Source organism: Struthio camelus, chromosome W (assembly GCF_040807025.1).
Source record: "Struthio camelus isolate bStrCam1 chromosome W, bStrCam1.hap1, whole genome shotgun sequence".
Classification (NCBI taxonomy): domain Eukaryota; kingdom Metazoa; phylum Chordata; class Aves; order Struthioniformes; family Struthionidae; genus Struthio; species Struthio camelus.
In genome coordinates this window covers 12,979,130-13,092,921 of record NC_090981.1, presented here as the reverse complement: position 1 = coordinate 13,092,921, position 113,792 = coordinate 12,979,130, and the positions used below count along the sequence as shown (strand labels likewise).

Here is a 113,792-nt window from a genome sequence, read left to right as displayed (position 1 = left end):
AATAAGTAGTTCATATTGCTTACATTAATAGCTAAATTCTGATTCTACTATCAAAGGCATAAGGAAGCCAAGAAGCAGTAAAACTAATTAAAGTTTCTTTCTCTTCTCAGATTTGTTCTCTGCAGTTTGTATGCTGTAAAATGCTGCCCTGTAAGAGTGTTAGCAACCACACTGTTGACAGGAACAGGAAAATGCAGGGGAAGCAAATTTACAGTGTGTGACTACTAACTAAACCTCCTCCAGATAAATAGGAAACTCCTATCAGATCTTCTTACAGTGTAGAGCCTAGTACTGGACTACAGTACTCAGTACCTATACAGAGATAGGTAGGCTTTCATTATTAATGGCAGTTCAGTTTGACACAACTACTCTTTTCTAAACTAACTTAAAAAACCCCCAACTAATTACTGCTTAGATAAATTCTTGTTCATAGCAATGGTACCCCAGCTTCTGAAACTCAGTATTGCTTGTCACAATCCTACCACTACTATGACAAGTACTTAACAGGTCAGAAAGAAAACATGACAGCCTGTAACTTTCATTACCAGAATGACTACAGAGGTCTCCATACGCTTGGCTCTGTCACACTTAAAGGCTGCTTCAGGCCTAAAAATAACCTGGGGAAGAAACTTCCTGAAAGAAAATAATGTTGCAGTGGAGTGGTAGTACAGAATGATATTTTAAAACACATTTGGGAAAAAATGGCTGATTTATTAAAATAATTGCACCCCAAAACAAAACTGTGAAAGCGCTTCATAATTTTCCAAAGCCATTGGTGCTTCAAGTAGCACATGTGGTTGCTTAGAAACTCCAGTTACTGATGGAATTAACATTAGAGTTCAGTACATAGAATAGTATACAGTGTCAATGGATATAAGGCAGTAAAGACGGTACTGAGTAACTAAATAGCTCCATAATTATTCTATGCCACCCTAATGTACATGTTAAATTTTGTAATGACATTCAAGGGCCAAGCTGTAGATTAACTTTTGTACATGGCTCTCCTTGTTTAATTATCTAATTAATGCTAAATAATGGATCTTTGTTATGTGAGTTAATAGAGACAGCAGAAGAGAAGGAAGAGGTGAGCTGATGCCACTTCTGATATTGTAACTACTCTGAGCAATAGTGTTTCATGGAATAGTAACAATTACCAATGTGAGAAAAGTGGCCTCTTTGTCCAAATCCTACTGCCAGTAATTGGAAGAGGAAAAAACAGAGAGAACGTGCATGGCATAAAGACCTTAAAATGCACTGCCCTTGAGTACATACAATCATATATATATATATATATATATATATATAAAGCTTTAATAGATCATTTAACTTTATGTAAAAACAGTTTTCAAATAATTATCTGAGCTGTAGTATTTAACATATTAAATATGTTTACTCTAGGTATTGTTTTAATGATATACTATTAGGTTAATGTATAAAAGCATTAATATTTTAGAATTAGTCTAGAAACAAGAAAGAGTTCTCTCAAAGAAATAGAGAAGCAAGGTGCAGTGAGGACACCTGCAGGAGACCTGGCGAGGAGTCAGTGACTGGCCGAGTACGCGGTAGCAGCCCCAGCGTGTGTGAAACTGCACACTGACCCAATTCCCGGCAGGACCAGGCATGCATATTCCGTTCTGTCAGCAGTGCCTAGCCACTTCCCAGCAGCAGCTACTCCAGGTTAGCACAGCCGAGGGAAGGAAATAGCTCTAGTAGATTTAGGGGGCCCTTCTTAGGATATGAGGAGTCGAGTCCCGCCTGGGCGCCCGACCCGTGCCTCCAGCAGCCTCCCATCCGTGGCCCCTCCGTGCGGTTCCCGGGGCTCCCCGTGCAGCCTGGTGTGCAAGCCCTTCATTAAATCTATCCTGTTTAACCCCTCATGAACCTTGAGGGCCTCTCTCCACCCAGATCTGACCCTCCCTTGCCCACCTTGCAGTCACACAAGGTAATGAAATATTATAGACTGCCATCAGATCAAATTCTATTTAATGTTTCAACAAAGTATACCTTTTATTACCCATGAGGTAGTAGTCAGGAAAATAGTGAAAGGATAGGGAGCAAGAAGTCAAAAGAAAGCAATGAAAAGTACCTGCATTCTATCAGGCTAGTTAGACTCAAAAAGAGTAGTATAATTCAGGACTTCAAGGACAATAAACTCTTTTAGAATAAAAACTAGGACAACAAGGTCTGTCCTAGGTCATTAAAAGCTGTATTTATCAATTGAAGTGAAATAGAACAGATATACATAATAAATGAAGAGAAAAAAAGGTACTTTGTCTCTCTTGGGCATGCTTCAAATATTTCTAGTGATGTTCCTAAGTTCTAACCAGAAAGCTTTGAGATGGTGATGGCCTTTAGGTAGATAAAAACAAATATTTAACCATACTGCAAGTAACTTTAATATATTTTGTAATATGAGTTTATGCAATAATTTAGTAATAGTCATAATGTATCTTATTTATGTGTTTATAATTACATTTTCCACATTCTGCTTTATATCAAATCAGCTGTGCTTTTAAGAGAATACAATTGATTATGTTATTAATTCACCTGAGGCCAGCTACTAAATGCTCCAGAGAGGAGGAAACAGAATGAGGTAAGCATGGCCATAATGAAGATGTATTGCTATCCCTTTTTGTGAAGATGGAATAGTAGTTACTATAAGTAGGTCCGTCTTTAGTGGCATCACTCTTTATTGCATGGCCTAAAACTTAATGCAGTTAATTGAGTTCAGTAGTAGTATATTGCTAGAAAAGTTATGAAATAGCTTGATGTCACTAAGTGACACAGTGTTATGCTCTCTACCTGTTTAGATGCGCAGCCCAGAGTGGGACCTTGAGCCCTGAGGTCTGTTTGGGAAGTTTCTATGCAGGGCAGGGGACAGATAGGCACTTGAGAATGAGATTCATGGGGTGGGGAGAAGAGTAGCCATAGGAAAGGTGAAGAACAGGATACTGCTTACTGGTGATTAAATGCCTCGCTGTAAAGGTCAGAGGAACATCAGCCTCCATTTGGGATTCACTGCCTCCTGTAATTAGGCACCTGTGAACTTTAAAAAAAAATGAAGCAAGGGGTCATTTGGTGAAAGCACCATATTCCAAATCTATACATGCTTAGGAAGCTGGGTCTCCTCTACTTGTGTGGGGCTGCTATTCTGTGCATGTGAAAAATCCACTTGCGGAAAGAACCTGAATGGAGGAGGAATTTTGGCAGGCAGCCATCATCATGACTGAAATAAGATGAGTGATCTGCCATCAGAGAGGTTAGGCACCAGTGCTGAGCACTGCAAATGTGTGATTCAGACTCCCAGTAATCCCAGTAAATTTGTAATCATACCAAACCTGTCACTGTTATTTATTTGAAGTACGAATTCAGGCAAAATGCTCTATTTCATGCCAAATGTTAAATTAAGGTATTCTTTGTCCATCTCTTCTTATTGTTTTGTGAGTTGTTTATGTAACTTAAGAAACACACAGTGATGTTAAATATAGTGAAAAGGTGCAAATGGAAAGATTACAAGTTCTCTTTAAAAATATCTGCCCATGCAAGACTTAATCAGTTTTGGGTTTGAAATCTATATTGAAGTAATCATTTTGATTCATTACTCAGAGATTCAGAAAACTATCTAAGAATTGTTTTTAAAGCTTAGCTTTCATTTTAGAAAAGACAAAAAATTTTACAGACAAAACCAGATCTGTTTATAACTAGTGTGATTTTTGGCTATCATTCTGGATTCTTTCTGCAAGAAGTTGTACCTTTTATTGTCCCTTTAGAAACTTTATGAAAAACAAAGCCAAATTTCACAAAACCCAGAGCATAACATCAAACTTCTAGCTTTCTGCTGAAATACTTCTGAATTCCTCATTCTTATCCCTCTCCAAAAATACTACAATCTTCAAAACAAAGCCTATGAAAGCTACAAACGTATTGTTTCTATAATTAATGAGACCCCTTTGTCTGCTATCTTTAATATACAATATGACTTCAGAAAGCCTTGATTCAAGTTTATAGAACATTTAAAATAAAAAAATGTTTTAAAGATTTCCAAATGGCTTTCTGCATACAGTGTTTGTTGAGGAAATCCAGTGTGGATGCTGTGATTGATACTAAGTGGTTCCACTAAGGCCTGGAAAAGACTTGGTTGTTTTTTGTTAATGTGTTATACTTTCTGCAGAATGGGACAGGACAAAGTAGGTTTCCAGTTCCTTCTTTTCATGGAAAACTTATCTTTTTACAAAATAAGGCAGCTATTCAGAGGCAAGAATAGTTTATCTAGATAAATGTTTCTTATACGGTATGTTATTAATGCATCATATTTGTGGAAATATCTTTAGAAACCTAAATTTTATTGCTAATTATGTTATAGCTAGCTATTTTTTACAATTTAAAAATTGTGCAGAAATAATGATAATATATTCTCTTTGCTGAGTTAGAACAACTTCCTGCTCCAATTTGAAGTGTCTCAGAGTCTAAGAGATCAGACTTGACTACCAGGATTTTATAAAGCTGTTTGTGAGCAGATAATAGCCCTTACTTAGCTGTTGTCACTATTTCCATTGATGCAAAACTACTTATGATGTCTTGAATGAGGAAGAAGCTATAAAGGGCACAAAGTATTTTAAATTACTTAATTTTATTCTATAGCAAACAGTACAGGTAAGATGACATGCCATGCCTAAGTAGACCTACATGAAAGCTAGGGGAGATGCAACAATTGTGTTGCAGGGCTTGGACTAATATATGAATGTGCCACAGACTATTAGACTTTGTTTTACTGTGGTGTGCCCAGACCTGTCTGTGCTCTGAAAGAGAGGGAGGAGACGGTCATTATGCTGCCTGCTCTGTTTCAGATCCCATGTGTTGAAGCACTGGAGGAAGTCTAATTTAGTTTCAAGGTCCTGTACCAAGGATAAGATTAATTTCAAATCAAGGTGGGGTTGTACAGTGAAGTTATCAACTAATGTGCTTTCTAGTAACAGAGGAAGTGTGCTTGCCACTAAGGATTAGAATAAAAACATAATTTCATCACAGAAATCACTACTCTAATTGGCACTTTTTTGGCAATTGAGTCTGAATGGCTGAGTTTTTATAGCATGTGTTTGAGTTATTACTGCTGATAAGGCTGGGCAGGGATGTTTTGTGTGTGCAGTCATCCATCCCCAGTGAATAAACAGTGTGGAGTCTCCAGGAATGTTTGCCTTGTTGACTGTATTTATAAAAGTCAGAGACAAGATTGCTTGCATACGTGCAGTTTTACATGACTGAATTTTAGTGACAATTGAGAAGTTCCATTCAGTATTTTTGCTGAACATAGCATCTCTTCAAATTATAAAACATACATGTCTCACTATAGTGCTGCATTTTTAAGCAGCTCAGCTGTTCAAAGTATTATTACACATGCTCTTTGAGATCCTGGAGTTTTATTAACATTACAGTTTTTGTAAGCAGAAAAGAGAAAACTCACAAAGTTTTTGGAAATGCCAGACTAGTCTGTGCAAGTGTACTAGCTACTTAAAGCTGAGCTGTTCTTAGAGTCCAAGTCCAATATACTCATTCTTTAATTAAAGCTACTCATTAACAAGTAGATTGTATCCAAAGACTGTTGGTTAAACAGTCATGTGATGATGACAAATTCTAAGCTCTCACTAAATAGCCTAGCCTGAAATGCATATATGAAAAGGAGTTATTTGTCCACCTGCTTATTATCAGAGAAAACCCAGTCCCCTTCAGCAATGCACCGATGCTCTCAAGTGTCTGCATTATGTCATGCATGCTGCAAACTGAAACAAAAGTCACTGGACTGCCCACGTTTGTGCCTCCATAGCTGCCTTTGTGGAAACTTGACCCCTGGGAGAAGGTAGAATCTGCCCCCTCTTGAACTCTCTTAGTTGCTGCATGCACAGTACCCCTGCCTACAAGAAGCCCTGCCTTTGCACGCTTCAGCTCAGTCCACTTGAAATGGGCTCTTCTTTCCTGCAACCTCCAGTTTCAGCACTGAACTTTCACTACTGAGTTAAGGCTTCCAGATTTCTTTTGATCAGATGCCTTTATTAAGGCTAAGGAGTTTGAAGCACTCTATTTTCCTCTGCTTCTTCCAAACATCCTTTAAACAAAAAATATTGGGTTTTTTTTTGAGTAATGATAGTGTGTTCTCATTCCCTGGCTCGGTACATTTGCCAGCTTCCTGGGATCGTTGTGTCAAGAAAAACTGATCAATTAATGCACTGTAGATGCCTGGGCTTTTACCCCACCACTGCATTTGCTGGCACCGTCACCTTTAGCGAGTGCAATAAGCTGAGGAGCCGTGGCAGACAGCGTTACAGAGCCAGGGGCAGCCCCAGGCTGAGGGGGGGAGGGAGGGTGAGGCGGGGAGCAGCTGGTGAATAATTCATAGTCTAATGAATAATTAATCAGCTTGCACTCAGGCGGCTCGAGCGGCAGCCTATGTTGGTCGGCGGGCTATTATTGAATATGAGGGGCACCGTGCGCTAATTGGCTACAGACCCACCTCAGGGGCGGGGCGGAGCGGAAACCAGCACTAGGATTGGTTGTTCGCGCTTGCCATTGTTTAGCATTGGTCATCGCGTGTTGGTGGTGGGTGGGACCGGCAGCGTTGATAGGTGGCGGCTTCAGGTGGCTGGGAGCTGCTGCGCGCCCATTGGTTGCTGGGGCTCGAAAGGGGGCGAGAGGAGCGGCAGCTACCGCCGGCGATGTTGAGTCGGGAGTGGTGCTGTGCCCCTTCCGTCTCGCGGGGTGGTTTAGCTTTGAGTAGTGGCAGCGCTGGGAGTCCGGGGGTGGCTGCAGCGATGATGAAGGGGGCGGTGGGCAGTCTTGTGGCTGCCGTCATGCAGGAGAGCTTTGGCTGTGCCGTCGACAACCGCTTCTACCAGCTGTTGGATGACGAATCCGACCCCTTCGACATCCTCCGTGAGGCCGAGCGCCGCCAGCAACAGCGCAAAAAGCGCGATGAGGTGGCGGCAGCCAGGAGAGCCGGCCCTAACGGCAGGGCTGACGCCGCCAAGAGGGAGTCCCAGAAGGAGCGCAAGCAGCCCGACAACCCCCCAGCGCCCGGAGTGCTGCCGCAGCCCGGTACGGTGGCCCCGCGCTGGGAGAGGGGAACGGGCGGCAGTGGCTGTTGGGGGACGCGGCCCGAGGGCGCTGCGAGACGGGGCTGGAGCCTGGGCAGTAGGCAGGTGCTGGCCCACGGTTTTCACTCCGCTGCGTTTTTTTTCCGGGGAGGACTTCTCTTTCGAGTGTGGGGGTTAGTATCTTGTTCAGGCATTGAGACAGCGGAACGAGACACTGGATCCCGCCGATGGTGGCCTCGGTAATACATTTAGTTTGTTGATTTCGAGAATCGGATCGACGTTCCTGTTATGGTGAAGGGGCTGAGAGCGAACCGGGGAAATGACCGAGTCCACTGAGCTGTAAGAATGTGCTAAGTTTGCTCCTTTCTGAAAAAGGTAGTGCACCTACCAATAATGCTTAGGAGTTACTCTTGTAATTTCATTTACTTAAGTAAAAGCTCTTGCTCTTCCAGCTACTTGGGAGTTGTGACTCCAGAGAGGTGTGTGGATGTGCTCTCGTTATTTTCAGGTGAGCGTCTCTCTCTCTCTGCCCCCCCCCCCCCCCCGTTTTGTTTTGTGATGGAGCTCACTATTCTAAGACTCTGATGTGATGAGGAACAAGCAGTGTTCTTAGTTTTCTGAAGATTGAAAGCCTTTATATTTGGACTTATACAGGACTGAAAAGCCCCAGGATTTTCTGTTGTAAATGTATACCTGAAAGTTCACTTGAGGAAGCAAGTGATAATCAAAGTGTTACTTTGAGTGACTGTACTTCAGTATGCACTTCAGACTCCATCTTACAGAGTTCTGGTGGACCCAGAAGGCTTTAAAGGGAAAACAGGCTTTTGGATGCTGAAATTAAAACTTCAGAAATAATTCTGAGAGAAATGGAAAAGCATCTTGTTGTGTTGGTATTAACTCTTCTACTATAGCATCTATTGTTTAACTACTATTTTAGCATCCCTCTTGGTACATTTCAACATTTGGCACTTTGGCCATCTCACTTCAGTGGTTTGAAGCTTCTAACGTTGCTTTCTTGGTATCTTTGTGACTTTTTTAGCACCTCAGGCTCTTTGAGATTATAGCATGGACTGTGGTCTCTGCTCAGTTTGTCTTAAGCTTGCATTGATGTCTGAATTTTTAAATAAAAGCTCTTTATTTCCTAGGTGAATTCTTTTTATCATGATGTTAAAGAGTGGTCTAATTTGCTTGTAAACTGCTAGGTTTTGATGCTAGCTTTGTTGTGGTAAGTCTGACCATTCTACTTTTATATCAAAATGTCTGGGAGACGTCCTTGCAGCTGAAGGTTCTGCTGGGCCCTATCTTGCATTTGTAGGGTGTGTTGTGTGCTTCCCCCTACCTTGGGCTATTTCATTTATTTTTTTTAAAAAAAAACAACTGATGTTGAGCTTCAGGTTGCTGGATTTGAGACAAAATCTAAAGAACTATTTAAAAGCTGGCTGATGACTGCCTAATGTTGAGAAACTTTGCACAGAAGACTGGTTTTCTCCCTCTTGAATTCATGTAAATTCCCAGTCTCTTGCTACATAGAATTGCAATGAAACTAACAGCATTAGTTTTCATTTTCTCCTGTAATATTAAGTATAGAATTGCTCAGTGCAGCAGCTTCTGTTAGGTTCACAGTAGCAACTTAACCACATGTTTTAATACCCTACACAAAGGAGGATGCTCCATAGACATGTGCCCCTTGCATCAGCATTATTGCTTCATTAAGGCATTGCCAGTGCTACCAACTCCATTGCATGGATTTAAACACTTGTACTACCCAAAAAGCAATTATTTATCTTCTGGATCAGAGACTCTTCAATGCCAAATGTGCACTAATTAATGACCATCTTTGTAGGAGAGTATCTTACAAGTAGTCATTTCCAAACAATTGTCTAAAACTATGGTCTCTTGAGATTCCTATGTGATTTTTGGATCTCTGTCTGGAAGACCATAATTCACATTAGTAACTGGCTTATTTCAAGGATGCTTTGCTTTCTTTATCAACATAAGACAAAGGACCCTGTTCAGTGAAAAGCAAAATTTAAGTTTTTGATTTGAAAGCTCTAGAGTGAGTAGTGGCTGTTACTAGTAGCCTGCTGGACCATGGAAGTAGAAAAGAACAACTTTTACTTCCTACTTGTCCATAGGCATCTTTAACGTGTAGATTCTGGGCATAATTCTGTAAAACAGTCCACAGGGTTACTGAAGACAGTATCTTTAATTATTTTCTATTACTTTGATGTCAAGAAACCCAGCTCCTCCATGTAGAGGCATTGGGTGTGTGCACCTTGTTCTCATTTCCTGCTAATTTAAAATGGGGAAAAAGAATGCTGGCTTATAGGAGGCTTTAGGGAAGTGAATGAACATCTAGTTTAAGAAGAGCTGACATTTGCTCTGAAAAATACTGCACTTATTTCTTCAAAGAGACTCTTCTGGATTTTGTGTGCTCCTGTGTTTGTATCTTGGGCTTGTTGTGAAGTAAGGATTATAACTGTACAGTGCTCAGGATGATAAACTAGGGCAGAGAGTTGAGACTTGGGCCTGCTTGTGCACTCTTGCTCTTGATGTGCTCTCTCTGCAGGCTCTTTTGGGATATGCTTACTGAGATAGCATCATCTGGTTTAGGGCACATTCAATGATAGCATAGCTGACAAACATAAAGCAAGTGATGGGTAGGGCGGAGGGGGGGGAATAGGTTTTTGGAAGGGGAAAACGGCATTTTACTTGGGTCATACAGTGTTGAGAGATTTGGTATACAGGATTCAACCTGAACTTCTGGATACAATAAAAGACTCAGGGGACTGTCAGGTTAATGGGTGAGAATGAGTAACCAATCAGTAAATTCCTCTCACCAGTTGAACTTGGCCATAAAGCTTCAAATGATGGCCATGTCACTGGAAGACTGGCCCTTTATTTGAGGGATAAATAATAGTCATTAAATTGACTAGACCTGTAAACTAAATGGACTGAAAGACTTTATTTCCTATTAAATTTTTTTAAAGCTGTCAGATTTAGGGTGCAACTCTCTCTAATTTCATTTTGCTAATTAGGAATTAAATACCATAAAGGAGCATCTAGACCCATCTGAACAGCTGAAGCAGAATCTGATTTTATGATTGAAATGATAAAATTCAGTCTGCATTGTACTACTCTTATCTGATTACTGGGATACATTGCTTATCTGGGCTGCAAAAATGTTGGTAAAAGTTGACTTTACTTTTTGATTATTGTATTATTTCTTGAACCTACTAAATGTGAACAAAATAGTCTTTATGTAAAGTCTTGAAGCAAGTCTAGACCTTCTGTATGATTTCAAACTTCTAATACATGTAAGGCTTTGAAGTACTCGGACCTTTTTTCTTTAGTGCTAAGTTTTGATGTTAAAATGGGAGATGTCCTTACAAAATATTGTAACTCAATGTCTTCATTTTTACTTGGTTCATGACTGCCATTTCCAGAAGTTTTTTACTCAATTTCTGGGAAATCATTCAAGTTCAAAACAAGTCTCTGAAGGTACCAGGTAATTAATAATAATCTCTGAAATAATAATCTCTCTAAATAATAATAATCTCTGAATTACCAGGTAATTCAGTACTTAATAGGTTAGATTCTAAAGGTTTATAAATTGATGCAATTTGTAACTTTTTTTGAATTTTTTTCTGGGGGGGGAGGGGGGAGGAATCTTGATTTCATAGTCTACCGAATATATTAAACCTACTTTTTAGTCATAATGATCTACATTCATTCTCTTGGTCGCCCCGCCCCCCCCCCCCCCCGCTGGCGCGTGCTCGTCGCCCGCCCCGCCCCGCCCCCCCCCCCCCGCTGGCGCGTGCTCGTCGCCCGCCCCGCCCCGCCCCCCCCCCCCCCGCTGGCGCGTGCTCGTCGCCCGCCCCGCCCCGCCCCCCCCCCCCCCCCCCCGCTGGCGCGTGCTCGTCGCCCGCCCCGCCCCGCCCCCCCCCCCCGCTGGCGCGTGCTCGTCGCCCGCCCCGCCCCGCCCCCCCCCCCGCTGGCGCGTGCTCGTCGCCCGCCCCGCCCCCCCCCCCCCCGCTGGCGCGTGCTCGTCGCCCGCCCCGCCCCCCCCCCCCCGCTGGCGCGTGCTCGTCGCCCGCCCCGCCCCCCCCCCCCCCGCTGGCGCGTGCTCGTCGCCCGCCCCGCCCCCCCCCCCCCCCCGCTGGCGCGTGCTCGTCGCCCGCCCCGCCCCCCCCCCCCCCCGCTGGCGCGTGCTCGTCGCCCGCCCCGCCCCCCCCCCCCCCCCGCTGGCGCGTGCTCGTCGCCCGCCCCGCCCCGCCCCCCCCCCCCCCGCTGGCGCGTGCTCGTCGCCCGCCCCGCCCCGCCCCCCCCCCCCCCCGCTGGCGCGTGCTCGTCGCCCGCCCCGCCCCGCCCCCCCCCCCCCCCGCTGGCGCGTGCTCGTCGCCCGCCCCGCCCCGCCCCCCCCCCCCCCGCTGGCGCGTGCTCGTCGCCCGCCCCGCCCCGCCCCCCCCCCCCCCGCTGGCGCGTGCTCGTCGCCCGCCCCGCCCCCCCCCCCCCCGCTGGCGCGTGCTCGTCGCCCGCCCCGCCCCCCCCCCCCCCCGCTGGCGCGTGCTCGTCGCCCGCCCCGCCCCGCCCCCCCCCCCGCTGGCGCGTGCTCGTCGCCCGCCCCGCCCCGCCCCCCCCCCCCCCGCTGGCGCGTGCTCGTCGCCCGCCCCGCCCCGCCCCCCCCCCCCCCGCTGGCGCGTGCTCGTCGCCCGCCCCGCCCCGCCCCCCCCCCCCCCGCTGGCGCGTGCTCGTCGCCCGCCCCGCCCCGCCCCCCCCGCTGGCGCGTGCTCGTCGCCCGCCCCGCCCCGCCCCCCCCCCCCCGCTGGCGCGTGCTCGTCGCCCGCCCCGCCCCGCCCCCCCCCCCCCCCCGCTGGCGCGTGCTCGTCGCCCGCCCCGCCCCGCCCCCCCCCCCCCCGCTGGCGCGTGCTCGTCGCCCGCCCCGCCCCGCCCCCCCCCCCCCGCTGGCGCGTGCTCGTCGCCCGCCCCGCCCCGCCCCCCCCCCCCCCGCTGGCGCGTGCTCGTCGCCCGCCCCGCCCCGCCCCGCCCCCCCCCCCGCTGGCGCGTGCTCGTCGCCCGCCCCGCCCCCCCCCCCCCCCGCTGGCGCGTGCTCGTCGCCCCCGCCCCCCCCCCCCGGCACGCTCTTCCCCCCCCCCCCCCCCCCCCCCCCCCCGTCTGTTTCTCTGTCTCTGTCGGTCGCGCTCTCTCTCTGGCTTGCTTGCTCTGTCTCTCCTCGTTTTGTCGTTCTTAAACTGCACGCTGAGGATGAGGATAAAGGCTGTTTGTAGGTATTACAGCTCTTGTAATTCCATCCCTTAACGTTAACTCAGTTCACTCTTAGCAAACTGCATTTGCCAGCCTTTTTATTCAAAGGGCCCAGTTGCAGAGCTTGCATTCTTTATCAGTCTAGGCAAATTATATTTGTTGAGTATGTAGTAATAAGCTCTGTTCAGTTGAAATCTTTAAGCCTTTTTCTGCTAATACCTCTAAAAGGTTTTCTTCTTTCATGTATGTTTCACAAATCATGTAACATTTGGATGTATTTCCTGAATCTTGTCCAACTACATTTTTAGCTACTGTTTTAGGTCAATATGGTACGGAATGCTTCTGTGGACTTTTAAGTTATACTGGCTGCAGTTCTCACCTTTTAAATAATTCAAGTATCGTTCTTTCAGAAACATAGTCATAAGGATTCTCCAGAAGAAAGCTGTGTAGGCAATTCTGTAATTGAGTACCGGCACACATGGAAACAAAATATCACAAAGTAGAGTCTAGCTCCATTTAGCTCTGTTTGTGCGGCATGAAATAGCTGAAGCCTGTTTTCTTGTATTTTGAGAGCTAGTAGTATTAATTTGCAATCGTTTAATTAGCCATGTCCATGTTTTAGTTCACAACATTAAATGTTTGAAGATTAGAATTAGAATCATGCATGTAGGCTTATGCATGTAGTCAGCATGGATTCACCAAAGGGAAATCATGCTTGACCAACCTGATAGCCTTCTATGATGGAATGACTGGCTGGGTAGAGGAGGGCAGAGCAGTGGATGTTGTCTCCCTGGACTTCAGCAAGGCTTTTGACACTGTCTCCCATCACATCCTCCTAGGTAAGCTCAGGAAGTGTGGGCTGGATGAGTGGACAGTGAGGTGGCTTGAGAACTGGCTGGATGGCAGACCTCAGAGGGTTGTGACCAGTGGTGGTGTCATGGGAGGCCCAGGAGGGGCAGCTGAGCCCACCACAGAGCATCCTCACGCTCTGGTCCCCGCATCACTCCACACTACAAGAAAGTTTTGGGGTGGTGGTATAGGTGTCCCTGTCACTTATGAATGCATTCACAGTTGATGGCCAGAAACAAATAACAGTTTAATGTGTACCACTGGTAGCAATAACTATTAAGATTATTTAGCTCAGTAAACTAAAATGCCTAAGAGCTGCTAAGTGATGTTGCAATATATGCTGTGAATGAGCTATAAAATGACAAATGAAATTCAGTATCAGTAAATATAAAGTAATATGTGTGGGTGAATGTGCATGGAGGTGGGAGAGCAACATTGCTAGCTATATGTACTATGGAAGATTTTTTTAAGCTCTCTTTCCTGAACTACAATAGCTTGAATTAGAGTGATTGGGACTGATAGTATTAGAAGAGCAGGTCTATTTCTGTTTACAGTCTAAAAACTAAACAACGTCAGGAATTACTGAAGCAGCAGTAGCAAGGAAAACAGAAAAAGAATTCTTATGCCTTTGAGTGAATCTGGTGTTTCTACATCTTGAAGAGTGTGTTCTTTTGGTTGCTTAAAGATCTTAAAACTAGAAAAGGTACACAAATGAGTGACAAGCATGATCAAAGCTATAGCATCACTTATGTATTAAGAGAAGTTAAGTTTAAGCTTTTTTGGAAAGAAGTATGTGAGGGTACAGTAGAAGCTTATGTAGAACTGCAGGTGGCACTTGGAGAAGACAGAATATTTATTTACTGTTTGTTATTATGCAGAAATAAAGGGATATCAGTTCAGACAGATTTTGTTAATTAAGGAGAAGGAATGCTTTTTCTACAGAGTGTAACGGACCTGTGTCAATTCTTGCTGTAGGACAATGTTGATGACGAAGGTATGTATCTGTTCAGAGAGAAATCCCAGTAAAGACGTCGGCCCTTCTGTGGGTCTGTCCCTCCATAAAGTAATGCTTACAGCCTTTGAATCAAAAAAAAAAAAAAAAGCAAGTGTAGACTGTCAGAAGTTGGGAAGTGTTTTGTCATTGTTTTGTTTTTTCCCTAATTTTATTTTGCTATAAAATATATAAACCTTTGATCTGGTCTGCTGTGGTTGCTCTAACATTCACCCTAAATGAGTCAAAACAATCAGTGTGCCTTTGTTCTGTTTCAGTATATGTTATGTAGATTTGGTACTTCCTCATTTCAAGCTGTGTCTGTGGAAGTGAAGTATTGATGCAATTGTCTAACTAGATTTGAGTATTAACTTTTTAGTGGGATGAGTTGGTTTCCAGCTTATGAAAATCCATAAAAACACTCTGGTACAGCATTGTCAGCTGGATTTTTGGGTCTGAATACAAGATTTTGGTGGTGTTCTCAGCAGTAATCTCCTTCAGCCCATGAGTTGCATGCAAACTGCCACCATCACCTGCCATGCTCCTTGGATAAGGGAATGGGGGAGTTGGAACAAAGTTTCAGCTATAGCTTTGTACTGACTGATAGCGGTTGCAAGTTGGGCTCTTTGATGTTTGGCTAATGGAAAACAGTGAGCCTGCTGCTAATTTATTCTTTTTTTGGAAAGTGAGAGCACTTTGTCTCAGCAGGGATCAGTGAGTAGTCCACAAAAACTAGAAAAATGTTTCTTCCCCAGTAAAAATTCTACTAATTCTACTTGTTTGAGGACAGGTAATATGCATAGAGAAACTCTGGGTGGAAGCTAGACAAAGACTCAAAAGGCAACTAGAATTTGAGTTATTTTAAATCCTTTTGCTAATACATAGATGTCCAGTGGCAGGGAACTAGACAGTGCAAGTTCTTAGAAATAGTGTTTCTGCTTTCCCAGTTAAGTTTGGTGAAACAAGCTTCCTAAAACACTTTCTAGAAAGTCTTCCTACCTAAGTGCTGCAGTAAAATCTAAAATAATACTGATAATGAAGTATTACTGTGACAAAGTGAAAACTATTTAAATACTTTAGCTCTGTAGGATGTAGAGTTTTAGAAATAGTTGATTAAAACTGGGCTTTTTGGTCACTAACTGACAATGTCTACTTCTAGTACCTGGTAATTTTACTGTTTACAGGTGTCATTCTGTCTATGGCTCAGCTGTCTCTGCTGGGGGGGGGGGGGGAAGCTGGATTTGTTGAAACTGTTCCAAGCATCAGAATTTTTCTGATTTATCAGTTCAGAAAGTGAAGTGATGGGCAACTCGGCTGATAGACTAGACTGGTGCAGTCTCCTCCCAGGAGAGTAGTGGTGAGGTGAAGAAGGGTGACCTCTTCAGCTTAATACTGATGCAACTGGAAGACATGTGAAAAACACCTTAAATAAAGGCAAAGCTTGGTAACTAGAGAAGAGCAATATTCAGTTTTCCAGCATGGTGTTTGTAAGACCTCAGGTAGGTGATCCACAAAACTCTTGAGCTGTTTCACAATTTTGAAGGAAGCCTGTCTACTATTCTATATATGTAAACAAATAGACAAAATTGGAGTACACTAGAAGTAATTAATGAAGGTTCAAGGCTTAGCCCCATTCTTTCATTGTAAATGAAAGCCATCATGGCAGCACTATGCAAGACTGCTCTTGTTTTTATCATCTTATCTCCTCCTTCCCCCCCCAAAAAAAAGGGGGGGGAGGGGTAGGTACTTCAGCTACTTAAATGGATCTACATTGTGACAGGCATATGGCAGAAGATTAAAAATGAATAGCTTAAGCTGTCACTGCTGCCAAACCCTAGTTTGCTTTGCCCTTATATACTGAGCTAAAAATTGTGTTGTATTTGTACTAATTCAGAAGCAGGTCACAAGTTTTTGCCCTGCTGTTTGTTAGAGAAGTGTGGTTGCTACAATTGTACAGTTTTAATCCACTGCTGCATGTCTGTCAAACCCCTTTAAAATTTTTTTCATATGGGTTATAAGTATCTCGATCTTTTTGGTATTTAAAATTAATCTGCAGCATCTGTGACAATTACAGCCATCTGTTAGAATCGAAGTGAAATAGCCTTACGTTGAAATCAATAGAGTTGACTGCTTTGTCTAGCATAGTCAGTGCTAGTGAAACGTGCTACACTGGCATGTATAGTAAGAAGTCTTTTTTTTTTTTGAGGTACTTCTAAGGGGTAGCGGCTAACAGAATCAATGATTGTCTCTCTAAAATTACTTTTGCATCCTTGTTATTTTGGCATTGCTTTCCTACTACTAAGGAGTTATCTGAATCTCGAGGTGAAATTGAGGTTAATGTTAAATATAGGGGAAGGTGATCTCAGGCTACTGTGTTCTTGTCAAGTTACTCTATTTGGAACAACTGATGTTTCTGATAAGCAGTGAGAGGCTCAAAAAATAAACAACTATGCACCCTCTCATTGCAATTCCCCATTCAGATCCATAAGGTATCAAAAATGAGATCAAAAGGAGTCTCTACTGGCTATGCATAGCAAGATTCCCAATTTGGAAGTAACACTTGTATAATAGGTGGTACAGTTGGAATGTGCATACAGTGAACACTTTTTCCAAACAACACTGCAGTAAGTTTACATACATTTGAATTGCTTTGTATTATTTATAATTTTGCTTTTTAGTAAAGCATTCTAACTTGAAAAGCTTAATCTGAGGCTAATTTCTAAGTTGTCCTTTATTTAGATTTTTACATCTTAATTTTTGGGAGGCAAATACAGTTGCTGTTGTAAGGAATGAGGAATTCTAAACCTTGAGAAAACATAATTGTTGGAATATACTATGTAAAGTGGTTTGCAATTTAAAAAACACCAAAACTAGAGTTGCTTGTGCAATACAAATTAAACCATCTTCTACATACAAACATGGCTGTTCTTACTGCATAACAAAAAGCTTTATTTACCACCATTGAGTGGATAGTTCTCCAAAGTTTTCTTTTTAAAAGTGAGGTCAGACCTTTTTGCTTGCCCCCTGTTTGAACAGAAGTTTGTGGGTTGTTTTTTTTTTTTTCTTTCTCCTTACAGAGCTATAAATTCATTTGCATCTTAATATTGTGACACAGAGTAGGGTTTTTCCTTTCTATATACTAGAAACCTGAGGCACAGTAGCCAGGACTGTCATGTATTCACTAACCTAAGTTCAGAAACTTTCTTAGCATTGCACAGGTACTCCTTGTGGAAGGAAGAGTTCAGTTTCATTGAGTTGAGATCAGAGTTTCTTTCTGCAGTTCCTTGCCTGATTCACTTAGACCTAAAACTTCTGCAAACAATAGTATAAGTATAGGGGTCTAATAGATGAAAGGCTTGCTTCCTTCCAGAGAAATTTGTCCTAAATAGAGCGGAGAATTTGGGGAAAGTGGAGAAGGAAGTGTATAATGAACTCTATTCTTATACTAGATATACATGGGTTGAATGGATAACATTAACTTATTCTGTTTTCTAAAATGCAATTCCCCTTCCCCCCCCCCACCACCTCTTCAACCACAGCAATAGCTGAACAAAAGAAAAAACAAAAAAACTTAAATTTCATCTTGGACTACATTGTTCTAGAATTAATTAGCAGTGTTGAAGCCTTTGTACTTACTGTATGGGTTTCTGCTATTTAAACCATGACTCAGTGTTAGTAAATGGTTCCCTTCTCCACAGAGCTGTAAGAGAAGGTGCTGACCCCCATTTTGTTGTTAATTTCATCAGCTGTGAGCTTAAAATAGAGAAGTGTAGGCTCAGCTTCTAAATTCAGTTCATCTAGCAGGAAGTGTTATCTGATCAAGAACTAATGCCTGTCTGTAACTACCCTAATCTTCCCCTCTTCTCTTCGTTGTTCCTTCAGCAGTCCTGCAATTCATGTCTTCCAGCCAAGTTTCTGTCTTGTTCTGTAGTATGTTAGCAAGCTCTTTGAGACAGCATAGGAGAAACAGTTTTTGTTCTTCCTTTCTATGTCTGTGAGCAAAATGCGATTTTCCTCTAGCCTGATTTATTTTTATTTTTGGAAATGACTGAACTGTATCTACACCAGCCAAACTTCTGTCTGAGGCAGACTCTTCAATGCAGAAGGGAGAGTAACTCTGCCACAAACGCTGTCTATTTTAATGTTAATTGTGTGCTTCTAATATTTTGACGGACTCAGGATTGGAGAGGGTAAAGGAGAAGACTGTAAGGTAGAGTCAACTCACTCTAGTCAGTAGTTTAACTGCAATTCAGTTGATTAATGTGGATTATTTTAAACTCTTAGTAATTTGTGTGTGTGCAGGCCAGAAGCGAGCTCCTAAACGAGGAGAACAGCAAGGATGGAATGACAACAGGGGAGCAGAAATAAAACAGGACAAATCTGAGTGGAGACCCTCTTTCAGGGAATACCGTTCCTATGAAACTGAAAGACAAGCGGAATTCACAGTAGAAAAGTATGTATCCTCTAAGGAGGTGTAAGGTGCCTCATAGAGGGTCTGCACAGAGGTGGGAAGGGGAAGACTGAACTTGAATAGATTTAGTAGCCAGAGGTGATTTGAAGGCATAGTTGTATTATTAGTGTGTAGATTTGGTGTGAGATTACTGAGGCAGTTCACATCTGTCAGAGCTGTAACTTCAGTTTCCCTGCAGATTGATTTGGAGTTGCTTTTAGTTGTGTTGTATTTCTAACACTTAACAAAAGTGTTAAGGTCTGGAAACTTAACCCTTAGTCTGCAGCACAAACATTATATTTTTGAATTCCCATAACTCCAAGTTCTATAGAACATGTGGTGCAGATTCAAATTAGAACAGACTTTACAGTTCAAACTCAAAATATACGTTTGTTATATGCCTACTACTTTAACAATGAATGCAGATCCGTTTTGCGTTCTCTGTAGGTAACAGAATAATTCCATCTGAACTCTTAAGTATTAAGAGCGTGGCTGTTCTTACTTTCCATCGCAATGGTTGGTATTTTAAAATTCCAGAGACCTTGTTAGCAGTTGCATATAAATATGGGTTTGAACAGTGGGCTTATTGCCTAATAGTCACCAAAATTATGACACTAAGTGTTTTTTTTGTTTTCACTTTTTTCAATAAACAGCTGAAGTTTCTATTCCTGTTATATGTAATCATTCCCTCTTTGTGTTCACTTTATACCTATTTCTAATGACAAAACTACAACAAAAATCTGACTATAAAACTTCTTTTTAGACCAATTGAAAGATTTGACCATGAAAGGCCAATAAGAGGACGCAGAGGAGGAAGAGGTGGAATGCGAGGTAGAGGAAGAGGTGGTGGAATAAATAGAAGTTTTGATGGCTTTGACCAAAGAGGAGAACGGGGATTTGAAAGAGAAAATGGGAATGATAAAACGTAAGTGTTCTCATATGTTTGTTACCTAGTGTACAAGTAAACAGTACACTCAGCACTTTAATAGTATGTCAAAGTGTTCTGGCTCTTTTATACTCAAGTGAGTTGTCAAAAAGTCAGTATTGGTTTTAGTTTGAGGCCCTGATGGAAGAAATAAACTCTTAAACTTAAACACTGTTCCTCTCCCTAGAGGAATGAGAACAGATAACAAAAAGGGTAGAAGTGGAGCTTGCAACTGGGGAACAGTTAAAGATGATGAGGCACAATATATACTTGTGCCCACCATAGATCACTTTCTGTGGAATGGATATGGTCGTGGTTTCAAAGTTTCATGGATATTCTGAGCTTTATTCCTCTTGCTCTTCATTAATTGTGATGAGTGTAGTTTTACAGTTTTCTGAACTCGTGTCTCCTTTGTGCTGGTGAGATGAAATGTAGCCAAAAGCATGGTGACATTCCTTAAATGAGGGTATGCCAAAATCTTCTTGATGGGGGCCAGGAAACCTTAACTGGAATAAATTATGACCCCTCCCCCAAATATTCATGTAAGTGGGACTCTGGTATTTATTGACATTGCTCCAGTGCCAATTAAGAACTGAAGCCTTGTCAGTGGGCATAAGATCCAGTCCTTTTTTCTCAAGTCTTATGTATCATGTCTAAATTGTAGATGGCAAAGCTGTGATGCAATTCAATGTAGTTTTGGAGATAATATTTAACTGACCATGCTACTGAAATACATTATAAAGCATGTAAGGATTAGTGACAGAATTTGGAAGTTTATTAATGATCAGCTAGGTTAAGAACCTCAATTCTGTATTTTTCTTGCTGGCTTCTATTTGGGTTTGCAAAAAAAAAACTCACTAGAAATCTTTTTTTTCCATTCTTTGCACCTCAAAAATACGCTTTCAAAAGTTACTTGAAAGTAACTTGTTCTAATATGTGGCTAGACGAACTTTTCACAAGCAGGTTTTGATGAAGCTTAACTTTCATTTAAAAAGTTCTCTGTCCACAGAGAAAAGACAGAGCTTTCAGTAGAGATCTTTGGCCACATACACATTCATGCCCAAAATCATAAACAAAATTATATTTTTAAGCATAACTTAGAAACATGACATCTGGCAGTCAAACATGGCAATATTAATCAATGTATGCTAGATTTCTTAAGGTTATTTGCCTAAAAGTGGTATGGGTTTTTTTTTTTGGGGGGGGGGGGGGGAGGGGGGACTTCATGGGTAATAGTTTTGGGTTTTGATGTTCCAAGTCCTGAAAGGTTGCACTGCCTTTCATCTCTTACTAAAAGTAAAAGATTTGTTAGGTAGTTGTGCTTTTCAAAATGGGAATCAGTTATGCAAATACAATAACACAAAGTAGCTGACCAACAGCACAAAGCTAGCTTGTGTAAATACACTTTTTAGGATGTCAAGGAAGATTGTGTAAACTTCATAAGGAATCTTAACTTTAAACTTTATTTTCTCTCCCTACCTGAAACTTTTAGTTCAGTAGCATCAGCTTCACAGCTTATGAGATAGCAATACCTTGTGTAATGTGATGAATCTGGTAGAAGTGACATTAATTGGGATCGTCTAAATAAGGCAAGAGATGTTTTTAAATTAATTGTGCTTAATGATGCATTGAGGCTAAAAGGTATTAACTTTACGAAGTGTATGCTTATCAGTGTAATGAAAGTAAGCATGCTATTGCTCTTATTTGACAGTGAACTACTGTCAGTGTTACAGAAAAGATAACTTCAACATCAAGTATGAATTTTTCTGTTTTAATAGTTGAAAATATACAAAACCAAAAGTCAGTGTACTGTAATCAAGCATTGCCATTAGTTTTCATCATTGGAATATACTGTCTTCATGTGTGCTTTTTCACTTCTTTTGGGGGGAATAAAAGTACATAGAAATAGTTTTCCTAATAGTTCTTATTCTTAGTCACTCATCTAGTCACTTAATATATCAAATTCCTCCTTATAACCCCAGAATTCTATTATTAATTAAAATGATTAATTTTATGCCTGGAAAAAATGATGGATTGATCTACAAGTTTTTTTCCCCAATGTGACCCATGAAGACTTCTTGTTTTTGTTTACTGTTTTAGTGAGATGGAACAGACTGCTCCAATGGAAGAGACTGCAGAAACAGCTGAGCAGCCAGGGGCACCTGAAAGAGAACCTCTGAACAAGTATAGTCTGACTGAAATATTTTCTTTCTAAATGCAAAGAAAAAAAAACCTGTTACTGGTATTCTTGACCTCTATTGGAAGGTATACTTGAAATCTGAACTGGGAAATTTTGCTAGTGCAAATATTTAAAAATAGAAAACTCCCTGTATTTCTGTGTTAATCAACAAAATGAGTCCCTAACTCTAAAGCATTTAAATGCTGCCGTAATAATAACAAAAACTTTCAAAGTGTTGGTAGTCTTTATGTACAGAAAGTCTAGCTTAATTTAAACATCTGCAAATTGCATTTGGTTGATCAGTGATGCTTATGTTCCTAAGGTTTGACTACCGGGGGGGCCTGCATATTGTCTGTTACCTGTTTAATTTGGATAATTTGTAAAAAGCTATCCTGCCTTTCTTAAGGTACCCTATAAGAAAAAGGTATTCAAGGTACCTGTGCAATCAAAAACATTTAGAATACACTAACAAATTCTCAAGGGAGTAATTGATGAATTACTAATACCATATAAATGCCTATCATTCATGAAGGGCCTCTGTAACTTAGCTAAATATTAACATAGCTATTCAGCTTTTTAAAAAACTTATGATGCCATTACTCATTTTAGAGGCTTGTATCGGGTTTCCCCTTCGTGGTAGCTGAAATCATACCCAGCAGTTCAAGCTCTCTGTAAATGTGTCCTGACATCAGTTCTGTGTGGAACATAGGACATGAAAAGTATACTTAGTACCAAAGGCATCTAACAGTATCTGCCAGTTGGCTTTAGTTCTTTTCACTTTTTCAAAGGTCACTAAGTGTTTAGTCAGACTGTGAGCCCTTCTGAATGACTTTATTCCTTTTCATGTTTTTAAAAAAGCTTAACATAGGAATATTCCACTGAAATCTATAGGATTCAAAAATGCAAGTAACTTACATGAAACAAACTTCTGCATAGTATTTCAGTGCTGTAAATATTCTGAAGAATCTCAAATCTGTATACAAAATAAGTGCAAGTGTTATATACCTCATTGCAGTTACTTCTGGGGCTAGTGTCAGCTTGGTGACTGTATTTTAAAAAGGGAATGTTGTGCTAAGTAGTGCCTGTATAATTAGGGATGGTTATATGGAGTACTCTTTAACAAGGTGGTGCTATATATTTTTTTATTATTAATATTTAAAGGCAGAAGCTGGTGGAATACAGTTTTCAGGTATGATATGCTTTAAAAAATGAATTTTATAGTCTTGCCTGCTTAGGTTGCCCTTGCTCTCCAGAGTTGCTGTCTTCTGGCAGGTAGCATTCACCACCAAAAGTTTCTAGCCAGGTTACTTTCCACTTTCTCCACAGCCTCAAGATTGTGTGGATGTGTTTTGTGGTTGGGGTGGGGGGGTGGTTCCTCCCCCCCTTCTACTGCCAGGATTGTTCTCATTTTGACTTCTTAAATGCAGCAGCTCTGGGGAATCTTTCTCTTCTACTGTTTAGTTGCAGTTGTGTGCTTGCATTGAGATAAGAGATGAAAACCTTGTGTGTTTTTTTTTTTTTTCATGTCTCCCTCCCCCATTATAACTGCTTCTAAAAAGAAAAGAAACACCTGGAAATTGGGAATAATCTATCTGACTGTGTAGAGCTACTGTATAGCTTTCTGGTGTTCTCCTGGCTAGCTTTAGTGCAACTCCACAAAAACATCTGCAAACTTCTATAAACTACTGGCTCTTGCCTTTAGGACTGTCTACATTGCTGTTCTTGAGCTTATGTTTGCAAAGTGTTGCTGGACAACAGTTTCTTTTATACTTGCATAATGTAAACAAAGTTATAATTTCAAAGATCTTCAAATTCTCTTGACTCTTCAACATCTCTGCTGTTTGTAGCATCCCAAACTGCATGCTTGTCTTTTTTTTCCCTGCAAGTAATAAGTATCAAATAATACTAGTTCAGCTGTCCTCACAGCTGCTTGAGTTTCTGTTGGACTTGTCTTTGCAGTGCAAACAACATAAATTTGTGTTGCCTGCTGCCTTCAAATGAATAGATTCCCCCCCCCCCCCAAGCATGACACAGTCTAAACAATTTCTTATCAAAGGTATTTGCTGAGTTAGTATTCTGTGAATTTTCTTTCAATCTCAGTGACACAGGAGCTATGTATTCTTCAGGTCATTTAATAGGAGGCTTTCAAAATCTGTCTCCAAGTGGTCTTTTTACCTGTCTGCCTTTTTAAAAGTGATATAAAGCTATCCTTAGAGTGGACCAAATCTTAAGTATTTGGCTCAATGTTTTTCTTCTGTAGTTAACTTGTACTGTTGTAGCTTGGTTTTATCTTACCTTGTGTAACTTTAGAGTTTCTTAAACTGGTGGTTGTAATGCTCTAAGAGCCATGGTTCCTGTAAATGATACTTAATGGGAAAGAGTCATGTCATAGGAAATTCTTATTCAGTTTTCATCAAGAAAGCATTGTGCAGCTAAGTGATGGAAAAAACTGATCAGAAAAAGCCCCAGTATCAGTATTTTTAATGTCATGAAAATAATTAGCTGAACAGCTGAACTGAATGCCATTCTTCCAGTCCTTGTTTCTGTGTATTACTGTGTTCATGTAGAGCAGTTCCTGGAAGAAAGATATGCATAGTAAACAATGCATAGTTTAAGGATTATAATCATCCATTAAAAACACTGAAGCAGTAGGAACCATTACTAAAAACTCCCAGTTTGGTATTTTGGTATATACTTGCATTGGGGAAATTGTATTCACATGTCCAGAGGCCATGCTTAGGTATTTGGCACTATTTTGTAAACATTGGTGTGCCAAGGAGCTTATCAACTTCATTAATGAAAATACCCAATGAGCAGTTACTAAAAATGAATAGGATTAGAAGATGGAAAGTAATGCACAGAGTGCACTTCTAGGTGGATTCTGTGCCTAAAATAACTTGCTACAATTGTGTCTCTATCCAAAACGTGATATGTAGGTTCTCATTGTTGTGTCTTGCTAATGGGAGATTTTCCCCTTGGGTTCTCAGTGTTCTAAAACATGTTTCTTCTGTTAATAACCTAGCAGTTCAAACAATCCTTTCAAGTAAAGATCAAATCATGCTCTCAAGTTGAGGAAACCAAAAAATTGCTATGTAGGCTCCAACATTTCCTTTGCAACAGGAATGGTTGTTTTTGATAGATATGCATACCTATTTAAATAACACCTGTGATTGCTATATAGCAGAACATCCTCTGTTGTACTACGATCATAGGAAATTAGTCTGAACGGAGTCTTACTGACCCAAGGCAGGACCAACTATACCTATATCACTCTTAATACCTGTCTAGTTGCTTATTAAAGTCCTCTGGTGATAGTTTTCAGTATCCCTGGATGCTCTTTCCAATGTTTCTCCATCCTTTAGTGTTAGAAGCTACTGTGGTGGTATTTCTTTCCCCCCTTCCAAATATCTTACCTTAATTGCTATAGGTATGCAAAGATGTTTTTTTTTTAGCATTAAGTATTTTTATTCCTCCTCAGCTCCTCTTCAAAGACTTTCCTTATAGGTCATGTATTTTAGACCTCATATCTATTTTGTTATTCTCTTTTGAACTCTAGCTGTTCCCACTTGGCACTGACTGGAATATATTACTCAGCTGAGACATGGTGTAATCCTTCCACTCTACTAGGCAATGATGTCTGTTCCAAACAAAACTCCTGTTGATGTATGTCCTTATAATGTTACACTGTTTAAAAAAAGGGCAAATGCTGTTGATCTTAAGGTTCAGTTTGACTAAGTTACCTGCAATAATGTTTTGGGGTGCATGGGGGGGTTCCTTCAGAGCTTCTACCTTGCTAACGGTTCTTCATTCTGTGTTTGGGCAGCTGATACTTTTGCCTGAGTATTTCTGTTCATCCTTGGGACTCACATTCTGTTTTTATTATTTTTAACCACTTATTTGGGCTCTTTAGGATTTCATAACACTCAGTCAGTGCTTCAGTGTTCTTAAACACATGCACTATTGTCCTTTTCTTCCCTGGACTTTGTGCCATAGAAAATGTAGTGAATGTATTGTTACACTGCAAATACTGAAGAAAGCTGGTCTTAAAGCTCCACTCAATTACACATTCTTCTTAAATTAAGAGATTAATAGCTACTTCCCAAATGTGTGTTGCAGCCAGTTTTCTATCTTCCTACAGGTCTCATCAAGGACTGAAACTGTCTCCCTAACATGATGAGACTTTTCATGGCCTTCCCTAAAGTTCAGATACTTGACTTACTGATTCTCTTGTCAGTGGCTGTTGCGTTGTGGGTTGTGTGGTGTTTTTTTTTTTTTTTTTTAAGGAAGAAGTTAGATTGATTTGATTAAAACCCCTTTTTTATTAGGGTGTTTTTTTCTGGATGCTTACAAATAATTGTTTTTTTCTAACAAATATTCCCAGAATTGAAGCTTCAGATAATTGGTCTGAAACTATCTGATTTCTTCCTCTTCAGGATGACAAATTGGAATGTTTGAGGTGCAAGCAGTTCTTAAATGCTCTTGCACATGGAACAAGATCTGTTGGTCTCTTTCTAGAAGTAACTGAGTCTTTTACCAGTATCCTTTTCATTTAACTCAGTAAATGAGTTAACCTTTTTCTTGACAGTCCTTTTAATAATATAGTCAGATCATCTTAGTATGGAATTACAAACTGTTTACCATTCATCTTTGTTTTCACTTTTTTACACCTGAAACTTCCTAAATAACAGGATATGAAGGCATGTCAGAGGGTAGGCATGTAGTACAGGACTTGCATATTTTTTTGACCTTTGTCTTTTTTATGAGGTTTATTTCTAAATCTATTTTGAATTAGACCAAACCTAAAGCTCTCTTACTATTCAGTTCAGTTTTGTGCTTCTACTTGTCATATACTAGGTGCTTTGGGAAAATGATATAATGTTGACCAGCAGGTATGTGCAAGATCAAGTAGAAAGAGGGAATAAGCCTATTCTTACATAGGCTAAATCTAAATGTACAGAACATTCCCAACAAATGAGTGTGTCTTGCTAGGGAACTTGTACAACTTCAAAGACAGAACACACAGTTCCCTAACTGTTACTTGTCTCTGCATCTTTCTGTGATTAAAAACTAATTTCCGACTTGCATCTAATCAGCTGTATATTTACACTGGAAAAATCTACTCTTAATTTTCAGGATTTAGTAGAGGAAAACTTGAACTGTGATCCTGCCAGGGAAATACATCGGGGTGGGGGGGGGGAATAGTGTTAGTGAAATACTTAGCCATCTTTAACTATTATTGCCATGCATGATAGTTTGGCGTGGGAGAAGAGTGAAGCAGTTTCTCAAGTATCTGGGACTAATCGCTGCAAGGCTTCCTGTAGTTCATTGTATCTGATTTTGTTCTGCAACAAACAAATGTGATGAAATGAGTTGTGCTCTCTGCATCTGGCCCTGTTTGCTAGGGAATAGCTTTCTGCAAGTATCCTTAAAAGGTACACCTGCAGCTGCTGGTCCTGGGCAAGATGATGGTCAGCATCAGAAAAATGGCAGGAAGAATAGTCAAGTAGTGATGGGTGATGGAGAGTGTGTGTCTTTTTTTTTTTGTCTCATTCCATGTATCTCTGAACAGACATACAGCCTTGGATTTTTTTGTTTTAGTTCAAAAATATGCAAGGCAGACTCTGACATGCTCCTTATGTTTTCCTAGAACATGTCAGCATTATTGCACTTTGTGTGACAAAGTTGAACTTGGACCAGGGTTAATCTGTGTGTTTTTTGGCAGGTGATAGATACTGTCTCCTTGCACTCTACTGCATCTGACAAAAGATGTGAAAGAATCTTGTGAAATTCACAAAGGACCTATTAATAATGATGTAGAAGTTTCCATATATGGTTGGCTCTTTTTAGAGGACTGAAAGCTGTACTGAAACATGACTCCATCTCATGTTATCCTGCAGTCAACAAAACCTTGCAATTGAGGTGTTTTAACCTGCTTGGTGGTGGGTGTGGGGGTGTGTGTGTGTATATATATGTATGTATGTGGGAGGGGTCTCTTTATTATGGCTATATTTGCTAGGAGTAGATCCACTGATGTGTTTGAACTTACAATACAACTGGAAAAATGCCAGAACTTATTACAGTAGGTTGCAGACAGCATTTGTTCATGAGACCAGCTTCAAGCAGGCCATAAGTATATTTCCAACTTTATATTAATATAAAACTCACCTAAAGTTAGTGTGGGGAATAAATAAAATTGGAGATAGGATAGCAGTTTAAGAAGCATTCCAAATGCTTCGTATCCTTTCTTTTAGAGACTAGTGTTCTTGTTCATCTGGGCATGTTGCAAACTAATGGTTTTTACTTTACAACTATAAACCTTTAGAGTTGCTGAAGGGGAGCCAACGAAAGAAGTAGTTCAAGAAATGACGTTAGATGAGTGGAAAAATCTTCAGCAACGGAATCGACCAAAGCCTGAATTCAACATCCGGAAGCCAGAATCCACTGTTCCTTCCAAAGCAGTAGTGATTCACAAGTCAAAATATAGCGATGTAAGCATTGCCTCAGGAATTCTGTAAGCTCTGCTTTATGCTCAGGGTTAGGAAACTGTCTCTATTCTTTTTCTGCTTGCTTTAGTATAATCTGAGCAGACTAGAAATCCATATTCAAGCATTGTTACTGTAATCATATATGTGCCCCCAAACTTGCCTTAAACTTATCACCTATTCATTTTTCTTTTCAAATCATTGCCCCTATTTTATATGCAAATATGTAATATATCAAATAATACTTATCTCAAATTGTTCTAACTTATAGTTCAGGCTTAGCAATATAAAATTTGTGTCCTTGCTGCTGTCACCTGCATAGATCTCTGGTAACATCACTGGAGAAACTTGGTTTACTAAATACTACTTTTATCCTAACTTTGAATCGTGTTTAGCATACTTGCCAGTATACGCTTGCATATATATATATATTAAACTTTGGTCTTGGCATCTGTTAGTCTTGATGCTAAGTGTCCTATCTATTTCTCATCTGTGTTGGATCCCAGCTTTCATTGTGCACTTGGAGCATATGACTTTTTTTTTTTTTCAGTTTTAGGGTCCTGCTTCTTAGAAGTAACTGTGGAGAGCTTGTTCTATAGTCATGTGCTTCTCTTCCCCCCCCCCCCCCCCCCCCCCCCCCCCCAAAAAAAAAAAAAACCCACACCCTCTTGTTCCACCATATTACTGGTACTGACATTTTGGGGAGGAATTGTAGCTTATTGATATGATTGGGAAGTGTTGGGGAGAGGGGGGAGGATTCACTCAGATTATTGCTTGCCTTGATTTTAAATTTTGGGGGTTTTTGGGGGTTGCGAAAGTATTTGCATATAGTCATAGCTTAGCATGGTGGAGTTCTGATCCTTGATTAAGGTATGTGTGCAATATACATTTTATTCTTTGTGTAGTTCTAATATTAACATCCACACTTGCAGCTTTTTTTTTATAAGTCTTAATCACTTTTGATCATCAAGCCCTTCTAGGGATCGATTCTAATACTGAGGTTGCCTGTGTCCTTTTTAGCACAGCTTTTGATGATCACAATTGCCATCATCCCCACCTCCCTCTTCCCCTGCCAAAAAAACAAAATAATGAATAGCTTTCACAGGCTCTGAAGAATATATGCAAGCTTATTCTTTTTGCTCCTAAACTTTCTTAGCTGGCAGTATCAAGGGACCTTATTGAAATGAACTTGGAACAGGAGGTACAAGAATTGCATAACATGGACAAGTCAGATCACTGTTTAAAACAGTGTATAAAATAACTGATTCATCAATGCATGGGGTGAGTTTACATATATATTGGCATATTACCTCAATGCAATGATGAGAAAGTGTTACATCCACTAGCTCCTGTGGACACAGATTTAAAACAGCAATAATTTCATGTCTACAGACAAATAGAGTAATAGATCAATGTAGTTACTGTGCTTTAGTATAGCTTTTTAACCATTTCAAGATAGTTGTAGGAATAAGAAGCTTAAGCCAGATTCTCTAGTTCCTTAGAAAACCTGTAGATTGTATTGCTGAAAACTTTGTTATTATGGAGCTGGTTTAGAAGACTTAGTACTCAGGACTGTATGAGTCAACAAAGAAGCAGCCCAGGCATCTGGGAAACTGATTGTCTTGCTTCTGTTCAAACCCTGTGTAAGTTAAGGTCTGTCTCCAATTCCAGATGTCATCTTGACTAATCTGCTGCTTAGTTTGCAACACAAGTGTGTGTGCATTGGGGAGGGAGGAAGGTTGTATGTAGAAGTTCTAGGCTTTAACCAGATGCTCTTTTTAGTTGCAAAAAGACGACTTTGAAGATGATTCTCACGTCTTCCGAAGAGCAGTAAATGACATAACATCTCAGCTGGATATTAATTTTGGGAGTCTCCCTCGCCCTGGCCGTGGATCAAGAGGAACACGAGGTGGTTGTGGTCGTGACAGACGAGTTGAGGAGGCAGGGCCTCAACCGGAAGTAGTGGTAATAGTGTTTTGGGGTTTTTTTTTTTTTGCTGCTTTTACTTTGTATGAGATGATAGATTTCATTAGTGACAGGAGAATTACTTCTAATTCCTACCTCAAAATATGTTAACCTGGTTATTTTGACTTCCTGACCCATATCGAGTCACTTAAAATTAAATTCTAGTTCACCTTAGATAACTAACACATAACTTTCAATGGTCAGATTACTATTTGCTCTAATGGTAACTAGAGGAAGGGATGTAATGAAGACTTGTTTCTGCAATGAGTTTTGGTATAAATGGGGAAGTAATTAAAATGACTAAAGACTTGTTTGTTGTACAAGAAATAGCAATGTTATGCCCCGATAGCACTTTGAGAGTGAAATCGGTAAATCTGGGACCCAATAGATGAAGACGCAGGAGGTTACAAGTGTTTACTAAGTAAGCTGAAGACTGTATTAAACTGATTCAATGAAAATGGTTTAAATTAAACAAACTTATGCTGACCTTTTCCCTTTTAAAAGGAACAAAATCTGAATGCATTTGACCATTTAAAAACATCTTTAGTCGTCAGTGACGCAAGGTCTCAGTTTACTTTTGTCTGGCATGAGTAAAATACTTGCTTTAATTAAAGTTTGAAACTTGAAGAATGATATGGAAATGATTTGATGCAGTTTGCCTCATCTGAATGAAAGGAAGAGGCTCTTCTAAGATATCAGACCACAGATTTTAAAACTGCAATCTAAATATGTGCAATAGCCTTAGAATGTAAAAAGCTAATAACCCTGTTTTTTAGTAGTGTGCATTATGGGTGATATTGAAAGGCTGACTTTATTTTTTTCCCATTTCAGTGTTGCAGATCTGGTCCTACCCAGGCAGTATACCAGTATCATAAACATGTTCACACCATAACAATAATGGTAGTCTTTTGAGATAAAACATTTATCCCTTCACTTTCACAGAAATACTATAAAGATTTAATTTGGATGACTAGAGGAATAGAGCTTTTTCAGGGTAAAAACAAAAAAGGCTGCCAGATGCTTTGGCAATGCATACAACTTTTATAAACCTTCCTTTCTCACTTTATAGGTGCAAATTGTTGCTCCAAATCCTGATGACCCTGAGGATTTTCCTGCTTTAGCCTGAAGGAACTATCATGAATGATGGTATCTCAAAGTAGCTGTGAAAAGACCAATTTTATATTGCTGTGGAAAAGAGTCTGAGTCTACAGGAAAAACTGATTTTGTGTTTTTCTTTTTGGTGTGAAATGATTGTACCCCTTTGCTATTGGAAGGGGGTTCTGGAGATACCAGTGGACTGGAATTCTGTCACAGGTTCCAGTGTCTCTCACTGTTTATGGAAACTATGTGAAGGCTTATGGTACTCTACTACAAGGATTCAAATGAAGTTCAAGAGTACAGTGTTTAAAATGTGTATATAGCAATTATCCCATCTGGATGTGATCCTGGGCAATATGCTCTAGAGGACCCTGCTTGAGCAGGGAGGTTGGACTAGATGATCTCCAGAGGTCCCTTCCAACCTAAACGATTCGGTAATTACATCCTGTTTTCTAGGACAGCATGGTGAAATGTAAGCTATACAACGTAGTCTGCAATTGGGACTCTAGCAAAACACCGTAGACATCTGAAAGCTGCTTTCCCTATTTCTTTGAGTGAAGTGTACCTTTGCATATCTTATGCAGTTACAAGTTGCAATTCTTTGGAGGTTGGCAAATAAAGGAAAGTGCTCATTGGTTTGGGTTTGAGGTGTTATTTTCACAAGTCAGAGTAGCAAATTGAAACTTTTGCTGTTTGGCTGTAGTCCAAAAAACCTAAACATCAATTTTTACTCACCCAAAACAGTGAACTCCTCTCTAGGTAGGAGTGATCTTAAAATTAAGACGGGGTGTGTTTGGGGGGTGGGGGGGATGTTTGCAGGATGTGTGTGTGTTTTTTGGGGGGGGGGGGGAGTGTTTTGTTTTTTCATTGCCTGTAGTGCTGAAATCTCTAATCAGAGTTTAACTGTGTTTTGCTCTAGATAAGATACCTGCACTGATGTTTTTTCCAGACTTAGTGACTATCATTCACTCTTTAGCAGGCAATTACTTTGTGAGGAAAAGGCAGTTCAAGCATTTGTGCAAGTCTGAAACAGACTACTTAACATGAGGTGAAAGCATAAAGTGATTCTTCAAGCATAAATTAACATATCTCTCTTCTTGGAGCAAGTGCAGAGAGTTTCCTTGTTTGTGAAACAGGCTCTGCTTGAGAGATGTGTATTCTGCTTTTTTAATGTGTGCAAGGTAAGGGTGAGAAAAATATATTGACCATTTATAGTCAAGTATTTAAAATAAATGAAATAGACCACCATTTCTTGTTATGCAAAAAGTGTTCCTTTTAGGGAAATTCTCACTTCTGAGAATTTTTCACTTTCATGGTAAGTATCAGGGTATGTACCATTTAATACAATACTACTTTCCAAAACTGAGTACTATGCAAGTGCAGAGGAAGAAGGCATACATAAGAACCCTGTTGTTCTAACTGGCCCTATGGTGTGTGGGTTTCTCTTGTTTGTGGTTTGGTTTTGTGTTTGTGTGTGGTGTTGTGTGTGTGTGTGTGGTTTTTTTTTTTTTTTTCTCTTACTGGTTACTAGTATCCCCACAATTCAAATACAATTATCCCTTTTCTGAAGGGAGTCCCCTGAAGTGTGGAGCCAACACTTTTACTTATTTTTGAAATCAGAAAAGGTGCATCTGGTAAGGATTTGTGCTTTAATTAAAGGTTCTCAGGCAGGTGAGATTTTTTAGGAGCACATATGTTATGAGTTAGTGTCATAGAAGACAACATTTGTGTAGATAACTTCTAAGTTTTTTAGAATGCTGGAAATAAAAATGAGAAAATAAGCTTCTGCTAATTATCTTTAATTTTATACAATTCATGTTTACAATTCTCACTATTCAATATCTTGTATAAAACCAGATACAATATGCAGTATTTCAAATGAGACATACATATTGAAATACTTAATATTACAAGATAAAAAGGAAGCTTTATCTTTAGAATACCTTCAGCAAAAAAATCCCATTCTGTCACTCAATCCAAGTTAAAAAATATATTAAAATATACAATTTAAAAATAAGCAGGATGAACAGTACTGATTAGTCAAAATCTCAAACTTGAGAGTTTGTACACAAGTTTACACAAGACAGTCTGCAAACAATTACTATAAAAACTGCAGTGCAACAAACAATATCACTCAATTTTTTTCCATTTAATGCATGAGTCAACTTTTTTTGTTTCTAAAACAGCAGCACTTCCTCTATCTAACTGGGGCAAAAGGACAAGGTCTGGGGTTAACTTCTGTGCAAGTTACTGATGCTGTGATGGAAGCCAGCAATTTGACCCAAGATACTACAGTATTTGAGTATGTCACCTACTTTTGAGTAGGAGATCAAGGGAGAATCTGTCTCTTATGAATTTGAATAGAGGAAGAGGAATTAACTTATTTTCTTCAGCCACTCCATGCTATACCTCTGAAGCAACTGGTGCACACACACATTCCCTTTGGCACACTATTTCACAACTCGAAGACCTAGAAGCCAAGGACTTCCTCACCAATGCCCACTCTTTATAATTGTACTTAAGACAGCTTTGTGCAAAGTACTAAAACTCAAAAGTGCACATTAAGCAATACAATGAGGTAATGGATTAGTTTTCCATATAAGGCTGCTTGGAGAATTCAAATGTGAAATGCTAGTTGACATTCATGTGTTTCTGGTAAGATAAACAGTGGTGGAAATAGTAGCCTAAAACACATTCATGCCAAACGTGGTTTTGGTTTAGCTAGAGTTGCTAGTGTAGTTAGTGTTTCTTGTGTTGTTTTTTTATATATATATATAAATCAAATTTGTGTGTTCTGATAAACCTGAAAGTGCTAATGGCTCTGGTTACTTAAAAGGTGTTGGGGTGTGTGTGTGGGGGGTTCCCCCTCTCCTCCTCCCAATGTTTATTTTTTTGGGATAGGTATTTGGAAGGGATGTAGAATAACTTTAGCCATGTTTTTACCTGAAAATAATAATCAGACCATTTCAGAACAAGAAAAGCATACTTATTAGAGATGCTATTTTTAAACTCATTGCAAATATCAAATGTCATATTTGGATCAAAATATTGGATACAGAAGTAACAGTATTATAAATACCTTGTTCTCAAGTAGCAGAAATTTTACATATCAAAGCAGCAGCAGAGGAAGGGCAAGCCAAAGACTATGAATCTTACCTACTCTTTCTTGTTTTGACTCTCATCCTCCTACCTTACTCGTTTCATCCTTTCCTTCTGCTTGTTGGAAGTTGTCAGTGAACTTACTTATTGCTAAGTCTTATCTTAACAAGTACACAGATTTACACATTATACCTATTATTGTGGTTACTGATAGATCAGCTTTTGGGGCAAGTGGCTTAATTTAAAAAAAAAAAATTTAAACCAATAGCAGAGTGAATTTTGTCCCTTTCTTTTAGGTGCCTCTTGTGAAGTCCCACTGGCTTTTTTTTTGCCTCATACAAGCCTCCCCTCCCCCCCCCGTATTCATATTTGCAAAGTTAGAGTATTCCATGTCCTATTCACCTTCCAACTCATGATGTTCTGCCTTACTAAAGAGGTGTATTCAAGCCAGTGTGTTTCTCCACTACCCTCCTACTTTTTTTTTTTTTTTTTTTTTAAAGGATGTATATTGGAACTAGTCACTGAAATTGCCCACTTACATTCATAGCAAGAGGTAAACTGTAGTTTTTTGAAGTGTTAATCAGCTGTTAAACACTTATTTTGAGATGCTAATGAGTGCAACACACAAAGGGGAAAATAAGATTGCAGAACCACTGAAATGGGCAGTAGAACTCAGGGGCAGGTATAGTCCATCATGTTAAAACAAACTATTTCAAAGAAAGCTAATGGTGACATCCAATGTTATCAAACATACCAATAAGCCTGGGAAGAATTCTTACCTTTTAGATAAGGTAAAGAGTTTCAGCTCAAACGCTTGTAAATAAGAAAGAGTAATGCCCTTTCAATATAATAGCACTGCTTTACATGGTAAACTGTTTTTTCCTCCTTACAATCATACCAGATTTAAAGCAATTACAACTAGTTAAGAGAGCCATTGGTGGTGAACAACTAAAGAATTATTATTATTAAAAAACAAGTTAATTGCTTTTAGTTAGGTTTAAAAAAGAAAACACATTCCTTGAAAATAAAGCACTCTTTGGTGGATGATAATTACTTTGTATATGCAACATGACTGTTTCATAAAAAAAAAAAATTCTTATAAAATAAGAAAGGACAGCCACCTAACAGAGTACCCACACTATAAGAATAAAGCCTTTGCAGTTGAGTTTGTACTGGAGACTTGAGCACAAGCCCAATCTGAATGGGCAACACATTAAAATATTTTAAAGTTCCCACCTTCTTTTTCACTTCTGGTGGTCAGCAACTAAGTGATTGCCATCACAATTTATACATGTGCATTATATGTACTAGCAAGTCCTCTTTATAATAGAGTGCTTAGGTATTTACACCTGAGTCTAAATTTACAGTTAGTTAGATTTTGTTGGTTTTTGTTTGATGAAATGTTTAGCACATTAGGACGCTTGTCTATTAAGCATGTTGACAGTTCATTTTATTCTACAAACACAGACAAGATTTTCTGTTTAATCTTTCTTTGCTGAAAAATGGAGCCAAAGCATCATCTCTTTTGAATTGCATTAAGTCCCTTCTAGTGAATTCCCTTTCATTCCTGAATATTCTCTTCAACAGTGGTTGCTTATTTGAAATTTAACACAATACTGTTCTAGTCCTTGGGATGGACTGGTTGCTGAAATGATAAAACATATATTTGAGGAAAAGAGTTAAATATATTCAGTATTTCAAGCAAACATTTCTGGCAATGCAAAATAAGCCAACAATACTTCAAAGAAAGAAACAGAAAACAAACTTCACTGCATTCAAGAACAAAGCAGTATCAGTTGTAAAGAAAGCACAGACTGGTCCAATTGTAGACAATATGAGAAAAGGTTCAGCTTCATACAGAAAAGCAACAGAGGATTCAAAGTACCATAATTTCATTAAGCGCATTTGCTGTAAAGCATTCCTTTTCCTTCTCTCCCTCTGAGGTATCAGACTGTAGGAAAAAGTAGAAAGAATAGTAAAGAAACATTATTTTTTAAAGCTAGATTTAGATTACACACAAAGTTCTGAAAATGCTGCAAGCAGTTTTCAGTTAAACAAGGGAGAATGCTTTACAATGCCCAGCAATGCAAAAGCATAGTAGGTTATCAAGGTGTATTCCTTGTTAGTTTTTGTGATATACCTCTCTGCTTAAAAGTAAACAAATCTACACAATACAGTTTTCATACATTTTTTTCCTCTTTCTCCCAGAGTAACAACCAATTTTTTTTTAACTAAACCTAATCTCCATTCCACTGAGTACTGCTACCTACCAAAATCTTGTCACCAAAGTCCCATTTCTAATCAATCAATTACTATAGACACAATCTTAATGCTGTAGTGTGCAATAACAAAGGAAAGACTGTTTCATTTGTGTTGTAGTGCGATTCACCTGGTTTGGAGATTTATTGGGTATCTATGGGAAAGGGAACACCCTGTTGTCCAGGACACACACACACACACACACACACACACACATGCACGCACGTACGTTTCCTGGCACAGATGTGGGTTTGTTCTATATCTATCTTTGTTCATCCAGCTGTAAAATGAGGATGCTATACCAATCTTCCAAGTGTTTTGGGCTCAAACAAGACAATGCTTGCTTATGCTAAGGGTTAAGATTTTGGGATTCTACTTCCATTCTATTCACTTTCCAGTTGAGATAGCACATTGGTCCATCTACTACAAGTGATTAAATAGCAAGAACGTGAAGAGGGAAAAATAATACATTTGTCCTTAGGGTGATTTCCTACATGTATATTTTTAAAATACAAACCAACTTCTCAGTAAGTAAGTAGCATATTTACAAGGCACACATCTTAACTAGAGAAACAAGACAGCTCAAGGGTATCTGCAGAAAAAAAAAATACAGAGAATGCTAATGTCACAAGACATTATGTATTATGTATGATGTCCACTGGTGCTATCTTTCTTAGATGGCAGCTGATATCTAGATATGTTCTGTAAAGGAAATGCAGTGAACATTATGAATGGGATTGAAACTCCCTAAGATCCCTTTGCAAAACCAGAAGAGAGTATTTTAGCTGTAAATGGCTATTTTGGCTAAAGATAAGAATCATTCTGGATACACTCTGGGGGATGAAATGGCAAATGAATCACTCAATTCTGGATTATATTGCACTAGGAAGGATCACAAATGTGATTCAGCTATGGTAAGAAATGACTAAAATGATCAACAAATGAGATTCATGTAAAAAAATACTGAAAAATGTTTCCACTGGAACACATTGGACAAAAAAAATAAAAGAATGAGGGTAGATGGTAGCATCAGAAGTTTGGAGAAGGCAATAGGGTCCTGAAGAGAGAGAGAGAGGTTGGGTTAGGGCAAGATCTCAAATTTCTAACAATAAATATAGGTATTCTCTTCTACCTTACACTACATTTGAATGGGAATAAATCAATTTGAGCACTATAAGGTTACAACAAACTGAATACACTTCAGGAAATTTGAATAAACTTCAGATAAAAAGAGATAGAAAAAGCTAAGCTTAAAACAAAATGGAGTGAGGTTTTTGTCAAATGCTATAGGGAAAATAAAAGCACACCAATAGGATAATAGGAAGGCACTGCATTATAAGTAAGTCCATGAAACTGTACAATCATACTCAAATACTCTTTAGAGGGACCTGCAACCAACTAGCCCTCTCAGATGAAAAGATACTAAGAGCTCCAGAACTGAGACATAAGTATTTAAGACAACCTTGATGACAGGATCCAAGCATAAACTGACTGAAATTGTTTTATCTCAAAAGTTGGAAAAAGAAACAGTTTATGGAATGAAATATTTGGGGTAGAGGTTTTAGAAAATACATTAAAATATCACATACTTAATGAAGTTTGAGATCATTTAAAACCCGGTCCCTGGTTCTTAGTCATAAATGTGGCAATACACCTGAAGGATTTATTTTAAAGAAGTATCTGAAATCTTCCATGAAATTAATTATAGGGGTGTTGTTTCCTCCTAAGAATAGGTATTCTCATCTCTCACAACACAAACACCTACTCCGAAGTGCATTTTCCAGGGACTGACCATGTCTGTTCAATTACACATATGCATTTTTACAGCTACCAAGAGTTGCAAGGAGCTTAAAACTGGGAGAGGCATGAGGAAAAAGAAGAGCGGCCAGAATCATAGCAGTCAGTCTGGACCAAAACTGACATGGTGAAAACAATGCAAAAAGGAGACAAATCAGGAAAACACTCATAAATAGTGAGTGCATTTTAATTGTCCATCTAATTCCTCTTGGTTTTTACTTGAGGTACTAATACTTTACTCAATGCTGTGAACCACTTTTCATCCTCTTATTCCAGGCAGGGGTTTGGTAAAGCATAGCTTTTCATTATCTGAATCCCTCACCTTTCAGTAATTCTTATTCACATTAGAACTCACAATATAAAATTCTGAAAGTTGAAAGACTCTGCAACATAAACAAATGACATGAGATTTAAAGCTCCAGATATTCTTAGCACATGACATAAAAGATGGGTTACTCGCTTCTCCTTGCTAGGAGGAGGAGTTGAACTGTGGCAAAAGCCCCTAGCAGCAGTGGATACACCCGCTCAAAGTACTTGTCTAGAGAATGGTGTCTGGATCTTTAAAGAGGGTAACTCTCACCTTTTTAAACTGTTTTTTCTTGCAGCAGACCTGGTAGTTCTTTTAGTAATGTCTGTACAGTCAGAAATGCTAGGTTCAGATGTTTTATTTTTCTGAACATCGGACTGTAGAATTACTCTGAAAAGAGTAGGAAAAAAGAAAGATGATATAACCTGAAATTTTCTAGAAAAACAGTGAAAAGAGGATATCACAGTTGCAGCAGAGCTAACAAATATCATATGGCTTTCCACGAATCATTCCGAAAAGCAAACTGTTCTGCCTGAAGCATGTAGCCTTCTCTTTATAATGCCCTCGTAAGAAATAAGTTAATGCAAGTTGTTTTATCAAGGGTTTTTTTCCCCCCCTTTCAAAGAATAGATTAAATAATAGTTTGAGATTTTCTTTTAGGTTTCTGGAAGACAAAAAAAAAATATAAAATGCATATTTTAAGTATACTGTAACAAAAGAAAAAAAAAAAGCAAATCTGAAGGATGCAACAAAACCAAACGTTATTTTCCAGACTGACATAAAAAGGAATTTAAAAAACAAAATACAACAAAAATGTTTCTCAGAAATTGAATTACTGAATCAAAATGTCCCACAATCAACCATGGAATATTCCCTTGAAATACAGTAAGCTGGGAAAAACATTGAATGTGCCAGCATTTTGCTCTAACAGAGAATGACCACACCACACTTAAAACCCAGCTTCATACCCTGGCTGTGCTCAACAGCTTCTCTAGAGCAATGTACTATTTCCTAAACAGGTAGACAAACCCATCCTAGTACTGCTTACACTGTCAGCATAAGGGGAGTGGTATAGTGGCAGGAGAGTCAGTAAAACACCGCTCAAGTCAGGATGTCTCCAGCAGGTGCATACAGCCAGGGGAGACAGCATGCAACATGGCTATGGAGGCTTCTCTTGCACCTCTCCTGGGAAGCTTGCATGCTTGACTGGCTCTCTGAAATGCCTGTATACCAATGCACGCAGCATGGGGAATAAACAGGAAGAGTTAGAGATCTGTGTGTGGTCGCAGGGCCATGATCTCATTGCAGTTACAGAGACATGGTGGGATAGTTCACATGACTGGAATGCTGTCATGGATGGCTATGTGCTTTTTAGGAAAGACAGGCCAGGAAGGTGAGGTGGTGGAGTTGCTCTTTATGTGAGGGAGCAACTAGAATGTATGGAGCTCTGCCTCGGGGTGGATGAAGAGCAAGTTGAGAGCCTATGGGTAAGGACTAAAGGGCAGGGTAACATGGGTGACACTGTTGTGGGGGTTTACTACAGGCCACCTGACCAGGAGGAAGTCACCGATGAGGCCTTCTACAGACAGCTGGAAGTAGCCTCACGATCACAGGCCCTGGTTCTCATGGGAGACTTCAACCACCCTGACATCTGTTGGGAAGACAGCACAGCTAGACACAAACAAACAGTCAAAGAGGTTCCTGCAAAGCATTGATGATAATTTCTTGACTCAGGTGGTGGAGACGCCAACAAGGAGAGGTGCATTGCTAGACCTTGTACTAACAAACAAAGAAGGTCTAGTTGGAGATGTGAAGGTTGGGGGCAGCCTTGGCTGCAGTGACCATGAGATGGTGGAGTTGAGGATCCTGCGAGGAGGGAGCAGGGCAATAAGAAGGATCGCAACACTGGACTTCAGGAGAGCTAACTTTGGCCTCTTCAGGGACCTACTTAGGGGAATCTCACGGGGTAGGGCCCTAGAAGGAAGAGGGGTCCAAGAAAGCTGGTTAATATTCAAGCATCACCTCCTCCAGGCTCAAGAGCAGTGCATCCCTCTGAGGAAGAAGTCGAGAAAAGGAGGCAGGAGACCTGCATGGATGAGCAAGGAGCTCCTGGCAAAACTCCAGCAGAAGAAGGAAGTCTACAGAACGTGGAAAAGGGGACAGGCCACTTGGGAGGAATATAGGGATGTTGCCAAAGTCTGCAGGGATGCGACAAGGAAGGCTAAGGCCCATTTGGAATTAAATCTGGCAAGGGATGTCAAGGACAACAAGAAGGGCTTCTTCAAATACATCAATAGCAAAAGGAAGACTAGGGAAAATGTGGGCCTGCTGCTGAATGGGGCAGGTGCCCTGGTGACAAAGGATACAGAGAAGGCAGAGTTATTGAATGCTGCCTTTGTTTCATTCTTCACTGCTAAGGCCAGTCCTGAGGAATTCCAGACCTTGGAGACAAGAGAGGAAGGCTGGAGAAAGGAAGATCCTCCCTTGGTGGAGGAGGATCAGGTTAGAGATCTTTTGTCCAAACTTGACATCCATAAATCCATGGGCCCCGATGGGATGCACCCACGAGTGCTGAGGGAGCTGGCGGATGTTATCGCTAGGCCACTCTCCATCATCTTTGAAAGGTCCTGGAGATCAGGAGAGGTGCCTGAGGACTGGAAGAAAGCCAATGTCACTCCAGTCTTCAAAAAGGGCAAGAAGGAGGACCCAGGAAACTACAGGCCTGTCAGCCTCACCTCCATCCCTGGAAAGGTGATGGAACAGCTCCTCCTGGAGGTCCTCACTAAGCATGTGGAGGACAAGAAGGTGATCAGGAGTAGTCAGCCTGGATTCACCAAAGGGAAATCATGCTTGACCAATCTGATAGCCTTCTATGATGGAATGACTGGCTGGGTAGAGGAGGGCAGAGCAGTGGATGTTGTCTCCCTGGACTTCAGCAAGGCTTTCGACGCTGTCTCCCATCACATCCTCCTAGGTAAGCTCAGGAAGTGTGGGCTAGATGAGTGGACAGTGAGGTGGATTGAGAACTGGCTGGATGGCCGAGCTCAGAGGGTTGTGGTGAATGGCGCAGAGTCAAGTTGGAGGCCTGTGGCTAGTGGTGTCCCCCAGGGGTCAGTCCTGGGTCCAGTCTTGTTCAATGTATTCATCGATGACCTGGATGAAGGGACAGAGTGCACCCTCAGCAAGTTTGCTGATGATACTAAACTGGTGGGAGAGGCTGACACACCAGAAGACTGTGTTGCCCTTCAGAGGGACCTGGACAGGCTGGAGAGCTGGGCGAAGAGGAACCTCATGAAGTTCAACAAAGGCAAGTGCAAGGTCCTGCACCTAGGCAGGAATAATCCCATGCACCAGTACAGGCTGGGGGCTGACCTGCTGGAAAGCAGCTCTGCAGAGAAGGACCTGGGAGTCCTGGTGGACAACAAGTTAAACATGAGCCAGCAATGTGCCCTTGTGGCCAAGAAGGCCAATGGTCTCCTGGGGCTGCATTAGGCAGAGTGTTGCCAGCAGGTCGAGGGAGGTGATCCTGCCCCTCTACTCAGCCCTGGTGAGGCCTCACCTGGAGTACTGTGTCCAGTTCTGGGCTCCCCAGTACAAGAGAGACATGGCACTCCTGGAGACAGTCCAGCGGAGGGCTACCAAGATGATTAGAGGGCTGGAGCACCTCTCCTATGAAGAAAGACTGCAAGAGCTGGGCCTGTTCAGCCTGGAGAAGAGAAGATTGAGAGGGGATCTCATAAATGTGTACAAGTATCTGAAGGGGGATTGTCAAGAGGATGAGGCCAGCCTCTTCTCCGTGGTGCCCAGCAACAGGACAAGAGGCAATGGGCAGAAACTGAACCACAGGAAGTTCCATCTGAACCTGAGAAAAAACTCCTTCACTGTGAGGGTGACAGAGCATTGGAACAGGTTGCCCAGAGAGGTAGTGGAGTCTCCTTCCCTGGAGATATTCAAAACCTGTCTGGATGCGATCCTGGGCAATATGCTCTAGAGGTCCCTGCTTGAGCAGAGAGGTTGGACTAGATGATCTCCAGAGGTCCCTTCCAACCTAAACGATTCTGTGATTCTGTGATAACTAATGAAAAAACTAGAGATTGTGAAATGCACATAAATCAATATTTTTAGCCACTAGCCAACTGATTTGTGGGGAGACCACATCTTTTGTATTCCTATATACTTGTTGTAAAATGATTATACTAAGGAGATAAAAGTGACAATGGGTCAATGGTGTCCACAGATATCTATTTACTGCCACATTTTATAAGTCTATTTTCTAGTCATTTCATCTGTGTAAATTTCCAACTATAAAAATATGCATCATTTTAGACATTCATGTAATTTAGAAATTCATTCTTTTTTTCTCTTGCCAGAGTTATTAGCACTCTAATAATTTTCAGTGGCTTCACTGAGTCTATCTGTGTCAGCAGATTGTATTAGATTGGAAATCAAAACCTTAAGTTATATAAACCATAGTTTGGTTACTTAATACTCTGAAAAAGACTATTTTCAAAGAATTCTAGATATGAACATAAAACATGGAATTTCATAGCAAGGAAGTGGACTGGCATACAAGGAGGAAAAAAAAAGTCAGTATTTTCAAAACAGATTCCCCTTTCAAAAGACAATTAATGAAAGCATAAATAAGTAAATAAATAAAACCCTAAGCTATCACTGTTTTATATGGGTCTGATGCAGATTCTTTCTGTCACTAGTTCTAGTAAATGTGCCTGATGTAACACAATTTCATTTAAAATTCATTCTGTAATGTATTTCTCCATTCTGCAGCAGTAAAATTGATCAGTAACCTTGCTTACCACCTACTTCTACATTGTTTAGGAAACAGGTGACTAAAGAACCACAAAGTTGAAATATTTTAAACTTCTATTTGAACAAATCTCTTTTAATATTTCAGACTTGTAAAATTTTGTAATTTAATCTGCAAGAAGTCCAAACCAATCTTCTCTTCCTCCAGATAAGACAAGAAAGACAAGACTGATACTGCAAGGACCACTGTAAGGCAAGGCGAGTGTTACTGTAAACACAACACAGACAAAATTGGAGGAATGTATATGTATTTAGCTTAATCAGCTATTTGTGAGGCTGAAAACCAAATAATAGATATCTTCAAAATTATAATGATTCAGTAGACAACATAGGTTCTTCTAACAAAAATATATTTTCCTTGTACTCCTAAAGTAAAACGGTTCAAAACCTTAAAGTTCACTTTATAACTCCTATTGCTGTTATGAAGCAATTCTAACAAGTTGTAATATTAACATTTACAATTCTCTTTTCACTGCCATGATTGTCATACAACATGAACAGATCTGGGCTCTTGCATTTTGAACTAAGCTTTGAAAATAATACCAACAGCAAAAGAGCCTGGTGTTGTATCTTTTATCTGTGCCACCAGCAACTTCCAGGACTGAATGGAAGGATACAAAGCCTGCTTAACCCGTTACATTTAGTCATTGAAATATGAGTATGAACAAATCATGTCACATGCTGGTTTATTAGTGCTTGTGCAAACAGAAACATGGAAGAAACATGTTTTCTCCTTAAATTTAACACTGAATATGCGCTAAGAGGCGTAAGCAATCTTTTTCCTTGTGACTCCCATTCCTCTAATACTGCTTCACTACAGAAAAACCTGTAGGATTTTTGCAATATCTGAGTCGACAAGGCAAGGTACAGGAAAATAATTTAATAATAATTAAATAATTTTATTAAAATTATTATTTTAATACAAATTTAATTTAATTTTTTTTACACTCACTACATGGGAGAAATATACAGAAATTCAGTTACATATTTAGCCTGGAAAGTAGCAGCATTTTCAAATGTAGCAAAAACAAGATCCAAATCAAAATAATTTTGTCTTCATAAAGTCTTGGTTCTTCTTGGCTTTTATACTTTTCAAGGTTACATGTTTTACAAATAACCCAAAAATTTAGTGAATATTTATATATAAATTTAAACATATACAATTTATATATAAAATAAATGTATATATAAAATTATATACTAAATTTTTTATATATAAAAATGTATGTAATGCATATATATAAAAGAAAGCAAATGTTATTGGAGCCTGATCTAATAGTTTCTCTTACAGGTGTGCATTCTTCCCAGACACTAGAAGTTCAGAAAGGATGTCGGTACACAGGGCTTAATCCCCCATAGCCATCTAATATGAACTAAAATACTACAAAGTGTTAAGATATCCTATTGGAAAAACACTTAAATATTCATCTTTTCAACATAACACAGAGATTCAAAGGTCCTTACTTCCCACAGTATTTTATTTTGTGTTCAGAGGAAATTAAGAAAAGTTCTAAACAGGAAGGTGACTAATAAAAATAGTCACCATATACAATTCCACTGTAAAACCAAACCAACCATGACATCTTCCTCTTAACACTGCTGTATTTACCAAAGGGCAGGGAGAGAAGGAGCTGGTTTACAGGGTCAGCTAAGAGCCAGCTTTGAGCATGGTAGAACCTTTAATGTCACTTGCTCTTTAGTTGTCATGGCATTTTTACTTGCAAGTGATATAAAACATCATACAGCTAGCCCAAGAGTAAAGACTAACTTAAATCCCTGTTAACAAAACATGACTGCTTTGCTGAATGATCAAATAGAGATATTTAAATTAGACTAAAATTCCAGGCTTGCAAGGCTTGTAGCACCTCAGGGAAGACAGACAAGTTCCCATTTACACCAGTGTTTGACACAGCATCACAACTCAACACCCAGAGCTGTCCTCTGGCCTAAGGACTGTTAGCTTAGGAGCAGTTACAGTGCCATCAGGGCCTTTATAGTATGTTATTCCACACATTTATAAGGTAAGGGAAGTGAAGAAACCAAGTTTAATATATGGAATTTTCATCTAACACACAATTAGACTAGTAGCCTCACTTTATAGCAGTGGCTAGGTTTTGTAATGAACATGAGATGAGGCCACAGTAGAGGAAATTCTCCTAAAATATTATCACCAAAAAAATCCCGAACTATATTAGAGAAGGATGAGATCCTTAGGACATCTACCTTACTGCTTTGTAATTGTGCATGTAAAATAACATGTCATGTTGTACAACTGAACAACTAGCTGTTCCAGAATTGCCAGTAGAAAGAAAACCTTTCTGTATATTGGATACCCTATCTTAATGAGATATGATTAAAAAAAACAAAAACAAACAAACAATCAAAAAACATGCAAAAAATCTCCTGAATGGAGCATGCTACAAGATACTATAATAAGTATACTACTAAAATAGGTAATCCATGTATCCCAAGAATTTTTCATTTCCAGTTAATCTGTAATGGAAGCATCACTTAGTTCTGAACCTAACAAATTCCCTGGACACCATACTGATTCATACACTGCTTTCTTATTGAATCTAATATATTGGTCTTCAAAGAAATCAAAACTTGTTTAACTGGAACGGTGTTCAGGTCAGAGGAACCATCTTTTGAATAGTTTCACAACTTTGTTTCATCAATTAACTTGGGGAGGGACATGACACAAAAATCCTATCCCCACAACCCAAGACAAAAACCCCGAAAACCTGGAATGCCAACAAGATAATATACTTTGGAGGGAAATAAATCCATATAAAAAGTTTTTTCAAAATTTAATTGATTACAGTATCATTGGGAGGGATGAGGGGAAGAGAGGTTACACAGGACCATATTTTCTCTCACCTCCTGATGGGAGTTTTATTCTTACCAAGGTTATCTGTTTTATGAGGGCAGATTGTTTCATTTTTTGAACAGTGTTTTAAATTTTGTTCTTTGGTCTGTGTTTAGAAATCTGACGTTTGAATTCTATAAAACATTGAGACAAAAGCTACTGCTAAATTCAGTGTGAAACTTAGGAAACAAGCCCCTTGTCTAGATATGTTCTTTGACAAAGTTAGGTACCTATGAGAAAAAGAACCCAACCAATCTTTAAGTTTTTTTTCCTCAAAAAAAAAAAAAAGATTATCTCAGCTGTTAACAGGATAACTAAATTGCCCACAAGTTCCCCAATTCTCATTTTTGGTTATTGCATCATTTACTTTAGAGGAATAGTTCTTTGCTATTTAGAGGTATGGATAATAAAAAGTTGCAAGGCCAAAGAGAAGGATAGGAATTCTTAACCTTAAAGTTCTAACAGGAGAGAAGGCCTTTTCTTACTTATCACTCTGATGTAAAACACTTTCTGACCAATTTCTTTTTCCCTCTGAAAGCACTGACATTTCAAGCATGCTCCCATAGTAACCATTTCGCTTGTTAGCGATCTAGAAGAAGGAAAAACAAAAACAAACAAACAAACAAACATACATCACAGAGGTAGGGGCAGCAAAGAGAAAGGAGAAAGGAGAGTTTGGCTTGCCAGGCAGTTTTGTGTACTGCTGAAGTTTTATTTGGCCAACAGATGAAAGCCGCCATTTGATGAAAACATAACACCTCTTAAGTGGAGGCTAGGCACAGCAATCTGTGCAGCCACTCACAAAAGCGAGGGGGAGGAAAAAGTGAAAATGGTACTCAAGGAACTAATACGTTTGTAATGTTTTAATCAGCTCCTGAATCTAAGTAACAGAAAGAAGGGATTAAACTAGTCTCATAAGGCCCTATGAAAAACGTTTAAGAACAAAAGAAGATGAAGCCAGATTGCCTAGGTGAAGAAGTGTTACGTGTGCCTTGACCGAGTACAGCAACCTGCATTGTCTTCCATTATGTTAGAGGAAAAAAAACCCCACAAAACACATCTGTCCTATTTTACTGCCTCTTATGGCATAGTAATATAATCTCTTAGCAAAAAACAAAGACCTACTGACATTTCTGACAAGTTCTAATTCCTGGTTTATCACATGGGTAAAACCATCCTTTGGGAAACTAAGCACCTTTGCAAGTTAATGAATTTTGAAGTAAGACTGGAGTTAACTTCTTCATTTGCAATATGTGAAGGACAAGATCAATTTTAAAACTATTCTTTCCTTTTTACAAGCATAACTTTGATTATTTGCAAGAGCATGCAGAAAAGAAAGGCTTCAAAATTATGAAGTATCCTAATTATAAATGCTCTGCATCTTTTGTATTGCAAGCCAGCCATAAAAAAAACAGTTATTCCAAATCATATATACAAAAAGACAAAAAAGCGAGAGCGTGAAATTTACTCTTGCAACAAAGCCAGTAAGAAACATGATATGAGAGCATGCATGTATGAGACATACTAGACAGAAAGCATGAGCTATTGTAGAGAAATGGATTGGGACACTTACACAGTGGCTCTCTCTCAGGGGGTCCTGATGGTTACTATGTTCTTAAACCATCTAGACAGAATAGCAGGCTGGGAAGAAGGGAGCCACATACAATCCACCAGATGACAATGCTACACAGTGTAGACACCAGCATAGCTAGGAGCCATCTAAAAAAGGGGTTGAAGGGGGAGGAAAAGATGAAAAACTCAAAAGCAAAAGATATTGGTGCATTTTATCTTGTTTTAAGTTCTTTAAAAGCATATTGCTCTATAATCTTAACTAAGCATGTCCACGCTTCCTGTGGCTGTAACAGGTCCATACAACCATATAACTTGCCAAATATTCTATCTGTGTTACTAGAATCAACATAAAGCAACTTCTCTGACATCCTCACTGAAGTCTTCTATTCCAAAGAAAGTCTATGCCACTCCTTTGAAAATAAATGCATTCTAGAGCAGTGTATCTCTGACCACTTGTTGCCATCTTTTATTTAAGAATGCAGTTTGATCAGCCTGCGTTCATAGATTCTACTTCATTATCTTGTGTTTTAATACTAAAACATTAAATCAGAGGCAGATCATTTTTCCTAGGAACAAACAATTTATGCAAAACATCCAAAACAATTTATGCAAAACATCCAGATGGCGAGTTTATATTACCTTCCTGTGTTCAAAATAGCAAAAACTAATTCAGTAATCCCTTTTGCCAAAGGTACAGCATATTGCTAATTAGAGCATATATATATATATATATATATATATATATATATATATATATATATATATATATATATATATATAAAAAGCATCCATTCATCAAGACATAGAGAATTTATACAGCCAGCTTCAGTAAACATTAACAAATCTTTAGCACAAATCCCTTGTGACTTAAATGGAGGTAATGCCTCTAGCTCTCACCAGCTTCTCGTGTTCTTATTTTGCTTGTTTTTTTTCTCTGAAATAAATCTACATAGAGGATTTAGAAATCTGTTTCTGTTTCCCTAGATAAAATTAATCATTTGCACAGCAACAGTAATTTTTTTTTTTTTTTTAAAAGAGTCTGAACTAAAAGGGAAAAAGACTGATAGCTATTCAGGTAGGGAAGACTCCTAACTCAAGTAAGGCAGCTAAATATATCTCTTGGTATTTTGTTTTAGGAATAATAACTCAGTGTAGAAAGTTATACATTTTTACCAAATTATTTCAGTACAAGCTGCAAACTATACAAATATTTTGGGAGAAGAGGAGAAGGGAAATTCAAGCTCCCTGTGAAAATGCACTTCAGAATTTTTCTTCTAGCCACAATGCACACTATGGAAAACTACTATAAGCTCTAGTTTATTTATTTTAATTCTACAGATATACAAACTAGTTACTTTAATTAAAGCAGTGACGCAGAATGTTTCATGAATTTTAATAGTTGATAGACTTTCTGCATATTAACACAATGGCTATGAATAGACTATCATATAGTCTATTTTTCTATGGAACATACAGTAAATGAGATCTTTCACAAACTGCATTACGTGACTTACTTAAAGTACCATTTATGAAAAAAATTATGAAGTAGAAACTAAGGCTATGTGCAAGTTGGTTGCTTTTCACTGTACTATTTGAAGAAACTGAAGTGGTATATTTTATTTCAGTTGAGTATGGGCTTTGGTCTGAATATGTTCTTTATTATACAACTGCCTGTGTAAATGATGAGCATGAACAAAAAAGACTTTTTAAAACAAACACAGAATTCATATGTCTTTAGAAACCCTCACACTGAAAGTGCAGGGATATGCAGCAATGTGTATATTTACTACATACCTCTTGCTTTTCTAAAAGTCAGGCAATGCCGTATGCCTACTGTAAAACCTGTCTTTTGTTGTTGTTGTTCTTGTTTTTTTTTTCTTTTGTAAGCATAGCTACTGCAATGTAATACTCAGTAAAAGAAAGGTTTGGTCTAAAAATAAAATAAAATAAAAAAGGCCAGCAGCTAGCTATGAGCTTTGGAGCATCATCCACTATAGAAAGACAGCTTAATAAACCCAAGTTGCCTTTGGTCTGCGACTCTGGAGTTGTGTTATTTCACAGAATCACAGAATGATTGAGGTTGGCAGGGACCTCTGGAGATCATCTAGTCCAACCTCCCTGCTCAAGCAGGGACCTCTAGAGCACATTGCACAGGATCGCATCCAGACAGGTTTTGAATATCTCCAGGGAAGGAGACTCCACTACCTCTCTGGGCAACCTGTCCCAGGGCTCTGTCACCCTCACAGGAAAGAAGTTTTCCCTCATGTTCAGACGGAACTTCCTGTGGTTCAGTTTGTGCCCGTTGCCTCTTGTCCTGTCACTGGGCACCACGGAGAAGAGCCTGGCCCCATCCTCTCGACACCCTCCCTTCAGATACTTGTACACATTGATGAGATCCCCTCTCAGTCTTCCCTTCTCCAGGCTGAACAGGCCCAGCTCCCTCAGCCTTTCTTCATAGGAGAGATGCTCCAGAAATTATTCTACCTGCAGTTGCCACAAGCTACAACAGATGTAAAGGCAACTATGAACTTTCTTTTACAGATGGTGTTGCATTACTTACCCAACAAATAAAGAGACCAGCATACCAGGCTCCCTGATAGAACTGCACTCCTTTTGAATTTATTTAGTGAAATACTGCTACTCCCTACCTTCCAGATTACTAGCCATTCTCCTAAAGCCCACAGGATTTAGGGAAGATTCTTCTCCAAGAAAATCAAAGCTAAAGAATTTTCTTTCAATTCTTCTTCTGAAGTAGCTGACCTTACTTCAAAAACAAGTACATACCTTATTCCAGACCATCAAACACTACCACATAGACTGATATTCTTCCATTTTTATACTACCATAGGAAGGACAAGGGAATGTTTGTAATTAAACTAAATCTACACCATTCAGAAATACTGTGGGAACTTGTACAGCACAGAACAGTGGAATCAAAAAACAAAACAGAAAACTAAAAGTTGAGTAATACAGTTCTTTAACCAAACTCTCCTACCCCCTAAACACTCATCAAGCCTTCAGAGAAGCAGCAAATCTTATGTTGATTTTAAAATGAGTGAAAAATGTCTCACCAACAAACTTTTAGGGGTTAAAAGAAGTCCACAAGAAAAGGGTAAATATATTTCTGTCATTTATACATGCAGAAACTGACTTACGTTAGAGGAGATGTGGTTGTAGCTTTCGCTTGCCTTCTACTTTTCAGAGCACGAAGTTTATCACCTTGTGTTACACAGTTTGTTTCGTCTTCATCACTGTACTGGATAAAGTTAAAAAACAAACACCCCCCCCACAAACCCAAGAATTAAAAAATATATTTAAACATTTAAGAGTTAACCTTATTTTAAATCTTAAAATTAGAATTATTTCAACAGGAAGAAAGTTTGCCAGCATAACATGAAAGCAAATTCACCTGCATAAATATAATTTTATTTCTTGTTACCTGCTGCTTTTAAAGCTGTAAACTATTAAGTGATGTCATGAATTATATGCATTGGAATGTTATCTACCTTTAAAATGGTGGAAACACATCCCAAACCTTTTCTTAGGTACAGCACAATCTTCACTCAACTACAGCATTTCTCTCCTCCTCCATTTGCCTTTTGAAAACAGCACTACCAGTGTTTTAAAAGCCAGCACAGAAAAAGTATTACAGAAGCCGTAATTACTTAGAAACTAAAAAGAGCAAGAAGCCCTTCATCCCTTCCCCAAAAGGGCACACGGTAACGTAATAAAGAGAATCCAAAATTCAATCAAAGCATTTCTGACTGCAGATCTTAAGTTCTTTCATGTTCTAATATTAACTGTATTACAAGACTAAAGCATGATACGGATACTCTTACTTTATGTGTGCACTACACTTCATCTTTCATATTTGCTGACCATACTTTTTTGCCCCCAAATCTCTTGGTACAAAATGGGAACATAAAAGAAGAATCCGATAACTTATTTTACCCATAAGTTTGTTCAGAACCTAAGAGAGCCTCAACAACAGTAACAACTCTTACAACAGCATTATATTCAGACAGTTACCAGTTCAATGTCCTTTCGGTTGGCTCTGCTGTTTTTCGCATCATTAATTGAAATATCATCTACTCCTGACAAGATTTTTGTTACAGCAATGTTATGGTTTTCCTTCAACTTTGCACGGAAAATATCTCCCTCTGTCCAAAGTTCTGCCTGTTTCCTATCATGATATGGGGGAAAAAAAAAAAAAGCAAACAAAGTAACAAATTAAAACCAAGGATGATAAAGAGTGCAAGAAAAGAAAAAAAACCATCTAGTTCTATTTTCAAAATTATTTATCCTAGCCAATCTACTTACTCCATCAGGAAGTGTTGTTGTGGTCCAATCACTGAACCAGGTCTATTTATTCTAATCCAGGCAATAGTTTCAGCAGCTGTCATCCGGTAATGCTTTATAATATAACAGGCTATAAGTGTGCCAGTTCGCCCAAGACCAGCTGTGTAAGGTAAAAGAATGACTTCTTTTATATACCCATTTTTATCTGGAACCTGCTGTAGCTACAGACATTGTTACTTGGACAAATAATTAACTACTTAGCTTATTGAATCTGTTACTAGTGAAACTGGGTAAGCGCAACTTACCTTTTGATTCCCCCCCCCCCCCCCCCCCCAATTTACAGGGTTACTAACACATTGCTCACTTTTTTTTTTTTTTTTTTTTTTGAGTGAAGTGACCTTCCAAAGCCAGCATATATAAATATATATACACGTACACACACACGTCTATTTTATGAGAATCTTTTTATGCATAGTATCAAACAGCTGCCTCTTCCCAATATTCTCAAAACACTTTAATTGTAAATTAATCATAAATTGTACTAAAAACAGTTGCTCTTCCAATCCCTCCTCTAACCAGTCTCTGTTTTCACTTCTCAAGGAAGAGCTGAATTTTGCAATAAGGAAGTCTGGGCACTAGCCAAGACAGGCAAAGAGTACTCCAAACTGAGAAACCTTCTTTGAAAGAGCCCTAGAAACAGTTCCATTTCAATTGGCAAACATGAAAAAGAAAGGAAGATAGCTCCAAGCTCAAGTGTTCCTCTCCTTGATCATTTGCTGTAAATGCCAAGCTACATGTCACCAGATCTCACTTAAGAATTGACTGATCAACACCAGTGTTGAATTTTCAGTATGGTCCAATAGCCAAGAAAAACCACACAGTACTTTCCATGCATTGCCCAACTTAAAGAATAGGTGGCAGCATTCTGTGCTTTCTCAAGAGGTAGGATCAGGTAGAGGATCATATTGTAGTCTAGACACCTTAATCATGCTAAAGATCAGAGAACATCTTAATCTGAATGAAAACAAAGAACTTGCACCACTGCTACCCAACATTCAAGAGCTATCAATTAACCAATATGCCCAAATTTCACACCTCAGTGGAAAGAAAAGAGTATTCACTTGCTTCCCAACAGTCAAGTAGCAATTTTAACCAATTCTTCCACTTCATGCAAGTGGAATCTTGTTAAACATGCAGCCGGTGAGTGGCAGATCCAGGAACAAAAATCCAGTCTTCGCATGTCCCAAGCAAATGCTTTAAGAAAAGGCTTTTCTCCTTCACCCACAGTGAAGGAAACTACTCTGCCCTACTGAGGCAGAGTTCATGGAGAACAAATGGAGTGTGACAGAGTTAAAGATGGTGTGGAAGGGGAGCTGTATTAGCATTTCACAGGCAACTATTTCTAGTATTTTGCATGTTGAATGCTTGACATTTTAATGTTGTGTTCTTTTAAAGATAGGTTTGTTTATATGGATTTACTTAAAAAAACAAAAAACAAAAAACAAACAAAAAACCCGTGAAACATTTAAAAAGCAATGGCAGAGCTATTTTGGTTCCTCTATAGGACATAAGGGCCTAAATGAAAGACATTTAAACATATAAGCTCCTCTGCCAGCTAAACTGAAAGGAGTAAAGAACACCTGTAGAAAGTTGTTCTAGAAGAGCAGATTACAAAGCTATTTGCAGAAGAGCGTTTAAAATTATGCTAGGCACACATCTAGCATATTAATTCTGAAATGCAATGAAGCCAAATGGAGGATACCTGAGTCTTGCAACAGCACAAACAATTCTATTGTAGACTCAACCAGAAATGATTTGGGGGCAAACTCTGAGATAAAATAGGCAGAAGTCATAAATTTCTGGCCTTGACTAGAAGTATAACTTTTAAAATGCTGCTCAGTAATGAGGGTTGTATAAAGTATACAGAACCAAAAATGGGAAGTTTTATCTTGGCTTCCAATCCCGCTCAAGGAACGAGAGGAGGGAAACACCATTTCTGCTATGATGGAAACCCCATCTGGCAGTCTAACTCTGAACTTTCCATTGTTAAGAAAATTTCCACTGCACTCTAGTTTTCTGCAGACAAAACATGCAAGGTCACACACCCTGCAAGCAGAACATCTTATCTGACCTTGCCTCAGCTCCTGTTTTTCGTACATAGATGAAGAACTGCAAAGAAACCAGTTGAATCCAACCAGTAGTACAGAAGGTGTTCAAAGGTAACGCCAGAAGAGGTGCAAATCAGCTAATGAATAACCATAAGATGGACCATTCAAGGCTGGCACGGAACTAGTTCATGCTGTAACGTGGCAAGAGGATTGGTAAAACTAAGAATCGTAGATAGATCTGATTGGTTATGTAAACTAAAGTATTGAATATGTAACAACTTGCTTTCGCTTAAAAAGTGTAACAAAAAGCTACTCAGGGTCCCTTCTTGTGCTCTCAGCCAAGAGGCAAGTTTTATTGCTAGCAATAAAACTTAACAACTTAGAAATCTGACTCCTGCTGCTCATTACCGGTGCCCGCGAACGAATGAAAGATAAAAGATAATTTTAATACCATATACAGAACAGATATTCAGGGCATGCCCAATGCAGCTAGTAAAAAGGGTTTCTGAGGGCTAAAGATTTCTGCTGTTCTGGAGGAACACTCCAATACTTTATGAAGACTCTTCTCAAAAAGCTCCACTGATATTTTCAAAAGTTTATAGTTTGGTATATTTGACTGTATTTTCTGAAAGACCTACTATAAACCTTGCCAGTACTTCAAGTCCCTGCTCAAAAGCATCAAAATGCTAACACATTCCTAGAAAAAGAACCATTAATGTTGGCAAGCTCATTTTCCCCAACCCCATTCTTGGAGATTGCTGAAAATATTTTGCTGGAACTTAAAAAAGTAAAAAAAGAAGTGCAGAACAAAAGCATGTAAAGAATTTGTTTGAAAAAGCTGCAGTTTGGCAGAGTTGTTAATAACTGGAAATAATGGAATTATAGTGCAAAATATCTCAGGAACTGTAACTATAAGCATCACCTGTAATATAAAATGTTTGTACACTATACCTTTGCAATGAATGGCTATAACACCTTCAGCACTTTCACAAATATTTAGAAATGTTTTAACTATAGTATCACTAGGTGTGCTTCCATCAGCAAAGAAGAGGTCATAATGCTCAAATCCAGCATCTGTAAATCGTTTGGCATCATACAGTTTTTTGTTGAGGCGTATTACAGTGGTGACCTTATGTTTCTTGAAGTACGGGAAATAAGCCTCTGGAGCATGATGGGGATAGCCTATTGGAAAAAGAAGAAAAAAAAAAAACTTCAAACTGCAGAAATATGTGAAGACCCAAAATCAACAGATGAAACACTTTCACAATAAAACTCACGTTCAACATAAAGAAATTGACTAACCGAAAATGGAAATTCAACATAATCACCTAGTTCAGATACAATTAAACCAAGCATTAAAATTTTACTGTCAGGATTTTTATAAAAGAAAAAGAGCCAAGGAAAAAAGGAAAAAACACGCTGTTTGAGGAACAATTTTTAAAGCTTGTTCTTACTGATAACAATCAACTAAAAGCAGTGGGCTTGTGTCCCCCACCTCCTTTTTTAAGCATACCATTTTCAATTTTACTTCTTGAATGAGGTCCACTGAAGGCAATGAATTTGTTTGGTATTATCCAGTTAAAATCTCCATTTTCTGCTCTCTGTCAAGAGAAAATGCTTGGTTTATCATTAACCCTGTATTTTCAGGCTTTTCCTTATTGTTAAAAAATACATGCTAGATAGAAGTGATGTACAATTTTTGCCAAAGGAAGCATGTTAGTAGCCTGCTTTTTGTTTCATCAGGAGAATGCCAGATGCTCTCAACCTCTCTTCTTGCCTGTATTCTCCCTCTTTCTAAATTACAGTCTTAGAGCAATGCAACTGATGCCCTTCAGATGAAGGGCAACTTCAATTTTTTAAACCTTTTGTAGGTTTATAAATTATGGCCTTGGCATTACCTCTGCCCACCAAATAATTTTTTAGATTCTAAAAAACACCTAATTTGCTCTTCATAGATAAATGACTGCTTTGCCTTTGTGAGAATATATATAGTGAAGTGTTGTAGTCCTTTACCTTCACATAAGTTTCCCATGCCCCAGAGTGAATTTTATAGGCTTGGAGTTTCCCAGCCCTGTTTTTCTCTTTACCTCAAAGAGTATTATCAGATTTTTGTCATCTTTTCATAGATACATACTTTAATTGCTTTCCAAAAGCCAACTTGACAGAGACTTGTATGTCCTCGAGTTTCTTATCAAGATTGCTTAGGAATATGCATAACCTCTAAAAGATGGCCAAGGAACAAATTCCCTCTCCCCCTCATCTTCTGGGGATTTAATAAAAAAGCCAAAAATTTTGATTTCCCTTTTAGTTTCTGTAACATCCACCTTTCCCCCCCCACTTTTGAGCTTGACTATGCTTAAATCTGAATTTTACTCTCTCTGACCACACATCTTTCTTTAACAATTGAAGCTTAAGGAGACAAAGCAGAACACAGAAATGGAACCTTACACTACAAAAGGAACAGTACAAATGATAAAACAGCAATCTTCACATTAATAACTGCAAACAAACCAGAAGATTGATACTGGACACTTACCTCATAATGCTCATATTCATTTACATCAAACGCATTGAAATCCAGGAAACCATACTGCAAAGCCTAAAATTCAGAGTACAGCTTTTAAAGACAGATAACATCCTCTCAGTGATGACAGTTCATCACTCTTTTAGGTTACTGAAAACCCGCAATACCTGTTCTACTGTTTCAGAGAGATTTTTCTATTTATCTGCAAAAATAAGAATCAATTCAGTCTTGGTTCAAAACAGATTTGTGAATTTTAATATAAGTGAGGGTAAACAAGAAAGCCCACTCTTTTTCTGTTTTCATTTAATCACTAGAAAATTCTAGACTACAGAAGTATTCACTCTTTTTACTACTGCTAGCAGTACAGAGTGCCAAATAGAAAAATAGTTGGCAAAAAATAGCTATTTAAATTAGGAGTATATTCTAAACTCTACTTTCAAGGATTACAAATATTTTTGGTGCATGAACACTATTCTGTCATTACAATTCTAATATCTTCATTTATTTTAAATCGGCTGCAGACAGAGTCTGTCTACAATCCTAAGCACACTTTAGCCCAGTCCTTGATGCTCAGTAATTATCTACAGGCATCATGTTTACATTTTTATACTTTATTAAATATTTGGGTAACTGGCTGTTTACTCACTTGTCAAAGTCAGGAAGCACAAACACAAACAATCCCCTATCCCCAGATGTTTTAAATACCACATTCTAATCTCCTCTTTCACTGCATAATCTTCTGGGGTTTTCCTTGCTGCTCACCAGTACTGACAAGAATAGCAATTCACCACTCTTGGCAGATGAGCAGCCAATGTCAGAACAATCCAAAAAACCTGCAAATCACAGATCTACAGGAGACTGGCTTAATCAGTAGCAACACCAGTATTTGGCAGAGACATCTGTAATAAAACAGGCAGTAGTAGAGTGGAGAGCTATAGAATTCCCCATTTTACTGCTTGCACAGACTAAAAAGAATGAAGAATGCATAGAAAATTCCCCTGTCCTTAAATGTCACATTACTTTGCCACTGTGTTGCAATAAGACACCAGATGATGTGTATTACTAAAGCAAAACTTGAAGTCATTAGCACATGCTGCAAACGCCTAAAAGGCATCGCTAAGCGATGCACAACTTCTTTCAAAGGGAGTATTCAGCCTAAAAATGCAACTCCAGAGGGCCATTCGATAAATCTGTCAGGCAACACTTAGTGTTTTGAGGTGCAAATGACTGTCCTGAAAAGAGTACCTAAACAAAAATTGAAATTCCTTATTTAAAAACTTGTCTAGTTGATTATATATCAGTCAACTTCTACAAATGCCTTATCTAGTTTTGTTACAATGCATAATATATAAGCTAGGCAACAATCAGAAATCTGCTACTGAACTGCTTTAACTGGCTCCTAGCTTCCTAAGCTGCCTTTTTTTGCAGGACCATATTTAGCTGACCTTTTGCCATAAGAAAAATATTGTTTTACTGACCTTGTTTATTGCATGAAAACAATCCAGCAATGTTAGATGAAAACTGCAAGTACCAAATGAAGCATCCCTGTAACACATGTGTTTTCATGACCAAAACTGTTCCCATTTGAATCCAAGTCGAAACAATTAAAGTTATTTCTCAAAAAACAACTTTAAAAGATTACTTCAAGATAATTACAGCAAAATAATTACATCAAATGATTATTTCCCCCATCTTGCAGCTTATAATAACAAAACATAATTATGCTAACAGATGATCCGAGACTAGGATTACTCCAATTGTACTTTTCAGTAAAACTGACACGTTCAACTTTTACCATTAAAAAAGGACAGGCATATTTGGGGGGGGGAAGGGGAAATCACAAAAACTCATGGCAAAACTTAATGCCAAAATGATTATGTTCTGACATACGCACTTTTTCTTTTGAACTTTTTCTTTTGAAGTACACTCTCAAAAAACAGTTTTCATCCTTCAAACTGTAATATACTGCAACATTTTCCCTCAGATTCCATTTAAAATAAAAAAGTTGCTGTGCACATGCATTATATATATATATATGTGAACAGCATCTTAGTAAAACTGTCAAGATGCACATTTGTGTAGCTACATTAAATGACTTTCCTTGAGATGCATAAAATAGTTTACGTTTAAACATAAGAAACTTTCATTAAAGCCCTTTCTTTCAACTACTATTTTTAAAATCCTCTTGATTCTAGAATAGCATCATTAGTAGATTCCATAAGCACTGCAGAATAAGCTTTCTACAGGAATACTATAGCCAAGTTAAAAAAAAAAACTGTGAATCTACATCAAAGAATATTATGTTTTGGCAGAACACCTAGTTCTAAGACTATACAGCTCTCATGCACAAACACAGTCACTAATGTGATGTAAAATAATAAAAAATATATATATACACACACACACACCATTATGTTCAAATTTAAACTAAACACAAGGATGTACTTCTGAAGTACCTGAATGGCTATTTCTACGCTTTCTTTGTACCCTTGTCCTTCCTAATGAATCAGAGTGAAGTGGAAAAAATCAGCAGGAGAAGGAAATAATAGAATCCCATTCAGGAAACTGATAAAAGAAATTCTTTGCATTCTGCTAACAAGAAAATTCTTGTTTATAATGACCAGAAGTAGCAACTACCTGATTAACCCTTTATTATTCTATGAGAAGGTATTGCTTTTTGCAGAGATGAATACAACCTGAAAGGAACAGGGTCCAGAGCAGCATCTCAGTTCATCATTCTTTTAATCAGAATTCCTCTCTTTGCACCAGGTTTAAGTGCACTAGTAGATTCAAGAAAATGGTAAAGTTCCTAGACACTTGGGCAGGGATTTCATACTGTATTCTTTATCCTAGAGGCTGGACATATCTATGCTGTCTTCAGAAGTCAACTCTCAGTAATTCCTATCATATAACACATCTTTGCATTTCTTTCAGTAGTGCTCTTGAAGTGATGATGGTCTGAGGTTTCAGGTAGGGTTTACAAAGAGAGCTAAAAGCTACTATTTCCCCCTCCTACACACTCCTATACGATCTTTGGAAACAAACTTTACAAGTCTCCTTAAGGAGCATTTATGTTCTTCTGTGAATATAAAAAATGGAATTAAGAGAGAAAAACGGGATGATGAAAGCATGCAAATAAATAGAGGTGCTTCTACACAATGGCATGGGGAGGGAAGGAAATTCAAAACACCAAAAGCCCAGCTCTTGGCAAGGCAGCTGGAAAACAAACAAGCAAGGACTGATTAATCATCCCATAACAACATATTTGGACAGTCAACTTGCCTTCTGAAAAGCTTTTTGGCCATTCTTTTCTGCATATCGTGGCAGCCAATGGAACATTAGCTTGGTCCAACTTTTAGAAACTCTTGTCAAAAAGTTGTTCCTCTGCAGTATGGATCAACTTTCTTTACTATATAAAGCAGCATAGTAGATACCATAATGAGAAGTCTGTGGTCTGCAACAGCTATGATTACATTCCCTCAGGGTCAACCAACCACGAAGCAATGGTTGTACACTTTTCCTCGTTGGTAAAAAGAAATGCTTTCAAGTTGCACTAAATCATATGAGGTTAGCTAGCACTCTTTATGCACAAAATAGTGTTTTAGATTGCTGCATGCATTCAGCAAGTGGGGAAAAAAATTGAGTGCTAGAAGTATTACAAGACATTTGTGATGACTGGCAGATATTTTGATATGTTTAACTATTAACTGGCACAAAAACAGACTGCTAAACGAGAAACAACGTAGATTAAAAAGCTCAACAAGAGTATATACAAAGGAGTGTAGCCACTTCAGCTCCTGCACGTCTGTCAGTACACTTCAGTACTAGCTGCCAACACCCCGTTCAGTGGTCTGTACTCAAAGCTCAGGCAGTGAATGTGTCATGTGTTAAAACTTTAGCAAAAAACCCCAAACTCAGGACTGTTAAATGCTACACTATTCGTCCAAAAAAGAGAAAAAAAAAATCAAGCTACAGAAAGTTCCAATACCTTTATATTTACCTGAAGGGAAGATATGAAATGTTTCCGGCCAATAAAAGCCTGTACACATCACCTGGGGATTCTCTCAAGTATATTATCTATTTTTTTTAAGAAGAGACAAATAAAACATTTTTATGGTTATTTTAAGATTCATATGAATGCTTTCAAGTCACTTATTTAATTATGCCTTCTGTAGTAAACATCACAGCTCAAAAGTGCTAGAAAAGAGTGGCATCAACAACAAAAGAATACAAGCGTGCAACAATAAAATAAGATAAAGCAAAACAATATAAAATACTGCTCAAGCTACATATCCATTTATTTTTATATTAAATTTATAGATCTCCCCAGGCGTTGTTCAGCTTTAGGCTACAATGAAAAAGCTTCTGTCACTCTGGGTTCTTCTATATTTTTACTGCAACCTGCCTGGACCGGTTTGTAGATTTTTTTTAATTAAGCTTTTAAGTTGTAATTTAAAGTACAAAAACCCTCAAATATTCCAGCAAAGCTATGAATTAGCCTGTCTATAAAACAGTGCATGTACTCAGTAGACAAGGCTAAAACAGTAATTAGCATATGTTTTGATTTTCCTATGGCAAAAGATTTGCCTTATTCCAAATCCTTTACTTCCTTCTTTGCACTGGTGAGGCAGTGTCCAGTAACAAAATCCAGATGCCATAAAGGGAAAAAGAAATCTGTAGCTTAAGAAGCAAAATCCTGAGAACATAATGAAGCAACATAGTAGAAAGCTTGATATTTAGTGTTTCCAGTGTCAAAAACATTCAGGAAAGAATACCAGATTCACAAAAGACCAACTCCCAACAAATATCTGTATGGTCTTCTCTCACCGCATTACTGATCCCTGTTTGATAGCCTCCAACACTAAGCTCTCCTTAGGTACTCTCTTTATGCAGATTATGTCTTCCAAAATTATCTGGTCCATACCATCAAACACCATCACCAGCATGGCCAGAAGAGAACAACTGTTAATAACAAGCTGTCGGCAATAGGTCAACGTTCAGTAATTTAAAGTTTATACTTTTTCCTTAAAACTGCATTAACTAAGCATTAAAACACTCAAGACTTTTTTTAAATTAAAGTCCTGTAAAATTACTTACATTTCCTATATCAATTACCTTTTTTCTTAGAGTTTATTTTTAAAGTAAGAATCCTAATGAGCATTCAATAAACACTCTCCAAAAATCTACCTCTGGCATATTTGCTTTTTGTTGGTTTTGCCATTTTTTTCTTTTAAAAGTTGGCATTACCTTCCAAATTTCTTTTACGTTGCTGCAAAACTAGCTTGAACAAATGGTTTAACATACCTTTAACATCCTCTACACACACACACACACACACATGCATTCTTGTGGGGCGAGAATGGGAGGTGGAACAGATGTTGCCAAAAAGAAAAAAAAAAGAAGGAAAAACAAGCTTGAAACATATCACCAACAGAGGGCTAAACACACATGGGAACGGTGACCCTTTTTGTTTGTCCTCTGATTTGTTTACTGCGTTAAGTATTTTTTGAGTATTCTTCCTGTGCAATTAGCAAAACCAAAGAAAAATCCATCTGTTTTAAGTAGTTAAGAAATGAAAACTGCATGCTTTTTGCATGTGTTTGTTTTCACCAGGGTAAACCCAGGTGTTTTCACCAGGGTTGGTGGATTTTGTATTTATAATCACAAGTATACACCTAGAATAAAAAAAGACTAAAAAAGCCAAAATATCATTCAAGAGTTATTCTTCAGGTGCCTTAGTTCACCTTCTAATTATATTTTGCAGTCATACACTACATACAAGTCATTGCATGAATTGGACTTAAAGGTTATGTTCCAAGAAACTTCAGGTTGTGTGCTTTGATACAGTGATACTTTGCATCTTGCAGCACAATGCACACAGATTGCCAGCAACCTTATAAACACAGCACTGCTTGCCTATCAGAGTGGAGGGGAAGCCCCGCCCCAGAAAAAAAAACTTACAAACCAGAGACATGAAACGGCACTAGCAAACAGAAGAGACTGTAGTTAAACAGCAGAAATAGAGTTTGTATGCAGAAATGAGTCACCTAAAAAAACAGTTGGGATTCACTGCTGTAAGGCTGGATACTACAGAAAGTACTACTTGTACTACAGACAAATAGAAACACAGCTAATACTAGCTAACCTTATAGGCACATGTGGCTCAAAGGGTAAGGGCTCCTCCCACACCTCAGTTGAGCTCTCACCAGCTTCTGGAACAAAAGCAGCTCCAATAGCAAAAGTGTTTGTCTGCAAGAGTAACAGCAGCAAGAGCAGTTTTTTGCCACAAGTGTTGTATTAAGATGTCTAAGTAGCATTACACCATATTGAAACATATTAGTTCTTAAGCATAGATCCAACTTAAGAAATGACATAAGTAATGAAGTTGCTAGAAACACTGTTTGAACATACATATGAATGAGTGCGGATTTACTTAACTCACCACAGATGAGGACACTTTAAGCCAACATGATTTCTGGCACAAAGATCTCTAAGCATTGGAATGTTTAACATCATTTAGTATGTACAGAAAACACACTTCAAGGACGTGGCATTTTTCAGTGTGGACAAGCTTAAAGGAACCAGTAACAAGCAAAAATGGAAAGCAACACACAGTGCGTTCACTGAAGAAGGAAGCTCTTCAATGGAGTTGGATTTCTCAGAACTTTTTGAAACAAGAGAGATCCTGCTGTACTTCAGCCATGACACTATTACACACTTAAGATATGATGTGTGAACAGCTGCAGAGACAGGAGTAGATAAAAACAGAATCACAGAATGGTTTAGGTTGGAAGGGACCTCTGGAGATCATCTAGTCCAACCTCCCTGCTCAAGCAGGGACCTCTAGAGCACATTGGACAGGATCGCATCCAGACAGGTTCTGAATATCTCCAGGGAAGGAGACTCCACTACCTCTCTGGGCAACCTGTTCCAATGCTCTGTCACCCTCACAGGAAAGAAGTTTTTCCTCAGGTTCAGATGGGACTGCCTGTGGTTAAGTTTCTGCCCGTTGCCTCTTGTCCTGTTGCTGGGCACCACGGAGAAGAGTCTGGCCCCATCCTCTTGACACCCTCCCTTCAGATACTTGTACACATTTATGAGATCCCCCCTCAGCCTTCTCTCCTCCAGGCTGAACAGGCCCAGCTCTTGCAGTCTTTCTTCATAGGAGAGGTGCTCCAGCCCTCTCATCATCTTGGTAGCCCTCCGCTGGACTCTCTCCAGGAGTGCCATGTCTCTCTTGTACTGGGGAGCCCAGCACTGGGCACAGGACTCCAGGTGAGGCCTCCCCAGGGCTGAGTAGAGGGGCAGGATCACCTCCCTCGACCTGCTGGCAACACTCTGCCTCATGCACCCCAGGAGACCATTGGCCTTCTTGGCCACAAGGGCACACCGCTGGCTTATGCTTAACTTGTGGTCCACCAGGACTCCCAGGTCCCTCTCTGCAGAGCTGCTTTCCAGCAGGTCAACCCCCAGCCTGTACTGGTGCCTGGGGTTATTCCTCCCCAGGTGCAGGACCCTGCACTTGCCTTTGTTGAACTTCATGAGGTTCCTCTCCACCCCACTCTCCAGCCTGTCCAGGTCCCTCTGAAGGGCAGCACAGTCTTCTGGTGTGTCAGCCACTCCCCCCACTTTAGTATCATCAGCAAACTTGCTGAGGGTGCACTCTGTCCCTTCCTCCAGGTCATTGATGAATATGCTGAACAAGACTGGACCCAGTACTGACCCCTGGGGGACACCACTAGCTACAGGCCTCCAACTAGACTGCACCACTGACCACAACCCTCTGAGCTCTGCCATCCACCTCACTGTCCACTCATCTACCCTGCACTTCCTGAGCTTGCCTATGAGGATGTGATGGGAGACAGTGTCAAAAGCCTTGCTGAAGTCCAGGGAGACAACATCCACTGCTCTGCCCTCCTCTACCCAGCCAGTCATTCCATCATAGAAGGCTATCAGGTTGGTCAAGCATGATTTCCCTTTGGTGAATCCATGCTGACTACTCCTGAAGTGTTGGTGTTCTCGGTGTTCTCGGTGTATGGTGTTCTCGGTGAAAAGTGGCTTGCAAAAACCTAGCTAGCATGAAGTTATCTGGACAGCTGGGATGGTCTGGAGTCCTTCAAAAGGGAAGAATGGCATTCAATTTTTACACAGAATGGGAAAGACCATAAACTGATACTTAGTTCACAAGGAAAGTATCCTGGCAGTAACATAACACAAGAAGTTCCAGCAGTAGAAGTGAAGTTCTGGCACTGTTTCAGACCACAAGAGAACACCCAGTGGGAAATCTTGGATGGGTGCGAGGCTGGATGGAGGCTGGACCTGGGTGAACAGGTCCAGTTGTCTCCAAACAGGTGAGACTGAAGCAGTGACAGAAGGAGCAGCAAAGCCCAGGGGAGCAACAGAATTGAAAGCAGCAGAGGCCACATCTATGTTAGGAAGTAGTGTGCACCAACAGAAACGGATCTGTAGACCAGGAACTGGTACTGAAGATTCGACACCTTGCCATATGGTTTCAAGGGTTTTAACTGCAGATTGGTTCTAGTCGTTCCTGCAGACCGAGTGCCTGCTAGCTGCTGGAGTGCTCCCAGACTGCTCTGTGAGGTGACCCAGAGTGTGCTGAGCAGGGCTAAGGAGAAATACACTTCAAAAAATATATTCCTGACCAAAATTAAAACTATACTGTAGACACACTGAGAAACATCTAATAGCATGAGGTCAGAGTGGCAGCTAATGTTCCTGACCAGGAGGAGGTCACTAAAGCCTTCAAGAAGAACAATTTTACTGGAGTGATGTGGGTGACCAAAGCAGGGAATTAAAGAAAGCTAATGAATGGGAGCTAGAAAGCAAAAGGGTTTAAGAGAAACCTGTAGTAGATGGAAGTGGAGGAAATAAGGACTTTCTAAGGCAGTAAGTAGAACTGAAGTTTCAGAAGAGAATGGAAATATTGAGTTGAACAGCAAAACCGAGACATTTCCTGATATACTTCTGAATTCATGAGATGTATGTGTGTGTGTGTGTGGGGGGGCAAACCTTTAGAAATTAAAATATACAAGAGTTGAAATCACTTTGGCAAGATGCATGCACGTGCATGCACACGGAGAGAGAAAAAAACCTCTTAATTAAAATCCTTTACAAATCCTTTAATTAGGGACCTTCCAGAAAAATTGTTACAAGAGGGAACTGACATATTTCAAGCAAAATACTATATTGCTTCATCACCCTGTATAATCACTTGTGTACCAATTCTTTAGAAATTTGTTTTCTTTATGCACACACAAAAAAAATCCTGCCGAGCTCAAAATACAGCCATAAATTTGCAATTAGCAGTTGAATTATTAACATTACTCTAATCATCCTTTTCATTTAGGACATCTGTTTCTAATTAAGAGATTGCACGCAGCTCTGTGAATGGTTAAGAACCATCCAAGCGTTGAGTACTGGAAAAGGTGCACTCAAGCACTGCTCCTGCCAACATAGCTGTGTAGTCCAACAGCCATTGTAACATTCACTGAATTAAATAGAAGGGCTTGCAAGACTAGGCTACCCAGTCCTTATTTCTGAGCATTTAAGATCAACCACGGAATGAGAATTCTTTCAGCAAGCTGTGTCATTGTCTAGTTCTTATTAGTGTTTTTAAACCAGCCCTATTTTAAACAGGGGTTTCCTTGATTAGCATTAAAACCATCACAATAATATTCACAATAGGAGGAAAAAAAGTACTCCAGTACTCCTGGCAGAAAAGGAAAGGAGGCTCCAGCTGAAAAAGGCACTTTAGTCAATACATTGGATTACCAAGTGAAATAGCAATACTGCAAGCAAGACAAAATATGTTTGATAATAATGTTCTTTGATATAACTTGTTGCTTTTTCAGAAAAATTAAATCTGATATTTAAATATACTAAACTTAAAAACTATATCAATGCAAGCCTGTATATAACACTTTGAATTCACATTTATAAAGTGCTTGCTGTAATCAAGTTTGTTTTCCTGCCCATCCTAACTGCAAAATCTAACTAAGGTTGCTAACAAAATCATGCATTTTACCAACCATATTGACTTAAAAATCAATACAAGCATATTTCATGTGATAAACTGTTTAAAACTGTTTAAAACTGTTTTAAAACATCACCCAAAATAACCTCAACAGCTGTAAACTGCAAATAAACACAAACCCATTCTGAACAAATACACTAAGTTCTATATGATATTGGCCAGGCTCAAACACAAGCTCACGCACATGCATAATTTTACTGTAAGTTCACAGTATTAAATATTTTATTTCATTAAAGCCTCCATTGAATATACTAGTCAGTTAACAAATTGCATTTTCTAACAAAATTCCTTACAAGACAAGGTTAAAAACAGCAAAATTAAACTAGAAATATATTAAAATAAAAAGCCTCCTGTATAAATTTGTGTGGTGACCTAAAGAAACGGACAAGTGGCCAAGTGGCCCTTTATTAATGGAAACAGCTATAAGTGGATAAAAGTGGCAGAGAGGGAACAACTGCCTGTCTCTGGCAACTCTCTTTGTTCATCATAAGCAGAAGGAAGAAACTTCAAATTACTTTTCAAACAGTGGAGGGAAAGGAGGCATAAAAATCCCTATTAGCTGAGAACAGACCAGGCTGGGCACATTGGGGGTGCTTCATGACAGTTAAGAAAGGAACTAGTACTATAGCGAGGGAAGCTCAGAGAGCAACCCTTCTACTCTAGAGACAAGGAGTCTGGTAAGAACACGTTGAGGAAGAACCTGGTATAAATAGCAGGAAAAACTGCCATCATGAAGGCTAATCATGATTTCCAAAACACAATTCAGAGGAGGTAGCTCTTTTAGAGGACATTAATACAGAGAAAGTCAAAAGACTTGAGGCAGCTTTTCTTAAATGAAAAGCAAGTACTGCTTTCTCCATCTCCTCTCTGCCACTCACTTTTCAAGCACTTTTTCAAGCCCTTGGCCAAAACGTAGCTGAGGGTAAACACAGTTTACCCACTTCTAATTTGAAGCACTGTAGCATTTACCTACTCGCCATTACTCCGCTTGGAGCACAAAACAGGCAGGTTTACCTACTTTCCCACTGCTTAGCTAGAGATAATTCTGCAAATGCCACTATAAGAGCAGCGCAGTTCAATATTACACAGATTGGTACTAATTGCTTCTACAGCTTCCAACTTCTACCCAACGATAGACCACACCTAGGAAGGACACTAAAAAACTGAAAAGGCAAAAACAGTACTATGGATCAGAACGGATGAAGGAAATGCTGCTTACCCTGAAGAAAGAAGATGAGAAAATAGACAAAGTACAGAGATGAGTCCTGGAGAAGGTGACCTGAATTACAGCAGTTCATGGAGAGGTACCCACGGAGGGTCACCCTCCAAGTACATAATTAGTGCCAGGCCTGAGAAAAGAAACACTGTTACTAAGTTAATGCAGTGAAGGGGAGGGGGGAGCTTGGGAATTGGGTGGACAGGGCACAGAGGGTACATTTTCTTTCTTAATATAGAAGGAGCAATGATGGAAGAAGCAGACTTTCCTCACCCACAGCCAAGTCCTGGCGAGAATCAAGAGAAGCCACTGTAGAGATCAACTCAGAAGATCACTGCTGCTTTGGTAGAGTGGCAAGGCCACTTTAGTTAGGTTGTGCTGGCACATCAAAGTACACCTGGAAGGAAGCAGTAGTTGCAGGAGGGGGAAGAAAGGAGGAGTGTGTAGCCTGGGTGGCCCCTTCAGAAACTATCTCCACTAAAGAGGAAAGAAAGACAAATTAGATGAACTAGATAAACTAAAATTACAGAAAAGCTTCCTGAAGTTTTGACCAATAGCTGAACAGATCATTCTTCATCAGAAAGCAAAGCTTTTATCATTGCTACTGAAGAAGTAATTGGATGCTTAAACCTACATATATTTAAAATAAAAAAAGCCTCAATACATTTCCTTTCAATAAGGAAATATGACTGTAGACATACATTCATCATGCATCCTGAACAGATCTTATGCCATTCCTCACCACATGAAGAACAACCCAAATCTCCCTACAGAAAGTAGAAGCATTGGATGCCTATGTCTGAACACTTTAAAAATGACTGCTGTAATTAAGCCCAACTCTTCATGAAAGATCATCAAAGGGTGCAGGAAAAAAAAGTATGCCTCAGGGGTAGAGTCTTTCTTCTGTGATCTTCCTTCACTAGAATCCCTCCCACATCAATCTGTGAAGAAATTATATCCTACTTTATAGGAAAAGCAATATGAAACCCAGAGTTTGTTGCACTGGAAACAAAAATCAGGATCTAGCAAGAACTACCTCACCACCTGTGACTTGTGACTATGCAAGAGACAATCTCTTTTCCCAGTTCAGCTGGCTTCTGTGTTAGCATCCTCTCTGTACTCTGCATCTCCTGTCTCCTTCATTGCAGTTCTCTGAAGCAAAAACTGCTTATTACTCTGTCCAAAGGTCTCTATTTTTAATTACTCTCTTTTGCACCATCATATTAATCTAAGACCTTATGTATTTGTGCAAGTCCATCCAAGGATTCTTCTCTCCATCTGTTTATTGTTATTGCAACATGGCTGGGCTACTGAATGATCACAAATAGTTAGGGTTTTTGTTCATTTTTAGGATAGTCAACCATAATATTTTCAAATCAGATTGTTTTGCCATTAGTTAATTACTTCTGTATTGTGGATGCTGCTCCAAATGGCAGATGCTGTGCTGCACAGCAATACTACACATGTTCAGAATGAAAGTTTGGGCAAGAACAAAAGCAACATCCCTCCAAATAACGGTTGATAACTGAAACTAATCCATCCTTATTTTCTGGGTCTATAATACAATCAAGTCACTTCAAAGATTTAATTTTCCTAGAAGCTACAACTGTTTAGTTAACATAAAGCCTCAATTACAATCAAGTTTAGTAACCAAGAATGCAAGGGTCAACAGTAACATTCCTAAAGCTTTCGTGCGTTTCAAATACGGAGAGTGACACAATTTAAAGTCAAGTTCTTTATTTGCAAGTACTCTGGAAAACAGACAACAGAGAAAATCCTGGGGAGCAGGAAATGGAACTCCTGCCATAATGTAAAGAAGCAGCAAGTAGACTGCCAGCATCACAGCGAGTACTGCATAGCCTTGCAGCTAATAAAAAGGAACAACTTAAGGCTACATGAACTCTGACCCCTCAAATCTCCAACATGAGAAAAAGCACAGGTTCTCTATTCATTTTATTAATAAGTGAACAAGAGAAAGATATGGTCACAATGAAGGTATAGTACAAATCAAAGCAAAAAATGAATATTGTACATCATGTTTTTCCTTCTTAAGCACTAAGCATTTTGTTCTGACATTCCCCTTTGGTTGCACCAAACACCGATTCTTTTAGAAGTGGTTATGATACAAAGCAAGTCATTTTTTCCCCTCTACAATCAGGGCCCTGACCCAGTACATTTTCAGCCACCTTGTACATTCCCGGGCTTTATACTGGCTCTATGCCTGCCACACATGATCTCGCTCCTCCTCCTAGGTTAACTGAAGAGATCACCTTACATTAGAAAAGAAGAAACTGGAGAAGAAAAGGTATATTTCAAAGTGCACACAATAGGAAATGATACACTGTATTTTGTGCAAGATAATGTTTCTCTATTTTGAAAAAGAAAAACAGAGTGTGTGTGGGGGGGAGGAAAAATATCAAGAAGCAGTCATTTTTTCTAAATGAAAACATTCAAAAAGATTTTTTCCTCCCAGCAGTGCTCTTATTTCTCCAAAAGGAGAATGGGGGGGGGGGGGGCCACAAACCAAAGCCCCATCTACACATACCTGCTAAACTTTAAAAATTGTCTTAAAATGTGGCACCTTATTATAAAATATATTTGTAGGAAGATTATTCAAGGGAAAAAAAATTGCTTCTATCTTGCTATTTTAAAATTGAATAAGAAAGAATTAAAACACTTAGCAAGCTGATGTAATGGTAAAAATTTAAATACTTACTGCATAAGAGCCTATGAGGAACGCAGCATTTGCTTGTTTTTTCTGATCAAAGCCAGTATAATGAATTATTTTCTTCCTTATCAATGAAAATGACTGTATTGAGAAATGAACAACAATATTGTAATTTTGCAGTTTAGACTTTTTATGTCTTCTTTTATAAAATCAGAGAAATGTTAGGCTGGGCACAATTCATCTACTCTCAACCATACGTATAGCACAGAGCACCAAGTATATTGTAGGTTAATCCCTCAATAGCTTCAGAAGAGTCTATTGGATCCCTAGTTAGATTGTTTCAGTATTTTTACTAGTATCCAGCCTAAATCATATTTGATGCAAATTACACTGATTTCTTTTTTCCTCTTTGAACACATTCAACATTTTTGACTTCTAGTCCTATGCGACAAATATGCATTTATGAGAAGCAAATACTACATGGCATTCTTAAAAACATAACAGACATGTCTTAACTAGTCTTAACTAGTTTTAAAAATAGATTTTAGACTTCTTTAAAGAAACACTAACTCTATATAAATTAGTTTTCTACTAATAGCTGTTTCTAAAATATGACTTGAACAGAAACACTGGAAAAATACAGGATTAAATTAAAATACTTTGAAAATATTTCTAAACTTTATCAGAAATAACTTTTTAAAATTTCACCTCAGTGCTTGCCATATAGTTTCTCTAACTTAGAAAGGGAGTGAAATGGTACTGTTACTAGAAAGGACAATGACATCTGTGAGGGCAGCAAAACCTATGCCCTAACTTGCCCTTACAACAAATTTCAATGTGCTTGAAGCTGTACACTTCAACTGATCAACTGCAAATCTATCATAAAAGATTGCTATTTAAATAACAACGTTACTTGCTCAGTTATTCAATGCACTCAAGACAAACTCCAGATAACTAACAGTAGTAGGGTCTCATCAACCTTAACACACCTCTCCAATATCACAACCCAGCATATTTAAAAGGATTATAATATAGCCTTGTGTTGCTTCAGAGTACCCTGTTAACAAAAATCAAATAATGTTGTCTCAGGCAAATCTGTTCGTAATGCCACAGGCACAAAATGAATCTGAATCATGCAAACTAGAACCAGTAATATACACCAAGAAATGGAGAGAAAAAAATTATCTGTTAAGCTATGATGTTTTGCGTACTTCCCAATTTTCACAGTTCAGTGGCAGTTTCAAGATCTAAGCACTTTCAAAGAGGCAAACTGTGATTCACATTAATGCTAATAAGCTTTTTTATCTGCCTAACAGGTTTTGTACTCCAGCTTCTGTTAGAGGTCAACTAACTTGCAGTGGTTCATTTTAATTAATATAGGAGAGCTCTGTTTTAAAGACACTATGCTCTAACAAGAGTCCAAACCTGAAGATTAATGAGCACCCCTCAGAGATGATAACCTTCAATTCCTGCAGTGAGAGTGTAACAGTCCGTTTCAGGACCATGCCATAAATGCTATTATTTGAAGATCAAATGTTGCTTCTTACAAATGTGATGTCAGGACCAGAAGAGAAACTCAAGTCAAATATAAGCCATCTCAAATTAAAATGTTGCATTGTACCCTCAAGCTCACTCAATATTGGCAGATCACCAAGGAGACTAAATTCCAGAGGAGAGAAGCTTTACATTCAAAGAAGTCCATGCAACTTGTATCTTAAAAGCAAGCAGTTTTCCTCTCCTGACCCTCCTCCTCCCTAAACGCACCTTGATAAAATTTAACATGCACATTCAAAAATTAGCTTGATGAAGAACCCAGGGAAGCACTTGAACAAAAAACTTTTGGCCCATCGGTTTTTCTTCTTTAAAAGGCAAGAATATTGAATAATAACAACGTGTTACCTTTAATTTCTTATTTAGCTTGCAGCAGTATCTGTAGACCATTGCCAGATTGAGTGGTCCAAAATCTGCATAGAAGCTTGTAGGAAAAAGGGGGAAAATTGTTTGTACATGAACTCTGTAAATGCCTTCTTTTTTTAAAGTAAATGCACTAAGTAAGGAGTAATAATATATACATGCATGATTCTAAACACAAGACTGCCTTTTTGCATTCATACTATTTCACTGGAGGAAACAGTTTTGTCATCTTTCAATACAGACTAAAACAGAGACTTTTTTCTTTGTTTTCCACACAAAATCACTCAAAAACTAACTGGAATACTCAAGGCTTGAAAAGTTCTCAGTAAAATATCACTCTGTGGTACCAGTTTAGAAACTATTTTAAGAACAACCCGAAAGCCTGACTTTAGAAGGGAATTAATAGTACCTCACAAATAAGGAAATAAGTTTGCTTACATACATGCAGTGTTCCTGGTACACTTTATGGTAAAACAACTCAATGAAAAAGATACAATACACAGTACTGCTAGAGAAAAGTGAATATAGACAGCAAAGATTCATTCACTAATGAATTTCATTGTATTTCAACTCTGAAATGAATTTAAAAAACAGTATGTTCTTGGTCAAAAACGTTTCAAGTATTAGTAGCATTTAAGATCACATACAAAGGCATATGCTGTTCACTACAGGGGAAATATATCCATCCTTGGCTCACGAAGGTTTGTATTGTTTGCCATTTTTTTCCTCTCATTCTAGGAAGTTTATGACACTCCACCTAACTCTTGAACAGCTAAAAACATCCCCTTTAGCTCAATACTCCAACACGCGTTTCTGCATAGATATTGTTGCAACATGTCCCAGTGTCTTCCAATAAGAATCGTTATAATGAGAGCTTCTGCTTTGAAAAGATTTTTAAGAAATTCTGGTGGAAAGCCAAGAAACCATTCTAAAAGGTGTATATATTATGGCAGATAAGTTTGAGAGGACAGAACTCGTATAATTAGTTCTATAATGGGAATGATGTGTTTCCCTCAACTACATTTAAAAACAGAATGTCAATTAGAGTGGGTCCTCGTTACTGTTGTTCTGACTAATTTATTGCAATGATCTATAAAAAACAGAAAAAAATGACTGTGCTTACTTCTCATATACAAGTTCATCATCTATGCAGAAATAATGGGTATTTGCAGCTCCACTCTTTGGTTTTTGGCAGAGAATTGCAAAATGAAGGCGATCTGAAATGCAAGAGAATTTAAAGCTTTTATAAACACATATTTTTCTGCAGAATGTCTGAAGTATTGCTCTCAGTAGAACAACTTTATATGGTTTAAAATGAACCACATCTTCCTTTAAGCATTACTGAGCTAGACGTAATGAGGCACACAAAGAATGAGACTTTTTGTTTAGGAGTGCTCCTGTAATCCATAGCTCTCTAGCATTCTTTGCCAAACAAAGCATTCTCAGGAAAGTTGCCTGTTTGAAGACTGAAATACAGCAAGAAACTGACTTGCATCCATGCATGCAGGAGAGACCCACCCTTGGCAATAGCCCGCCACACAATAGATCCCAGCTGTTGCAATCCAAATACTGCCCCCCACCCCCCCCAAAAAACATGAAATCCCCAACACTGCCTAGCCCCAACACCTACGTTAAACTAAACCGTAAGCTATATTCATACTGAACTACAGATGCTTCTCATCTTCTGGTGAAGTGATGCATTTGACAATGGCAGTGTGAAATTAAAGTTTGCAGGGGACACACGCCTGAGGGATGAGGCGGGCGAGGAGGTGACTGCATTGCTGCCTCTCACCCCTGGCCAAGTTTCCCAGACTTGGAGCAGTCTGCACTTGGGCCCTGGCTGACTATCACCAGCAGGCCCCGGCAGCCTCTTCAAAGCATGCACGCACGCCAGCCAGCAGGCACCTTAGTTTTGCCCTGGTTTGTTTTCTTAAGCTGAGGGGAAAAAAAATGCAACCAGTACTCATATAGATATAAATTATTTTAATGGGCTGCAAGAGCTGTAGCCCCAGTGAACTTTAAACACTGACAGTGCTGCTGCTGTAAATTGCAGTGCATGCGGTAATTGGTCAATAAAAATTGAGGCCTGCTGAAAAAAATAGCATTATAAAATATATGGGTTAAAGTTCAAACCTAAAAGGAAGGATTTTATTTTTTGCAGAATTAGTTGCCTGGAACAGATATATTTACTTAAATACCAAAACAGATCACCTGCATATAAATGTAGAAGTATACTTTTTCATAAAGGAGAACTGTAGCTCCTTTCTCTAAGAGCAGGAAAAAAAAATATATCACTTTGTCTTAAAACAAAATCCTCCATGAGTTCACTAGCACTTAGAAATTGGTCCTTCGAAATACACTATAAAATATAACACCAAAGCAGGCCCCAATCTCTATCTCAATGCTCACGTGCTCATCGCTCACCTACATAAAACAATATTGGGGGGGGGGGGAAGGTACACAGCCAACGGCGACACCAGACAGCATACATTCAGTAAATATACATTTTTGCAGAACACCAGCATGACACAGTTAACTTCTGCATTTATAGGTCAGATGCAACCAGTGGGATGCACACTAACTCCTGAGCAAGTTAGGCACCTACTTCCCTCCCGCTCTCAGTAGGAGCAAGGCACCAAACTTAGTTATTTAACTACTAACAGTCCCATCACGTAGGCACAGTAGCTGCAGTACGTAGCTGCTTTACCTGCTTAGGAACTTCTGTTATTTCCAACATTTACCAAAGCATTTCCTGAAAATGAGCCAAAGGGTCAAACTGACAGCATAATGCTGTGACTTTCTAAGTGGCTAAACTGGTCCATGCAGGGCAGCAAGTGTGGAGGAGCAAGTGCACCAATACCCCAAGTGGATGCAACCTGTGTTAGGGGGAGAACTACACAGAGAAACAGCCTTGGAAACATGTTTTGGCCAACACTGGGCAGGGGGGAGGGACCCCAGCCTCCCACAACTCCCCTGCATCTGTCCCCACACTATTCCCCATGCTGTGTCAAGATACATTTGTGTGAACCCAGATCAGCAACTACAGCAGGTGTTCTAGTACATTTAAAAATAATAAATAAAATTCATTGCTGATTGAGTTCCCGCAATCCTGAGGAAGAGCACTAACATGTGCTTGAGAAGGAGGACTGGGGGCAGAAGAGGAAGCAAAAATAAGAACCAAGAGGATATCAACCTCTTCAAACAAACCCTACATCACTGTTGAAAATACAAAAGTATTACAGAAAGAATAATCCAAAACCTCAAATACAAGAGCAGGGGAAAAAAAAACACACAAAAAGAAATATGTTTGCATAGATCAAAGGACTAAAAGAATTTAGTGCTTTGCTCCAAAATGTAGTATTGGATTTGGAGCAACAGAATCACTTGCTTACTTGGGGCTCCTCAGCAAAAATAAGAATTCACGTTTTGAGTGAATAGCACATCCATGGCCTTTTGAATTGCTGTTGATATTATATTCTGCATTGGTATCTTTGAATCACATTAATTGTTGCTATTCTTAAGACACCTGAAAGAATTTAGCTTAGAAACTCAAGTTTAATGAATTTACATAGCTACCTCACAATAAGAGCAGTGTGTCAGATGCCATTACCCTGACAAGCTGTCCATTTCAGCGCACTACTAACAATTGCTCACTATTAAGTAAACAGGGAGCACCATCATTTGTAGGCGTTTCCTACTTGGAGTTTTCAAAATGAACTACACAGAGAAGTCTTTTCCCATAGATGTATTTACTTTTCTACTGGCTTAGCAGTCTGATATCAGATAAATGATAAATTACTTGCTATGTCTGTTTTCACCCAGTTTTTGCAAACACATTCCCAGTTCTGTTTACAGTAGCCAAGGATTAGTGTTAATTTTTGAACAGGAGTAATGTACACTGTGAAATGAGCATTCTTGCCTTAAGCATCTGATTGCAGGATCAGGGCTTATTACATATAATACACTGGAGCCCCAATGAATCGATTTCAACAGGAGTCCACAAAGGTTTGGACTAAAGGAGCAAGGCTTCCTTTTTTTTTTTTTTAATGCTTGCAATACCAAAAAAGTGAAAATAAACCAAGCATTTACATTTAATGTACTTGAACACTTCCAAATTCTTTCAAATTTCTGATAAAAGGTCTTCCTCAAACTATCATAAACTAATTGGATTTTTCTAATCCTCTATCAGAAAAATAAGATGCAGTTTACAGGCTGCTTCTGCACTGCAATTAGCAGATATGATTGCAGCAGGTTAGATATACTTCAATTACATTTCATTTTGTTAGTCTCAAATAACAAAACAGTTAAAATACAGAAATATGGACTTCACTGTAGGCTATTAACTTCAGTAAGCATCTCCCAGGTGCAAAATAAGCCTGCATACCCCTAACTGAAGACTATGCTACCACAGCTTCACTGCTGCTGGTACACAAACTGGTGAAATTAAAGCTAGCACAAGCATGTCTACGCAAGCTATAACCATGCATCTGACTGCAGTGTGCATACAGGAAGAAAAGCACTTTGCTTGTTTTTCAGATCAACAGTGTTACGTGGAAATATCTGTGTAGAATACTGAGAGCTACCACTTCATAATCGTATTTATGTAATTCTAGAGATGAGTAAAGAAATGAGATTATTTTAGATCAATAAGCCTGATATTTCTAGGGATCTCCAGTAAAGGCCTTAGAGAAAGAAATGCCAATGATTCAAGAAGCAACTAAATACTAAGCAGGCACTTACTGTGGACAAGTCTGTATACAAACAGCAAAGATTATTTCATAAAAAGAGAAATTCTACAGTTTGACTGTTAAACAGATCCCTCAGATGAAAAACGCAGGGGAGACTGACAGTAGAACTGAAAACAGCTAAAGTCTGTTTTGAATTATCAGGAACGTAACCAGGGAGGGTTTTTTTTAAAAAAACTATTGTAGCAGAATTGTAGTGCATTTCTAAATTCAGAGTTAGCACACAGTATTTTGTTCTAAGCTAGATTTAAAAGGCTCCAAAATACGAGGGAGACACAATAGAAAACATAAAAGACAAATGCTGTTGCAATGTTAAAATGATAAGTAAAATTTTTTTTTAAATAATCATTCTATCCCTTGAAAGGGTTCAGTCACTCATCACTACAATTTATTTCAAATTTAAGTGGTGATACAGTTGGTAATTATAACAATAGCCTGGCCTTCTGAAAAAGAAAATGAAGACACACTAAAAAGTTAAAGGAACTTTTTATTTAAGAGACAATCGTGAAAAGCTACTTCAGGGTCATGTCATGACCAATCAACAATGTGTTATTTTACTTATCGAATATAGTCCTTGTGTGCTACTGCTCCTGTCAGATTTACAAGACTACATCACAGATGTTCATGCACTTTCACAGTGCTGGATTAGATAGTAAAAGCCTTGAACCGAAGATTGTAAAAGTGAGTTTAGCTCAGTTTAAAATGTTCAGTTCAAGACTCGCAAGTAAGTGAGATCATTTTGATAAAAGAGTAAATACAATTTTTGTGCTGATAGCTGTATAATGAAAACTAACTGAAAATATCGATAGTCAAAATCTTGAAAATTTTAGTGACGCTCAATAAAAACGTTCTTATCATTCCCAGAAAACTGTTTTCTCCATAATGCACAAGGTTTATAGGAGCAAACCAGCAATACTGAAAGAAAACTTGTTTTTTTCCCCTGTTGAAACCAATGAATTCATACATGAATATATTAAACCAAATGCTATTTCATAAAAATTCCAAATGGGAGTGCAAGTAAAATGATTCTCAATTAAAGAAAAAAGAAAAGTCGTATATGATACAGCTTAGAGCACCTTTTAAGTTAATTCCTCACTGTAAACAAAGTGGATATCCATTTAGCAGGAGGACAAACAGTGCTCAAGAAATGCCCCACTGTGTTATATCACTTATAACAACTTAATTCCAGATACAGTTATTGCCAAATTAATTTAACTACAGAAGAGAGGTGAGGGAGAAATATTTTTTGCCCAAAGTTTATGAGTTACAATTCCACATCTTTAAAATGTCACTTATACAATTAGAGCAATGACAGACAGTTGCGGAAAGGAAATCAACAGCTTTCAAGCATCTCAAATAAAATTACTAAGTTTTCTTTAGGTTATATAAATTATTGCTTTGAGAGATCACAAGGATATGGGAATATGCTTCTGATAAACTGCAGAAACGCATTCAGACCCAGCAAATTGAATTCATACCATCAAGCCTCACGCATTAATTGACAAAGACAAAATGGTACGACTTACCATGCAGCTTAACAGACCATAATAAAGAATTTTTTTAAAAAGAATAGTTTTCCTGAACTACTCTTAATAGCAAACAAAAATAATTAGAGTACTTTTAAAAGATGATTCTGACACACAGTTGATAGTTAAAAATCACTAGGAAATAAAGAAAGAAGTGCTATAAATATTGTAGGTATTCTGAGTATTAAATCTATGCATGTAATGGATTACAAGTTCTGTTGTGTATGAACGTAACATCAAGCAAGAAAATATGCTACATTCAGGAGACTTTCCAGGTATTTGGGTTTGTTTACTGCTGCTGCTGTTAGCAAAGATGAAAATGAGGGTAGCGAGCAGTGTTTTTAATGAGTTTCACACTGTTTCTGTAAGCAGATAAGCTAGCGCAGATCTTTTAGCCTATACAGTCTAAAAAATTTACTAGTATGTCTATTTGCAAGAGTAGGGCCTTATGTCTTTATTTATCTCCAATACAGAACCATTGATTCATTTCTCAGAACTGCATTACGAAAAGGCAGAACTGCCAGTTCAATATTTGAAATAACTTTTAAAATAGCTGAATGAGAAGGTAAGCCTGTGGGCTTAATTTTTTAATAGAGAAACCATAAAATAAAAGTACATCATACTGGTGAAATAAATATTAGACTATAATTGTTCCGTTATTAGAATATACACAGTAAGAAAAAAAAAAAATCAAAGAATCTTAGATGATTAAATCTAAGAATCTACTGCATTTTAATCAAGTTTGCTATACTATGTAATGCTGTGTATATAACATCCCAGGGAAAAACACAAGTCAAATGCTAGGTGCTCCATTGTATTATTTAAACAGATGAATGTTTCTTTGGAAGAGACAATACAGTATTTTAAGCGGCCTATTTAATGCCAGACTGTATCATCAGATCCAAACAACTGCTGCATAAGAATTGTTATGCAGACCTGTTTGACGAAGATCAGAGCTGGGTAGGGCTGCACAATACTATTCTAGCTAGTAACATTTTTTGATATCAAAAAGGCATCACCTGGCAAATTAGGGGGTTCTATATTGAATCTTAAAACTGTATCACCATAATTTCCTGTACAAATGATTGCAGTTGAGAAGGTATAGAAAGATGCACACATGGAGTTATACAGCATTATAATTTTGCTTATATCATTATTTCCCCCCTACATAGATTAGGCCTAAAATGCTGTTTTGTAGGCTGGAGTATTTGGGATTTTATTCCCCGACAATATTATAATTTTTTAAAACAGGAATCTGCATGAGAGCTTACGTTCTCCCTACATCACCATGCTTAATCTCCAAAACACTGACAGAGTCCTACGGTTTTCTAAACATATTATTTAGGAGACACTACCAGCTAATTGAAATACCCTTGCAGTGAAGTGGTGTTAAGACTGGCATCTCTTGTCTGTGTTTATTCTCTGTATTCTTGCTTGCTCTGCCTACACACACTTTCCCATTTGCACCCGTCTTTAACAGAAAAGAGAAAAACGAGGTTTGTTTCTATAGCACACACAGAAGTTGATAGAGTAGATTAAAAACAACAAAAAAACAAAAAACCCAAACTTTTCCTGTTTACGTGTTTTTAAACAGCCTAAAACTCAAGCATGCCGTTCAGCCAGGCAGCTGCGGGCAGAACAGTCCCGCTCCGGCCCCGGGACCGTTTTTGTGCCGGGACAAAGTGCGGCCGAAGCCGGAGGAAAACTGGGGACCCTACGCAGCCCGCGGCAGCGACCCGCAGATCCCCAGTTAGTGCGATGCTGCCTCGGCGTTTCCCAGCGCAGCCTGGTCCGCGGTGATCCGCGCAGCGCTGCCTCCCGTGGAGAGAGCAAGTTTCCCTCCCGGCGGTCACGCTTCCCGCCCAGAAGCTGCCGGCCGGCACCGGAGCCATCCTGAGGCAAGCCACGGGGCCTCCGTGGCCGCCCGCGGCGCTCCACAACGGCCCCCTCGTCCCGTCCCGTCCCGTCCCGCTGCGGCGCAGGGCAGCCCCACAGGCAACGGCCAAGTTGCGCGGCAACTCGCAGCCCCAGGGAGGAGAGGGAAGGGGGCGGCCGCCGCGGCCTGTCTCGCCCCCTCTCCGCGCCCCCCCGCGGCCCGCCCCCTCACCGGTGAGCTGCAGCACGCAGGTCTCCGGGGCGGCGGGGGGCAGCTGCTGCTGCTGCTGCTGCTGCTGCTGCTGCTGCTGCTCCGCCTCGCCCCTCACCGCCGCCACCCTCAGCGTCGCGGTCCGAGTTCTCTTCAGAGCCGGCGGTGCCGGAGCCGTGCGGCACCGCGCCTCAGCCCAGCTCTTCCGCTTCATGGCGGAGGTGGCCGCGCCGCTACAGTAGGTGCGAGGCGGAGCGACTCATCCTCGCCATGCCGCTCCCCACAGGGCCCGGGCTGCTGGAGGGAGGGGAGGGACCCCACGGCGGCGGCGGCGGCGGCGGCGGCGGCTGACGCATCTCCCCGGACACCGCCCCTTCCCGCCGCCCCATGCACCTACTGCCCCCCAGCCCGAACCGGCGGCGGCGGCGCGCGGCCACCTCCCCGCGCCCCCGCCGCCGCCTCTGATTGGGTCAGGGTGGCGTGGTGTCACCAGCGAGGGGTGGTGGGGGCGGTGATGTCACAGTGGCCGGCCGTAACAGGTGGGCCGGGGGGAGTGGGGACGGGGGCCGAATGCGGCCGTTACGGCCTGGCCGCCGCTGGGGCGCCTCGCGCCCCTCCGCCTCCGCGTAAGGCTCCGCTCATGGCTGCCCCGCAGCGCCTAACTGAGGCTCCGCGTCGGTCTCACAGTGGCCCCCTGGTGCCTCCGCGGGGTCTTCGCGGGCCCGATTATTCAGGGGCTCAGGGAGGGGGCGAGTCTGTCAAGGCCTCTCAGGGGACCCCCTCCCCAAGCACATGACAGTTAATTAACGGTAAACTCCCAACCGCTCTTCACCGGGCATACAGCCGTGCTGCCCTTTCTTAGTTGCTCGAAGTCGTGCCTGCTGCCTGTATGGCACCTTACTTGGAGAAGGGGTGTACACGAAGGATAGTGCTACTGAAATACAGCTCTTTGGGGTGTAAAGGCCCAAGCTGCGGGCACAGGGTTTATTGCCTGTGAGGCAGGGTGAGGGGTTTGCTCCTGTGAAAAGGCCTGGAACTTTTGTTCTTACATAAAACTGTCTTCATTGGAAAATAATATTTTAAATTGTATGCTTGGAAGTGTATCAGTCTTTTGGATACCTATTACAATATATACAAAGCAAGGATTCTGTGGAGAGATTTTATCTTTCTTGTTAGACCAACTGATGTGGTTGGAAAGAAGACAATCCAGTACACACGCCTTTCTTCTGGTATGAAAATACAAGTGATTTATTTGAAAAGTTACACTTTTTTTTTATCTACTTCTCAAGCACAATGATACTTTAAAATACACTATTATTTTAAGTAGGTGTTCAAATAAACCAAGAGCATAGTTGAAACAACTTCTAAATGTACCCTCCCATCTCTGTCTAATTGGCTGTGCCAAAAGCCCTCGCTGAAAGTATTTTACCCTCAGCTGAGTATGAAGTCAGTGATTATCTCCCACTGTTTTTCACCTTTCACTGCATCCCTTTTTTAAAATACTTTTTAAAATAGCACAAGAGACCTAAAATTGTGCTGACATTTTGAAAATCATTTATCTTATGGAGAAACATGGCCATCATTCTTACAATTTATTATGCATGAGGGGGATCACTGTCTCACAGAGCTCCAGTGAAGCTGTGGACAGATGCAATAGTCCATCTGCATGCAACAAATGTAGGGCTTATGCCTTAATTAGGATTGTTCTTCTACTGAATCCTCCTCTCTGTTTCTTTCTCTCTTTGTTTGTCTTTGCTTTCTGAGGAAGTGATTTTACTGGGATAACACAGAGGCTGTGGTATGATTCCTGTCAGTATTGAAATGGTGAAGACAGATGACTTCAATCTACAGAGCTGTCAAACTACAACCTAATGCCTTCCAATCCCTTTCAAAGGTACACATTTCTTTTAGGTATAGTTAATTTTATTTACCATTTTGTATGTAAAATTTAACAGTAGAAGCATTCCCATCATATTTTTTTTTAATTCTACTGACAGCAAAACAAACAGGAAAACAGCCAAACAATTCCTTTAAAATCAAAGCACTGTGGCACCAAGAACGTGAAAATGAAATGGCTGCAAAACAAAAGTGGAACTAAACTCAGTGTCCTTGACAGTGATCAAATAAATGAAACAATGACCTTAAAGGATGCAGGGACAAACCTCTTGTCCCTGGGGGACAAGATTTGTCCCTGCAGGGACAAATCTCAAACAATCTTATTTTAAAATTGCTAAAATGTGGCTCATGGATAACAGAGGGGAAATTCTACTCTAATGAAAGCAATAGATTCTGAACATAAATATTGCCAAAAAAATAGGTAATGAGAAATCAGGCACAACCACAAACCAAAATGTTATTGCCCTCAGCTCTGCTGCTTATGACAGAAATAACTAAGGATATTTTTTCCACAGACCTCTTGCTCTGAGAGAACAAGGGAAAATTTACCTACAAGGGATTTTTTTTCTGCAAAAATTCATAGGAAGACAGTTAATCAACTATGGCCTACTTTAAAACTGACAATCTGATCAGAAACACATTTAAGACACACCTCTCCCTGGTTTATAAACCTACCTTTTTGTGTGGACAGAAAAGAATTGCAGACAACAGATGATATATTTAAAATATTTATTTAAAATGATAAAAAGTATTTCATAGTGTTTGTCAGTGCCAGATACAAGAGTAAGCATAAACTTAAGTCCTAGTGTTCGCAATTGTGATTTTTCAAGGTATATTTTAATATAACTTTGTCACACAGTGCTGGAACTTTTAAAATATCACTGAAAAATATTGAATTGAAAAGCCAGTATGATCTACTGAAAGGCAAGAATCCCAAGTTCCTTCTGAGCAAAGCCAGGTTTAGAGTTTTTTTCGCCCATAGTTTAGTGCATCCTGAACAAAGATTTTAAAATGTATTAACAAGATTGATTAGAAAATAATAAGCAAAGGGAATTTTTGCAATAAGACTCAGTTATTTTTATCTTATATACAATGGAAATAGGACTTTTATGACCACCTTCAATGCAAGGTAATTTATTCAGTGCTCTGAGATTCTGGATATGGTTTCAGATGTCCCATAAAGACACAACAGTACTGATGCTGGTGGGAATTTTCTGGAGTATTGTCCTTGTAGATTACAAATAAAAAATTGATATATTGTCTAAGTGTCATGTGTCAATAATCTGGGATTTGTTTGTGAAATTTACTGTTTTAACTCCTGCCAGCTGCAAAACTGTGTTAATGGGAGCATGATCCAACCTGTGTTTATCAAGGTGCAAAAAATGAACTTCATTACCTGGAATGGAATGAGGAAAAAAATGTCAATAGTTGAATAAAATATTCATTTATTTTAAGATATAAGTGAATCAAAGAAGCATTCTGATTTCCTACTAGTTCTTATAAAACTGTGCACTAGCTCTGTAGATTTCACAATATACTGTATTTTAAACTATGGCATGGATTTTTTTAATTAAGATTTTTTAAGTTATAGAAAGAAGGGGCATTGAGGGATGTAACTCAATTAAATCTACCATAGCAGGATGCTTCCCAATGATTCAATGAGATGATTTTGTCACGTTATAGCCTCCCTTCATGCTTTATTCCTCTATTAAAAACACATTAAATGCCTAAGATCAAATGTAAAAGTGGAGTGTAAGCAAACATGGAGATGTCAAAAAAAACCCCTCCAAACTTCAAGCCAGTCATTCCATTACACTGAAGGCAACACTCCTATTGATCAGGATGGTGATCAGCTTTGTGCCATCTCTGTGGGAGATGGAACGACACAGTGGCACTTCTGCAGCATTCTTCTGGATAGCAGACTCACGCAGCCAACGCACAACTCTCCTTCCTCCTTGGGAAGCTTCAGGACAGCGGCTGAGACAGAAGCATATAAGGCAAACAGCTGAAGGAGGGGACTGTAACGTTCAGACAGAACAAACAGGCTCGCCTGGGCCTAAAATCAAAGTTCCTCCCTGCTGAGCTGGGTCTCCTTGAAAATCAAAAGCTGAGCCAGTTATCGCTCTCCACATACTCCTAATATTTCCCAAGAGCATGTTTGATTTTACATGAGGGCTCTGCACTAAACAAAACAGCAAAATACTTGTTACCTAGAAATACAAAACTACATAACGCAAAGCCAAAATTAAGCTGTTGCTATGAATAGCTTACAGTTTCCTGATTACTGAAGAAACAAAAGTTTCTCAAAGTTTAGACAAAGCAAAGTACAGCCTACAAGAGATGGTCTGGTGGGCAACTCCCTTCCTTTTTCCATCATGATCATATTAATTTACCAGAGTATTCTTGTTTTGTTCTGTGTAAGACAAATCAAGGTGAGAAAATTACTCTTACCTGATGTGTTGTTACCTTCACCTCTTTTCATGCCAAGTGTTTTATAAATTTCCCTTTGTGGATCCACATACATTTCATGTGTATACCCAGTTAAACTGCAAAAGGGCTGCAAAATATGTACATACAAAAAATAATATATTTAAGGTTAAGATAGTAATTAATTAGGATCTAATGACAGTGGAAAAGTATTCTGAAAAAATTCCGATTTTAAAACCTTCAAATCAGTCATGTTAAATGAAAGTAAAGGCCAAACATTTTTAGCTCTGAAACTTTTACTAAAACACAGCTTCCAGTGAAATCAAGCAAAGATTTTCCTGAACAAATGTTAGTAGATTTTAAACCAAAAGTTTTAGTTATTTGTTTTATTCATGTACTACTATTAACATTGCTTCATGGAAAATAATGACTCATTTTTTTCTGTGATTGTAAATGACCATCTTTTCCCTCAGAACAAAATCCTTCAGTGCAAATCATTAAGACATAAACACAATAGAGTATACAATTTACTTAGTGACTACTTTACCTTGATGTGATGATGACTGTCCAATAACTGTAAGCCTCACATTTGCATCCTAGAACAGAACATAAAGAGAAACAGAAACTACAAAGAAGAACTCAGTGTTTCTGCATGACTGCAAAACATTAGCAGAATCTAGTGTTCCGAGTTAGTCATCAGGGTGTACTGAGTTAAAATTATTTGAAATTAGTCACTTACATACTTGGAGCACTTACTTTTGTCTGTCATCTACAGTAAGTGGCTATACTAATTTATTAAGGGATAAATTATTTTTTTAAAGGTAGCTTTTAGGTTACAGGTATGTAAATCTTATGTTTTCTGTAGCATTAGTAGAGTCATATTTTCAACTGATTGCAAGCTGTTTATGATTTTGGAAACCTAAATTCCTACTGAATTTTACCTGCATCTAAAGAAGCAACATGCAAACATGCAAGTACCTCTGTGATTTACATATACCAATGCCCATTAATATGTATAACCTGCATCTACATGTACTGATATCTTTTGCAGGTGCAACACTGAGCCTAAAATACAGGCCAAACATAAGTTTATTTAGATGTCAGTAATACAGTTAATGGAATTTAAGGTTATTTGAATATTATGATATAATGCTTGCCCATTCCCAATAAAATCACTTTGCTTGTTAGCAAAAGAAATCCTCCTAAAAAATCAAATGCTCATACTAAAAAGAGCAAGGAAGAATTTGATTCTCTCTATATATTTATTTGAGCAGCCAAATTTAAAAAATGTCATACTGAGTAACATAAATTGAGTGGTTTAGAAAAATCTTGCCCTGAGAAGGGGAGCTGAAGCTTCTCTACTGAGAAGGGATCCTGAAGAAGTTGCTCCTCTACATCCCCAAGTTCCTATTCGATCTAAGGCCTGCCGTCAGTAAAGGAGCTGGGTCTCTGTCATCAGCTATGCTGCTGTTGGGAACAAAATTTCAATCAGCAGACTAGAAGAGACAGATTGATCTTTCTAATTTAGCAGAGGATCATTGACTTTCTCTGGTATCTCCTACCACTCAACAAATAACAGTTTGCAGCAACCCCTGCCTACTCCATTTCTCCTTTCTGTCACTATGTCACTCCTGTTTGTGCAGTTGCCTGGTGAACAGGTTACAGAACTGATGCAGCTTACAAATAACCTGTAAAAAAAGACTATTTTTAATCCAGATCAACTTCCTAACTTCCTGATCTTGTTCCATGCACCACCATCAGTCAGCTGTACCAGCATAATAGAAAGGGCAGTAGTTAGTTAGTGGTAGGGAATAGGTGGCTGCCCAGAGCAGTACTAATTTAGAAAGAAATGCCTGTCAAATATTGTCTAACTGTTCAGAACACAGTCAAAAAAAAAAAACAGCATCAAGCTAATAGTGCAGGGAGAAATAATGCTGCTGCAAATGAGCATGTAGTGCAATAGATTCCTTCATGTGTCTCCTAGGCAGATACATTATGGCAATTGTAGCAAACAATGAAAGTATTAACTTTGTTTTGAGCTTCTGTTTAATTCCTAGAAGGTTTAAACATCATGCAAGCCTGCAGCAGAAGATAAGAGATCCATGTGACTGCAGCAACTCCATGCACAAATACATATTAAAGGCATTGTACTTCTAAAAACTCTTGGGGACTTTTGCCAGGTCTTCTACATACTCCTTACAGGTGTAACATAAAAAAATTCTGCAACATAGCCAGTTGGACATGTCAGAAACAGACATAATGGCATAGCAATGAAGCATCAGAGTCTGACTTCAGGCACAAACCATTTTGGAGGTGACCAGGAAAGATTAAACTTCATTACAGCAGCCAAATTCAGATTAGGATCTTGGTTTTATCCAAGGCTGAACAGAGACACTGGGTTTGAGGCCTTTTTCTTATCACCAGGGATGCGACAGCTGGCTTATCAGCCAGGGAAATCAGGGAACATAATAGTTGTTTCCCTAAACACATGGTAGTAGACTTCTTTCCCTTCAGATAAAAGTTGTATCTTTTTACCAAAGAATGGGGGTTCCTGATCTGCTTTATGTTTTCTCTCTGCTCCAGACTAGCCTGTTTAAGGCCCCCTCCATTTATAGCCAAGCTAGAGCTCCCTGCATGTAACTTGTTTTCTAGTTTGCTCAAGTGCCTGTAAGCTCCAGACAGGCAAGCTAACCCTGCCTGGAAACTGCTCTCTCCTCACCCGCACAAACACCACGATCGCTTTCTGCTCCCCATACAGGGCCCTGAAGGGGATCTTTTTCCCTTCTGCATCTACCACCAGGCACCGGGCAGCCTCTCACGGTTCCTCCGGCTCCAGGTGCTGCGAGACATGCGTGCTGCAGATCTGCTGTGTGACCGGGGCTGCCGGAGGATGGGCCATGGCTGAGTGGCCTCACTCCAGCTCTCACTGTCTTTGCTTGGCCTTCCTGGCCTGGAAAAACAGAGGAAAAGAAAGATGGAGCCAGACAGAAAAGCTCAGGGGGGATGTGACCATGATGAAGTACTGAGGTTTGGTTGGGAGGGTATCATCATCTCTATTCCTGGAACAGATCCACCTCCAATAGCAGCAGGGTCAGCAGCTGAACGCTCCACGTCTGCGGACACTTCACTCACTTGAGTTGATGAGTTTGGGGCCTTTGAGTAAAAGAGATAAATCAGCTGCAAAAATCATTGCATATCAGGGGGAGCCAGAATGCAGTTTATTCCTGGAAAATATAACAAAACCAAACTGAACCTTCCAGAAATTATATGTAATCAGAGCACTGATGTTATTGTAAGGTCTCGAGATCAGGGTTCGCTTTGCAGAATGCCACAACAGTTCAGAGGATTGTGAGTGAACTGGAAAATTCTGTCTTCTAGGAACTGTCAAGCTGCTGCATCAGAAAGGGCAGAGCCTGTTTTCCTGTTTTGAAGTAAAAGCAGAACTTCATTTGACTTTGGCAGGTGAACAGAGATGCAGAGGATGCTGAGCAGTGCAGATGTTCACATTGGTACAGAGACAACACATAGAAATGAATGAACTGAATAGACCTTCTTAAAATAAGAAAAACACCGGACAGATGAAGAATATCTCAATCTGCAAGGGTACGTTGTGTTAGCTGAAAGTTCATGAAGAGGACAGCACCTTCTTTTTCTTAATGGAGAGAGAAAAAGAAGTATGAGAGGGAACAGGACTTGGGGGGGCAGGGGTCTCTAGAAGTTATTCTCCTTTCTGAGGCCCTCTGATGGTGTTAATTCTTGAGTGCCCCTTGGCAAACTGTCCCAGTATCTATACTGTTAATGTTTCTCAAACACAAATCCCCTGTACTTTGGATTAAGCCCATTGCTTCTTATGCTGTCTGAAGTGAGAACATAGAACAGGTTGATCCCTTTGCTGCATCAAGTTTTTGTCACTAGGCAGGCTATTGCAAGGCTGCCCTCAATCTTCTGTTTCCTAGACTAAACAATCCAATTTTTTTCAATTCTTTCTTCTCATAGGTCATGATTTCTAGAATACATTTTTTGTATTTTCCTCTGGACTTTCCAGATGGTTTCCATCATTCCTGAAGTTCAGAGCCTAGACACAATATTTCAGCTAAGTGGCAGGTTTACTTCACATGTCTCAGGGGCTGTACATCCATTTAAACATTCTGGTACTGCGGTTATCTTTTTTGCCACAGCACATTATTGACTTGCATTCAGCCTGAGGTCCACTATAACCCCCACCTACTTTTCGACAGGCCTTCCCTAACAGGGAGCACATTACTACCATTCCTCTGATAATACTCAGTGAAAGAAATTCTCTCTAACTTCAGAACGTCTGGAAGGTCAAATTAGCTCTATATAGGACATTTGCTGTTGAGGATGCAAACCACCTTTTACATCACATAGCATTTACCATAATCAGACCTTAGTCCTCATGGGCTCCTTGGTCCTTCACGTTATACTGTAATACACATAAATAATACTTCTGTTACTAAACTTCATTTCTTTTTCTCAGTGCTTAAATATTATCCTGATTTTAAATATTTGACTTATCTAGAAATATCTGAGGGCTTAAGTACATAGACAAATCACCCACAATCTCTGGTAACTTTTTCTGCATGTTATTTTAGGCTGTGGCAAATTTTAAGTGCCTTGAGTTTGTTTGACACGCAAAGACCAGTCTAAGGCAATATCTATGGTAGCAAGTAGTGCAGCATAATAAAAAAGGACCTGTAGAGCACAACATTTGGTGGTGAGGTCCTGAAGTCTGCAGTCCATACATTTCAGGTACTTTAACTAGCTTGCATCTCTACTTCAGACTAGCTCTGCTCTAGTCCAAAGTTCTATTAGCAGATGATATGTATTGTATCATCGAGTGTGTTCTCAGAGCATATTTTTGGTTTAGCCTTATCCAAAAGGCTATTTTTTGTGGTCTGAGATGTGACTCAAAGTCTAGTAAGTGAGGACAGTTAGGAAATTCACTTCCGAAGTGCCCTTCATATCCAAACAACAGTACTAAAGTATAAGCAACCTAAGCAAATTTGAATTACTGTTTGCTGTGGACTAAGAATGTGGATCCACAGAGTTAACATGGATCAGGTGATGTTCAATAACTTCTTACCCATGGCCATATATTTAAGTATCTAAGCTCTTGAGGCCCTGTCTTTTTTTTTTTTAATAATAAACTGAGTTAATTCAAATAATGAAAATATATAAGAACACAAACTACGCAAGAATATTGCCTTCTGACTTATGATTTATACTTATTTTTGCAAGGGAAAGCTATGACTAAAACCCCATTGCCTCAGACATTCTAAGTTAGACTGGGCAAATCATTACCAAGTACTCTTAGGAGTAAGAGTAAAATGGCAGGGAAATGGATTAAATGACTGATAGGCAACACACAGGCAAGCGTGGGACTCAGGATGGTGCAGCCCGTAGAAGAGGGGTTTGCTCTGGGGGGCTCCCCAAGAGTTTAGGAACCCCGGGTGCACCACGGCCAGAGCCACCACACTGTGGGGTTGCCATAGCCCTCCAGTGACTCCATGAGTGCAGAGCAAACCTAGTCAGCAAAGGAGAAGTGACACCGCAGACTCACACCGTAAGCATCTAGGTACTGTGGAATTCCGTACTGTTATCTGTTGACCATACTGCTGAGCATCCTGTTGACCATCCTGTTGGTATCCATACTGTTATCGACTGAGGCCATCTGTTCCATTGTCCAACTGTGATCTGGCATTGATTAGCTGAATAATGAACTAAGCCCGGGAAGGATAAAAGAAAGTAAGCCACATACCTCTGTGTGGACTCGGACTCATTGTCAGTTGGCCTGTGGACCCGACAACCCACCCATCAGCAGGGACACCCCTGATGCCAACTGCCAGGGAGAACCTGAATCCTCTTGGCGCAGCTGGAGCGTGGTGAGAACAATCTGGGGAAAACTATACCGGAGGGGTGGCCCATAAGGACAAGGAAAGGGTGAGAGCAGTCATTGTACCGTGCATCCGAGAACAGTCATTGTACTGTGCTTCTGTGGCTTAACCATAGAGCTCTGATATGTGTATTCTATTTTTAGTTCTTTACTATACTTTTTGGCTTTGTTATACTTGTAGATTGTCTGCTGTTAATTGTTTAGTGTTGTCCAGTGTCCGTCATATGTGTAGAACCACTTGGCTCTAATAAATTCTTATATCTGACAAACGATGATCTCTCAAGTTCAGTGCAACTAACCACGGAATCTGAAAGAATCCCGGATGCCCCTCTAGTGGCGCGTCACAATGACCTTATAGGTCTTTTCCATTTATGGTTTTTATGGTTCTATATCCCTATATATTTTCTTGCTTTTTCTTCTTTTGTGACAGATAGGCAACAAAGTTTGTTTTCTGGCCAGCTGTAAGTTATAGAAGTCCCTTCTTCCTCTATGGCAAGACCACAGAGCAACATATCACAGTGGAGCGTCTTTTAGCTGCCATGCAAGCACCATATCCTGTCTGAAGTGCTTCAGCCTCTCTTGCTTAGTTTCTGTCCCTTTCAAAATAAGCAGTAGATGTCTCAAGCTAAACAAGTTTGGTGCCAGCAGATGATTTGCTGACTTTTGTGCAGTCCATTTCTTTTCTCTTCTTTTAAAATCTTCAAAAGTCTTTTGTTCTGGAACTCACTCCCTTCTTCCTAACGTCTTCAGGAGCTCTTAGAATTGTTTATAATTCTTTTTTTTTTTCCCCCACAGATTCACAGAATGGCCAAGGTTGGAAGGGACCTCTGCAGATCATCTAGTCCAACCTCCCTGCTCAAGCAGGGACCTCTAGAGCATATTTCCCAGGATCACGTCCAGGTGGGTTTTGAATACCTCCAGGGAAGGAGACTCCACAACCTCTCTGGGCAACCTGTTCCAATGCTCTGTCACCCTCACAGGAAAGAAGTTTTCCTCATATTCAGATGGAACTTCCTGTGTTTCAGTTTGTGCCTATTGCCTCTTGTCCTGTCGCTGGGCACCACGGAGAAGAGTCTGGCCCCATCCTCTTGGCGCCTTCCCTATACACACTGATGAGATTCCCCCCTCAGCCTTCTCTTCTCCAGGCTGAACAGGCCCAGCTCTCTCAGCCTTTCCTCATAGGAGAGATGCTCCAGTCCCCTCATCATCTTTGTAGCCCTTCACTGGACTTGCTGCAGGAGCTCCATGTCTCTCTTGTACTGGGGAGCCCAGAACTGGACACAGGACTCCAGGTGAGGCCTCACCAGGGCTGAGCAGAGGGGCAGGATCACCTCCCTCGACCTGCTGGCAACACTCTGCCTAATGCACCCCAGGAGACCATTGGCCTTCTTGGCCACAAGGGCACACCGCTGGCTCATGCTTAACTTGTTGTCCACCAGCACTCCCAGGTCCTTCTCTGCAGAGCTGCTTTCCAGCAGGTCAGACCCCAGCCTGTACTGGTGCATGGGGTTATTCCTCCCCAGGTGCAGGACCCTGCACTTGCCTTTGTGGAACTGCATGAGGTTCCTCTCTGCCTATCTCTCCAGCCTGTCCAGGTCGCTCTGAATGGCAACACAGTCTTCTGGTGTGTCAGCCACTCCCCCCACTTTAGTATCATCAGCAAACTTGCTGAGAGTGCACTCTGTGCCTTCATCCAGGTCACTGAGGAATACGCTGAACAAGACTGGACCCAGGACTGACCCCTGGGGGACACCGCTAGCTACAGGCCTCCAACTAGACTCTGCACCACTGACCACAACCCTCTGAGCTCTGCCATCCAGCCAGTTCTCAAGCCACCTCACCGTCCACTCATCTAGCCCACACTTCCTGAGCTTACCTAGGAGGATGTGATGGGAGACAGTGTCAAAAGCCTTGCTCAAGTCCAGGGAGACAACATTCACTGCTCTGCCCTCATCCACCCAGCCAGTCATCCCATCATAGAAGGCTATCAGGTTGGTCAAGCATGATTTCCCTTTGGTGAATCCATGCTGACTACTCCTGATCACCACCTTGTCCTCCACATGCTTAGTGAGGACCTCCAGGAGGAGCTGTTCCATCACCTTTCCAGGGATGGAGGTGAGGCTGACAGGCCTGTAGTTTCCTGGCTCCTCCTTCTTGCCCTTTTTGAAGACTGGAGTGACATTGGCTTTCTTCCAGCCCTCAGGCGCCTCTCCCAATCGCCATGATGTGACGCGCCACTAGAGGGGCGTCTGGGATTCTTTCGTATTCCAGGGTTAGTCGCACTGAACTCGAGAGATCATCTTTTGTCAGATGTAAGAATTTATTAGATGTAAGCGGTTCTACACATATGACGGACACTGGACAACACTAAACCATTAACAGCAGACAATCTACAAGTATAACAAAGCTAAGAAGTATAGTAAAGATTTAAAAACAGAACAGACTACAGTTTTGCCAGGAGGTCCTTGCTCATCCACGCAGGTCTCCTGCCCACTTTGCTGGACTTCTTACTCAGAGGGATGCACCCATCTTGAGCCTGGAGGAAGTGATGCTTGAATATTAACCGGCTCTCCTGGATCCCTCTTCTAGGGCCCTACCCCATGGGATTCCTCCAAGCAGGTCCCTGAAGAGGCCAATGTTAGCTCTCCTGAAGTCCAGCGTTGCAATCCTACTTATTGCCCTGCTCCCTCCTCACAGGATCCTCAACTCCACCATCTCATGGTCACTGCAGCCAAGGCTGCCCCCAACCTTCACATCTCCAACTAGACCTTCTTTGTTTGTTAGTACAAGGTCTAGCAATGCACCTTTCCTCGTTGGCGTCTCCACCACCTGTGTCAAGAAGTTATCCTCAGTGCTCTGCAGGAACCTCCTGGACTGTTTGTGCCTAGCTGTGCTGTCTTCCCAGCAGATGTCAGGGTGGTTGAAGTCTCCCATGAGAACCAGGGCCTGTGATTGTGCGGCTACTTCCAGCTGTCTGTAGAAGGCGTCATCGACTTCCTGGTCAGGTGGCCTGTAGTAAACCCCCACAACAGTGTCACCCATGTTACCCTGCCCTTTAATCCTTACCCATAGGCTCTCAACTTGCTCTTCAGCCACCCTTAGGCAGAGCTCCACACATTCTAGTTGCTCCCTCACATAAAGGGCAACTCCACCACCTCGTCTTCCTGGCCTCTCTTTTCTAAAAAGCACATAGCCATCCATGACAGCATTCCAGTCATGTGAGCTGTCCCACCATGTCTCTGTAACTGCAATGAGATCATGGCCCTGCGACCACACACAGATCTCTATTCCCCATGCTGCGTGCATTGGTATACAGGCATTTCAGAGAGCCAGTCAAGCATGCAGGTTTCCCAGGAGAGGTGCAAGAGGATCCTCCATAGCCATGTTCCATGCTGTCTCCCCTGGCTGCATGCACCCGCTGGAGGCATCCTGACTTGAGTGGCGTTTTGCTGACTACCCTGTCACTATCCCACTCCCCTTCCCCTATCTTCCCTAGTCTAAAGCGCTCCTTACCAGGCTGGCCAACCTGTTGGCAAAGACACGCGTGCCCCGCTTAGTGAGGTGGATCCCATCTCTCCCCATCAGCTGTCGATCTTCAAACAGTGTTCCATGGTCATAGAAACCAAAACCCTGCTGCCAACACCAGCAGTGCAGCCACTTGTTAACTTGGAAAACTCGTCTACTCCTCCTCCTGCTTCTTCTGCATGTTCTTGCATGGCATAGGGTCTGTCAGGCCAGTAGCTTCCCTTGAAGCCGTGTCCAGCTCCCCCTCAGCCTAGAGGGCACTAAACCTGTTCCTCAAAGGCAAGTCTTCAGGAAGAGCAAGAGCCTCCCTCCTTCTATGAGAATTGACCAGTTTCCAGCCTTCTTCAACAGTGTTATGATGTACTGTTTCACATGGCACAGAGCCCTCCAACAACTCCACTGCTGTGGGGCTTTCAGACTCCTGGAGCTGCATGGTCTCTGAGAATACCCTGTCTACCTCTTGCTCATCTTCTCAGATGCTATGCAGCCTACTGACTTCCTCCCGTAACTCCTTTACCTGGCAATACAACTCATCAACCACAGCACACCTTCTGCAGGAGAGCTGACTGTCAGCCCAGGCCTCACAGAGAGGCCCTAGGCACTCCCTAGGTGCTCACAGGGTGCTTGATCCACCCTAATCAAGGGCCACCTGGATCAAAGGCCCCAACTCACTCTGACCAGGGGCAACCAAGAGAGCTTGTTAGCAGCAGCTATGCCTAGCTAGAGCTTCCCAGGAGAAGTTAAGGCCTCCTGCAGTTGTCCTTGCCTAGCTCTCCTTTCCTGCTAGCAGCAAGCACAGTCTAGTTCCTCGGGGGTCCCCAGAAAGCCTCCACAACTTCCAACAAGGTCCTCAAAAGGTCCAAGCAGAGCCCAGACACTGCTGTGCAAACTGCTGCCTCTGTTAGCTGTGCTGCTTTTCCCTGCTGTGGGCAATGGCTGAGTTACTGGTGGTCTGTACAAAAGCAGTTATGTTGACTAAAATTCTCAGCACAGGCAAGAGATATGAAAGAGAAACAATTGTTTGTGTGAGACATCCCTGCTGAGCATGAACATATGCTGTTTTTCATATGCCTATCTCACTGACTGTGTACAGGCCAGCAAACCAGGAGCTCTTTTGTGTGTATAAGTATATTGTGAGATAAGGTACCATAAAGGGATACCTCAAACTTCCTGTGTTAGGATAGTCAAACAGCCCTTATTATTCCCTTGATTCCACTCTTACATGTGGAAAACTATTCTTGGGAGTAAATAAATCAGAATCTGCAAAATTTGGATTATCAAACATTCACTGAATATGTTAAGAATTAATAAAACCAGAACCCCAGGATGTTCTGTAAACTCTAGATACCTATCAATATTATGAATTTTACCAGTGATATGTGCATCATAAGCAGGTTCCTAGGACTGGTAGAAAGATCAGTTTTTCATTTGGTTGGTGCTTGTTTTTAAGGCATCAGGTTTAATAAATAAATGACAATAAGCCATCGTCAAATGTGTATTTTAGCCTTTGGCTTCAATGATGTGATAGCTCTGTTATGATGGGCATGGTTATAAATCTACTCTGCAACAGTTCCAGACTCTTCCCTAGAGGATCAACCATATGAAATGTAGCAAAGATGAGATTGAATTTTGTGTATCTTCTTAGCACAGCTCTAGTTACACACACAACTCTCTAAAGTGGAAAGTAAACAATTTGATTAGTTAGTTATTTACCACAACGAGCTCTGAATGTGCACACTGAAAATGAAGACAGCTTTGTGTTAATACTCTACATGTGGGAGATGCACTTTCAAAAGAATTCTGCCGGCCAATAATAATCCCTATAAATATGCTTATCATTTGTAAGAAATGGTACATGCTAAAAGTTGGAATTAGCACATGGCTATAGTAACTATAAAGGTGAAATAGCTGCACACCTGAAAAAAAACAGAAAATACTGAAGATGCAAACTTTCTATTAGCTGGAAAAAAACCCACCCCACTTTACACATAACACTATGAAAACAGTTTTATCTTTTCAGTAGCTGAAATAGATTAACAATTAACAATAAGTTATAAAAATAGATACCATGTTTACAAACAATTTTTTTCTTCCACTGGAAGAATTATCTTTCAATACTAAACAATATATCAATTGTTGAAAGTAGCAGGGCCATTTCAAGATTCAAGGGCATGGTTTTTTGCTCTTTCCTTTGGTTTTGCTAGATGCCCAAGCGTGTTTAACCCTTTGCTGCATCTGAAAGGGATCTCTGTGAATAGTTTATCATCATTTTAGGCAGGTGAAGTGGCTCAGGGATAGTCAGAGGCACGAATAACAAGACTGGTGAGCTGGGTACTGGGTTAAGGGCTCCTGTCATGCAGGGTACCCTGATGTCTCTTACCACAGCCATCTTGCAGGCCATGAGGGAAGCAGTGAAGAATGCCCTGGATGCACTGGCAGAACAGACAGCTGTCCTTGGTCCACTCCCCGTGCCTCACCATGCCACAGAGTCTGCGTTATTAGGAAGCAATAACAATAATATCAATCTATGAAGTGGAGTTATGTGACTTAAAGTTAAGCTTTTTATTATTTCTGGGAAAAAAAATTAATTCCATACTTTGCTCACCTGATCCGTTTATCATGTTCACAGTGTCTACCAGTAAAATATTTTGGACATATGCAGAAAATCCCCAGGAAGCAGGTTCCTCCATTCTGACAGCAGTTCCTGTTCAGCTCGCAGGCTGGAGTCAGAAACAGAAAGCTATTCCAGGAATCAGACTGCTGAACAAATAAGGCACCCGCTTTAGCTGTACATAGCTGGGCCACTAGTTTAAACCTGATGCTTTTTAGGTTTGATTTGTTTGCTCATTGCAAAGAATCTACCCAGCTATCCTGACTTGTTAGTAGCTTCAAAAAGGTAAAGAACTTAATTAAGCAGTATTCTCTTAAATTAAGTTTTAATTATTCTTTCAGCAACAGATACCATTGCCTGCAGGCTTTTGTTTTTGTTCTGCACTTAACCAGAGATTAAAGTTTATAGGGGCACTCAGCTGGGTACCTTTCATATATTCTTTAAACATACAGTAAGAGTTACAAAAGAGTTACTTGCTCTGATCCAATTTTCTGGATATCAAGTCCGAAAAAGACAAGCAAATTCTGGTGGCCAAACAGGCAACTATGATCTCCATTAGAATTTTCCTGGGGTAGGTTGATCTGGATTCTCAGTAAAAGAGAGCAGGTAGGAAGATTGTGCAGAAAAGAAAAGAAAACTCTTTACTAGCCTGTATTTTTAGAAAAGCTTGGGAAGATGTTTCTAGACAGTGAAGGGGGGCAAGTATCATATATATCTAGTGAGAAGGCACTGCACATGTAGCAGCAGTTGAAACGACTATCACACATCTTACATCAAGTATAAAAGTATCAGTTCTTTTTACACTCCATGGGAGCTGGGAGAAATGTTAGAAAACATAAAAGGAAATAGCTCTCTCTGAATCATGGCAATAGCTTTCAGCACAGATCCCTTGATATTCTTGTGGCAAGTGAAGTTCTCAGACTTCGGTAATAGCACTGAGAGCAGGCCAAGATAGACATCTCTATTACTGCCATTTTTTTTTGTTTCCTTTAGAAACAAAAATAAACATTTTTGGTGAAGAAGAGGATTCCTAGGCAGCAATAAGCAGTTCTTGGACAGTACATTTCCCAAGGCACAGACTAGTGAGTCTGAGCTTGGCCTTTTGGGCCCTGTGTATGAAATACAGGGAGTTGTTCTGTATATGCGGGCTTCTTCAGCTTGAAAATGCCCTCACATTGAAAGATCATGAGCATGAAGCAAAAGGTCTTTTTCTGATCACGTATCATTCAGTGTTTGACTAGCAACACACCCTGAAGTTGTCACATTACCGCTGAAGGGGAGAGGATTTGACACAAGCTTCTGAGCTCAGACCTACATCTACTTTTTTTTTTTTAAGCATCAATCACTTTTAGCTTTCTGCACCAATTCAAACATTAATTAATGAAATGAAGGCATAGCACTTCCCATTTCTCCGCAGGGCCAACATTTTTCAAGTACTTTGCAGGGTATTTTAGCAGGCATTTCTGTGACATCCTTAGGAGCGCAGAAGTGTGCGTCTGGCTCATGAAATGGTCTCACTAACCATGTTGCCAAGGGCTGCACACATACTCATCAGGTTTCACAGTTTCAAGGACTCCCTGGTATTTGCTAAAGAAACCACACTCTGGTGTGAAAGCTCTTGGCATGGGGTTTGCATGTTTTCCTGAGTATGTAGGGCTCTGTGTGTGTGTGTGTGTGTGTGTGTGTAAAATATAGACATTAGTGTGTAACAATGTAGAGTATTGTGCATATATCAAATCGGAACAGAAAGCATCCTCTAGAAAACAGGTTATTATGTAACCTGGGTGCCCTTTTTCTCCTGTACACACATCTTCATAGTGGACATGAGAATCAATTGTTTCCTCCCATGATGAACGACTTACCATGTGTTAATCCGATGAAAGGTAAGACATCTGAAGGGATTCTTTGTTTCCTCTTGGAACTGAGATTATTCATTTCCTTAAAAGCATTTAAAGATGTACTCCAATTTTCTTGGTTTGGGGAATTGTTTCCCCCTTCACATCCTTTAAACATATCAATTAAAAAAGGATTGTAACATGTTCTTGGGAACACCTAAAGTGTAGAACTAACATATGACAGTAGCTAGAGTAACTGACTGCATAAAATTATTTCTCATGACAGTAAGAAGTGTCAAAGTTGTTATTTTAGAAAGCAATAGAGATGCTGAAGCGTGTTTTATATCTTGGGCTACCTATTTCTTTTTCTGCTTTGTTGTTCAATCCAGTTGTTATTACATGGGTTCAGGAGGTGGTACAATCGTAAAATAAAAAACACTGGAATGGTGTGTGGTGGTTGTGGGGGGAGGGTGGTTGGGGGGAATGGGTGTGTGGCGGTTGCGAGGGAGGGTTTTTGAGGGAGATGTGTTAGAAAAGGGAGCTTTGCGACTGCAAACCCAGCTAGAACCAGCCCTCAAAGATACAGCACACAATGGACAGAGGTAACGGTTAACCTCTGGATAAGATAAGGCACTGCGAAGCAGGAACATAGCAACCGTCCCGGGACTTAGACGTGAACCAATCAAAAGGAAAGAGACCACCAACTCGGTAAAGAAGATTGGAAGAGACTGTCATGAGCAGATGGGGAAATAAGACTGTAAGGAGTATAATTACCCCAAAATTTCTTTGTTCGGGGTCCCTCCCCAGAGGCACCCAGCTTGAGCTGTTACTTTGCTGTACCATCATTTAAATAAATAATTAATTTCACTGCTAGATGTACACGAGACTCTGCTCCTCAGAAACCTAGGGTCGAACTGTTTCCATAACAGTTTGGCGACCCAGATGGGACCCTAGGCAACCACTGTCAGACCCTCTTGTCTCCAAACGTCCGACTGCCGGCAGCGGGTGAGTTCACCTGGGAACCTTTAGAGCGAGAGGCGCCAACGGGTGAGTGTTAAACTTCCTTGAGCAGATTCTATAAGACAGGTTTGAGTCTGGACATCGGGGGGGGGGTTCGAGTCCCTCCCTTGTTGCAACTGCGCGGCAGGGTGCACAGCCTGATCAGCGTAAGGCGCATGCAAGGTTTAAGGGTGCGCAGCCTGAGGAGTGTAAGGCGCACATAACTGATTGACTATGGGAAACATACCCAGCATAAAAAAGGGGATGCCCTTGGCCGAGGTTTTGGAAAATTGGGAAAAGATAGACGGTACAGTAGGATTATCCAGAAAGCGCGCAATTACCTTATGCCAGGAAGATTGGCCATGTTGGACCGGTTCAGGGGGCTGGCCAGAAGAAGGATCCTTCGATTCCAAAAAATTAACTACGCTAGGAATTATATTGGAAGATGAAAAGCCTCACCAAATGGGGTATTGGTATGTGTGGGACAATTGGGCATGGGACCACCAGCACCCGAGTGAAAAGAAGAGAGGAACCCTGCGAAGAGTGACTCTCGCCGTAGCAGATGCAATTACCCCAAGTAATGCACCCACAGCAACTGCTCCACCCTATACCCCTTCGCTCTCACCTCCTAAATATTTATCTGTCACTCTCTCTCCCTCTCTTTCTCCTACTTCCACTCTACCAGCTGCTGGACTCTATCCTATGGTTTCTAATGTTTTACCTAATCTGGCAGCATTACAGCCGGGCGTAGCAGGGGGAGCTAACCCACCCCTTCCAGTGCCGCATGTATTTACTAACCAACACTGGAGCCCGAGTGATTCAGCATTGTGGGGAAGCAAAATGCCCAGGTTGAGGGAAGATGCAGAAAGGTGCGCTCAGCTATTTTCTAATATATGCACTGGGTAGTAGTATCACCAATTATTTATGGAGGCATGGAGTGAACCCGAGTCCCAACTTCTCAGAAGAATGGGCTCGTGGCAATTAGCATAATTGGGAAGCTGTTGAAGAATGCCTAAAGGTAACTAGGGGCCACACAACAGATAGAAAAGGGAAAGGCATTATCTGCAAGGTGCCAGGTACCTGTTTAGAAGCTGCATATCAAGAAAGGGAGAATAGGAATAGAAAGGAGCAGGACCTAAAGACAGAAATAGAAAGTAGAAAGGCAACTGAGTTGTTATTGTCTTTGAAAACTGAACAGCTGCAGAATACAATGAAAGACTAGGTGATAATGACCCCCACAGGCAACTCCCTACATGGGCAGAATTAATGCATGGCATCCTTAACCACAGCTGTGAAATGGGCTGGGATGATCCAACAGCTGAAAAACCCAACCTGAAGCCCCGGGGGAAGAGATCATAGGGTGAGATCAGTGATACAGGCACCCACACAGGGAATAGAAACTAAGTCAAAGGGAAAAAGCCTAAAGACCTGTGAACAGTGCGAACAGAATCTCCAGAACGGATAAGTGGACTGTGGAGGAAATCCTTAGCCCTAGGCATTCCCAGAGCCTTGATCCGAGGTCGGCCTACTGGCGTTATCTCGAGTCTGATTGAAGCATCCCAGAAATGAGATGACGGCGAAAGGGGGAAGCGTACTTTGACTCCTCCAGTGCCAGCTCCCAGAGAGAGAGACAACCCCTTCTTCCTCCTTAGGGAGGAATTGCAGGGCATGAAGAAGAGGGAAAAAAAAACGAGTGATGCCAGGAAGGCAATCGGGTCTGCCTGTCTGGCAAGTGGAGGCTTATCAGTGGATAAGTGATAATGGCCCATATATCTTGATTCCAGTTGGTCCTCACCGACAATTGGTGAAGTTTTAATAGATACGAGAGCACAAATTTCAATACTAACACAACAAGATGCCGAGAAGCTGGGTGTGCGACCCGGATGGCAGAGAGTTAAAATTACCAGTGTGAACGGAGTGAGTGTTGTGTGCCAAACCGCCAAGGGTTAATTCATGGCTCCTGGGTGAGAGGCGCATGTGGACTACTCGCTTTGCAGTTAAAGATCACAATGAAAATATTTTAGGTTTTGATGTTTTAAATGGACGAACCTGGTGCCTGCTGGATGGCAGTGTGTGGTCCTTCGGCTCAAACATCGACCCCAACCCCAGTAGGAATAGGGAGGCTACAGCGCGTGTACTTGCGCAGCCCCTGCACTCCCTGATTCAAAGTTTACTAATGTACTGCAATATCCAATCTCTGCTGCGGCACAAAATGGCATTTCTGAAGTCATAGCTGATTTGGAGAAATGACAAATTATCTCCAAAACCCACTCCCCATATAACTCACCTGTCTGGCCAGTTCGGAAACCAGACAGGAAGCGGTGTTTGGTGTTTGACAAGTGATTATCCGCACTTGAATGCTAATACAGCCCCATTAACAGCTGCTGTACCAAATATTGCAAACTTAACAGCTATATTACAAGCAGCTGCACACCCATGGATGGCGGCGCTAGACATGAAGGATATATTCTTTATGGTCCCCTTGCAGGAGGAGGATAAAGAGAAGTTTGCTTTCACTTGGGAGGGAACACAATATACCTTTAACAGACCCCCACAAGGAGGGGGACAAACATTCACCCACGATTGCTCATGCTGCACTTGCTGAACTTTTACAGACAGTCCCACTCCCTCCAGATGTGAAACTGTACCAAGATATAGATGACATTCTGATCTGAGGAACTTCCCCGGAGAAAGTGGGGGAAGCAGCAGCAGCAGTATGGCAAGCACTACATAAAGCAGAAATTGAGGTTCCACCTGAAAAATGCCAGGGACCAAGTAGGGAGGTAAAATTTTTAGGTACTTGGTGGATAGCAGGCAGTGCAGTGATTCCTCCAGACACCTCAAGAAAAATCCAAGAGCTGCAAATGCCCCAATCAAGGAAGGAGTTACAACAGTTAATGGGAACTTTAGGATATTGGAGGAAGCATGTACCTGGATTTTCTATTATTGCTCGTCCATTATATTCACTCTTACGGAAAGGCAAATCCTGGGAGTGGAAATTAGAACACAAAGAGGCGGTCAAAACTCCAACTGAAGAATTAAAAACATATCAGTCATTGGGACCAGTACACCCCCGCGACCCTACTATAGCCGAATGGGGTTTCGCTGAGCATGCTACTTACTGTAACCTGTTCCAAACTGGCCCCGATTGACCAAAAAGACCTTCATTATTTAGCTCTACCACATTTAAGGAAACAGAACAACGATATTCTGAATGGGAAAAAGGACTTTTATCTTTAGTCCGAGCAGTTAAACAAGTTGAGAAATGCACCAGGGACAAACCTGTGCAACTAGAGGACCATTTAATCTGCTAGAAGCAATCCTAAAGGGGACTGCTCCCCCAGAAGGAGTTGCACAAAAACCCACTATCAGAAAATGGTATGCCTACCTAACAGGAGTGCAGAAAATATGCAATTAACAGAAGGACATAGTAAGGTTTCCAAATTACAGATGCCTGTAGATACAGACCCCTTAGCATTACAACGACCTTTTAAACCTTCACCAATTCTGAATGCACTGCCCCTCACTGAGGATACAGCAACAGAAAATATTTGGTTCACTGGTGCTTCAGCAAAAAGGATATATGGTAAATGGCAATATAAGGCCGCTGCATTAGATATTACCACTGGCAAACAAGTAATAGAAGAAGGTGAAAGCAGTGCACAAGTAGGATAATTAAGAGGAGTCGTTTTGGCAGCACAGAATGGAGCAAAAATCATATGGGTAGACTCTTATGCTGTGTGGGCCGGTGCCACGCAATGGCTCTGTCAATGGGAAACCTTGAATTGGGAAATAAATAGATCTCCAGTTTGGGGAAACCAAGATTGGCAACTATTACTAAATATAGCCCCCAAAACACCATTCAAGATGGGATGGGTGAAAGCTCATGCCAAGGATAGTCAACCCACCACAAAGTGGAACCAAAAGGTGGACGAGTTAACTAAAATTAGGAAAATCACCTTTAAATCCTGAGTGATATTGGCTGGGAGAATGGTTACATCAAAACCTAGGCCACGGCTTTTGTCTTAATGCACAATGCTTCAGTATACACCATATACCCTTTCATTGCACTGGGATTAAATCACAATGGAGCTATCTATACTCTATCCATTGGAGCATAGAGTATGGGCCCGATGAAATGGAAACAAATGGCAAACTGTCGATGTCAATGCATGTGTTGTACGGGAACAACAAGGATTTATTTGTGAAAGTAATACCATAAAAGCCCAAGACATTTGTCTTGACACTGAACAAAATGTTTGTCATCTTGAAATACATCCCAATGAAACCCCTGAAACTGTGCTTGTGTATATTGGAAAAGGATGTGTTTGTGTATGAGAACCCTCTGTGATTTTGTAGTTGTAGATAACATTACTGTAGATGCTAGCAATCACTCAAATATTTGTGTTCGTAACTTTACTGAAATTATGGGATGCGACTTTAATTATTCAGCTCCTGTTATGTCTCATCAATTGTAACAATCTAATTATACACTAATTCGAGATTTATTGCCTACCCCCATCAGAATGAATCTCACATTGGTGAAAAAACTGCTACAACATGATGATGTGCGTCAACTGCTGAAGGGCATCCGAAACAATGGACAAAAAACTCTAATCGCTGTTCATCATGACACAGGAAAAAAATTATACATCATGTTCTAGAAAGAGTGGAAAAAAAAGATGGAGAACATCACTGGTGGGAAATTTTTTGGATGGTCGCCAACAGGAATGGGAATTTTTAATCTTATGCTTCACCCTGTAGTAGTATTATTTTAACTTTGACATTGTTATGTTTACTGCTTAATCATCGTATACCTCCATGTGTGGTGGTTATTGCAAAAAACACAAGCCCTGCTGTTATATACTGAATTAGTATATTCTGATTAGTAAGCACTGAGGTCTATTTATACCACGAAGGCAAGAGGCACCTGTACGGCCACTTCGTGAGGTTGATGGTTTGACTATAGTCAGGGGGCGGGGGGAAGGTGGCAGGACCTTCGCCCTCCACTTTCCCAAGTGATTGGCAATAACCTCAACACATACAAACGACTGGTAGTAAGTCGCTAGCAAAAGGCCTGGGTGAGAAGTCCTCGCTTGAGAGCAAACGAGGAACTGCCTCCTAAAATTCGAAAGGTACTTGACTCCCAAATATGCACCATGGCTAGATCACACCTGATTTGACTAATAGTACAAATAATTGATGCAGTATAAATAGACCTCGCTCAGGACAGCCATTTGAACTCTCCTGAGGATCAGTGGGCCTGTACACCGGGATCTCCTCTTGAGTTGGGACATCCCTTAAAGTTGAAAGATCCCTCTCACTCCACGGACGAAGGTAAAAACTATTGCTTAGTCTGAGATAAACTTTAAAAAAGAAAAAGCGCTTCACATTCTCCTCTAGGTAGTAAATAATAATTGCTTTACTATGCACATAACTCAAAAGATACAAATACTCGGCCTCAGTTTAATCACTTATATGTATATCTAGCAGGTATGCTCCTAAAAAACAAAGGGAGGACTGTTAGAAAAGGGAGCTAATTTAGCTCTAGCCCAGCTTAGCACTAGTGCCTAAAGTAGATGAAGCCTGCAGGCCGCAGGACTGAATTGTAAATGAGCTCGAAAGACATTGTTGAGGATGCAACTGCAAACCCAGCTAGAACCAGCACACCAGTGCTCAAACAGAACCAGCGCTCAAAGATACAGCACACAATGGACAGAGGTAACAGTTAACCTTTGGATAAGATAAGGCACTGTGAAACAGGAACCCGGGACTTAGACGTGAACCAATCAAGAGGAAAGAAACCACCGACTCGGTAAAGAAGATTGGAAGAGACTGTCATGGGCAGATGGGGAAATAAGACTGTAAGGAGCATAATTACCCCAAAATTTCTTTGTTCCGGGTCCCTCCCCAGAGGCACCCAGCTCGAGCTGTTACTTTGCTGTACCATCATTTAAATAAATAATTAATTTCCGCTGTTAGACCTATGTGGGACTCTGCTCCTCGCTCCTAGGAAACCTAGGGTCGAACTGTTTCCATAACAGATGGATGTGTGGTGGTTGGGGGGGATGGGTGTATGTTGGTTGGGGGCGATGTGTGTGGTGGCTGCAGGAGAGGGTGGTTGCGGGGGATGGGTGTGTGGTGTTTAGGGGGGATAAGTGGGGGGGTGCGTGTGTGGTGGTTGAGGGGGAGGGTGTTTGAGGGGGATGGGTGGTTGCGGGGGGGGGTGATGGTTGGGGGATGGGTGGTTGGGGAGGGATGAGTGGTGGGGGCGGTTGGGTGTGGTGGTTGGAGGGAGAGTGGTTGGGGGATGGGTGTGTGGTGTTTGGAGAGGAGGGTGGTTGAGGGGATATGTGTGTGGTGGTTGGGGAAGGGTCGTGGGGGTGTGGAGGGGTGGTTGAGGGTGTGTGCGGGTGGTTGGCGTGGGAGGTGTGGAGAGTGAGAGTGTGTGTGTGTAGTGGGGGTGGTGGTTGGGGGTGTGTGTATATGGTTGGCTGGGGGTGTGGGTGTGTGTGGTTGAGGGATGTGTGGGGGTGGTGACTGAGGGGTGTGGAGGGGGTGTGGAGTGTGTGTGGGTGGTTGGACGTGTGTGTGGGGCGCTAGGGGGTGTTTGTGGGTGGATGCGCGGCGTGTGGGTGGGTGGCAGGGGTGTGTGTGTGTGGTTGGGAGGGTGGGGGTGGGTGGCGGGAGGTGTGTATGGGTGGGTGGTTGTGGGTGGGGGGTTGGGGATGTGTGGGGGTGCTTGCGGGGTGTGGAGGTGGGGGGGCTTGTGGTGGGTGGGGGGGTGTTGGTGTGTGTGTGGTGGCATGTGTGTGTAGTGGTGGGGATGTGTGTAGTGGGGTGTGTGGGTGTTTGGGGTGTGTGTGTGGTTGGGTGGTTGGGGTGTGTGTGTGTGGGTGGCTGGGGTTTGTGTGTGTGTGGTGGCGTGTGTGTGGGGGTGACGTGTGTGTGTGTTTGTGGGGAGGTGGTGTGTGTGGGGTGGGGGGTTTGTGGGGGTGGGGGGGTGCGTATGATTGGGGAGAGGTGTGTGCATGTGGTGGTGATGGGGGTGCGTGTGGTGGTGGGGGGTACATGTGTGGTTGGGGAGAGGTGTGTGTGGTGGTGGTGTGTGTGTGTGTGTGTGGTGGGGGTTTGTGTGGGTGTTGGAGGTATGCGGGGGGGGGGGAAGGAGAATAGGGCATTACTCAGTCTTTCACAGATAGTTAACAAAACAAGGCCTTGAAGAAAGGAGCAAGATTACTGTGACTTTAAACGAAGACGAGACCTAGCAGGAACCAATGGGAACGAGGGTGACTTAATGCAGTTGTAAAAGGTACTGATAACTGTTGCTCAAACTGTATGAAGTGTCGGCTGTGCAGTAACCAGGGTGTGCTAGCTTTGTGGAAGTACCACCTAGCACCCATCTCTGCGCAGATATGAATTAAACAAATATCTCGACTCTGTGTGTTTTTCGGCTCATTGCACACCGGGTGAAAGAACCCTTCTTTGGGACAACATGGGTGTGTGATTGGGGGATTTGTGTGTGTGCGGTGGGGGGGTGTGCGGTTGAGGAGGGGTGTGTGCGGTGGTGAGGGGTGTGTGTGTGGTGTGGGGGTGTGGGGGGTGTGTTGGGGGATTTGATTGGAGAGTGTGTGTGGTGTTGGGGAGGTGTGTGTTTGGTGGGGCAGGGGGTGGGTGTGCGTGTGGTGGGGGTGCATGGGTGGTTGGGGGGGTGGGGGTGTAGTTCGTGGTTGGTTTTCTGTAAAGTCATGATGACAGACAGCTGCAAAGGTGCATGCCCTGTGAAACAGCTCTGAGGCCTGTTCTGGACAAGCTGGTTGGGGTACCAGAAGCAGCTTATTTGTGGCACTACAGCTGAGCTCTGCATAGGGTGACTTGTCCTGCTGAGAAGCACGGCTGTAGCATTTGCTTTGCCTTATAAACATCAAAGATTTTTTGTCTCTGCTGATATAGTGATTCACATTAGTCAAAGTGGATTAACCATTAATTAAGCAGCTTTTGTTCTCATTGCATTGTTGGTGTATCAGAGTCTATTTTTCAGGATATGTGTTAATGGCTTCACAGACACTTAATATGGTGGCTAAGAAAATCTAACTCCCATCAAGTTTGGTACCACTAGTGATCTGGATGTGGTGGCATGTCTATGCAATGTTCTCTCTTCCTTAGTCTGATCTGGGCTCTGCTATGGTTTAAAGAAAAAAAAATCAACCCTCAACTATTCATTAAACAATTTTGAAAGAAAGCTACTTCATTAAATTATCATCTGTTTATACAGAAACCGTAAATGTGCAGGAAATGCTTCTGCTGAGCACTTACTATGTTGCTAAACTTTTTCCAGGCATCTACAGTTCAATGAACCATGATTTATTAATCTTGAAACTTTGGAGTGCTTCAATCTCTTTTCATCTAGTGAGAGGATAGATAAATAATCTTAAATGCAGCAATAGACATTTCACATATGAAACTTCTAACAATGACATCTAATTAATTATAGCTCATTTAAGCCATGAAGTAAAACTAACTTAAGCTTTTGCATCACACCATCATTTTCTTTTTTTCTCCCCAACATGTAATGAGCATGGGATCTTCAGCTAGGTGGGTCTTCAGGTTGGGTCCTCAACTTTTGTATCCATTTTTCCAGCCTCTTCATCCATTTGTTTCTGAGCCTAGGAACAGAAACACCAATCAGGTGTTAGTCTAGCTTGTCCCTAGATTTTTATAGGGAACAGATTTATATTCTTCACACTTCCCACTTTAGCGCATCTCCCCAGTTGCCACAGAGGCTGGCAAGTTCTGCACCCTTGGAGCGCTTTGCTGGGCAATTCTGGACTTGCTTTTAAACCCCAGTGCAGGCTCACCTGAGCGTCATGGTCCACCTTCTGTCTCCAGTGTCCCCTCTTAAGCACCTCTGTGTGCCCAAGCTCCTTGTCACCTCTAACTGGAGACCACCTGCTGCCACCTAGCGTCACCCAGCATCTCCCTGGTCCCCTTCCTCCCCAGAAACTCATTTTAACAAACAAACAAGAAAATGTATTGTACAGGGGGATTGTAGGGTCCTGCCCATTATTGGGCTTAGAAATGCTGTGCATAATGAAACTGCTGTTAGACCTATAATACATGGTTTTAGGTGACAGCTAGCACTTTTTCTTTATGGGAGTGCCTAGGTACTGGAGAAAGACAGTCCCTGCCTCAAATAGAAAATATGGGAATCTTTCAGCTGAGGAGCTGAGACATGTTGAAATTAGGTTCTTATAAATGGGTAAAATATGCTAGAGGCTGACTCCAGTGCTCCTTAATCCAGGGTTATTACTGCAAGGCCATCCTTCCTCCTATTTTGTTAAACTTTAATTCAAAGAGAGGTATGAGGGGATTTTGTACAAATGTTTCCTGTTTGATTCTTCCTAAGCCAGAAGAGCCATCTTCGTATATGTCTTCTGGAGACTTTGTTTGAAGTAAAGCTCTACTGACTTTGCAGCAGACTAGTTTTTTCTTTTTTTTGGCTGCTTGAGGTAAATGTGGCTATGGATTATGGCTGCCTTGGTCAGTTAGTAGAGTCAGTACTCTCCTTTGTTAAAGATTTACCTTGTACAAATTAACCCATCTGAATTAATTCAAACTAACTCCTTTCTTGTGAAGACAAGGCCGCAGAGTGAAGGTGAGCCAGGTGCATCGCTTCTGTGCTAGCTCTACTGTGAACACAAACCTTCTTGTTCAAGACAAGCTTGTACTGCTAGAGATTGTCTTAATAACTTCAGGAAGTGCCACATTTTGAGCCCATTTAGTGAACAGGAGTTACTTTATTCCCTTATCCTGTGAAGTCATAGGTTAGACACATTAGTATGCCAATTTGGGAAGCTTTATTGTTTTCTAAAAAACCCAGAAAAATAAAGACTGTTTTCAGCTTTCATTGACTTTAAACATTCTACCTATATTTAAAGAACGACAGTACAAACTCAGATAACCTTTCCAAACGCAAACTATGCACTTTGTCAGAGCACTTTGTTGACATTCTTTCTCAATTTGCAGATACAGTGTCTGTTGCTCAATAGTCTTTTCCCAGAAGTTTCTCAGGTCACTAGTTTCGCATCCCCGTATTTCATGACATATTGACTATTCATTTTCTGTAAAGCAGAAAGTCAAAGCAACCATACAACAAGATACTGGCCCCACACCTGTTTGATGGCTAGAACATAGCACTGCTCTTTCAGTTTTTTTGCAGCATTAGGTTCACACAAAGTCTCTCTTTTGCAGGATCAGGATACAATGGACATGACTCATGCTTTAACCTTCTCATCCCTAATGCTGACACTTGGGGATCTGCTGTTTTCGGATTCCTAGCTGTTCACCACAAATATCTCTTGCCTCCATCTGTCTGTGGTTGTGACCTTTAAGCTTGTGATGTAGGGCAGTGTTGCATTCTCCATCTTAATGATTAAGATACCTTTGCTGTACTCATAAATGAAAGGAAATATAAAATAGCCAGAACTAGTGGGATTTTTTCAGTTTTCATGATTATAAAATGATAAAGTGACTATTGTGAATTAGGACCAAACCAATAAAGAAAAAGAGCTCTGGTGATCTGCTGTTAATCACTATGATGCTTACCTTAATTTTATTTAGGAATGGAGAAAGCTTAAACGTATATAAACTTAATTGTATATATAACTTTATAAGATGCTAACTTGCAGAAGCCACTTTGCTTGTTAAATGCTTCTCCCTCTCCTGTAACATTCAAAACAGAACAATTTTATTGAATATATTTGTCTATCTGATTACATGTGTTTCTGATGCCCACTCTGTGCTTTCCCCCTTCATTTGATGTCATCTTAAAAATAAGTTTAGGAGTAAATCTTATCAGAGGAAAAGAATATCTGTCTCAGGATGACTCTTCATGGGCTAACAGTCAAGCCCTTGTATCCCACGTTACAGCCAGAAAATCATATCATTACTTTCAAAACTTCATTAAATAGGAAATGAGTATATACGTTGTGCCTTCCAAATTGCTGTGTCGTTTTGCCTGAGCATGCCATTACAATATTTTTCCAGAACATTTAATCTTTTTAACAAGTATTTAGGGTGCTCTCATGCCTTGTTTGAATTCATGGCAATTATTTGTAATTTATTTTAATCTGAGCCACAGAGAGCTAGTAAACAAGTCCCTCCAGGCTAGCTTGGAAAAGCTTGAAGAAACTGCTGCCATTCCCCTGCCAGGCATGGTAAGAAAAGCAAAATTGGGAACTGGTAATCTTTGTGTAATTCCATTTGGAGATTTAGTTGTTTTATGAGAAACTGAGACACATTATAAAGAGACTATGAACACAGAACAAAAGCAGCTCTTTTAAAGAGGCTTCTTTCTTTGAGATTTCCCTGCAACTCCCTTATGGTTCCCTATAATCCCCTCCTTCCTTGTACACCAACTCATCTCTCCAGATGATAAAAGCACTGTATTTTAGCCTAAGATTTGCAGAAGAAAAATTACTGAGCATTTTTTTACCTGGTTCTTAGCAAATTATAGCTGGATGTAAGTGTTGGCATCTGTCTCTAATGTGAATTGCAGGTACAGCTGAACAACTCCAGTTGTGCTGGGAGACAACCAATTCTGGGTGAAAAGTTCTCTTAATGTGAGTGTGTGTTCATAAAATACATATTTTATAAATCTTTACATGTATAGCAATGCCAAAACAAATATATCTTCCCAGATAACTTACTACTCTCTATACTTTCTGTGTACCCAGGAGTAATCTATAATCTTATGAGAGGAAAAAAGAAAAAAAAAGCCATCTGGGTCAGGCTAATGGACCTTCCAGTCCAGGTTTTAATTTCTGAGAATAACAATATCTCTGAGCAGCAACAAGCAAAACTTTCAGAAATCTCTGAAGCTCAAAATAAACACTATGGGAGTGACATGGCAGGAAGTAATCTCTCCTTGTTTCCTTAATCAGAGGTGATATGGAGGCATAATAACTTTGTCCTTCTAAATTCCTGTGTAATATACTGTGGATGCTTCTTTTCTCGATATGTGAGAGTAAATACCTCTTCTGAATGATGTTAAGCTCTGAATCTTTTGACCTCATTGCCACAAGACTTAATTGAGCCCAAGTATATACTTTCAGAATATACATATCCCTTATCTGTTTTAAATGTTCTGCTTTCTGTTTTGATTGCATATATTCTTGGTGATGGCTCAAACATATTTTTATTTTTGCTTCTTTCCATCACCCCTTCCCCCCCAAACAAAAAATCCCGTAGTAAAACATTTAAACCCAGTAAAATAAGTTCAGATTTAGTTTTCATTGCTATTCACCTTATGTATAATACAGTGATATTTAGAAGAATGTTAGAACACAAACTACAAAGTGTGTATAGTACTATACACTACAGGTTTGGGTATTTTTGGAACCTAATGCTTCGATGAGTGCATTATCTGTGAAATTTTGTGTGTGGGCTGGCTCAGGTGCGTTAAGAGCTTTGTCCAAACCTGTCCTTCTTTCCTAACCTTTTATTTTGTGTTCACATCTGGATACCTTGGTGTTTTCTCTTAACTCTCCCTCCCCTTAATCTTCTCTCCCCTTAATCTTCCTCTTTATTTTCCTTCCTCCTAGTACCTGACAGCACTTGAATATCTATCAAAACAACTGGACTTTGAATTTCTGCATTGTCATTCTACTGAGCCCTATACACAGTTACATTAAGGCTTTGAGAAACACCAGAGTGACATTATTTTTCTCTGAACTGTAGAATCATCCTACTCTGTATTACACGTATTTCAAACCCGTTATTTGAGCCCATTCACACAGTGACTGTAGGAATCGCACCATAACCCTGCCAAAATAACCAGTGTGATTCCTTTTGCCTTTATGCATTCCATGCATAGGTGCTTGAATTCACTGGTGTCCTGCTGTTCATTTCAAAACTGTTGCCATAGACCCTCAGGGTTGTGTGGGTGATCAGGGGTATCTAACATTGTCCATCAATATCTCACTATCAATATCCCCAAGATACAGCTTCTGTGCTAACATCTTCTGCTGGCAACAGAAACTCTCTATTTTTCCCCCCTCTCATTTCAATTTTATTCAGAGAGGATTAGGATGTAAGCCTGTACTGTGGCTTTGCACTGGGTGCAGTTTATTTTCATGCATCAGAGCCTTGTTAAAAATAGGAAGCAAAAGGGACCTCCTTAATACGTAAAGAGAAGAATGAAGAAGGTACCTTGAAAGCAGCCCCAAAAGCAGCCTGAACAAATAATCTCCATGTATGTTATAACAGGTAGGCAGGAATATACTGTTAAAGCACATAGACAGTTGTAAGTAGCCTTTTCATAGATATTGGAGTTAGCTATTCCAGTTTAGGTCAGCCCTAGAACTAAATGAAGCTTTACTTAAGTTTCTAGTGACAATCCTTCCAAAGGCCAATAATGAGAGTCTCCTTC

The 113,792-nt window shown here is 40.4% G+C and overlaps 3 protein-coding genes and 1 pseudogene across 11 annotated transcripts; 1 reads left to right on the top strand and 3 right to left on the bottom strand.

The window, feature by feature from the left end:
• The first annotated feature begins 6,644 nt into the window (after positions 1 to 6,644).
• LOC104140893 (intracellular hyaluronan-binding protein 4) lies at positions 6,645 to 32,536 on the top strand. Its single transcript, XM_068925485.1, has 7 exons — positions 6,645 to 7,086; positions 18,493 to 18,643; positions 19,404 to 19,565; positions 21,666 to 21,749; positions 28,067 to 28,232; positions 30,009 to 30,191; positions 31,261 to 32,536. Exons 1-7 carry the CDS (start codon positions 6,708 to 6,710, stop codon positions 31,315 to 31,317), a joined length of 1,182 nt encoding a protein of 393 aa, XP_068781586.1. The 5' UTR covers positions 6,645 to 6,707; the 3' UTR covers positions 31,318 to 32,536.
• A 538-nt stretch (positions 32,537 to 33,074) lies between these two features.
• Positions 33,075 to 81,605, bottom strand: LOC104140892 (dual specificity protein phosphatase CDC14C-like). Of its 9 annotated transcripts, XM_068924933.1 has the most exons (15): positions 81,178 to 81,605; positions 73,923 to 74,016; positions 72,785 to 72,860; positions 70,934 to 71,026; positions 60,948 to 61,024; positions 58,426 to 58,492; positions 56,960 to 57,022; positions 55,937 to 56,024; positions 55,375 to 55,605; positions 52,337 to 52,475; positions 52,046 to 52,199; positions 51,172 to 51,272; positions 39,025 to 39,141; positions 36,274 to 36,339; positions 33,075 to 36,033 (listed from the first exon to the last, which is right to left on the bottom strand). In XM_068924933.1, exons 1-15 carry the CDS (start codon positions 81,368 to 81,370, stop codon positions 35,994 to 35,996), a joined length of 1,599 nt encoding a protein of 532 aa, XP_068781034.1. In that variant the 5' UTR covers positions 81,371 to 81,605; the 3' UTR covers positions 33,075 to 35,993. The 9 variants fall into 9 exon arrangements, with proteins under 9 accessions (XP_068781034.1, XP_068781037.1, XP_068781036.1 ...); XM_068924936.1 differs by lacking the exons at positions 36,274 to 36,339; positions 39,025 to 39,141 and adding an exon at positions 48,018 to 48,163 and having other exon boundaries at positions 34,885 to 36,033; positions 81,178 to 81,596; XM_068924935.1 differs by lacking the exon at positions 36,274 to 36,339 and having other exon boundaries at positions 34,885 to 36,033; positions 81,178 to 81,594.
• Positions 81,606 to 84,258: 2,653 nt separating this feature from the next.
• Positions 84,259 to 88,669, bottom strand: LOC104140891 (peroxiredoxin-like 2C; annotated as a pseudogene).
• A 5,029-nt stretch (positions 88,670 to 93,698) lies between these two features.
• On the bottom strand, positions 93,699 to 101,498 carry LOC138064074 (cryptic protein-like). The gene is made up of 5 exons (XM_068924931.1): positions 100,705 to 101,498; positions 99,392 to 99,532; positions 97,524 to 97,638; positions 97,299 to 97,408; positions 93,699 to 94,403 (listed from the first exon to the last, which is right to left on the bottom strand). The coding sequence occupies exons 2-5, from the start codon at positions 99,462 to 99,464 to the stop codon at positions 94,354 to 94,356; spliced, it is 348 nt and encodes a 115-aa protein (XP_068781032.1). The 5' UTR covers positions 99,465 to 99,532; positions 100,705 to 101,498; the 3' UTR covers positions 93,699 to 94,353.
• Between the last annotated feature and the right edge of the window lie 12,294 nt (positions 101,499 to 113,792).

What these genes read in the sequence shown, in the direction of transcription:
- LOC104140893 (XM_068925485.1), top strand. Translation starts at nt 6,708, where the DNA reads ATGTTGAGTCGGGAGTGGTGCTGTGCCCCTTCCGTCTCGCGGGGTGGT. An exon ending in GAAAGAGAACCTCTGAACAA is followed by an intron (nt 21,750 to 28,066) that starts GTATAGTCTGAC and finishes ATAAACCTTTAG; the next exon opens with AGTTGCTGAAGGGGAGCCAA. An exon ending in GGCCTCAACCGGAAGTAGTG is followed by an intron (nt 30,192 to 31,260) that starts GTAATAGTGTTT and finishes CTCACTTTATAG; the next exon opens with GTGCAAATTGTTGCTCCAAA.
- LOC138064074 (XM_068924931.1), bottom strand. Translation starts at nt 99,464, where the DNA reads ATGAATAATCTCAGTTCCAAGAGGAAACAAAGAATCCCTTCAGATGTC. An exon ending in TTTCATCGGATTAACACATG is followed by an intron (nt 97,639 to 99,391) that starts GTAAGTCGTTCA and finishes TTCTGACTCCAG; the next exon opens with CCTGCGAGCTGAACAGGAAC. An exon ending in TGGCCTGCAAGATGGCTGTG is followed by an intron (nt 94,404 to 97,298) that starts GTAAGAGACATC and finishes GGTTTACTACAG; the next exon opens with GCCACCTGACCAGGAAGTCG.
- LOC104140892 (XM_068924932.1), bottom strand. Translation starts at nt 81,370, where the DNA reads ATGAAGCGGAAGAGCTGGGCTGAGGCGCGGTGCCGCACGGCTCCGGCA. An exon ending in GATGAACTTGTATATGAGAA is followed by an intron (nt 72,861 to 73,922) that starts GTAAGCACAGTC and finishes TTTTCCTACAAG; the next exon opens with CTTCTATGCAGATTTTGGAC. An exon ending in ACAACCACATCTCCTCTAAC is followed by an intron (nt 39,142 to 51,171) that starts GTAAGTCAGTTT and finishes TACTCTTTTCAG; the next exon opens with AGTAATTCTACAGTCCGATG.